The sequence below is a fragment of the Mus pahari genome, chromosome 16, assembly GCF_900095145.1.
Source record: "Mus pahari chromosome 16, PAHARI_EIJ_v1.1, whole genome shotgun sequence".
NCBI classification, from domain to species: Eukaryota; Metazoa; Chordata; class Mammalia; order Rodentia; family Muridae; genus Mus; species Mus pahari.
Genome location: NC_034605.1, coordinates 57061542 through 57200138, shown reverse-complemented (window position 1 = coordinate 57200138; position 138597 = coordinate 57061542). Strand labels below are relative to the sequence as shown.

Genomic DNA, 138597 nt, shown 5'->3' with positions numbered 1-138597 from the left:
CCATGACCTTCCTTCAGCCCCTGCCCTCAGGACTAGACTGTGGTTCGTTAGTCTGGCATTTCACATCTAGGTCAAATATGAGAACTAGTTTCAAGGAGGTAAGATCACTTTGACTGGTGGCTTTGGTGGTTTCTGTCCACAGTCAGGCTGACTCCATTTCTGGGTGTGAAGTGAGGCGGACTGCCACAGCAGAAGGGAACAGGCTGGGTCACTCACCTCTGGGTGACCTGGAATGGCCCCGCAGCCATGGAACTGTGCTGTGAATATCTGGTTTGCAGGGCATCTGATACACAGCCCCGATGGGGTTGTGACATGGGTTGAGAACCACTGGCTTAAGACAACGTGAAAACACATTACAAAGAGCCAGTCTCTCTGCGAGGCATCATTTCGAATCGTTGTGGTATGAACCTTGACACCTCTGATCGAATGCCACAGCCACAGCCACAGCCACAGCCACAGCCACAGCCACAGCCACCAGGCATCCTGATGGAACCAGCTATGCTTGGTTCTGACCCTAAGCTTGGCCCTTTTAGTACCATTGTTTTTCCTCTCTGAAATGGAGATTATCATTCCTGTCTCACTGAGAGGTGAGGTCTATCTAGGAACTCCGCGCATGCCCACTAGCCCATGCTGGACACATCCTGACTGTAACTAGAGGTAGATGGCTTTTTAGGACAGTTTCTATTCCTGATCATGTTGGCATGCAGACAGGTATTTATCAGGACAGACACACTCTCTGGGAACAAAACCTAGCCCTTCTGGATAAAGGATACACTTGCCTATTGGTCATGGACCTTGGGTATGAGGGTAGGGGGCGTTCTGGGTAGACCGATGCTTCTCTTTTTCCGTGGGATGGACAGCCTTGCAACCACACACCACTCCTCAGTACCAACAGGCTCTGTTATCAGCTTGTCTTTCATTGCTACCACAAGGCTCCCAGCCAGTCAGTCATCTGGAGTGTGCTAATTCTCCTCTGTTGCTGGCAGAGATCTGGGATCAGCTCTGCATTAGGACAAGTTGTAAGTAAACATTCATTACTCAGTGTGGCCCGTCTTCCTACCACATTGTCTTAGAATCAGACAGCTTTGAACCGAAGACTGACTGGGGGGAAAAATCTGTATGTTATTTAATTCAGACAATTTATTTCACAGGGAAGATCGACAATGATTTGTAGGAAACCTGACCACAGACATGGTGCCCAGAGATCAAGTCTTCTGAGTGCCGTTGTCACCTGGAGTTTCAATCAGTCGGTCACTCTGACCCCTGCTCACGTAAGCTCGGGCTTTGTTTGTACATTGTGAAAACAGAGTCGGAAAGGAGACAGTTTCTGTTCTTCCAGTCTCAGGAACCTTCCCTCCCTCCTTCGTCCCTCTTCCTCCCTCCCCTGCAGCATCTTCCCCTCTCCCTCCTCAGAATGTTCCTTCCTTTCTTCATCCACCCGCATCGTCCGTCCACTCATTTCCCCATGTGTCTTTTCAGTCATTTGTTTATCTGAACACCTATGTCCCTCAATCTATGTCTCTTTCCCCATCTCCACTAATACACGCATCTATGGCTCTATCCACTTGTGGCAATCAATGTATCTCGCCCCGAGATCTGGGCTGCGAAGATGACCACACTAAATAGCCATCCTTTCTCTTTAGGCTTTCTCACCTCTTGTGGGGGAGAAACCTGCATCTAAGGATGTAGATAGGGATCCTTATACAAGAAAGGAGACCTGCCTCTTATTTCTGAGAAGGCTTCGTTCAGAGGGTGAGGGCAGTCATCTCTTGGGTAGGAGTCCCCAGTGGTAATGACCAGGAAGAAACTCTAAGGTTGAGGGGACAGTGGTGAAGCTAGAGTGTCTGAAGGGCTTGGGATGGGGAGGAATGTGATGTCCTTTAATGGCTCTTTCAGGGAGTGACCTATCTAGTTAATAGTTGAGAGAGGTTGTCAAAGGAGGACGTTGAATATCAGACTTGGAGTCAGAATGCTGCCCTGTGGGTATCTGGAAACCATTGCAGGGCTCTCAGTGGGCCAGGACTTAGGTCAGTGAGCATTTAGAAAGATCACTCTTGGTGGTTGGATCAGAGGAGAGACTGGCAGTATCAAAGGTGTTTAAAGTCTGCTCTAATAGCCCCAGAACATTTGACATCATGACATCTTGGCAGTAGAGTTGGGGACTGGAGGTGGGATTTCAGAGACTGGAGAGGGAGTGTCATCAGGCCTTGAAGAGTGAGCCATGGCGATGTCCTTTAAGACCACAGTGGGGAAAGGATTTTTGTGGGTGGGAGTGATTAACATACTTTAGTTTTAGGACTCTTTGGAAACACTGAGAGGAGAGCTAGGAGGTATGTTAGTTTGAAGATCTGAAACTTCTGCTAGATGTGGGGAAGTTATCGGTGAAGATGGAGAGGTGGAGTGGAGTGGAACATCACTGCACACAGAATGGCAGCTGGCATGGAGGTTGGAGGCTGGAGCTTCTTGGGGGAGTTCTCTGGTCAGCGGTAGTCAGTCTAGAGAAGGACAGAAGGATGAAACGGTGAGGACTTTGATGCTTGTACTATGGTTACATCTGTTGTTACATTAGAGGAAGCTGGGTGAAGGATTTGTGCCTGTTAGAATTCTCTAGAGGAACACCACCAATAGGATGAATATAATGAATATGTGTGAATATTTTTCTTAACTTAGAAACACTTCCACTAAAACTATATTGTTATACATGTTATGTAGCAATTTCCTAAGAGTTGAAACATCCATCCTGAAGGGAGACTGGTTGAGACTCAGGAAGTAAACAACTCAAAAGTCTCAGGAAGTCCCTGAAATTTACCAGATGCACAAGGTTCCCTGTATATCCTAAAGTGTATAAGCAGTCAGGACTGCTGAGGAGAGGAGACTCTGACCTGTTAAACTGCCTGTATATCATACAGAGAACTCAAGAGAGGCAGCTTTCCTGACTATCGCCTGTGCTGGGTGGGCTTTCAGTGCTGCGTCTGCCTTTGAGTTACTCATGTTCACGAAAGTAGCATCAGTAAAATCACTGGTTCACCAGGGTGGATGTCAATGTTGGAATCACCTAGGTCTGGAGATATTATTTATTCATGTCTTTCCGCAAAAGTGTCATACAACATAAATGACACCTGAACAGGGGCAGCCAGATGAATGAACTGGGGAGGAGTAGTTTCGTGGCTTCTGCCTGGTACTGAGACACACAACTGCATGGGTACTGAGACACGCAGCTGTGTGGGTACTGAGATATGCAGTTGAGGTTAATCTGACTGAGAATGTATGTCGAGTGTATGGGGAAGAGAGGTCTGAGAAGAAAGCACTCAGACAGCAGAATCCCAAGGTGGCCATCTTCCTCTGCCTGGTATAGGGTGACACGCACCTTGATGAGTAGAGTGTACTTCTTGAGTACAGCAATGCCCTTTGAACATCTGCTAGATTAAAGAACGTGTTACAATCCCCTCAGGAAACACACAGGAGACAGGATTGTAAGTGGATTGAGGTATCCGTTGCATAAGCCCTGTTCTGGACAGGCAGGCAGGCAACTGAGGCTTAGCTGTCTCAGAAAGAGCCTGGTTGTTTAGCGGAGGAATTATGGCTGGCAAGGACACATGGTTGCTATCAAGCCCTACGCTTGCTTCTGTGGGAAAAGAAGGAGAAAGTAAACAGGAGGGCGGGTAGAGGGGGTCAGCTTGAGACTTCTTATGACTTGGGACCCTAAAGGCAAAAGAACAGAACTCAGATCGATCTTAAAGAGACCCTCTGTAAAGTTGGGATGTGGGAGGGTCCAGACAGGGAGGGCGACGAGAGCAAGCTAAGGGGGGAAGAAGAGTCAGAAAAAGGGGAAATCCACAGTTCGTTATGCAGATGGAGATCCTAAAAATGGCCATGCAAGACACCATGACATCCAGGGTGCCTTTGTCTCACCCCACCGTAGCTTAAATTGAGAAAGACTTCAAAAAAGTAACGGAATAGAGAAATAAACCCTCACAGCCCTGAAGGCTATGGGACAAGGGACAGATGAGATCACTGAGTGGTGTCCACTACTAACGTGTCCTTCCCCCACCCCTGGGAGATGAACACTACACCATCAAAGAAGTGTGGAGAAAACCAGTTTTAACGGACTGGTTCGTAAGAGCCACTGTGGCTCCGTGGTTGTCACCAGCTGATGGCCCTGTGATTATCAGGGGCAGGAAGACAGTAGAAGAAGGGTGGGTGTTGCTGAGAGTCTTGGGCCTGAGAGAGGAAGCTCTCCGTATTCAGTTCACTGGGTCTGTCTTACCCGGGAATTGAAAGGGGTCTGATCAGCAGAAACCTCAGGGATGCTCTAGGGCTTTAGTGGTTTTGCTGATCCTGTGGTACACTACTGAACACCGAATGGTTCTGATCTAAATAGAAACGGGGTGCATAACATGTAAAGACAAATGGAGAGGTTTGCATTCAAGCATTCGAAGGCCAAGGTGGGAGGTCTGAATGGATGGAGCTGGATTATCTTGAGAGAAAAAAAAAAAAAAAAACAAAAACTCAGCGGAGAGCCAAGCGCGGTGTTAGCGAGTTTCCAGAGGCCGGTAAGCATGGAACAACAGTTTATATAAGAAAAAAATTAAGCCAATCCGAGGGACGGGCAGTTATCCCTCCCATGGTGTAAAGTATATAGTGGAGGTGGAGACTGTTCACCCAGGCTGGGGCCCTTGTGGCAGCCAGGCGTGGCTGACAGAAAGGCTGTCAGAACAAAGGGGTCAGCTCCAGCAGCAGGCACGGCAGGCAGGCCAGAGTGCAGCCCTTGCTTGGGGCTGAGCCAGATCAAACAGCACAAGCTGGCCCTGCTGATGTCCTTAGAGGCAAAGAGGTACACAGCAACCACCCTATGGCAAGAGCAGCATTCAGGATGTGGAGGGCAGGTGGCTCAAGGGAAATGTCAGGAGATTATAGCTAAGGTGGGGTACAGTCTCCCACACATGCTTCTTCTGTGCCTCACCTTGCTCTTTGGCAAAAGAAAACTGATAAAAGTAGTGAGAAGTTTCACAGGATGGTGGGTCTCACTAGCATTTATTTTTTTGGTAACCCCTTAGTTGAAGACTAACTTGTACTTACTTGGAATGGAAGATTGTGGCCTTCAGAGATTCTGCCCACTCTGTAAGAAAAAAAAAGCCTCATTACATAATGGTGACCTTTGAGTGTTTTACGGATTTATACAAACATCCTTTTTTTTAAAAGACAGTTTAAAAAACCCAGTACAATTTTAAAAAAGGTTATCCCACATGTTTGGGGAGGATGGGGGAAGACACTCTAGAAAGTCTTAAGGCTGCCAAATTAAAAAAAAAAAATCCCAGTGCCAGGAGATGGCCTACTTCCCTGTGGGTTGTTGGTCAGGGAGGCTCAGAAGTCCCCATAATGATAAGGCCATTGTCAGTGCTATTGGCCAGTTCTAGAACCAGATAATAAAACCTTATCATTGTAGATGTTACATATATTACATTTGTTATATACATGTGTACATATGTTAGTTACAAGGCACAGAAATCAGAGTGGGACCTAACTGAAGCTTTCTCCCTACCACTGGCCTTCATGATGCTGAGGTAGTCTGTGGGTTTCTAGGGTAGAATTTTCAATTCTCCTACTTGGCTGTGGCTTATGTTACCACTGAGGGTCATGTAGTCCTTGGTCTGTGCTGCACTGGGTGCTGAGCTGTCTATACTTAAAATGTTTCCAAATCCTTCCCTCTGATCACTTTCAGTGTCAGCCTTAAAGCCTTGGAGTTGCCTTTTGTGCAGATGGTGGTCTGGCCACATTCTTCTACCTGTAGATACACAGTTGCCACACTATGCCAAGCAGGATGTGACACAGGTGCAGAAGTGACCTAGACAGTTTTGTATACAGCCAATAGCTTACTGATTAAAGACTAAACTGTAGACTGTGAACTCATTTCTGGCTCTGTAAGTCAGGGGGTAAAAGTTACATCTGGGGATGTCATTGGTACCAGTGGGGAAACAACTACTATTGTATTTTATCGATGAACATAATGCACCTGTCCAACTGCCTTCTAAGAATTCATGTCTATGCCCATAGATCACTGTTGTCAGTTGTGCTGGAAGGAAACTTCCTTTATAAGTCATGGTAGTACGCCCTAGAGAGGCACAATTGCTTCAGAAATACTTCAGAGTAAATCTATGAAAGAAGCAGTTGAACCCTTTAAAACACTCAAGATATTAAAGAAGACACTGGAAGATGGAAAGGCCTCTCATGCTTGTAGTTTGGGAGGATTAATATTGTGAAAGTGGCTAACTTACCAAACCAATCTACTCATCCAGTAAAACCCTCATCAAAATTCCAAATGCCCTTCCATGTAGAAAAAAAAAAACCTAAAATTCATATGGAAGCACAAAATATCCCAGACAACCAGAGCAATGCTAAGCCAAAGAGAAAAATCCTGGAGGCATTGCCACCCATGATTTTAAGTTAACTATACTGGATTAATGAATAGACACAAAACAGGACACAGAGGTCTAGATGTGAGCCACACAGCTACAGCCATCTGAGTTTTGACAAAGGCAACCAAAAATAAACCTGGGGAAAAAAAAAACAGCCTCTCAGCCAGGGGATTCTATGGCAACTGAGTATCTCCGTGTAGCAGTTAGACCACCATCTGCACAAAAGGCAACTCCAAGCAGATCGAAGGCTTTAAGGAGGGAAGGATTTGGAAACATTTTCAGTATAGACAGCTCAGCAGCCAGTGCAGCACAGACCGAGGATGTCTGCATGACCCTCAGTGGTAACAAAAGCCAGCAGGGCATGACTGGGTGGGGCACAGGTGGTCACAAGTCTGGCTCCCTCGGTTGCTGGCTCTTCTACCCTGCCCTGCCCCTTGGGTATTTTGTTTTTAAGGACTCCAAGGGACAAGGAGAAAAATCTTATAATCTTATATATTTACTGACATGTTTCCACTTTTTGGTGCTTTTTACTCCTTTGTGTAGCTCTGGACTGCTATAAAAATATGGCTCTCTTTTATGTAGGGCCTTCTGTTAACATTCAAACATATTTATTTTATTTGTATGGGTGTTTTGCTCACATATGTATGTTTGTGCCCCATGGTGAGTGCCTGGTGCCCACAGAGGTCAGGAAAGGGCACCAGATCTTCTGGGACTGGAGTTGCGGATGGTTGTGAGCCACCATGTGGGGACTGGGGACTGAACCCAGGTCCTCTACAAGAGCAGCCAGTGCTCTAACCACTGAGTTATCCCTCCAGCCCTCTGTTAATGTTTCTTATGGTGTGGGTTTGACAGTCACTATCTTCGACTCTTGTACACCTATGTGTTCACTGCGACTTTAAAACTATCCTCACTGCGTAATAGATTTCCACATTGACAGTTCCTCGATGAGGGATGCTGCCATCTTCTCCAGTGGGTTATTTCTGACATGATGTCTGTGCCTTTGTTAACTCTCCAGCTCACTGTATCAGTGCCTTCATCACCTCTCAATCTCGCCGTATCATGTGCCTTCGTTACCTCCCCAGATCATGGTATCATGTGCCTTTTTTCTCCAGCTGCCTTTAAGCTGTTTGCTAGTTTTGATAAAATTGTCTGTACTGTGTCGCTCTCTCATCTTTACACATTTTTTATTGTTTCTTTGAATGTCTCCCTCAGCACTTTATGACTTGGATTGTGTGCGTAACAGACGGTCTGACCCTTGTCTACAAGTTGGTGCGTCTGGGCTTATATTATTTTCGATAAAGTCTCAGTACAGCTCTTAGCGGTTCCCTTCGGGTGTTCTTCACGTTTAGCTCAGACGGCTGCTTTTCTTTTACAACTTGTGGGTTAGAGTTATCTTAACCATTTTAATAACCTCGTGTACTAATGCTAGCGCCTGTGTCAGTTCTCCGTTCCCAGCTGGTGGGACATTCTCTTCATGATGGTTTATTCGTACTCTTTGCATTTCTTGATAATCTTTGATCGATGCCAGCTGGCGTTAGTTTTGTTACTGTTGGGTATGTCTGCGTTCCTGTTAACCCCTTCTCTGGAATTAAGTTATTTGAAAACACGTGGATTTCATTGGGTCCTCCTATGATTTGCTGGGAAGGCTCACAACAGTGTTCCATCTCTGGAGAATGACTTCATATGGCTCCAGAAAAACCCTCAGGGTGCTCCTTCTGATGTGCCGGGGAGTTTTAGCCTTTGTTCCCTGACTGGTGGCTCTAAGTCCTGTTTCTAGCCCCGTGTGAATGCAGATAGCAGTTCCTTCAGCTCTTTCAGACAAGTCTGTGCAGCCTCAGGACGCTCGTGGTCTTACCAGCTGATCGGGCCTGCTTGCTGTTCTGGGCAGCTTTCTGTTCTTTCTTTTCTTTTCTTTTCTTTTCTTTTCTTTTCTTTTCTTTTCTTTTCTTTTCTTTTCTTTTCTTTTCTTTTCTTCTTAAAAAAGATTTATTTATTTATTTTATGTATATGAGTACACTGTAGCTGTACGGATGGTTGTGAGCCATTGTGTGGTTGGTGGAATTTGAGCTCAGGACCTCTGCTTGTTCTGGACCCTGCTCGCTCCAGCTCAAAGATTTATTTATTATTATATGTAAGTACACTGTAGCTGTCTTCAGACACCCCAGAAGAGGGTGTCAGATCTCATTACGGATGGTTGTGAGCCACCATGTGGTTGCTGGGTATTGAACTCAGGACCTTCAGAAGAGCTGTCAGTGCTCTTAACCGCTGAGCCATCTCCCTAGCCCCTGTTCTTTGTTTTCTAATGTGGGAATTCTAAGCTGACTTGATCCAGCTCTTTGACTTCCGGTATCTGCTGACATCTGCTTCTTCTGCACTGTCACGCATTTCATGTCTCTCAGAGACCACTGTCCTCTGTTACCTGATGTCCAATGTCTTAGAAGCCATGTTTCATGTATTTGAGTGGCTTTGGTGCTTCTGATGGGAAGATAACCAGACAAGAGCATCTGTTGACTCCTGTTTCTAAGGGCTCTTGAGAAACCAGTCTGCCTCCATCTTAGGATGGAAACCCACCTTCTAGGAAAGACAAACTAGGCTCATTCCTGTTTGTGATTAAATCTCTGTTTCTCAAGAATTGGCCTGCGCCCCACCTGTAACCTTAACCGCAAATGGCTCTGTGCTGCCGATTCCAGGAAATGGCAACCATATGTTTGTTTCGGAAAGTTGTAATGTCCATCTTGCAACCTGTTTCAAAAGGTTATTATGCCCACCCTGGCATGTTCTGCATCTGTAACTGGTTTTTCTCACTAAATGTTCCATTTGTTCTCCTGATCTATCAGACTTTATCTTCCTCGTGTCCAATGCTGACCTCTTTAACCCTACCTTAGGGGGAGGTAGTTCATGCACAGGAATAAAAAAAGCTTGTTTTAATTTATGGCTTACTTTAGTTAATTTGGCTACCATGATTAGGGTTGGTGGCCTTTCTTCTTGCATCTTTGGGATTAACACTCTGTAGATTGGCTCTCATTCCTGAGTTGGGGTAGTGCCCCCCCGCCACTCCCACTATTTAACAAAGGATTATCGAATATCTCACTGAAGAAATAGTTTTCGGCTTCACTGTAGAGATGTCGAATCAGACGAGGTAAGGTTTAATTATCAGTTCACAGAAGAATGAAGATTCAAAAACCCATCGATCCAGACTTTATGTCAAAACAGGGGTATAGGGAATGCCACTTTAAATAAACCATTTGTTAGACATTTAAACCTATCTCTAGTTGATATGAATTAGTGTTGAGTCTCAAATGTTCTTTTTAAAATTTGTGTTTTTGGATGAGGGCCTCTCCGTCTCCTTCCCCTCCTCCTCTTCCTCCTCTTCATTTTCCTGCAGCCTTACGTGTTAACACCTATAACATGGGAGTGATAACACCTAAGTCACAGAGGTTCCTCGTGGGTTACAGACCTTCTGTAGGTGATGCCTACAGAAGGGCTCCAAGCAGTATTTGGTAATGTAATTAAGGCCCCTCTCCCGGGTCTATTGATCCCAGACTATATGGGCAAAGGAGCAGCCTCAGATAGGACCTGTGGGGATTGTGGGAGCCGAGGATGGTGTTTCTGGAGGTATGTGAATCGCCATGTAAAGAAACAGGCCTGCTGGCAATTCTGGCTGTTCTTACACGTGGGAATTTGAACTCTGGATATAGATCAAAGTTTCTAAGATAAGTCAAAAACCTCAGTTTGCTTTGTGGATTCTCTTGATTTTTCCCTTCTCCAATATCAGTCTATAATTAAAACAGAAACTACGTGGGCCAAACAATGTAGTTCTTGACTGCAGGTGAAAGGTATTCTGGGTAACAGAGCTTGCTCGGGACAAGGCTGGCTGGAGACAAAACTGGACCGGCTTTTCCCGGCGGCTGCTGTACAGTGGAGGCAAAAAGTCTCACACACACGGGAAGGAGACACTGTTATAGGACTGGATATTGTGGGATTAGACTTTCATTATCCTTGACCTCCTTGAGCTTACATCTGTAGAATGGTACCTGCCCCCCCCCCCCCCGTTTTCTTTTTCTTTTGCCAAAATGCTGAAATAGACACTTTTGTGGCTCATGGAGGGAATGTTTCCTTAGGGAAGAAGGGCTTTCTCTACCATTTGACTTACTTCTCCAATGAGTAATAATCCCATATCCCTTGTAGAGCATTTAAGACTCAGACAATAAGAGTCTGAGAGTCCAACGAGTTGGGGTGGGGAGGGACAAGCCTGGGACCCAGGTCTCCAGTGCCTGTATCCCACAGATCACTCAGTGCTCGAGTAGGGAAGGAGAAACGGGTTCTGAGGATACTTGAATGCCAGAGGTTCATGCTAGTCTTGGAGGATCCTTCGGTCAACACAGTGGTTGACTTGATCAACCCTACTTCAGAGCGGAGCTGAGGTTCAGAGGCATGAGATGAGAAGAAGATTCACCCTGGAAAGCCCAGGGAAGGAAGGCACTGAAGAGTCTTCAGCGCTTTCAAGCTGTCTGAAGATGAACACATTAGGCTTGCGGTCCATTACATTTTGCAGAGTACCCCAAACTCTCAGCGGACTCTCAAAGGGTCAGTGATCCCAACTTGGCAAAGCACTGCTGAGTTAAGCAGAGTCCTTTCTGATCCCAAAGCCACTGTGGCTCAGCTTCCTATGTGGGCTTCTAGATTAGAGTCAAACTCATACGGTCTTTATAGGGGACATGGCTCTATTGTTAGTTAGTGTATTTCCCCGTCTATAACGTGGGATTCACTTATTTGGCAGTTACCCTCTGGATTCCTGGCATGTGATTCAGCCATTTTCAAGGTACTGAAGACATTGCAATGCCTTAAACAAAGTTAATGACAGTCCCTGATGTCACTAACTTTTATTTTTGTGAAGGCCTAAAGGCAGTAAAAAGGTAAAGAATATGCAAAGGTTTGACAAGTGCTATGAAGGATTAGATAGGGGGACCGGGTGTCCAGTGGATGTGGCTGACTGTGTATCACATGGTCAGAGAGGCTTCTCCGATAGTCATTTAACCAGAGTCCAGATGAAGGGAGATAGCCGCATGGTTTTAACGAGTAAGCGAAGATAAATGGCCCTCTTTATCTTCCATAGAAAAGAGGTGTGTTGATATAAGGATAAGCTCGACTCTAAAGTGATTCCATATTGAATAAAACTAGTTTCCCAGACCACAGACTAGAGACTCCATTTGACAAGCAGCTTTGACTCCATCTTGAGGGAGAAGGATGACTGTAGCCCTGGGTAGACCCAGACACCACACCATCTGTCAGGCAGTTCCCTCCAGCACAGACAATAAATGGCTTATTCCTGGGAACTGAAAGGGAGCCACCCTACTGATTTATTGGAGTGAATTCAAACTGTGAGGGTACAGGGGTGCACTAAAACTATATCAATGAGACCAGGGCAAGACCTTGGACACACCAGACCCAAGGAAAGATTGTAACCCCCTCACTTCAACCTCATCTAACACTGGGACTGCATGGCCCATGGCAGCCTGTCAACCGATACTCTTCTAGAGGTAAAAGGTTCTTTTTCCCCCTTAAGGGAACGTCTTATCAGTTAGTTTCGAGTTTGACTGCATCTGTGAACTAAGAATTTAATCAGAAGTTAATTTCTGCGTTTGTGGGCAGAGTAGGGGTGGGTTGGGATGGAGTGGGTAGAGGCAAAGTTGATCTCTGCCCACAACAGCTCCAAAGCAGCCGCAAACCGACCAGAATAGAGGGAGAGCCTACGGGAGAAAGGGGGACCCTCAGGCTGGACTCCTGGCTCCGAGAGCCTCTACTCCGTTCTAGGAGTCTGTACTGCTTGCTAATCAACTTCACTTTGCTCTGTCTGCATTGCCTGGCTTTTTATTCTCTAGTCAATGGAGAAAAAGATCCCACAGTCTGGTGGCTCTCACTGTGTCCTCTCTGTCACTCCTTTTCATCTCCCCAGAACTGTCTTTCTACTCTGAGTCCCAGCGATTACTCATTTGTTTCCTGTCTCTATATGGGTTATTAGCCTAATTCTGGACATTCCATAGAAACGGGATCATATAATCTGCAGTCTTTTTGTGCCCAGGAGGTTCTTTATATATTAATATTCTATGATATATAAATATTTAAAAAAACAGGCACCGTATATGCTTTACAGATCATTCTCTCAAACCTGCGGCTACTTTTTCTTTCATACTTAATAGCTTTTTATTCACATTGAAATTTTAATCCAAGCATTGTGCTTTAGTGCAATGAGTTGTGTTAGTATCTGACTATAAGGTCGTCCAGAACCCAAACCTACAGCGCGTTTGATGACGAAAACTCTCTCTTTCCTTATAAGAAAGCATTCAACGCATGTCTGGTTTGAACTAGTGAAATGCACATGGTGTCTGCTCATTCCCATACCATAGGAATTTAGTGAGCCTTCCTGTTTTAATTTTATTTAAACCTGTTGCTTTTGAAAATCCTTTTGACTGTGTTTTTCTGTAGAGCAGAATTCTTAATTTTGATCAAGCACATCTCATAATTTTTAATTTTCCTCTCACGAGTCATTCTTTTAGAGTTGTAATGAAGAAATCTTTGCCCTAACATAGAAACATGAACACGGACGGAAAGCCATTATTAAGAAGAAAATCGAAGAAGTCACATTGGGGAGATTTTCACAAGCTAGGTCCAACAACCTCAAGTGGAAAAACCTTGCCTCCAGCCAGACCTGGAGCTGCAGAGCGCAGCAACCTGACACCCATGTCAGAGCTGCAGCCCAGGGCCGGCATCCTGCCTCTGCTCCGGTCTGCACACTAAGAACCTGGACCACCCTTGAGTTGCAAGGCTGGGATCACCCTATTTGGGCATTCCATGCCCAGGACTCACACTCACCTCCCAGGACTGAAGAGCTACCAATGTGAATCCCCCTTCCCTCCCCTGCTTGCCACTCACACGCTGAGAAACTCACCCCAGTGTGAACTGTCTCCCCTCTCCCCTCCCCCACCCCCACCCGGAGAGACTCAAACACCAGGAAACGGTACACAAAATTGTCATAATTGGACAAATATTTTTCCAGGATGGACCCCTGCAGACCCAGACCCTGCCTCCCGCTGCAGGCATGTCTCTGATGACACTTTGATTCTGCTTTGTTCAAAGGATGAATGAATTCATCGCCTGCCAGTGCCTCCTGCTATGGCGGTAGCCAGTTGACCACAATAGCGATTTCTCCTATTTTTTTTTTTTTCTTACTGTCAAAGATTTTCTTTTTAAAGAGATACTAGAAATGAATTTTTAATAGTAAGTAAAACATGTTTACAGGCCCTCGGTTTCTACCAATTAGTTTATAGTGCAATAAAGATTTGGCCATACTTGGTCCTTTTTGATCTATAAAATCAGATATTCATGTCGTTAAAGTTCATGCTCTTTGCCAGTTACTAAATTACCAGCCATCAGCCAAGCCGCAGGTATCTCTGGTATAGTTCATACCTTGCACTCGTTGTTTTTGGTCAAGCCCTTGAGCTTGCTAAACACTGTCTCTGTCATAGATGAGAACACGAAGGCCCAAGGAAATACCTCATGTTGCTGAGGGATGTCCTGCAGGACCCCACTTAGTCTCAGACATTGTAAGGTTCAGTGATAACCTGGCATCCCGCTCTCTAAAGCCAAGACCTCTACACACATGCTCCTGGGCCCCACATTTAACATTGATGTTTAGCCATTCAAACACTAGAACAAATTGCAGCAGATGATTTAGGAATGTCCCCCAAGGGCCCTGTGGTAAAAGTTTTGTCCTCAGGGTGGTGCCAGCGTTCCTTACTGATTGGTCCCTGGTCACCAGGGTTATATACCCTTGAAGGCATTGTGAGACCTCTGTTTCTTCCCCTTCCATTTTGTTTCCCGGGTGTACTGGCTCGTTTTGTGTCAACTTGACACAGCTGGAGTTATCTCAGAGAAAGGAGCCTCCCTTGAGGACATGCCTCCACGAGATCCAGCTGTAAGGCATTTTCTCAATTAGTGATCATGGGGGGAGTTCCCCTTGTGGGTGGTGCCATCTCTGGGCTGGTAGTCTTGGGTTTCTATAAGAGATCAGGCTGAGCAAGCCGGGGGAAGCAAGCCAGTAAGCAGCATCCCTCCATGGCCTCTGCATCAGCTCCTGCTTCCTGACCTGCTTGATTCCAGTCCTGCCTGACTTCCCTTGGTGATGAACAGCAATGTGGAAGTGTAAGTCGAATAAACCCTTTCCTCCCCAACTTGCTTCTTGGTCATGATGTTTGTGCAGGATTAGAAGCCCTGACTAAGACACTAGGTCAGGCTCCCTGAGGTATTACCTCATCACATGTCCCAAATGTCGGGGTCAATTGATCTTGTACTGACACCCTTCTACTTGGAGCCAGATGTGTTAACCCTTTTGTTGTTGTTGCTATGACAGACACCTGAAATCATTTCAAGGAGAAAGGATTTATTTTGAAACAGGAATTCAGGCTTTTCAGTCCCTTTGGAAGGAGCATCTGATGAAGGAGAGTGTTGACCACGTGGCTCTAGGAGAGAGAGAGAGAGAGAGAGAGAGAGAGAGAGAGAGAGAGAGAGAGAGAGAGAGGCTGTCAGAAATTCACCCTCCAAATGCATACTTCCAATGACCCACTTCCTTCAGCCAGGCCCAGCCTTCTGTATGTAGCTCTACAATTTCACAAGCTTAGCTTATCAATGCACACAATTGTTGATTAGGCACAAATACTCATTATTTCATGGTCTCTGACCCCCCCTTCAGACATAATCTGGAAGTGGGCATTATTAATCTCCTAGAAGGCTCTCAGTCTAATTAAATTAATTGTCAAGATTGAACATCACAGTTAACTCTGGTTGTGACATCCACCCCCTCTACCCCCCAGCTATCGCCAGGGTTGATTCTACTGATATGGTGATATGGTGATATGGTGATATGGCGATATGGCGAGATGGCGATATGGTGATATGGCGATATGGTGATATGGCAATATGGTTAGGTGGATGTCTGACTCTTCTTTCATGTTTGTCCCTCCCAAAGGCTGGTGCTCAGTCAAAAAGGAAAACTTTTCCTGAACAGAGGAGGACTGTCAAGAGTAGCCTCGTGGCTGTGCTGCTCTGCTGGAACCTTCAAATAAGCTCTTAAGCATCACAGCTAATTTTAAAAAAAAGTGTTTTTTTTTTGAGACAGTGTGTGTGTGTGTGTGTGTGTGTGTGTGTGTGTGTGTGTAGCCCTAACTGTCCTAGAACTAGATCTGTAGACCAGGCTAGCTTTGATCTTATAGAGATCCACCTGCCTTTGCCTCCTGTGTGCTGGAATGAAAGGCATTCGCCACCACCACCTGGTTCATCATAGTTAATTTTATGTCTAATGGTTTGTTATAGCAATACTGATAACAGGGAATGTAGCAAGAACCACCAGGCATGTCGCGTGCTGAAGTTGAACATCTTGGGGACAAACAGCACAGTTTCTTCTCACTGTTTCTCCTGCTAGATCTGCATAATTAAAGAGAATCCTGAAATCACAAGCAAATCCAGCTTTTGAATACTCTCAGCATTCCTAATTCCTATTCTTTGGCAGACTGGAAGTTTCAAAAATATTTGCATGCTAAGAATACTTGAAGGTTTTGCAGCCTAAAAACATTGACTCTGGATTGCAGTGTGATGAGATATGACACATCTGTCATCCATGGCTGATTTCTTCTTTTTACCTATCACCCCATTCTCCTTGTACCCTGTGATTGACTCATATTATGGTTTGGATCTTAAGCATTCTCTCAGTTCCCATACACATAAGGCGTGGCTTCCAGTCCTTGGTACTACTAGGAAGTGGTAGATTCTTTGGGAAATGAATCCTGCTAAAAGGGATTTAGGTCATTGACGTGCGCTCTTGAGGAGATATTGGGATTCTGATCTCTCCTTCTCTCTGTCAGATTAATGGATCCTGTGAGGTAACCAGTCTCCTTTTCATGTGTCCCCACCATGAGTGTAAAGCAACAGGGCTGAGTGAGTTGGGTTGAAGCTTTCAAACTTTCCTTGCTAACAGTTCCGTTACCATGGAGATTTCACGCCAGTAGTGGGATGTGGACTAACACAACCTCTAAGGAGTCAGTGTTGCTGAGTGTGGTGGTTTGAATACACTTGGCCTGCGGGAAGTGACACTATTAGGAGGTGTGGCCTTGTTGGAGGAAGCGTGTCACTGTGGGGGTGGGCTTTGGAGGTCTCTTCTGATCTCCAGGCTCCACCCAGGGCAGAAGAGGATCCTTCTGCCTGCCTTCTGACCGAGATGTAGAACTCTTTCCTCTTCTAGCACCGTGTCTGCCCTTCTCCCCGCCATGATGATAATGGATTGAACCTCTGAAATTGTAAGCCAGTCACAATGAACTGTTTTCTTTAGTCATGGCGTCTCTTCACAGCAATAAAACCCAAACTAAGACACCAATCTTACGGCGGAGGTACCAAAACTAGGGTGGTTTTCTTCATCAGGTGGTTATATTTACCAAGGTCCCTGGCATGTGACAGATGATGAGGTCCAGCTGGGGTGTGGGCCATAGGGGGGGTTCTTTCCTTCCTTCCACAGGAGATAGGTCTTTACTGTGGTCGAATGAGAAATGATGTTGAGGGTGGAACCCAGGATATCAGGGTTGGGGGTTGGGGGAGAGCTTGCAAGAACAGTTCTCTGAGACGGTACTGACTAGTGAGGAGCAAGAAGCCAGTCTTTGTTAAGATGCTGGGTTGTTGATGTTTGTATTACAGCACTCTTTAGTTATCCCTGCCTAATACTAGATTAAGCAAATAAGATAAAAAAGTTTAACAGAACAGAGCTTTCTGTTTGTCTTGTATTGGGTTCCTTCTATCATCTATCGAAATCTAAAGCATTCTTCTGCTTTTAGAAGGTTCCAGAATCAGCTACTGACTTTAAGTTGGACTTTACAGAAGAGGGGACTTCGGGTCCCAAGAGAGGCGATTTGCCTGGGGGTACTGAACGGCGGCAAAGCTAGACTCCAACTCTGATATCTATAGCTGGAGCCTTTTCTATTGGTAAGAGCTGTTGAATATTCCCATCACCCTTCTAGACACACGTGTTTCATGCAAGACTTGTCTTCATCTCTCAGCCCCACACCTGCCTATTTTGTACAATTTGTTACCCAGCTCCCAGTGATTATATTTGTGATGGTCATGTGACCCAGAGCGATCAAACCCCAGCCAGTCCTAGCATCTTTGCTGTATCTCCTGGGCTGTTGAATCAACGTGGCTCATCATTTTCGGGGGCTCTTCCAGCTCATCTAGATTAGAAATGGAGCCAGGCGTGGGAAGCAGAGTGGAAGTTGCTGGCCGGCAGGGGGGCAGAGTCAGACTCTGAGGACCTGGATCCAGCCGCACTCAAAGCCAGAACCAGCGCATTTCCTTTTTGGCTTTTGTTTTGTTGTTGTTTTGATTGACATTTTCAACACTTGAACATGACTCATACACACCACTGACACTTTCTCATCAAAGGATAGGAGTCCCGGTCTTTTGTTTGGCATTGTTTTCTGGTGATACCAAGGAGGTTAGCTTGTGATCAAATGCTTCCAGTCTTGTGAGATTCAAGGCCGTGACTCCCTCAGGAACAGCCACACAGTAGCTCTACACTGCCTTTAACCCTGCCAGAGTCCAGATGCCCTTGGAGTCCTGAACACAACAGTCACCGAAAACTGAGTTGCTACTGAAGCATTGCTGAAATGGAAAGAAATATTTCTACAAAGAACAAAACAAAAGAAAGCAAAACAAAAACTGTGCCAAGTGTGATGAACAAGCTCTCAGAAATAGGATGTACAGACAACACACTAACAGATATTTAATGTCACTAAGATGACCAGGAAAACAGATGCTGTCACCAGTTCACGGGCTGCTGGAAATGGAAGAGTAATGTGGCCTTGCTTTTCAGAGAATAACTTGGTAGTGACCATTCAAGTGGGGAAGACATGTAAGCCTTCCTGCTTAGAACTTATACTATAAATAAATGTTGACGACTCTGCAAAGACGGAAGTAGGTGCAGAAGGGTAGGAAACTCTTTGTAAGCTGATACTGGTCACAACCACCCAGTGAAAGGGAACTTTTTTTTTTTTTTTAATCAATCCTGAGACATCCAAACCAAGAATTAATTCCAGTTGCTAAAGAGAATGAGGCCACTCAGGATGTTTAGGGACAGGAAGGTGCTGAGGGTGTACGACCGCTGCCATTAACGTGGAGACGAAAATAAAATCTTCCCAAAGTTAAGATGAAGTTGGGAAGTAGGACTAGAGAGCCAGGGGACTTTAATTTCTGACTAATTAATTTTCTTTCAGGATGGAGAGATGGCTCACCAGCTAAGAGCAAGGGCTGCTCTGGCAGAGTTCCACCGCCTGTAAAGTCAGTTCCAGGGGATCTGATGCCCTCTTCTGGTCTCTGCAGGTGCCAGTACTCACTCATACACCCCCATTAAAAAATTAAAAATAAAAAACTTTACAATTTAATTTCTCAAAATTATTATCTTACACATTTCATTTGAAAACTAGTATTAATAATCATGAAGTAAAAAAAATTTAAAGGCTCAAGAGGGGTGTGCCAGTTATCTGTAACCAACTGGTATGGAATTAATTTATTCCTAGTGTGTACTTATTGCCTTTAGGAGGAGGAGGAGGAGGAAGAAAAGGAGGAGGAGGAGGAGGAGGAGGAGGAGGAGGAGGAGGAGGAAGGCTGGAGGCCACTGGGGTTACATCTCTTTCTCAAAGTCATTCTTTGTAAATGGGCTGACATGAGGCATCCTGAGCCCTGCTGAAGAATTTACAAAGCCACGGCGGGTTGGGGGGTACCCTCCCCATGGACCTGGCTGTGGTTCTCCTAGGTCTGTATCTTGAACTGGGGGTGGGGGTGGGGTAGACCGTGAGGCCCTGGGTCCCCCAGGACTGGCCCCTTCCTGCCAGCTCCCTAGAGCCAGGCCTACCTGGCAGATACTCAAACACTCATTAGGCAAGACAGATCTGTAGGCAAATATTTATCCCCGTGCAGCTGTGGGCTGCAGGTGCAGGGCAGAGTCCGGTTTACTCAGTGTGCAGCCAAGCAGGCTGCTGCCTGTTTGCTAAGTGCCCTTTCTGGCTCTGCTTAGAGCCCCACCTGGGAGCAGGCTGGGGTAGGACTGTCAAGTGAGAAGCCAGAAGATGCCACCCTGGCAGGCAAGCCTTATAAAGGCCTCGGTGTCAGGTCCTGAGCGAGGATGGGGCTTATATGGTCAAGTGAGCTGTACTTCCTTCTTCTTTCTTGCAGTGGTCTCTTGCACTGTCTGCTAAGGTGGCTCACTGTCCTGTCTCCGGGATCTTTCTTGGGATTCAGCTCTCAAACTCATCAGGGTTTTCATGAACTCACTTCTACTGCTACTATCAACCACTGTTGTGACCCCAGATACCATCGCATGGTAATAATGATGGTAACACTGGGTTACCTGGGTAACTGGTAACTGATGGTTACTGGGTTTTTTGGACTCCCTGCCAGTACCTAGGGATGATGCTCAGGGTCCTTCCATACTTTATTCTGTGATGCTAGGGTTCAAATCCAAGGCTTCAGGCAAAGGCTCTCCTCCCGAGCTACAGTCCTCCCCGGCTCTCTACGCTTGCAATCATCTCCAGATGACTTACAGTGTCTAACCCAGGCTAAATGCTGTGTAAAAGTTTGACGTACCAAACAGTTCAGAGAACAAAACCAAACGTGACCGAATCTCTACATGCTCAACACAGTTTCTGAACGGGGGGGACCCAGGGATGTGAGGGGTGACCATGTTTTTTTTTTGTTTGTTTGTTTTTGTTTGTTTTTTTTAATTTATTTTTATTTTACATGCATGAGTGTTTTGCCCGTGTGTATGTTTGCACACTGTATGCATACCTGGTGCCCAGGGAGGCCAGGCGACATGGTTGGATCCCCTGAAACTGGAGTTACAGTCTTGTGAGCTGCTGTGTGGGTGTTGGGAATCAAACGCGCTCTTAAGCACTGAGGCATCTCGGCCGTCTCCACACTGAGGTGGTTCATGTTGGTCTGGGTGAGATAATAGATGGTTAGAATGGGGGGGCTTTGCACGCTGCTCTCTCCCCAGCACTCCCCAGAGAGCCTAGGCAGCAGAAATTGGGTCTGCCTGAGAGAAGCCATTCAAAAGGCTTTGAATACTACACCAGTGAGATGGGTTTTCTCTAGCTAGAGACGGGAAATGGTTGGGTAAGGAAGTGTAAATAATAGAAGCAAAGAGAATGGTAAGCCAGATGCGCCCAAGTGAACGATATTAATTCTGCAAGGCTCTGCTTCATCAGCTCTTCCAGCCACACCCCTTCCCTGTCTCCCATCCTTTACCTCACTCCATTGGCTGTAGGCTCTCTGATATTTCTTTAAAAAATTTTTTTTAAAAAGATACATGTGGGTATTTTGCCTGAGTGTATGTCTGTGCACCATTTGTGGGCATTGCCTATTCAGGACAACAGAAGAAGGCATTGGATCTCACGGAGCCGGAGTTACAGACAGCTGTGAGCTACCACGTGGGTGTTGGGAATCAAACCAGGGACCTCTGGAAGAGCAACCATCACTCTTAACCACTGAGCCACCTCTCCAGTCGCCTCTGTTGTTTGTTCAACAACCTGTAAATGCTCCAGCCTCGGGTCTGCGCAGGCTGAGGTTCACAGCATCTTCGGCCTCTCAGGGCTATGGGCTGAAGTCTAGTCTCCAAGGTGACAGTGCTAGGGGGTGGGGCCTTTGGGAGGCAATAGGTTATAAGGATTGGTCCTCATCGACAGAAGTAGTGTCAACAATACACATCTGTCTTAAGGGCTGTGTTTGAATGTACCTTCCAGAGTTTGTGCTTTGTCACCCACTCCCTTCTGCCCCCAGGGCAGTAGTACTGAGAGATGGGACATTGCAGAGAGGGTAGTTAGAGGAGCTCTGAATAGTTTAGTATCGCTGCCTCAGGAGTGGGAACCTGATATAAGAATGGCTATAGTCTCCTCTCTTCATCCTTCCTCCCTCCCTCCCATACTCTCTTGTCCTCATGGCTTCCTATATGATGGCGGTGGTGCTGTTTTGAAAATAAATGACCTAACCTGTGTAGCATTTTATTATAGTAGCTCAAAATGGACTATGTCAACGAACTATCCATTGATAGTGTTATGTTATAAAGGCCTACACAGACAAGAAAGGGCCTTTAAACTCCCTGTTCTCTTGTGTAGAATTCGTTCCCTGGACCATCATAGTGGATGTCCTTGCTTGTATCTTATTCTCCAGTGTCATCTGACCAGAGAGCCTTCCTCATGCCACAGACAGAGGAGCCTCATCGCCCAGTGACCCTATCTTGCTCATTAACCTTTCCAACGGTTGAATCTTTGTGATCGCTTATTGTCTGCCTTGCCCCAGGGACAGGACGCTAGGAGTGCCACCCATGTGTGTCCTGCTGGAAGTCCAGAACACAGAGCTTTAGACTCATTGAATGCCTGATGAGTGAACGTGTGTGTGTGTGAAATATTAAGCTAAACCACCTAGGTTCTGGAACGAGCTAACTGCTGCTCCCACAGGTCCACAGTGGCCCTGTTTGCTGACCCATCAGTTTGTCTCCTTCACTCTGCATGTCAGCAGGAAAGGAATTATGACAACCCTTCGAGAGTGATTATCAACGGCCCAGGGGCTTCATAATCCACAGAAGTGGGATGCAGGCTAATGGCTGCAGCAAAACCACATTTCAAAATCTGATGCATGGGAATTGCAGCAGCGTGGGAAGGGTCTGTGTTCTGAAGCAGGTATTCCCTGGGTTCACCTCCCAGCTCAGCTGTTGACTGTGTGACCCAAGACCAAGAAAGGCCCCACTGGGAGCCTTGGCTGACCCTTGAACAGGGACAGTAGAGGAGACGTTTCAATAGGACCATTTCCAGGACTGCACTGTTTGATTTGCATCCTTTTAGGGACCTAGGTAAATTGAGTCATATGCTTTTGTAATCAGTTGATCATTTCTGGATACAGTAACATAACAGTATTTTCCATGTACTGATCACACCAGCAGCTTGCCTAAGCCCTAAGCTGAAGATACCCTCCTTCATTCAGGTACCTCTGCAACCCGTGTGTGTGTGCGTGTGTGTGTGTGTGTGTGTGCATGTGTGTGTTGCAAATGATGCCACACAACTCAGAGCAGTGGAAAGTCTGGGACTGGATGGCAAACCGTCATTTCAGAGATCTTCCAACTTTTTATGCTGAGAGAGAATTTTGTTCATTTTTAAAAAAAAGATCTTAATTTATTTATTGTCTTAGACAAGGTTTCACTATGTAGCTCAGCCTGACCTCGAACTCATGATCTTCCGGCCTCAGCCTCCGGAGTGCTAGAATTCAGATGTGTACGGTCACACCTTAGCTTGTTCCTGTTTATGGAAAAAAAGGCCCGGGGAGACCAGGGATTTGCCTTAGGGGCAAAGCTAGGAAATGGCTGGGACCCAGATTTATCAGTTTTTGTCCTGTGCTCTCCTCTGGCCCATCTTTGGCCTTTGGGGCAACAGCTAAGTGTTTTATTTCTCCTGGGCAGTAAGTGACTGAAGAGGGGTGGTTATTTCAAGTGTCTGTTCCATAACCAGCTTCAGGCTTGAGGACCGGTGGGGTAGGGGTGTGTGTGGATTGCTGGTGAACAGAGGAAACCTTATTTGAGTCTACAAATGGTCTCTTCTTCCTTTCTGTCTGCATCTCTTTCTTCCCCTCCCCCTCTTGCTTCCCAGAGAGCTCCACGCTAATTAATCAGTAGACATTAGCTGTTCCAGCTGGGACCGAGTGGGGGTAGACTCATTAGTACGGAATGACATTAATATAACATTTTTTTTTTTTTGAGACAAATCGACGATTCGGGGTATGTTATGTGCCTATGGAGGGCTGCCCGCAGAACTGGCACAGGCAAAGAAATAGGGGTTAAGATGCAGAGAGGAAACCGTGTCAGTGTAGAAGGAGGTGTGTCTGAAGAGAGCAATGGTGTACTCATATACATAAAATAAATAAGTAAATCTTAGAAAAAAAAAGAAGAACCACTGCTGGATTTTTCACAAGACTGTTTCCTATGTATTGTCCTGTGGTTCCAAGAAACACCACTATTGCCAGCACCTTTATCTTTCCTCAGGAAATGGGGCTGATGGTGGGCGGCTATTGTCTTAGACTCTGTGGAAAGGCGTCAGTCAGGATAAGTGAGTGTAGAGTTTCTGTCTTAAGTGTCCTGTGTTGAAAGCGTGGTCCCCGGCTCATAATGCTCTTGGGAGGTGGTGGTGGGCTCTGTAGTAGGCAGGGCCTAGTCAGAGGTCAACAAATGTATGTCTTTGAAGGGCGCACTGGATCCTGGTGGGCCCATCATCTACTGCAGCTTTGTTTGTCATGTGCTCCTAGGAAGGCAGTCTGGACCAGATAGTCATTCTATTTCTGGTCTTTGAAGAGCGTCCATACTGAACCCCGGGTCTACGGCAGCAGCACACAGGGTTCCTTTTCCTCTCCGCCCTCACCAGCATTTGTTCTCATTTGCTGGTTTTTACGGTGGCTATTCTGACTTTCATTAATTTGCATTCCTCTGATGATTAAGGATGCTGAACATTCCCCCCATATGTTCATTCGTCATCTGTACTTCATGTTTGGAGAACTGTCTGTTCGCTCATTGGATCTTTGTTTATTGGTTTTTTTTTCTTCCTTTTGGTATTTAGGTTTTTAAAAGTCTATTTATATTCCAGATATTAATCATCTATCAGATGTATAGCTAGCAAGGACCTTTCTTCCCATTCTCTAAGCATCTCCTTCTCTCTCTCTCTCTCTCTCTCTCTCTCTCTGTGTGAGCGCGTGCGCCATAACGTGTAGGTATTGACTGGAAAACAACTTTGTGGCACTGGTCTTTTCTTCCAGCCCAGGTCTGCGGGCTTCTGAAGCAAGCACCTTTATCCCTGAGGTATCTCTCCTGCCCCTAAGCTGTCTCATAGTCCAATTAACTGTTAAGCTGCTGTGTAAAAGCCCTTTCATTTCATGGGATCCCATTTTCTAGCTCATAGCAATATATCCTGAGCCACTGCAAATCCTCTTCAGGGAGTCCTTGCCTGCGTTCACGTCTCGAGGTGTGTCCTCTACCTTTCTCTCTTAACAGCTTTCAGTGTTTCTGGTCTTAGATGAATGCCTCCGTTCTACGCCGCACGGGTTTATGTAAATGGTGATAAATAGAGACCTTGTCTTATTCTTCTACAATGGGTGTGCAGCTTTTGCAGAATCATTTCCTGAAGAGGCTGTCTTTCCTTCCAAATATAGTCTTTGTGTCTTTGGGAGGAAATACTCAGGTGACTGGAGCTGTGTGTGTTGAATTCTGGGTTACACCACTTTCCTCGGCTGATCAGGATGTCTGTTTCTGTTGCTACGGATCTGTGGTATAACCTGATGCCGGGCAGGGTGCTCCTTACAGCAGTATTCTTTTGACCAGGACTGCCCTGGCTATCTGGGCTGCTTTGGGCTACCATGTGGATTTTAGATTGTATTTTCTATCTTTGTGAAGAATGGCGTTATATGGGGATAGCAGTGGGATTTAGATGGAGATGGCTCTGAGTCTCTGGATCACTTTAGGCAGTTTAGCTATTTTCCCTACATTAATTCCGTCCATTCACGAGCATGGGTATTTTCATATTCTTTTTTTTTCTTTTTTTTTTCTTTTTTTTTTTTTTTGGTTTTTCAAGACAGGGTTTCTCTGTATAGCCCTGGCTGTCCTGGAACTCACTTTGTAGACCAGGCTGGCCTCAAACTCAGAAATCCACCTGCCTCTGCCTCCCGAGTGCTGGGATTAAAGGCGTGCGCCACCACGCCCGGCTCGTATTTTCATATTCTAATGTCATATTCCCGTAAGTCAGTGTTTAAAATTTTTCATTGTTAATTTCTTTGACTTCTTTGATTTTGTTTGTCTGGGACAGAGTCTCACTAGGTAGCTCTGGCTGACCTGGAACTCACTATGTAGAGCAGGCTGGCCTTGAACCCACAGAGACCCACTGGAGTGCTGGGATTAAAAGTGTGCTCCCTCATGCCCGGCCTTTCGGTTATTTTTACTCCTGGTTATTTTTGAAGCTTTTGTGAATGGGGTTCCTTGGTTGACTTATTTCTCAGCGTGTTCGGTGTTGTATATAGGCACACCACATGCTATGGGGATTGATCCTTGCATGTTGATTTCATACTTTGACATTTTGCTGAAAGTGTTTATCAGTTCTGAGAGTTTTCCGGGGGTGCCCTTGGAGGCTTTCATACACAGAATCATATCACCTGCAAACATGATGGCTTTTTTTTTTTTTTTTTTTACTGCTTTTACTATTTGTATTTAATTTCTTTCTCTCATGTTATCGCTTGAACTCTGACTCCAAGGACTATACCGAAGAGTGGGCGCTCATACTTATTTTATGTTTAATGGAAATTCTTTGAATCTGTGATGGCTAGTATTGTCAACTTGATGCACGTGATGGTTTGTATAGGAACGGCCCCCATACATCCATATGTTTGAGTGCAAGGCCTATAGGGAGGAGGTGTGTCACTATGAGGATGTGCTTTGAGGTCTCCTGTGCTCAAGCTCCTCCCAGTGGGACACACAGGCTCCCGCAGATCAAGATGTAGAGACCCCGCAGCTCCCTTTCCAGCACCATGTCTGCCTGCATGCCACCATGCTTCCCACTGTTGTGATAATGGACCAGACCTCTGAAACCGTAGGCCAGCCTCAAGTAAACGTTCTCCTTTATGAGCACTGCCCTGGTCATGGTGTCTCTTCACAGTGATAAAAGCCTAAGTAAGACAGTGTGATCTCGACTCACTCAGGAGCCGAGCATGTCTGTGGGCGTGTCTGCGTGGGAGGTGAGTTGTATGTATTGGGGTAATTAAAGTGGGAAGACCTCTCCTCACTGAAATGTGGGCAGCACTGCCCTATCGGTTGAGGTCTGAAGCTCAACAAAGAGGAGACAGTGATCTGTGCCCCAGACTTCATCTCTTTCTGCTTCCTGATGGGGTACATGTGGCCAGGTGGCTAAGGCGCATGCACCCATGATGGACTACACCCTCGAACTGTGAGCCCACACTAACCCTTCTGTCCTGAATTTCTGTCCTTTCATCAGGCATTTTGATAAACCTGACCTTGTGATTCTTAGGCCTTTGGAACTGGTTTGTGGTAGAGTTTGTGGCTCTGTTCTTAGAAGAGCTCTAGAATGGTCTCTGTCCTTGTTAATAACATGGAGCGTGGCTTTACTGAGTTCTCTCTTTGTAGTAAGAGGAGGCTCCAAGCATTGGTGATTGTCTTTACTCCCCTGTGGGGAATTGCAGGCTGGTCTCCAGTTGAGCTGAGGTCTGAACCCCAGAAATGGTGATAATTCACCTACATGACACCGTAGGTGTTCCCTTGTGCTCCTGGAACTCTGGATCCTGCCTAAGTTGCTGCCCCCCACAGCCCCCACAAGAGAAGCATGGCTAGAAGTCATGTAGACAATTTGCCCAAGCTTCTGACTTTCAGGCTAAACTCTTCCCCAGTTACCTAGCAACAGTAAAGACCATAAAAAGGGCTGTTCAGCCCCACCTCGCTCTCTTACTTGTCTTCCTCCTGCCTCTCACTCTCTCCCCCCTCTCCTCTCTCTGTCTTCTCTCCTCTCTCCTCTCTCTCTCTTTCTCTCTAGCCCTCTCTCTCTCTCTCTCTCTCTCTCTCTCTCTCTCTCTCTCTTTTCCACCTTTTCTCTCCCCCCTGCCTTTCTATAATAAAGCTCTAAAACCATAGATCTGCTGCACTCACTCTCACAGGTGTTGGGAACCTCTTCCCTCATCCCTCTTTCCCATAACCCTGGTGGCTTTAGCAAACTAGCTCTGGGGTTCCCAGGTAGGGCTACCCTTTGGGCACCCCCTGAAGAGTGGGTCAGAGGCTTGAATGCCCACCCAGGGCTGAGTGGAAAGTGTATGGCAGCNCTCCCACACCTGACAGACCAGAGAATAGGTAAAACTCTGGCGGGGTGTGGGTCTTCCCCTTACCCCTCTTCTCCTGGGCCCCCTTTTTAGTTCCCAACACTCCTCTTGGGAACAGAGGACTCCCTGCCTGAGGCTGAGTCCCTGGGATGGACTCTGGACTCTTTTTATTCTGCCTTCTAAAGTTGTCTTTTTTTTTCTTTGTTTTCTACAACTCAAACGGTACTTACTCTTCAACTAACCCCCTCCTCAGAGATTCTAGTGTTCCACATGTGTGTGCTAGCCACCATTGTCCTTATGTGGGGAGCATTTAAAAATAAACTCTTAGCAATGTCACAGTATACAACATATTGTTAGTAACTGTAGCAACCGTTATTGACCAACATCTCTTCAGTACCCATCCTACCCCCTGGATTTTTTGTTTGTCTGTTTTTTGTTTTTGTTTTTTCAAGACAGGGTTTCTCTGTGTAGCCCTGGCTGTCCTGTAGACCAGGCTAGCCTGAAGATTCATCTGCCCCTGCCTGCGAGTGCTAGGATTAAGGGAGTGTATCACCATACTGGGCCCTGATAAATTCATTCTCTCTCTCTCTCTTTCTCTCTCTCTCTCTCTCTCTCTCTCTCTCTCTCTCTCTCTCTCTCTCTCTCTCTCCCTCTCTCCCTCCTCCCTCTCTCCCTTCCTTCCTTTTTGACATTCCCAGATTCTACATATAAATGTGATGTCGTGTGACATTTGCCTTTCTGTGCCAGCTCATTTCTCTTTACATAAATTTAAGTGGGCATCCTGATATTTAGTTTCTTTTTAGTTTGAGATTTTGACTTTGCTCCGAAATGGAAGCTCCTGGAAGGTGTGAGACTGGGTGGAAGGGATATGATCAGTTTCACAGATACCCTCTGGGGACTTGTCATGCACAGGTCTGCGAGCAAGGACAGAGGCCTGCTTTGTAACTTTGCGGATCAGGAATGGAAGGAGCCACCATCAGGGAAGGAAGCACTGGGAAAATGCTGAAGAGTCTTGGCGTGTTTTGACAACAGAGCTGAGTTCATGTGTCAGCTGATCAGTTGTGGGTTGGGAGAGACAAAGGGTGGTTCGAACAGGACCCCAGGGCTTGCGGCTTGAGCACCTGGGAAAGACTTCGAGGAGAAACTCCTGTACACGCGTCAGTGTTAAGAGATGCTTGTGAGAGAGCAGGAGGGCACATGGAGTGGATAGCTATTGTCTTCAGGTCTCCATTGCTGTGAAGAGACACCATGACCAAGGTGACATAAGGACAACATTTAATTAGGGCCGGCTTACAGGTTCTGAGGTTCAGTCTGTTCTTACCATGACTGGAGTGGAAGCATGTTGGCATGCAGGCAAACATGGTGCCAGGAACCGCTGAGAGTTCTACATCTTATTCAGAAGGCAACCGGAAGACGGACTCTTCCACACTGGGCAGAGCTTGAGCTCCAGAAGCTCTCAAAGCCCCCTACCCAATGACAAGCTTCCTCCAACAAGGCCACACCTCCTAATAGCAGCACTTCCCAAGGGCCAAGCATATTCAAACCACCAGAGCTGGTCTAGCAGCTGGGGTCATGGCCCTGGCTAGAGGTGGTCCTTAGGACAAACGTCATCAAGAGCTGAGCACCTGGCTGAGGATACCGTGGAGGTGCACAGACAGATAGATGGGTGGCTCACACAGACTTCAAGAGTCTGGTGCACCGAGCCTCTGTGGGACACCGAGGAGGGCTGGTTCTTCTAATGTGTTATGCAAAGTGAGACTGGTCTGGCTTTAAGAACAGGAAGCTGTGGGGCTTCTGAGTGGGGAGCTGATACAGCAGATCTCTGTTATCAAGGTCCTGTGTAGGAGAGAGGGTTTGAAGAACTGCGAGGGAATTGATGGTGACAGTCCTGGCACACCACACGAGAAGGCTTGGCTCAGGACAGTGGCTGGGGTGCAGGGATAGGAAGACATAAGGGAGAATGGGTTTGTGTCTGGTACTGATGGGGCTGGGTACGGATGTGGGAAGCAGGAAGATGGATACCAGAGCCTTTGAAAGCTCTCACGGGGTTGTGGATGCAAGAGGAGGGGTCCTCCTGTTTGTCTCAGAGGAGTGCAGACTGTCCTCAGCCCATCCCCCAGCACCCTATGGCTACCGTGCTTGTTAACAAGGAACATGCTTCAGAGGGAACATATGTGTTGTTATTTTTAGGTGATTAGCCACACGTCGTGGACTGTTTGACAGTCGTGGGTAAACAAAAGCCATTTGTCAAAGTGAGATGTTCCAGCCTTGAGTCCTTCAGCAGGCCAGTTGCCTCACTGTGAATTTCTGTTGCATCCGCAGCGAGGCTAATTAGCACCATGGCTCCTGAATAATAACGCCTGTGTCTGCTCAGGCTCTTTCGAGCAGAGAGCAAGCGATGCCTTCTTCCGGAAGCAAAAGTCCCAGGTGCATCTCTTCGGTGCCATCTTTAGAGTTGGAGACGCTGAGGCTAATGGAGAGAGGGTTAAGTTCCTTATGGCTCTGTGACCCTTGGATCTGAAGGATCCCAAAGCCTGAGGCTTTCGAGGGGCTTCTCTGTACTTTTGAATCTCTCCCTTCTCCCATCCCGAGAAACTCAGTACCTACCAGCGTGTGGGTAGAGGATTGCCATTCTTCACACTGTGCTCAAATCTGGTTGCTGGGGATTCTGTCCAAGCCATTCTCCCATCCCTTTTCACAGTGATTCAGATAACCAGGGAATGGATAAGCCAAAGTCCTATCGAGGATCTGCTAAGGGAGTGAAAACCAGAGTTGTGATCTTGACCCAGCTCACAGGGGTGCCCTGGGCCCATGGTCCCACCCAGTGGTCTCCAAATTACCATGTACAGTTGGCTCTGCATATCTGTGAGTCTACATGAGTGGATTTTTTTTTTTTAACCAATGATGGCTTGAAAACAGAAGTTTTTGCTTGTACTGAGCATGCTCAGACTTTTCTTGTCATCATTCCCTAAATAATGGAGTATAACTGTTACAGACCATTTCATGATGTCAGGGGTTACAAGTCATCTACAGACAATTCACAGCCCTCAGGGAGGGGTTTGGAGGTTACACATAAATCCCCATGCCATTGTGTATATGAGACCTCACTATGCTAGATTGGCATCCATGGGGGTCCTGGACCCTCCCACCCTAGCAAATGGAGGGATGACTGTGTTTTATTACAGAATTCTGATTATACCAAGACAGACATCATCTGTACTTTCAGGCCTTCCTTTCTTCCCAGCTGCGGTGAGGTAGTTCCATAACAGCACTGCATTCTGTCTGCTTTGGCTGAAGAGAAGGCCCTCATTGTGTTTCGGAGTATGTTCTCCTGAAAGCTGAAAGCAAGCCTTGGGGAGCGGATGCTGTTTGGATCCCATACGAGATGCTGGCTGCTGGCGTGTATGTGTGGGGAACGGGATTCTGGTCTTGTGTAGTACATATCTGACATCTCCCGGGCCATATCCTCAGGACCTGGTCCCGTGTTCCTCATGGCATGTATTGACCACGTCTCACAGCTCTTTGGAGGTGCAGTACCCTGTTTCCTATTAAGCCCCATCTGTCCGTAGCTTAAGGTAATTTTATTTCCTTGTCATTGGCTTATTCTGTTTTCTGTTGCTATGTTGGGATACCTGAGTCTGGGAATGTAGAAAGACGTGAGGTTGTTCCTGCTTCTAGGTACTGGAAGGTCCAAGAGCATGGCCTTAGACTCTCCCAAGGTGACTGTCTCCCGGGGGAGAGAGAAGGTGAAAAGGAGGAATCATACTTGTGCAGAATCCATGTGCTCAGGAGGAAACATCCAATTCCACGAATGTGAGATGTCTCTCCCGAGAGACAGCAGTCATCCGTCCATGGGTGGTGCCTACTAGAACTGAACATCTTCAGGCCCTGCCTCCCAGCACTGCCATAGTGGAAATCTAATTTTAACCCATGTCACGAAACAAACAAACAAACAAAAACCAAAAAAGAAAAAATAAAACAAAACATCTCCCCCCCCCCCCCAAAAAAAAATACAACCCAGCCATATTTGAACCATAGCTTTGGCCCAGTGGCCAGGAGGAGAAATGCAGATTCGAAGCAGGACACAGGGCAGGAGGGCTAACTTTCAGCAGGGAAGGAGGCCCGTTTATGTGGGTTCCTAAGGTTAGAAGGATCTGGAGCGGAAATATCTGCCAAATCTTCATGCCAGATATTGCCAGTGATGCTTCGTGCTTCTGAGATGAGAACCCCTAGGGCCGGCAGGGGGGCCTTCTGCTTTTCTGTTTGGTCAGTCATTGCATGCTCACCTTTAAGAAAACATTTTCTAATGCTGGGCGGTGGTGGTGCACGCCTTTAATCCCCAGCACTTGGGAGGCAGAGACAGGCAGATTTCTGAGTTCGAGGCCAGCCTGGTCTACAGAGTGAATTCCAGGACAGCCAGGGCTATACAGAGAAACCCTGTCTCGAAAAACAAAAAACAAAAACAAAACAAAACAAAACAACAACAACAAAAAAGGAAAATGTTTTCTAGACCAACTGTGTTTAACAATAGCCAGTGAGTAGAATGGTCCTTATAGTTACCCCCGTGCTCACATTTGTCATTGTAGCGTACCAGTTAAGAGTTCCCCCTTCACAAGCCTGGCTCGGTCATCACCTGTGCCAGGGCCTACTGGTGATGGGCACCTCAGTGCCAGCCGGCAGCAGGCAGCTCAGCCCCATGCTCATCCCAGGGTCTGCTTCCCTGACTGACTTCCCATAACACCCATTGCAAGCTGGGTTCCTGGAAAGGATCCTGACAACCCAGCCCGTGGGCAGTGAATTAATAGCTAGTCTTAGGCCAGCTCTTGTTGAAGAAAACTGACAGAAAGAAGGCGGTCAGAGGGAAGTTAAGGTGGAACACACAGCAGCTGCCTCAGCTGACATGTAGGAGGTCTGAGAGTGTCCCAACTCTTGGGCAAAAGGTTCCAGTCTTTGGAGCCTGGTAGCCATCAGTTACTAGCATTGAGCAGCCCTGGGGGCAGCATGAGACATTGGGTAAGGTGGCCCCTTTCTACTGAGGAAAGTGCTGGAAGCTAAGAACCATCTGATGGTGGCATGCTGGTGGCACACCTCCTATACCTGGGAAACAGGATTGATTCCACAGGAGGAATTTGGTGTGTTACAGTTTTTAATCGCACCACCTGTAGATCTGTTTGTCTCTGAAACTCTGAAAAAGAGTCCTTACACAGCATTTGCCTAAGTATGGAGGACTCCATGAGAAATAGCTATTACATATCAAATAGGCAATTATTTGTAGGTATTTACAAGTGATAACGCTTCGACTCAATCAGTTTAATTTAAGGGTATGGCTCCTAGTAGAATGACCATACTCCAGTGGATGGTCCCACATTCAGGAGTGTATGTGCAGGGTACACCTGGGGCATAGCCAGCAGAGGTGAGCTGAGAGCTGTCCCTGAACTCCATCATCAGGCCAATGGCTATGCCTGCTTCTCTGAGGATTCCTGCCAGCATCAGGAATATCCACCCAACACCAGGGATAACCAGATGGCTAAAGGATAGCATAAGAACACAATCAACCAGAGCCAGGGCAAGATGGCACCACTAGAGCCCAGCTATCCTACTACAGCAAGCTCTGGCTGTTCTAACATAGCTGGAGCATAAGAAACTGTAAATCCAATCTTATAAAGATGAGAGAGGCCTTTAAAGAAGAAATGAATAAATCCTTTAAAGAAATACAGGAAAATACAATCTAACAGGTGAAGGACATGAATGAAACTGTTCAACACCTACGTATGGAAGTAGAAGCAATACAGAAAACACAAACTGAGGAAATCCTGGAGATGGAAAACCTAGGGAAGAGAACTACAGAAAGCAGTGCTAAGAGGAAAGCTCATAGCACTGAGTGTCTTCATAGAGAAAGGCGAAAGTTCTCATACCAGCAACTTAACAGCACACCTGAAAGCTCTAGAACAAAAAGAAGCAAACACTCCTAAGAGGAGTAGAAGGCAGGAAATAATCAAACTCAGTTCCGAAATCAGTCAATTAGAAACAAAGAAAGAGAGAGAAAAAAAGAATCAACAAAACCAAGAGCTGGTTGTTTGAGAAAATCAACAAGATAGACAAACCCTTAGCCAAAGTAACTAAAAGGCAGAGAGACAGTATCCAGACAGACACGATCAGGGATGAAAAGGGGGAGCATAGCAACAGATACTGAGGAAAGCCAAAGAATCATTAGGTCTTATTTCAAAAGTCTGTATTCCACAACACTGGAAAATCTAAATGAAATGGACAATTTTCTCACCAAAGTTAAATCAAAATAAATCAAAATCAGCTAAACAATTTAAATAGTTCTATAATCCCCAAGGAAATAGAAGCAGTCATTAAAATCCCCAACCAACCAACCAACCAACCAACCACCACAAAAGCCCAGAGCCAGATGGTTTTAGCACATAATTCTATCAGACTTTCAAAGAAGAGCTAATACCGATACTCCTCAAACTATTCCACAAATAGAAATCAAAGGAACACTACCAAACTCACTCTATGAGGTCATAGTCACCTTGGTACCTAAATCGCACGGAATCAACAAAGAGAATTTCAGACCAATTTTCCTTATGAACATTGAGGCAAATATACTCAACAAAATGCTTACAAACGGAATCCAAGAACACATCAAAAACATCATCCACTATGATCAAGTAGGCTTCACCCCAGAGATGCAGGGATGGCTCAATATATGACAATCTATCAATGTAATCCACCAAATAAACAAACTGAAAGAAAAAACCCCATATGATCATCTTATTAGATACTGAAAAAGCCTTCGACAAAGTCTGACATCCCTTCATGTTAAAAGCCTTGGAGAGACCAGGGATTTGAGGCACACACCTAAACACAGTAAAGTCAGTATACGTAAGCCAATAGGCAACATCAAACTAAATGGAGGGAAACATAAAGAAATTATACTAAAATCAGAGATAAACAAAACTGTCTAATTTTTGTATGTATTCAATATAGTACTTGAAATTCTAGCTAAAGCAATAAGACAATCAAAGGAGATCAAGGGGATACAAATTGGAAAGGAAGAAGTGAAACTATTACTATTTGTGGATGATATGATAGAGTACATAAGCAACCCCAAAATTCTACCAGAAAACCCCTACAGCTGATAAACACCTTCAGCAAAGTGGCTGAATACAAAATTAACTAAAAAATCAATAGCCCCCCTTTATACAAATGATAAACAGGCTGAGAAAGAAATTAGGGAAGCAACATCCTTAACAATAGCCACAAGTAATATAAAATATCTTGGTGTAACTCTAACCAAGCAAGTGAAAGACCTTCAAGTCTCTCTAGAAAAAAAATGAAGAAGAAATCAGAAGAGGGAAAGATCTCCCATGCTCATGGATAAGTAGGATTAACATAGTAAAAACAACTATCTTAGCAAAAGCAATATACAGATTCAATGCGATTTCCATCAACATTCCAACACAATTCTTTATAGATTTTGAAAGAGGAACTCTCAACTTCATATGTAAAAACAAAAATCCCAGGATAGCCAAAACGATCCTGTATAATAAAAGAACTTCTGAAGGTATTACCATCTCTGGGTTCAAGCAACAGCAATAAACGCCACATGGTATTAACATACAGACAGACAGGTTGTTAAATGGAATAGACTCAGAGACCTAGAAATAAACCCATACATAGAGACACTTGATTTTTGACAAAGAAGGCAAAATCATACAATGGAAAAAAGAAAGCATCTTCAACAAATGGTGCTGCTCTAACTGGATGTCGGCACGTAGAAGAATGCAAATAGATCTGTAACTTGCACAAAACTCAAGTCCAAGTGGATCAAAGACCTGAACATAAAACATGAAACACTAAATCTCATAGAAGAGAAAGTGGGGAATAGCCTTGAACTCATTGGCACAGGAGATAGCTTCCTGAACAGAACACCGATGGCTCAGTCACTAAGGTAAACAATTGATGAGTGGGATCAAAAAGCCCCTGCAAGGCAAAGGACACCAAATCGCAGCCTGCAGAGCAGGTGAGGACCTTCACCAAACCTAGGCCCCACAGAGGGCTCACGTCCAAAACAGATAAAGAACTCAAGAAACTAGACGCCAACAAAGCAAATAACCCAATTAAAAATGCAGTTCAGGGGGCCAGAGAGATGGCTCTTCCAAAGGTCCTGAGTTTAATTCCCAGCAACCACATGGTGGCTCACAACCATCTGTAATGGGATCTGACGCCCTCTTCCGGTGTGTCTGGAGATAGCTACAGTGTACTCAGATACATAAAATAAATAATCTTAAAAACAAATGAACAAAAAAAAAATGGGGTAGAGATCTAAACAGAGAATTCTCAACAGAGGAATCTCTAATGGCTGAGAAACATTTAAAGAAATGTTTGACATCCTTAATCATCAGGGAAATGCAAATCAAAATGACCCCGAGATTCCATCTTATACCATTCAGACTGACCAAGATAAAAAAACTCAAGTGACAGCAGATGCTGTTGAGGATGTACAAATTTGTCATATTCATTTTGGAAATCAATTTGGTGGTTTCTAAGAAAATTGGCAACAGTTCTATCTCAAGACACAGCTATACTACTCCTGGGCATATACCCAAAAGATGCTTCATCATACCACAAGGAGAAATGCTCAACTATGTTCACAGCAGCTTTATTCATAATAGCCAGAAACTGGAAGCAATCTAGATGTCCCTCAACCAACGAATGGATAAAGAAAATGTGGTTCATTGACACAATGGAATAGTACTCAGCTATTAAAAACAAAGTCATTGTAAAATTTGCAAGCAAAAGGACAGAACTAGAAAATATCATCCTGAGTGAGTTAATCCAGACTCAGAAAGACATGGTATGTACTCACTTAACAGTGGATATTAGCCATAAAGAACAGGATATTCATGCTACAATCCACAGACCCAGTGAGGGCTCAAGGGAGGATGCTTGAATTGCGCTCAGAAGAGGAAATAAAATAGACATAGGAGGTAGATGGAGGGAGGGGAGTGGGTGGGAGAGGAGGTAGGGAGGTGAATGGGGTTTGAGATCAGGTGTGGGGAGAACAGAGTGGGGGTGGGTGGGTAGAAGAGAGAATCAAATGGGTAGAAAAGAGAATGGGTAGAAAAGAGAATGAAATCAATGGGGAGCCATCTCTGGGATGATCCAGAGACCTGGGATGGGGGAGGCTCCCAGGAGTCTATGAGGGTAACCCTAACTGAGACTCCTAGCATCTGGGGACATGGAAACTGAAGTAGCCACCTCCTATAGCCAGGTGGGACTTTCAGTGGAGGTAGTGGGACACCAACCCACCCACAAAACCTTCAAGATTTGCCCTGCCTACAAGATGTGCAGGGATAAAGATGGAGCAGAGATTGGGGGAATGGCCAACCAATAACTGGCCCAACTTGAGACCCATCCCATGAAAGACAGCCACCCTCTGACACTACTAATGACACTCTGCTATGCTTGCAGACAGCATAGCACAACTATCCTCTTAAAGGCTTCATCTAGAAGCTGATGGAAGCAGATGCAGAGACCCATAGCCAAACATTAGGCGGAGCTTGGAGAGTCGTGGGGGAAGAGTGGGGAAGAGGGCGGAGAGGTCAAAGACACTACAAGAAGATCTACAGAGTCAACTAACCTGGGCCCATGGGGGCTCCCAGAGACTGAACCAAACAAAGCTCATGAATGGCCTGGACCTATCCACCACCACCCCATTTGTAATAGATGTGCAGCTTGATCTTCATGTGTGTCCCCTAACAGTTGGAGGGGGGGGGCTGTCTCTGGCTCTGTTGTCTGCCGTTGGAACCCTTTTCCCCTAGCTGGGGCTGCCTTGTCTGGCCTCAGTGGGAGAAGACACACTTAGTCTTTAAGCAAAAAAGAGAAAAAGGAAAGAAAGAAAGAAAGAAAGAAAGAAAAGGAGTATACGGGTGGCAGAGATTGGAGTCTGTGGGGGCATAAGAGGCTGGCAGTGGTTTGGAAGGAGTTAGGGGTAAGAGTGTGGGGTGAATGTGACCAAAAGACACTGTATGAAATTCTCAAAGGATTAAGACAAATGTTTTTTAAAACTTTAACTCAGAATAATTTAGGCAATGAGAGAAAGTCATTTGTTCATGTCCTCAGGAAAATATCTTCAGGAATGGATGATCCAGGAAGTGACTTTGATTGTCCAACATGTCCTGAAGATTCCCCTGCCCCCATCTCTTGTCTCTCAGCCTTCTGACTTGGCCTCACTACAGGCAGTCTCCCTTTGTGAACTGAAGCCCACATCCCACCAGCAGGGTAACCCTAGCAGAATAGGATATTAACAGGACGGAAACAGGAACAACCCACCAACCCAAACTAGCTAACAGCGCCAGGCTACATCACATTGGAAGACACTCACTGAGCCAGACATGGGTCATAGGCCTTCCCTAGACTTCAAGCCCTCTTGATAGGAAGCTCAAGAGATTTCCCACGAGACTGAGATATCACACACACACACACACACACACACACACACACACACACACAGAGAGAGAGAGAGAGAGAGAGAGAGAGAGAGAGAGAGAGAAGAAAGAAAACGAAAGAGAGAAAAATGTAATCAAAGGCAGCTGCTACCTTCATCAGTGGGGATGACTGCCATCCTTCCAGAGGGTTGGGGTATGTGGAGCATCAGGTTGGTCTGCCAGTGAAGGGTTAATGACCTAAGAGCCTCAGAAAAGCAGAGATACTCCTGGCAGGCAAGTTGACTGGCTGATGGCATCTACAGTCAGTTAGGGAATCGGAAGTCAACATATTGGTAAGAACCTCCATTAGAATTTACGACCTTGGGAGTGAATGCAGAAACTAAATCTGCAGATGGAATTTTCCACCCCAAAAGTTCCATTTTCGGGTTCTCTAAAGCTCTCAACTCCCATGCACCTCGACGGAAGCGCAGTCACCAGTCCTGGGGAGAGACTGCAGCCCCTCACTGACAGCCTGCTTCTGTCCTGGTCGGTTTCCCCACCCCCCGCCCCCCTACAGTTTGAGCGCTAATTCAGGACTGTGGCTCACGTGCCCACATGTATACCTCGTTTGTGTGGCTGCCAGGATCACAGTGTTCCGGCCACATTTCCGGGGTACATTCACAGGAGGCTCCAGCTTCCGGATAAATGGAAGAAAAATATATAGAATGGTATGGATTTTGTGTGACCTTGGGGCTGAGTCTGCAGCTGCCACGGAGCGCCAGCATTCTGCGAGCCTGTTTACCTGAAGCGCAGAGCAGATTCTGGCCGGGAGAATTAAGTTGAGGGCACATTGTGCCTGGCCTGAAGCCCGGCACACCGTTTGCTCGGGTATTAACATGAGAATATTTTAAGCTGCTTGTCTTGGACAATCGGAGAGTCTGATTAGGAGGTGGTGGTTGTCCTGGAAACACGGGTTTCTCTGCACAAAAAGGTCAGGAACCCCCAAGGTCTGGGTTTTGTCTTTTTGCCTTTACCTGGGGCAGAGACCTGAGGGTTTTGATCAGAGGAAAAGCCTTTTCGGTTGTGGCGGTGGCCCGTCAGCTGCCAGTTTCCCAAAGGCCCTCCTTTTGGCTTATGAATTCTGGATCCCAATTTCTAAAAAAAAAATAAAACAAAATAAGTAAAATTGATAGCAGGTCTTGTGCTCGGTAACTCTCAGAGACAGTCTGGGTTCTAAGTTGGAGACCCCAGTTCATTGGTCTCCTTTTAGCATCTACTTTTGCCAGCCCTGGGATCGGTTCTGGGGTCCATGTCTCTTTGGATGTCTTCATGGCGTGTTGATTTCCTGTGAGTGAGCAGGAAGGCTGAGGACCAGGCCACCCTGAGTACTCGGTAGCAGCAAGCGCTAAGCGCTGTGACTGAGGGACAGCGCGCTGGGTTCGTGTGGATCAGGACTGCAGAGGCTGCGTTGGGAGGAGGTGTGGTCTCCCGGGAGAGCATTTCTGGCGCCCCCCCCCCCCTGCACGCTGGCTGCTTCCTGTCCTACCCCGTGACCATTATGCATGTGCTCCCTCTCTTCTGAGGTGACTGAGCCAAGAAGGCCCTCCTCATTAGAGGGTGAATTGATGAGGTTGCCCAATGTTGGACTTTCCAACTCCAGACTTGGAGCTAAATAAACTGTCTCTTTACACAATCCCTAGCCTCAGGCATTTCATTATAACAATGGAAAAAGTAGTGACAGATATGGCACAGTCTGGGCCAGCAACCAGCAGCCTGTGAGCCTGTCTGGCCACCGGGATTTAAAAGCATGCATTCACATTTGATCATATCTACTGTGAGGCTAATTGCAAAGCATTGCTTTATATAACACTAAGAAAAAGCTAATACACTCTAATATGACACAGCTGGAGCCTAGCTCCCCCCCTCCAACTTCAGCAGTGTTACTTGGAAAATACTGATTATTCTGTGCTTGTGTAGTTTAATAGTCACCAGCATCTAACTGGGGAAACAGGATGGAGCTTCCTTAAAAACATTAACAACAGAATTATCACATGATGAAGCCACCTACTTTTGGTCCCATTTACCCCACCCCCAACTTTAAAACAGAGGCATGAAGAGAGGCTTGAACAATGTTTATGGTAGCTCTATTCTTTGCAGTTAGAACATGCAATGTTTTCATGTGCCCACCAACAGATGTGTGGATCTCACTTGCAATGAAATATTATTTGGTCTTTTTTTTTTTTTTTTTAAATTGGATATTTTCTTTATTTACATTTCAAATGTTTTCCCCTTTCCAGGTCTCCCCTTTGGAAACCTCCTATCCCATCTCCCCTCCCCCTGCCTCTATGAGGGTGCTCCCCCACCCACCCATCCACTCCCATCTTCCCACCCTGGCATTCCTCTACATTGGAGCATTGAACACACTCAGGCCCAAGGGCCTCTCTTCCCACTGATGTCCAACAAGGCCATCCTCTGCCACATAGGTGGCCAGTGCCATGGGTCCCTCCATGTGTATTTTTTGGTTTGTGGTTTAGTCCCAGGGAGCTCTGGGGGGGTCTGGCCTATTGACACTGTTGATTATTATTTGGTCTTTAACAAAGAAAATTTGACAAAACTTGAGGACATATGCTTGCTGAGATAAGCCTAGTTGTCACTTATGTGAAGTGGCTTTTACACAGACAGGAAGTAGGGTGGTGGTGGCCAGGGGCTGGGGAAGACAATGGTGATGGCTGGATGGCACTGTACGGGTGTGACTGCTGGAAAACCAACTGCACTCCTAGAATGAGTGTGACTTTATGCTGTGTGTATTACAGGGTACACAAAAAGTTCAGCTATTTCACGTCAAATCTCTGCTCTCCGTCTTCTCCATAATTGCAGATCCCCGAGACTCAGGCTCCACATCTTTGTGGGACCCTAGTGGGAAAGCAGTGGGGTTTTTCCCTTAGCTATTTAAACATTTGATTTCTTTGTTGTAAGTAAATAGTAACACTTTTAGGGTTCAGCCCATCAAAACAATAGAATAAAAATCTGACCCCTACATCTGCCACCATCTGCTCTGTTCTCACCCCACCCCCACAAACAAACCCTCTGTTAGCTTCTTGTGAGTCTTCCCAGCCCTGTTTATGCAGATGCAAACACATAGGACTAGCTTCCCTTTCATCTCTCTTTCATTTATAACAGGTTTTGTCTCTGCTTTGATCACTTAATGATGTGTCTGTCAGCTACTTCCAAAGCTGCAGACAGAAGCTGGCTCCTCACCGGGACCACTGGCTTCTCCCCGTGGAAGCCCTTATCCACAGCTCTTCCTCTTTTTATTCTAGCACTCTGGGGAGATTAGCATTCAGCCCACCAGGCTCTGCCAGGATCCGCAGGCACAGAGGAGATGCCTGATAGAGGGCATGGGACCCACAGAAGCACGTGTTTGGGGCTTCTCTTGGGTTCAGAATGTACGTGGGCACTTCAGTGTGGTTTAAAGATGGTTGAGTGAGTGGATGGATCAGGACAACAAAATGGACAAGATCCAGAGACTTGGCGATCTTTTTAAAAGATTTGTTTTCATTTATGTATATGTGCGGGTAAGTATGTGTACAAATACCATATAGGTCAGAAGAAGGAGTTGGATCCTCTGGAGCTGGGGAGACAGGTGGCTGCCCTCCATACGTGCTAGGAGCTGAACTTGGGTCCTTGGCACAAGCATCAAGCCCTGTTAACTGCTGAGCCCTTTCTCTAGCCTTGAGTTCACAGCCTGGTGGGGGTAAGATGGGTCATTTCAACTGTCACCCTGACAGGAGCTAGACTTACCCAAGAGGCCTCTCTCTGGATGTGTTTGAGGGAGTTTCCAGAGAGGTTTGGATGAGGAAGGGAACTCACCCTGAGTCTGAGTGGCACCATCCCAAGGGTTGGGACATGACAATGACTTAAAGGAGAACGGGGGAGGCCGCTGGGGAGAGGTTCAGCCATTAAGAGCACCGGTTGCTCTTTCAGAGGACCTGGGTCCAATTCCCAGCATCCACACGGCAGCTCACAACTGTCGGTAAGTCCAGTTCCAGGAGATCTAAAGCCTTTTTCTAACCTCTGTGGACACCAGGCCCACACTCGGTACACACACAGACACAGATGCAGACAAACCACCCATAGATCCAAATTAGATTATGTTTTTGAAAAGGAGAAAGCCAGTACAGTACCAGGATTCATCTCTTGCTGCTTTTCGACAGTGAATGTGGTGTGCCCAGGTGCCTCGTATTTAGTTACGTGATCCCCTACCTTGATGGACCACAGCCTCAAACTGTCAGTTGGAACGATCTCTCCCTTCTGTTGGTTGCTTTATGTAAGATATTCGGTCACAGCATCAAGGAGAGTAACCAACACAGGGGAGAGAGAAAAATGAAGCGTGATGAACAATTGTAAGGGTGGAGGGGTTCATCAAGGATTTAAGCTCCATAGGCTTGGCTTACAGGAGAGCTGTAATCTGGCCTCTCCCTTTCAGAGTTACTGTGCAGATTAAATACTGCACCACAAAGGCCTGACACAAGAGTAAATGCTCACAGGTGTAGAACATTCTGCTTTTTCATCTTTACAGTAGTATAAGGGCATCACCTCTTGAGTAGGGACCACGCTCAGAGTGATCGTTCCAGGCGGATGCTGTACAGCACAGAGCTCCCTTGCAGATGCTGGGCAGCAGCCGTGAGCTGCGGGTCCAGCAGGTTCCTGGATGGCCGCCTCAAAGGCTTGCTCTCTGCAGCTGAAGTGATGCTGACCTCTGATGCCAGGTAGGTTAAGTGCATTAGTACAGTTATTCATTTATTTATTTGCATTTTCACCTACACAGGAAGCAGAGTTTGTCAATACACTCTTGGTCTTTGCTATTTCCTTAAAAAGAGGAGAGAGAGAGAGAGAGAGAGAGAGAGAGAGAGAGAGAGAGAGAGAGAGAGAGAATTCATTTGTTTGTTTAGCGTGTGTGGAAGCCAGAGGACAACCTGTGGGAGTCTGGATCAAACCCAGGCCACCGGGTTTGGTGGCAAGTGCTTGTACTTGGTCAACCATATTGCTGCCCCTCCCCCCAAACCTTAGATATTTTCAACATATGATGCATATTTGTAGGACATAGCTCCTTTGTAAGTGGAGAAGGATTTATACTGTCACCTCGGGAGCAGGACACAGGGAGGATTGCAGGGAGGGAGTACCAAGTTGATTTTTATTTTTAAAGCTCACAGGATGGAGAAGAGAAAATAACACAGCCCAACAAGGAAGGTGCAGGGTCTCCTCTCTTGCCTGTAGGTATAACCCTATATTATTACATTATTGATTTTGCATGTATGCATGTTCTCATGCACAAGTTGACTCCCCTTCTAGGCTAGGAATCTTGGGGATTGAACTCAGGTTATCAAGCTCGGCAAGTACCTTAGCCTGCTGAGCCATCTCCTGGCCCTTCACCTTATTTTAAAGGAGTGAGGATCTCATTCAGATGGGACCTGCCCAAAGTCAAGCGTGCTGGAGTGCAGCTGTGCTCCGCCGTGCTCCACTCGGAGTCCCGAACTTGGCCTGACTCCGAGTCCAGAGGTGAGTGCTGTCACTCTCAGGTCGCACTCAAGTGGTAACCTGGTGTTTCTGAGCTTGGTAGCTATGGAACATGAGAGCAGCGGCCTCTGAGCGAAGGCAGATTTTTACGATGCCCAAGGCCCAGACAGGCAACATGCACAGTTGCTCAGTTTTGCTTTCCGGATGTGAATTTCCTTCCACAAAGGTTCTCACATGACCACCAGCATCTCCAGACACACATTTGGCAGCCTAGGCTATCAGAAAGAACGGAGTTTCAGCTAAAGTCCTAGGGGAGAGTTTTCATTGGCCACACCCGGATCACGTGACCACGCCTGACCCATTCTCTGTGGCTAAGGAAATAAGGTTCTCTTTGGATTGGATCTGGTTCACACAATCATCCCAGAACCAGAGCGGGTCAAAACTACATGGGCTAGGTAAGCAGGAGAGGTAGCCCCTTAGTCCATGATACCAGAGTCCTGGATCTAGAAGGGAAAGTAACTGGCCAGTGAACTCAGTGGCTCTTCCCCATAAAAACCTAGAGGACCCCATAGTCCTGGGCTGCGATCAACACTCTGCTTCCCGGGATAAGGGAGCTACAGATCATCTGAACCCAATGGTTAGGAAAAATCGTTGTGGAGTCATAAATGGACATCTGGCCTGAAGAGCCAGCTCACGGTGGTGTGTAATCGCCCTGACAGTGGGAGAGTGGAGCTGTGTGCAGGCCTGGCCGTGCCCAGCACCTTGGGTACGGGGGAACACATTCCCATCTTCTCCCTAGATTATCCTGATTGCAATTTGGAGTGCGGAGGTGAACAGAAGAGTCAGGGTCCCCCGATTCATGGGTCCAAGCCACAGATCCATCCTAGGAGGTTCTCAGGGGATCCGCAGTCACTAAGCAGGAATAGGATTTTATGAATTAGTTCCAACCCCCTGAAGGGACAAAGCCAGCCTAAGGGAAGGCAGGGAGGTGAGCCCAGTCCCCATGGCATCCGCTGCCCCACTGTGCAGAGAATCCTGTGTTTCCAGGGCAACTGCTACATCCTGATTGGACACCTCACCTTGCCAGGGAGTGCAACTCGAAACCTTCTGGTGTATAATTTATTTCGAACGTTCTGTGCACGAAGCATCATCGTGTCGGGCGTCTCACAGAGAGGATCTCCTTTTATACTTTCTGTGCGAGGGGCGTGGTCCTTGGTTTCCTCCATGCTGCGACAGAATACCTGGCTCAAACTACTGAAGGTGGCCAGGGAGGGGGGAGAGGGGGAAGGAAGGGTACATCTGTGGCTCACAGTTTGAGGGTGCAGTCCATCCTCGTGGGAGGGGAGTGCATGGTGACAGGGGTACAGGGCGCCTAGCCCTTTTGTGTCTTTAGTCTTTAGTCTTGAAAGCGAAAGGACTGCCGTTGTTCCTGCTGTCCACTCCTTTTTATTCAGTCTGGGACTTCAGTTCACAGAATGATGCCGCTCACACTTTGGGTGGATCTTCTTTTCTCAGTTGAACCTCTTGAAAAGCCAGCACAGACACACAGAGCTCAGTGCTCAATCATCATACGAGGCCATTGAGTCTTGTCGAGTTAGCAACATTGACCATTATGCGGGGTGTGTTGGTGTGTGCCTTTAGTGCTAGCACTTGAGAGGCAGAGGCAGGTGCATGTCTGTGAGTTTGAGGCCAGCTGTATCTATATAGTGAGACCTAAGAGAGAGAGAGACAGAGAGAGAGAGACAGAGACATAGAGAGACAGAGAGAGAGAGACAGAGACATAGACAGAGAGAGACAGAGACAGAGACAGAGAGGGAGAGAGACAAAAAGTGAGATAGAGACAGAGAGACATAGGAAGACAGAGACATAGAGAGACAAAGACAGAGAGAGACATAGAGAGACAAAGACAGAGAGAGACAGAGAGAGACATAGAGAGACANAGACAGACAGACAGACAGACAGAGAGACAGAGAAAGAGTGATACAGAGAATTAACCATCATACAAGACTATGGTCCCGAGATGCGCCACGGCTTCAGTAGTGACCGGCTGTCCTCTACCTTCCCTAGGAGCTCGCACACAGCAGCTGGCTGGCCTCTGCTCCACGGTAACCATGTGTGACCGGAAGGCAGTGATCAAAAATGCAGACATGTCGGAAGAGATGCAACAGGACACGGTGGAGTGTACTACCCAGGTGTTGGAGAAGTACAACATAGAGAAGGATATTGTGGCCCATATCAAGAGGGAGTTTGACAAGAAGTACAACTCTACCTGGCACTGCATTGTGGGCCGAAACTTCGGTAGTTATGTGACACACGAAACCAAACACCCCATCTACTTCTCCCTGGGTCAGGTGGCCATTCTTCTGTTCAAATCTGGTTAAAAGCATGGACTGTGCCAAACACCCAGTGATCCATCCAAAAACAAGGACTGCATCCTAAATTCCAAATACCAGAGACTGGATCTTCAGCCTTGCTAAGGGAACACCTCGTTTGAATCTGTTGTGTTGTGTACAGGGCCTCATTCTCTGTACAAGTCTGTGGTTATAAAATTAGCAAAACAGCTTACATTTGTATTTATTTTCTAGTCCATACTTCTGTACCCCCATTTTTTCTCCCTTAGGTCATTCCTTTAAAAATAAATCTTTTGGAGATGTTAAAGAAAAAAAAAGACTATGGTCCCTATTTTACAGAAATCTGGGGATACCTTCCACCAACACCATACTGGAAGGTAGTGAAGGCAAGACTCTTCTAAATTTGAGGTCAAAGCAGGAATTTTTCCAAGCTAGGGCCCTTTGGACACTGATACGTCACAGACCCAGTGAAAACCCCACGTGCCCTCCGGAAGTGGCATGTGTATGTGTACATGTGTGGGCACAAGTGTCTGTGTGTGCTGCTTGTCTCTACAGCTATTTGACAAATACTCTGGAAGTGGCATGTGTATGTGTGCGCGTGCATGTGTGAGTTTGTGTGTGCTTGTGTCCATAGTCACATGACAAGTGTTCTGATGACACTCGATTGAGGCCAGACAGAGATGCCATCTATCCCAGATTCTCTTGTCAGAGTTCTTACAGCCTCTCCTAGAGCTTCCTCCTGTCTTTCTCATTTGTGGCCCAGGTCTGGGCTTCCCAAAGTCCAATTGCCTCAGTGAGAGGGTTGAGGAGTTCAGCAGATCTGGAAGTAAGCAGAGAAGGCATGGGGCCCAGAGCCACGGCTTGGGGGGTGGGGGTAGGAACAGGGAGGCAGCCCCATTATCCTGTCCCCAGGGGATTTGCCAGCCTGTTGTTAAATGCTCCCTAATATAGTGAGCTTGGTGGTTGAAGGAAGTGCTGTGTAAGAGGAGGAGGCTGTCTGCGCTGGGACTGGGATTGGGAAATACCTTGTCATGTCATAGGGGCAGGACAGAAGCAGTGTCTCCCTCATGCTGTCACAAGTGGGAGCCACTCTGTGTGAGTAGGAGTCCTCATGGTCACCTTTGGGTGCAGATGAGGAGCTGAATTAGCCTTGAAGTTGATTCCTATGGTGTTTCCCAGCTATATCACATCCTGGGTGGGTGGGGGAGGGGGGTTCTTGGTTTCCATGGTAGCTGGGCTGAAGTCATTGTATCCCTGTCTGGTTTATCTCTGGGAATCCTCCAAATTAGGGTGCAGTCTTGGGGCATCTTCTCGTTCCCCATCACAGGGCCATGTTATTGCCCCATGAAGTGCCCTGGTTCCCAGAACTCTTCCCTCTCATCACCTGTCTGTGGGTCATCAGGCACACTGAACTGTCTGTGGGTCATCAGGCACACTGAACTGTCTGTGGGTCATCAGGCACACTGAACTTCCTGCTTCCAACCTGAAGGTCTTGGTAAGCAGCTGTCTATTTGGTGTCTCCTGGGTGTCTCCATTGAGACATCCCCTCCGACTGGCTTATCCTCTGTGGTACCTCATCTCCACAAGGGGCTCTCTTGGCTCAGCTAAGAAACCCTCCATTCTGTTCCTTCCTCCACCCACCCTAGGACACCCCTGTTAGCCCTTTGAGCGTCTTCCTCAGTGTCCGCTGTCAGCTTCGGCTCTCCTTCCATTACGATGCTCTAATTATGGGCTCCCTAAACCCTTTCCATCCATGACCCACTTATACCAGAGAAACTTTTGCATGACCCCCCAAACATAGATATATAAGATAGGAATTCAAACCAAACCCTTGCTGACAATAAATCATAGGCACATAGTCCAAAACGGCATAAGTATGTGTAGGGCCACGCCAGAAGTTATTGAAAATTCTGTCCTAATCCCACAGTCAAACTCATTTAATGTTTTTTTTTTTTTAATGAACCTCAAGTCAAGAGCTCAAACAGCAGTTTTTTAAAAAAATAAACACTCAAATATAACCCAATCTAAATATAGATCAACTTGATACTTCTGCGCCAAGAAACAGTGGCAGAAGATATTAAAAACTTTGTTTCCCAGGTTCAATGGGCTTCTACGAGAGCAGGAAGCTTTGGACATAGGGCAAAACCACTTAGGACCAGAGCACACAGTAGTCTAGAATCAGAACTGATGTTTCAGGCCGTGTTTCCTGGTGTTGTCTGGAGCCTTGGCATGTACAGTTACGTGTGTACATGCAACACCGCACAACACTGGCGAGCACTTCCCAGACCACCCTGATCGCACTGCATGTTTGGTTTTGAATTAATCTTTGGTTGTTGAGTGTGCTGCCGGATTTTCTCAACCTTGCATTCGATTATGAGATTGGAAGCTGGAGCTTAAGAAGCCGGGCTTTATGTCACACAGCCTCCCCTCCTTCCTGTCCCTCCATAGCTTCAGCCTGATCACACTGCCTGCCTGTCCCCTACCCCCGCTCTCTCTTCTGCCTAACATTCCCAGTGGCTGCTCAGGATCTTTGGGCAGACATCCATACCCCATTTCCCTGATACCCGGGGATCATGGCCTGCCACTGCCACTCCTGCATCCACCCTCAACCTTTTGCACACTTCAGTGCCTTTGTGTGGCCAGAGTCCCACAGGCTTCCTAGCTTTTGCCCACACAGTGCTCTCTGCCTGGGTGGGAACTGGAGCCAGGGCCTCTGCCTGCTGGAGCCAGGCTGCATCATTGAGATATAGCAGCCCTGCTTCGGGTTTTCATCTCAGCTCGTCAGAGAGTGACTGAAGCGTTTGACTCCTCTACGAAACATCCCCGGAGTGTGTCCCCTTTGTGCCCCTCCTCTGGGCTCTGCTCACATCCCTCATATGTCCATATTTATACATTTATCTTTGTCTTCCTGCTGACTGTGAGAGCCTGGAGGGCCAGTGGTGTTCATTCAGGAGGTTCCAACATGCAGCTTGGACCAGGCATGTGCCTACCCTTAGCTGAGGCTACAGGAAGGAATGGGATACTTGTCAATCAATCTCTCCAAAGCCTGCAACAGAGCCTTGTGATGATGCACTCTTTGGTTTCCTATTGCTACTCTCGCCAGTGACCACAAACTTAGCGGCTTGAAACAACACAAATCCATTCTCTAGCAGTTCCCGAGCTTCGCTCTCACTGCGTGGAAATCAAAGTGTGGACAAGGCCATCTGTCTCCCTCTGGACACTGACAAGAGGACCCGCCTGCTGGTGTTCTCCATCTTCTAGAGCTCTAACTCACTTCCCACCTTCCTTGGCCTTTTAACTTCAGAGATGCTGGGCTGAATACCCACAGCATCTCTCCTCTTCCCCTCTCTTTGACTTCAACAGGACTGGTGTTTGCACTAAACCCAATTGGACGATCGAGGGTAACCTCCCTATGTTAAAGTCACATGGCCTCAGGATTAAGAGGCCACTATGTTTGGGGAATGAGGAGCTGTTTGGCTTCACAGTATAGAAGCTAGTGACCATATGTAACAGGATGACATTCTCCAAAATTCCCCAAACTAGGGTAATCAGGGTCAAAGGACAGTGGAGATAAGAAAGAAGCTTATTTATTTATTTATTTATTTGGGGGGCTGGAGAGATGGCTCAGTGGTTATAGAGCACTGGCTACTCTTCCAGAGGCCCTGCAACCACGTGGTGGCTCACAACCATCTGTAATAGGATCCGACGCCCTCTTCTGGTGTGTTTGAAGAGAATGACAGTGTATTCACGTACATAAAATAAAACAATAAATCTTTTTCTTAAAGATTTTTAAAATTTTATGTGTATAAATGTTTTGCCTGCATGTATGCGTGTGTACCACATGTGTGCCTGGGACTGTGGAGCCCCTGGAACTGGAGTTATAGATGTTATAGATAGTTGTGACACTCTAAGTAGGTGCTGGGAACTGAACTCCAGGCCTTTGTAAGAGTCACAGTGTTTTTAACTGCGGAGCCGCCCCTCCAGGCTTAGAAAGCAGGTTTAAGGTAGATGGGAGTGTCTGGTGTAGGAGGAGCCAGAAGGGCTTTCCCATCATGCTAATAAGCTTGAAAGGGGTGAAAAGATAACCCAAAGTGGCTCAAGGAAGAGAATGCCCAGTTGTCTGCCCTTTAGCACTCTGCGGTTCAGCTACTCGTAGAAACTAAAGTCTGAAACACTGAACAGAAAAGAACAGTCTGAAGGTTCTAAGTCGCACACTCTCCCGAGTAGCATGGCGGGCCTGTTCAAGTGTGAGCCCTTCTTCGTTTTACGCACCCTGGCTGTGCTTATCATTCATCTATGAGGCAGGTGGTACAAGTCTCATCCGACTGACTGTGGCAGCTTCTCAGGCTTGTGTTCAACTAGCCCTCGGTTTACTCAGCAAGTAAACAAAGTTGCTACCTAAGGTTTCCGATTCCCACTGGGGTCTTGGAAAGTATTCCCTGGAGGCAGAGGTAGACCTTGTTCAAGGAGTTGATTGACAACCATTTCTCCAGGTGTGGCTCTGCGGGAGAGGGAGCTTGGTGGAGGCGTGGCTTGGCGGAGGCGTGGCTTGGCGGAGGCGTGGCTTGGCGGAGGTGCAGGAGACACTATACTATGGTAGCTACACTTGTACCTCCCAGGTAGGTGTCTTTATCTCAGGCTAGCCACCTCAGGTTGCCACTCCTCAGCAGCCACTCCTGCTTTTTAGCAATGCCCCAAGGCACAGGAGTAGTAATGCTGGTAACTGTATTACAGGGTAGTATTGTAATCATTTTATTTTATTATTAATTAAAGTTGTTAATTCCTTACTGTGCTTAATTTATATGTTGAACTTTATCATATCTACACGATTCTATATAGGATTAAACCTCACTAAGCCTTGCTCCCTCACCTACCCTCCCTCCCCCCACACATCCCCACCACAGGCTCAGTAGGCTGTGCTTAATCCAAATCATGGATAGACACAGGGAAGGCAGAGCCAGAAGGGAAACGCTGGTTGCTATGCACCAGATAAGTGATGGTCCCCACTCTGTCCTAGGGACAGTGGCCGGTGTTTTGTACTCTGCTGCACTTTGCTGCATGATAGTGAGCAACTGTATTGATGTCTCTAGGCCTTTCTGTAGAAGGCGGGGTGGGACTGGATGCTCTTTAAGGACCTTCCAGCTCCCACAACCTTTTCACTCGGAGGCTTTCCCCATCTGTCTACTCCATCTGCTCTCCTGTGCTTGCAGACACCAGTAGTAACTGTCCTTAGAAAACATAGTATGTTTTCTGTAGAGAAGGCTGCGCAAGAGTGATGCTTAGTCTGAGGCAGGGTTCCATGGGCTTTAAAGGTTTGTGTTCCAGGAGAAGTGAGAGAGGGGGCTAGAGAGATGGCTCAGCAACTAAGAGTATCTGCTGTTCCTGTAGAGGACTTGGGTTCAGTTCCCAGCACCCACACAGTGGCTAACAATTGTCTGTAACTCCAGTTCCAAGAGACCCCATGCCTTTTATTTTTTAGCCTTTGTGGGCGCTGCACACATGTTGTATATAGACATTTATACAGGCAAACCACTCATACACATGACATACAAGAATGTTTAAAATGGCTAGGGAGAACTGTGGGGAAATAAGTATTGGGTTCCTAGAGAATTTGCTGGCTGAGCCAACAGTCAGGGGCAAACCTAATCCAGGGCTTGCCACAGGACTTCAGCCTTACCCTGGGCTTGATGTCAAGGCTTAGTGGTCAGGTCTGGGAGTGCATCTGAATTGGTGAAGGAATGAATGAATGATCGTGTGATGACTGAGTTAATGACTCAGTCTGGATCTGGGGTGGGCACAGGGCACAGGCCAGACATTTGTCGACAGTACACAGGGCAGGTCCGTGGGCAATTCAGATGTCCTATGAAAGGGCTCTGGTCTCGTGGGACATCTTGGACAGTTACATCATTTGACATGCTACACATTTTATTGTTCCTTGTCAGGCCTGTGGACTAGAATATCAATTCCATGTTTTCCAATGACCTTGTTCTCTGTAGTCAGGTTGGAGTTATTGAATAATGCAGAAGGGCCTGCAGCCCGGGGCAGCAAGAACTGTGCACACTGCAGTATAGTTCTGCAGCTTTGCTGCTAGTAGAACCACCTGTGGGGCTCTTCAAAACCCCAGTGCCCAAGCTGCACATCATACAAATTGAGCCGGAGAGGTGGGAGTCTGAGGCTAGACATCACTATCTTTTTTTTTTTTTTTTTTTTTTTTTTTAATAAGAATTTCCCCAGGTCCATTCCACTGTACTATGAAGCCTGAGAGCCACTGTATCCAGCTGGGAACAAGTGGGCATACACTCCCTTGGGAGGACACTCTCGGCAGGCTGCCCACACCCATGCAGAAGGCAGGAGGGGGGCTGGAGATGGAGCTACAGTTGGCCCCAGCTTCTGGGTGGTTGGTGTGTGTGGGGGAGACATTTTGTTCCAGATCTCTATCACTTTTCTCTGGACACCCACTATGGAGGTGACTACTCTGTTACCACAGAATGGAATTTGGCTGCGAGCCAAGAAGAGCCCTTGTTTCCCAGCTAAAACGACGGCAAATCAATTTGAGGTCTTGGCTGGAGCTGTTGATTAGGGCTGGCAGCCAGGGAGCCTGCGGCTGTCTGAGCCAAGGCAGGGCTCTGCTAGTGTGCAGGGGAGGGGGGGGGGTAGCAGGCAGGAGCGGAAGGCCAGTGTTGGATCCAAGAATCCAGTGCTGTCTCTCAAGGCTTGGGATGGAGGGTGTTATAATCTCAATTTGTTTATAATTTGCAGAATTAATAGTCTTTATGCTTGTGTATTTGTTTGGGGCAGGGTTTTGCTATGTAGCCCAGGCTGACCTGGGAACTCACTATGTAGCCTAAGCTAGCCTTTAACGCACAACGTTCCTGCTTCAGGTTCCTGAATGCTGGGATCATAAGCACGAGCTGCCATGGCTGATGATCTGGAGCATCCAGAGTCTTCGCTATCATTTATTAAGAAGCTGATATCCCCGGGTCAGGCATTCTAATATATTTTGTGGCTAACTGTGTGTACTGGCTGGTTTTGTGTGTGTCAACTTGACATAAGCTGGAGTTATCACAGAGAAAGGAGCCTCCCTTGAGGAAATGCCTCCATGAGATCCAGCTGTAAGGCATTTTCTCAACTAGTGATCATGGGGTGGGGGGTGGGGGTCATTGTGGCTGGTGCCATCCCTGGGCTGATAGTCCTGGGTTTTATAAGAAAGCAAGCTGAGCAAGCCAGGGGAAGCAAGCCAGTAAGTAACATCCCTCCATGGCCTCTGCATCAGCTCCTGCTCCTTGACCTGCTTGAGTTCCAGTCCTGACTTCCCTTGGTGATGAACAGCAATGTGGAAGTATAAGCCGAATAAACCCTTTCCTCCCCAACTTGCTTCTTGGTCATGATGTTTGTGCAGGAACAGAAACCCTGACTAAGACACTGGGCATTAGAGGTCTTATCCTTTGGTAATGCAACTCCCAAGAAGTGAAATTCTATATCCAGCATTGACTGGCTCCTAAGTTCCAAACAAGGTTTCCTGGGGGGGGGGGAATATCCAAATGGTTTCTCCTGGAGCTTGACTCTGTGTTGCTCTGCACATAGAGACTCTGAGCTCCCCTGAGTTGGGCAGATGTAGACCTAACAGGAAGAGCTCCTAGGGAAGGCTTGCTGAAGGCAGAAGGGAATGAGGAGACTTTTATTGTAGGAATGGATCAGTGAAGGAAAGTTTACTGACTAAGCCTTGAAGAAAGATCTGTAAGGTAGGTTGAGGCACATACTGTGAAGTAGCCCCCACATGTCCCGCTCCCCAGCCATCTTCCTCTCTAGGATTCATGTTCTGCAGGGTCTCCCACACTGAATCAAAGCTGGTGTCATGGACCACCAAAATCCTACACAAGCAGCAGTGTGAGGTGTGCGGCTTCAGAAGCAATGCCTTAAAGACATCTCAGCTTCTACCTGGTTCTCTTGGATGGTTCTTTCCTGAGGAGATGAGTGGTCATGTTGGGAGTGCATCCAAGAGGGGCTACAAAGTGGCTTCCTTGGTAAGGAGGCCTGCAGACAGCCAGAACTGTCAATGCTGGGACTTAGCTGTTGCAGAGGTATGTCATCTGGATACATCTGGTCAGTTGAGCCTTCAGGTAAGGTTATAGCCCAGATTACCGCCATCTTTGCTGTTGTTTGGTTTTTATGACAAGGTGTATGTATCCCTGGTGGGCCTCAAACTCAATATGTAGCATGGGCTGGCCTTGAACTCAGAGCTACTCCTGCCTCTGCCTCCTGAAAGCTGGGATTAAAGACGTGCACCACCCCTCCCAGTGATCCAGGCCGCTTAATGGCAGATTCCCATGTGGATACTAAGATGGCTCTAGATGACTCAAAAGAAGAGAAAAGCTAATGTTTCCTGCTGGAAGCCACTAAGTTGGGGGGCGGTTTGTTATGTGGCTGCAGATAAATAAATAGTATACATTGCTATCGTTTTGAAATCCAAGAGGGAGTCTCGAAGGAGACAGGTATTATTATCATCATCCTCTCGGCTCGTTTTGTGTTGTTACAATGAGAAGACAGGGAGGCAATTTGGTTTCTTATTCGGCTTTCCAATTTGTTTTTTCGGATGGCTGGAGATGGATTCTCCTGGTCGCTTTATATTTCTTCATTCTCCTCTTCTCTCCCTCCCCCTTCAGCAGTGTTGATATAGTAATAGTGGTAACATTTAGTAACCATGACAGTTACTTTTAAGATATGTGCCATTACAGTGGTAGACTTACAGGCATTCTTTTACCCAATCCCTCCCATGACCTTGATGGTTAGACATTATTACACTTTGTGTCTGAGTTCCAGGCAAGGCATCTATTTCTGCTGAATAGCCATTTCCTCACAAAAAGTCCCAGGAAGGCCATGAAAGCTACACGACCCACAGAGCCCTTCCCTTAGGGGACCAGAGCAGCAAACAATTGCTGGGAGAGAGGAGACTTTTTCAGAGACGGAACGCAGCTTTTGTGAGTCATCTTTCCTGCAGAGGTGTGGCTTTTTGCTGATGCAGCTGCCCAAGGGTTGCCCACACTCCTGTAAAATAACCCCAATAAACTCATCAATCACCAAACTGGACTCGGGCAGAATTTTTTTTTTTTTTTTTGTCTATTGCTGGTGCCCTATCTGGGGTAAATAGACATTTGTTCATGTGTCCCCAGGAAAAGTCACACAACTTGAAAGCTTCCCCTTCTCATGTATAAGGTGGAAGCAACAATGATCTCATAGACTGCTTTCAAGATAGGTCCTGTGTTTAAAGCAATCAGCTCTTGTGAGTGGCAAGTAGCAAGTGTTTAATGAGTGGGGGAGGGGCGCACCCTTTTCCTCCCTCGCTTATTGTATTAACATGACTGTGACACAGGCAGGGTCATGCCAAGCTTGTCTTCCAGTGAGTGCATCAGGGAGCTGGTGTAACCAAGAGCTTAAGAGACCCGAGCCTACCTCAAGATAGACGAAACAAATGGATGCTTTGGGTCCAGAGACTTAAGATGGTTATGCCAGTTCTCATGCAATCTATGAGCCTAAATTTTTTGTCAGCTCTATGCTTGGAACTGGAGATGCCCTGCCGGAGCTCACACAAAGAGGAAGGACTGGAGTCTGCATTTATACCCGGGTCAGCATGCATGCAGAGGCTGGGTATGAGAGATGTCTCCCGCTGGAGGGACCTAGCTGAGAAAATACTGTCTTCAGGCAGTATCAAGTCATCTCTCAGATCAGGCAAGAAACCCCAATTAATTACAAGTGCTAAGTGAATGGTCTAGAAGCTGGGCTTTGCAGTCAATTAGTGAGATAGCAAAGGAGGTTTCGTTAACCCTCTGCCTCCTGGCTGTTTTTAGTTTAGGGAAAGAAAAGACCTTTCAAGCTAGAGTGTGCTCCAAGACAGTGTGGGGAGTTCAGACATCAGAGTACCCTCAGCCAAGGGTGGCACAGAGGGGTTCCTGAGTGCCCAGGAGAATGGGTTTGACTTTAAAACCCTTGCCCGCTCTAGACTTCTTAACTTCAAGATCTTCTGGTCTTGTGGTGAAGTCATTGGTCAAATCCTTTCCAGCCGAGGTACTAGACAATGCAAAATGCCATCTGGGCTCCCTGTGAGTGAGCCATTGTGAAATACAGACTACACACTGGGTTTCACCCAGGTGCCTCGAGTCCAGAATCCTCAAACCCGTGACCTTCCTCCAACTTGACCACACTCTGCCCTGTGTTCCATATCCTGGAGACAGTTCTACCATCAAGTCAGAGACACAGACCCTGGCCGAGATGCCTCCCTCCCTCCTGCTCTGCGTCCATGGTCCTGTCTACTTGATTCAGAATGAAGGGATCCCTTTATTCTGCCTGCTTCATCTCACCTTCCCTCAACTGCAAAGCTCAAGCCACGTCTTCTCCTATCTTGGTATTGCAGTTCTCTCTTTCCTGGGTTCTGGGTTCCCAGCCTCTTACTCCCAGCCTGAAAACTCCCTCTGTATCTCTGCTTAAAAAGGCTCCTGGTGGCCTGCAGGTAGAACCCATCATTGCTGGGCACCTCATTTGTGGTGCTCAGCCTCAGCCTCTCTACTTGGCTCAGCCAGCTCCTGCAGACATCTCTCTTGCCCTTTCTTGCCCTTTCCCACATCCTGGATTGGACTGTTGTTGTCCCTACCTCTCCCATTGGCTTTGCTCTGGGTACCCAAGGTGCCCCACTTCTCCACCCAACAGTCTCCTCCTCATTTCAGGCTCATTCCAGTTGTTGCCTCTTCCAGGAAGCCTTCACCAAAGGCCTAAGTTTATTTGAGTGACTGAATATGCTATCGCGTGCCGTTGATCCATCGCTACCTTTATGAGTAGTGCTCCGGTTAGATTGGGCTGTGTGGTTGGCGTTCTTGGTACCTAATACAGTGCCAAGTAGGTGGCAGAAGTTTGATTTAATTAAGAGATGAAGATGCCTAGGAGAAAAAAACCTTCAGAATTAAAAGCAGGAAGGTGGTGTTGTTTATCTGCCAGGGCACAGGTGTGCTGGCGTCTCCTGTAAGGAGAAGAGAAGCATGGAGCGTCTGGGTTGAGCTGTCACAAAGCTGGTCTGGGTCTTAGGGGTCAGGGGGCAGTGTCTTGTGTGACTGGCAGAGTCCACTGTGTGGTGGACTCCCAGGGAATTCTGAGGTCCACATTCTTTTCCTTTCCCACGGTTCTGGGCCTGACCTTGGCTTGCAGAACTGCCCAGGACCTCACCCCCTGCCCTTGCTCCTCCGCGAGGCATCTCCTCTACCTCCTGGGACTCTGCCTGTGGAGGTACAGGACTCTGGCACTTTCCGAGGAAGGGCAGCTTTGGGCTTAGTCCTGGTAATCTCGCTTTGGTGCGATTTCCTCCCTGTCGGTGTAGGAAGAAGAACTTGTAATTTCTTCTAGCCAATAGCACATGGCTAATTTATAGCACCTAATTTCTGCAATTAGGTGATATAAAATTGTGGCTCTGGTTTTTGCCAGCAGACTCACCAGGAGTTGTCTTGGCTTGCACACTTGGGTAGAACAAGCTTTATGTTGTGAGCCGCCTTAGTGGAGGGACCCGTAGGGCAAGGGATAGAGGATATTCTCCAGCCAACATCCGGCAACTGCATCTTTCCAGCAACACAAGCGATCCTTGCTCAGCTGAGCCTCCTGATGAGGACCCCAGCCTTGGCAGCTCAAACTTGGCTTGCATTTTGCTAACTAGCATCCTTATGCAGACCCGAAAGCATAGAGTCCAGCTAATCTTGTGCCCAGACTCCTGACTCACTGACACCGGGATGTGACAAATGTGTTGCCCTCACGGAGACTACCTTTGTGGGGGAGATGTGTGCAGTGTCATACCTTAAATAGAGTTCACAGTGCTAGCCTGGTGAGTGCTTGGTACTTGACGATAAGGACAGGCGTGCAAAACACCACTTACTCTCCCCAACGGTGGAGGTTAGAATAATTATTGTCATCCCGTTTCCTGTGTGAACGGATGCTCAGAGGGGTTAAGTGTCTCGCTCAAGATGGCTCTGCTGGATGGCAGTGCCTGTCTGTACGCTCCGGCTTTTATGGCAACACAAAGCTATAATGCTTTGTGCTCCGTGTGCTTGGTGGCAGACTGCTCTGGTCAAGAGACAGGCAGCCATCTCTGTCGGCTTTGTGGAGGGGAGTGACGTCTGGGCTAGATCTTGAGACCCTCAAGATCTAGAGGGTACAAGGAGGGGTTAGGGTAACCATTCATTCCGGGTAGAGGGGGATTTATGCAAATGTGACGTGGTGTTGGATGTGGGGGCGGGGCTGAGTGCCCCTGGAACACCGGAGTGGGTGTGGCTCTGACTTAGCAGGTTGGAATCACTGGAGTCAATCACACAGGGACATTTTGACCATCTGGATGCTGTCCTCCCCCCCCCCCCCCCCCCCCCCGGCCAGGATTGATACTATCCTCTAGGCAGGCTGAAGGTACTGGGNCAATCACACAGGGACATTTTGACCATCTGGATGCCGTCCCCCCCCCCCCCCCCGGCCAGGGTAGATACTATCCTCTAGGCAGGCTGAAGGTACTGGGCAGGGAGTGACATATTCATGTTTTTCATGTTTGTATTTTAGACAGACGCTTTAGCTGGGGCTGGGGTGGCAGGGAAAGGATGGGGTGGAGGGAGGTAAAGCAGTCTGTGAGGACAGACCTATGCATTACAACAGGAAAGGCTGAGAAGCCGGGAGAAAGGGGGCCTCACTTTGGGCTGGCTATGCGGTCTGACCAGAGGCAAGGAAGTGAAAGGGGTCTTACCCTGAGCCCTCAACGAGGTGAGTCTGTGTTCAAGAGAAAGGCTGAGGGCTGTCCTTTCTGTGCACCCTCAGCCTCCTTCCCGCAAGCCTCCCAGGCTCAGCAGGGAGCAGATGCCCCATCTATTGCAGAATGAACAACTGATAGACATTTGCCCATCAATTGCGTTCATGGTTCATGGTGTTCTTAGGATGCCACCCCCCTCCCCAGGAGTGGAGAGGGGCAGTCTGAGATGGAATGTAAGTGAGGGTCAGCCTGCACCCCACCCCACCCCCCAGGATTGTGAAGTTGGCCTTGGGAGGTAGATGGATCCTGGAACTTGGACCAGCCCTAACTCTGGCCTCCATTAATCTCTGAGATCTTTTCCACAATGTCCTGGCAGGAAGCTGTGGGTATGACTGAAAGTGTTTGGTGCATCCTGAGCCACTGGTGTTGGTTGTTTCCCATCACCAGCAGTGCTGACAGACAGACAGAAGAAGGCAGAGAGATGGACAGCTGCTGTACAAGGTCTTTTTTCTTTGTCATCATGGTTGGTTTTGTACATCATCTTAGCATTTGCATCATACAAAGTGGGGAGCACGGCCATGGCTTTTGGTCAGGTTCAAGGGAGTTCGGGAGGTGTGGCCCTCCACTCCCCTAGAGACTGACACATTTAAAGGAAGCAGAGCAACAAGGACACAGCACAGTTGTGGGAAAGAGGTTCCCCTACATGAGCAGGATGGTCCATCTCACCTGGGTCTCAGTGGGACTTCCCACCCCCATCCCAGGGCCAGCAAGAGCACCTCGGGTCTCTCCCTGGTGAAAGGGCAGGACATCAGGAATGGGGACTAGAGCAGGGGACATTGGCTGGGAGGCATCCCCCATGGGAGCCAGTCTGATCCCCAGGTCTCCCAGTGAGGTCAAGGGCTGGCCAAACCACAGGAAGATGGAAGGGGAGTTGTGGGTGGGCAACCCTGCTAGCTTCATCGTGGGCACTCTCGGGGTGGGAAGCCCCAGCCGTCCTTACTCTAGCCATAGGCCTTTAGATGGCTGGTTTTCTCACCAGCTCTGCCATGTGTGAGGGGTCTCTGGGCTTCTCTTTCCTGCTCTTGTTTACCTGGGACAGCCTATAGAGCTCTTACTTCCATGGAAGGAAGCGCTGTAGAGCTTCGCTGCTAAGGACTCACTCTCTGGAGCTGAAATGGAGGACATGCACCCTGGATATCCTGTGTCATCTCCATAGAAGCCCAGAGAAGTGCTCTTTCTTTTCGCTGCTAGTGATTTCCAGGTGCAGGAGCCTGATGGCCTTCCCAAAGAATGCACATGCCTGTCAGTGATGTGCCACATCCTGACTCCAGCCATCTTCCATGCTGTGTGTGTGTGTGTGTGTATGTATGTGTGTGCATATGTATGTATGTATGTGAGTGTATGTGTAATGTATATGTATGTGTGTATGTATGTGTGTATGTGTGTATATGTATGTATATATATGTATATGTATGTTTATGTATGTGTGTATGTATGTATATGTGTGTTATGTATGTGAATGTGTATGTATATGTATGTGTATATGTGTGTATATGTATGAGTGTATGTATATGTGTGTGTATGTATATATATATGTGTGTCTGTATATGTATGTGAGTGTATGTGTGTATATATGTATTATGTGTATGTGTGTGTGTGTGTGTGTGTGTGTGTGTGTGTGTATGTGTGGCCTCTTTTCAGCATGCCATTTGCACATTGCATTTCTGCATGATCTATTCATCTGCCCATTCCATGGACCACACGCACCTCCTGCTCTAGGCAGACCGAGTGAACAAACATCCTTTCCAATACTCAAGCACCCAAGTTCTGTCCTTCCATGAATGTGTGGTACACAGCATCCTTCCAAGGTCGCCCGTTGTTTTCTCCCTATAGCTCAGGCTATGTCAGAAATATCAATCATTACATCTCCCTGGGCTTTGTGAGGGTGGAACCAGATATGTACCAAGTAGAAATTCTCTTACCTCCACCTTCAAAGGACCTCAGAATCTGCTGCCTGGGCTTAGAAAGGAGACATAAATCTAGACTAAGCCAGCCCAGCTCGGAGGGCACTGTGTGAGGCCGAAAAGCCCTGAGCTCACTCTGGGCTCAGAGGAGCCAAGGAAACCACCAAGGACTTCAGTTGAAGGGTCTGGGCTCTCTCAGGCCCATGTGGGTTCTTGTGTGGCTGGGTTCCCTTGCCTATTTGCAGGTCTCCAGGTCTTGGTCTCCACTACCCATCTGATGCCGTGTACTGTGCCGTTCACTACCTTTGAGGTCTACCTGTGAAGGGTTAGGCCTTTTTAAACACTGGTGTCCTTCCCTGCCTTCAAGGTGGGGGTGGAGGGGGGGGAGAGTCACACTCAAGGTCTAGGGAGGCCCGGGGCCCCTGGACTGGTCCCTGCCTGTCTCTGGCCCAGGACCCCAAGGCTCTGAAGAATGACCATCCTGCCCAGGATAAAAAACAGAAACAAGCAGACAAGAGGGGTGCAAGATGGCTCCCCACCACAGACATAGACACAAACACTGGCCCCCTGTGGGATGACACAGGGGCCCAAGAGGGTGGGGGTGGGAGGAGTGTAAGTCCCAGGAGCTGGAGCTGCCGAGGCCCTGCTCCTTAGAGGAGGGAGAGACCAGGGGACTTTTCTGGTTCCCTACACATATGGATTGTTTAGTCTTATCTTTAAAGTATTGCGGTCTAACTGATATGGCTTTAACTATTGGAAACGGACAGGGAAGACATCTGTCTTCTCCGAAATAAAAGCGTAAGTCCACTAAAATGGAAAACCTGCAGAATGCAAACTGGGTCCAGTGGGACAGGGGCTTCGGGGGCAGGGCAAGTCGCCCCCTCCCGGGCCCCTGCTTTTGGGATAGGCCCTGGTCGGGGCCCAGCATGGCTTCCTGGGGTACTGCCTGGGTCTGTCCCAGTAGCATTCTGAGGGCCTCAGGTAGGAAAACCCCAAGGGTGGGAGGACTCTAGGCCAAGCCAAGGTCTCCTGTCAGATGTGGCCGCCTGTGACTGACAGTCTCTGGGTGGGGAGGGAGCACCTTACCCCGATTCTCCGAGCAAGAACTTGTACGACTTATGCACACGACTTCCTGTTTTAGACCCACACACATGAACACCAGTCTTAGCCCACCTGACAGTTGTCTCAAACACACATGTCTGCAGCTAACATGTAACCTGTCGCTCTTGACACACATGCCGTTTTGCAAGTACATGCATATACAAGCTAACACATGCAATCTGTAAACACACGAGATGGCTAGCACATACCAAGAACTTAACTGGAACTCAGGCACACTACATCCCACAAACACATATACACGAGGTACATCAGATACACAGCCTGCAACACAGAGCTAACACATACACATGCGATCTCAAGACACAACCACACCTAGATGTAGGGTGGGCCTGCCGTGCATTACTGAGTGTGTGAGGACTCACACGCTCACCCCTCATTTGCGCCTCCCCCCTCTGTCCCTCCATTTCTCCACAAGTCACAGAGCAGGAAGCCCTGACAAGGTGGTACATGAGGACACATACCAGTCCTATACATCCCAGAGGAGAGCTGACCCTTGGTCAGTGGGATGAATGGACAGTCTTTTGTCAGGTGGCATTTGGCTTCTCCCCAGCTGTTTGGGGCTTTGGCCAAGAAGAGTCCTCCTGGGGACAATGGGGACTTGGAAGCACATGGACAGGACATGGAGGGAAGAAGGGTGGACAAGAATGGGGGCAGTTTGGCTGTGCCAATGAGGAGCCTCATGGCATAGGCCATCACTGCCCGATGGCTCCAAGTATTTTCTGGGGGTCTGGGCAGCCCCTTGGCTGGGCAAACTCCAGCCTAGCCTGGCAGTGGGGTCCCAGGACCTAAGTCAGATGAGAGAGAAATAAGGGTATTGCCCTGCCCTGGGCTCCTCCACAGATGTGCTAAAGTCCAAAGAGGATCCATTTGGAAGGAGCGGCTTGGCCCGGGCCGTGCTTCTTTAGGTCGGGTCGGGGAGAGGTGTGCTCCTGGCCAGCAGCGGCACCAGGAAGAGGAAAAGAGGAGAGCCCAAGCCTCCTGTCCAGATTCTAACCTGGCCAGACCCAGCTAGAGCCTCTCGGAGCTAGGCTCTCCAGGACAGGCTTCCTCTGAATAGCCTTCCTGGAGCCAGACCACTCGGTGCCTCTGCCCTGACCTGGACTCCCTCTGGGGGTTCAGAGGCCAAAGGTCAGCATGCTGGGCAGGGCTGGAATGTGTCATTACTTTGGCTGGCTGGGGACAGTGGTCCTCCTGGCAGTGGGGAGCATGAAGGAATGTATGGGGGGGAGTGTCACCACATTAACATAGACCATGGGCTTCTTCTGGAGGGACACCCAATGCCTTTGGCTCTGGGTTCAATGCCCCTTGCTGGAGTAAAGCTTTCTTCTTCTTCTTCTTCTTCTTCTTCTTCTTCTTCTTCTTCTTCTTCTTCTTCTTCTTCTTCTTCTTCTTCTTCTTCTTCTTCTTCTNTTCTTCTTCTTCTTCTTCTTCTTCTTCTTCTTCTTCTTCTTCTTCTTCTTCTTCTTCTTCTTCTTCTTCTTCTTCTTCTTCTTCTTCTTCTTGCTATTTGGGAGTGAAACAGGACTAGCAACCCTGGGATGAAGGGCCTGTCAAGGACTGCAGAGGGGCAGAGTCCCTGACTAGGGAAAGGGGGCACAGGTCGACTAAGGTTTTCCCCTTTGGAACTGAGACTTAACTGAATAAAAAGAAAAGAAAGACTAAGAACACCAAAAAAAAAAAAAAAAACAAAAAACAAAAAAAAGTCATAACGTGGAGGAGGACGGGTTACTTCTTGAACATGTCCTGCAGCGGCCCCGGCAGATATTTGAGCACTGTGTCCAGGATGCTCTCCTCCTCTTCCTCCTCCTCATCCCCACAGCCTGCAGGGATGGCCTTCTTGGGTCGGGTCAGGCTTCCCTCGCAGGGTTGTTCCAGGGCTGCCTTCTCCTCTGCCTCTTTCTCTTCTTTCTTCTTCAGCCCATACTGGGGAAGAGAGGACAAAGGGGGGCACGAAGTCAAGTCAGGGAGAGCAGAAGGTTGGCTGTGTGTCTCATCAACACTTTTAAGCTCCCCTGGGAAGCTGCTTTCCCTGGAGAACTGAGCCCAGTCCTTAGCAGGTGACTGATATAAAAGACCAGGACGCTGCCTTTTCTTTCAAAACTTGCACTTACCGATAATACCCCTTTATCCGTTTGAAATCCTCAAAGTTCTGAATGTTGAATGTCTTCCTACGGTCTGAGGCACATTTCTGTGACAGGGCTGGCTGGCTGACGGAAGCCTACCTGTGCTCTGCCGGGTGGTGCTACTAGACACTAAATGAACCGCATAGGATGGCGAGCTGTAGCTAGCGCTGCGTTTTTTTCTACGTGCTTAGTTACATATAATCCTCGAGGGCATGTTCCGAAGACACTTGTTTTCCTGATGAGAGTGAGGCTCAGGGAGAACCAGGTCTAAGATGAGATCTGGGATTCAGGGGAGTCAGAGTGGGGCTTGCAAGGGGCGCTGACCTTGTCTCGGATCTGCTGCCGGACCTTCTCGCGCTCGGCTTCCATGCGGGCGTGTTTGGCCTTGCGCTCTTCCTCCTGCTGCCTCAGGGCCTCCTGCCGCTCCTCCTCCTTCTTCTGGGCGTCTGGGTCCTTCTCCTCCTCTCCCCCCAGCATCTTCCCCATGTCCTTGGTGGCCCCTGCAGGGATGTGGAGTGGTCAGGGAGGAAGGGGGCGTGGTCAGTGGGGGCAGGGAAGGCAGGTGGGTCGAGGGTGCCTGGGGTTTGGGGGTGAGGGAAGGTGGCGGGCTCACCTCCGAGGGCTTGCTTCATGACGAAGTCCATCCTGCAGGCTTTGGTTAATGCTCTCTAGCCCGTGGCTGAATTCGCATTCAGCACTCCTGGCTGGTCTGCCTATGGGAAATGAGTCCACCTGCAAAAGGGGAGGAGAGTCAGATGGAAAGGTCTCTTCTCAGGTAGGGTGTTAGAGACTGACGCAGGGCAGTCTTGTTCTGACAAGGGATCACCAATTGAGAGTAAGGCTCAATGCCTTGATAGGAACAAAGAAGAGAGGTATTTATTGAGACTGTATTATGGTCCAGGTGTGAATCTGCAATTAAACAGCTTCTCGCTCCCATTCTGTATTATGTTTTAAAGAGGATTTATTTATTTATTTATATTTTATTTATACGAGTGTTTTGCCTGCATGCAGATGTGTACCAGGTGTGTGCAGTGCCTGTGCAAGCCAGAAGAGGGCGTCAAATCTCCTGGAACTGGAGTTACTAGAACCTGGGTCCTCTGCTAAAAGCAGAGCGTCTTTTATCCTTGAGCATCTCTTGGTTCCCGTTTTATAACCTTCATTTTGAACACATTTTTTTTTTTCTAATTTGATTAAAGCAAGGGGGGTTGACACGAAGCTGGATTTGGGAAGAGTTGTGTTTTAATGTTCCCCTCATTTACTCTCTGTCACATGACCTTCAGCAAGTGACACCCCCTTCCCTATGCTCTTGTTTCCTCTTCCCTGAAACAGAAGTGTCAGGGGCAGGGCTACTGTGGGAGCAGAGAGGAGCCAGGCTGGGCAATTGGCTCAACTCACCAAGCAAATGAGCCTCGCTTGTGGCCCCAGAAAATCAGGGGTGCATGAAAAAGAAAGTATAGCTAGCATGAATGGAATCTATCCAGATGTTGGAAATTAGACACATAGAAAATAACATAACTTATTTTTCATTGTAGCGTGTATGTAGGTTTTGTGTTTGATAGGTTAGTGTTGATTTTTTTTATTTTGAATCACACGTGAGGGTATTGGAGACATTGTCACCTCAGTGCTTATGTCTTGTGCAGAGGGAGGTCTTTGGAGGAGCTCTGCTAATCTTAGTTTGATAGCCTTCTCCCTAAATGACTGGTTTTCCCTTTTTATTATATTTTTTATTGTTGTTTTCCTCAGAAGATTTTTCTCCAAATAAAGTCATAATTGGAATGCAGTGTAGAGAAAATGAGCAAGTGGGGGCTAGCAATGGTGGTAGAGGGCCTGTGGATGGGACACTGGGACCCTGCGACCCTGCTGCTGGAGCCCCCACACCTTTAAGAATAGGCCCCGATGCTCTAATTTAGAGTCTCCTATCTTAATTGTTGAGTTGTACTGATTCCTGAAGAATGTCTTTAAATGTTTATTTTCTTTTTTAGTCTGTGTACCACGGGTGTGCCGTCTAGAAGAGTGTGTCAAAGCCCCGGCAGGGTTACACATTGTTGTGAGCAATCATGTGGCTGCTGGGAATTGAACCTGGGTCCCCAAGAGCAGCTCTTAACCCCTGGGCTATCTCTCCTGCCCCTGAGTTATACTGATTCTTTAACAGACAGGGCTGCTGCCCACGTGGCTGCATCCATAACTGTCTGGAATTCCATGTGGGGTGGAGGTTAACTGGGTCTAGGCCTTCCCCTGCTCCAGAGCCTTTTAGCTCATACAGACTTAAAGTCTCTATTACTTTCTAGGAAGAAGAAAGGGCTCTGGGAAAATGATGACCGAGAATTCTGCCAGGCTGGTTATTGCAGCCAAGTCGAGTTCAAGGTCACAAGCTATTCGTTGATGGATTCTCTCAGTTTCTTTCAAAATGAGAAATGATTAGCAGACGGAGCTTCTCATAATGAGGGAGTCCAAGAATGTGTCTACAGAGTTAGACCACTTTCTGGGATCTTTTTTGGTATAGAAAAACCAAAATGTACTAGGTGAGAAAGCTCCCAAGGGCTTTGGCACCAGACTGGTTAAGGATTCCAGATTGGGTCTGAGTCTCTGTGAACACTTCAGCTTGTTCCAGATGGGGCATCGCTAAGGTGATATTTGTACTGATATTTAAAGGAAAAAGAAAATGCAGGTCAAGTGTCTGGAGGCGTAGAGGAAACTTACACAAAAGGCAGCCAACACTGGCTACATATTTACGGGGGACCCCATGAAGCCCAAAAGGAACGCAGGCTTTCCAGTAAAGACAAGAGAACCCACCCTGACCCAGAAAGCTGAGTGTGAAGGTTGCCCAGCTCTGTGGAGATGGTTCCCATTGATTTCAGACCTCGGGGAGAAGACTTAATTTCTAAGAACAGGAAATGAACGGCGAACAAATGGAGTGGTTTCAGGAACTCTCGAGACTCTGCGTGGTGTTTACACAGAGCTCAGAGAATTTCCAGGTGGTGGAGGAAGGTGCAGCCTGTCTGTCTCTAATTCGAGAGGATTCCAGTTGGAAGGCAGGGCACCTGGGCTGGAGCTCAGCTCTGTCCCTGACTTGCTGCACGGCTCTCCTGGGGCCAGATGCCCCCCAGTCCCCTCCTCTACTCCTCTGCAGGAGCCTCCATGACACAGGCCTGGACCCTCAACAATTCCCTTCTTCCTCCTGAAACTCAGTTCTCTCCTTGGCTTGCATCTCCCGTCTCCTTTCCCCTTCCTCCCTAAGGAATTCTGAGGCCTTCCTTAGCTTGGCTCCTTGGGTCTACTCCGAAGCTCTGTTGTCTAACCTTGGTGTGGCCCTCTTAGCCATGAGGCGGCCTCTTTGCTCATCTGCCTGAGAGGCCTAAGCTCTGCTTCTCACTTCCTCTTCTCCTTCTTTTAGTTTTAACTTTAAAAAAAAATATATTATTTTTTATTTATTATTCTCTCATATATTACATCCTGACTGCAGGTTCTCCTCCCTCCTCATCTCCTGGTCCTTCCCCCTCCTCTCTTCTTCCCCCCACATCCATTCCTCCTCCATTTTCCTTCAGAAAAGGTCAGGCCTCCCAGGGATATCAACCAAACACGACATAGCTAGTTGCTCTAACATGAGGCACCTCCCATATCAAGGCTGGATGAGGCAACCCAGGAGGAGGAAGAGGGTCCCCAAAGCAGGCAAGAGTCAGAGACAGTCCCCACTCCCACCGTTAAAGGTCCCACAAGAGCACAAACAACAATTCAGCTGTAACACAGATGCAGAAGACTCAGGTCAGCCCCATGCAGGCTCCCTGAAGACTCAGGTCAGCCCCACGCAGGCTCCCAGAAGACTCAGGTCAGCCCCACGCAGGCTCCCTGATTTTCGGTTCAGTCTCAGTGGGCCCCTATGTGCTTGGCTAGTTGATTCTGTGGGCCATTTTCTTGTGGTGTCCTTCCTCCCCCTCTTCTGCAGGGTTCCCTGAGCTCCACCTAATGCTTTACTGTGTAACCCCACCTCTTTCTTTTTTCTTTTCTTTCTTTTTTTCCAAGACAGGGTTTCTCTGTGTAACCCTGGCTGTCCTGGAGCTCACTTTGTAGACCAGGATGGCCTCGAACTCAGAAATCCACCTGCCTCTGCCTCCCCTGGGGAGTGCTGGGATTAAAGGTGTGTGCCAACTACCCGGCCTAACACCCCCTTCTTAACAGGAGACTCCCCTCCAGGTCGGGCTGGCTGTTGAAGGGGCCCCTTTTTCCAGTGAGTCAGCAGCCCTTTGAAACTGGGTCTTCTCTATAAAAGGAGGGCTACATGGCCAGTCTGAAGGTTAGAAATCATCTGTGAGATGTGTTTGTCATGTGACAGGTGCTCAGCAAATGGAAGCCACTAATGACGTGATTAATGAAAGCTATTGCACACACTTGCAACCTTCCCTCTCCTAGCTCCAGGGAACACCCTCCTCCTAGATGAAGCCGATCTGGATTTTTCTCTCTGTACTTCTTTCTCTATCGATCCATCCCCACACCTTCCTCACATCTTTACTGTCCTTTCTCAGTCTCTTGGGTCTCCTCCCTTCCCCAAGCCTTTCCTTGAACTATGGCTTTCTTTGACTCTCTCTCTGTCTGCCCTCGAGTCTCTCCCTCATCTCCTCACCTTCTTACTGCTCCTGAGACCTGCTGTCTTTGCACACAGCCCAGGAATCACCCTCACCAGCATGGCTAGGAGACCCATGCCTGTCCAGGAGTGTCCGCAGTCCTCTGTCTCTTTCTCTTTTCGTAGTATTTGATGCTGATCATTACCCCTCCCCCACTTTCAGCGTCTCAGATCTGAATTCCATGACACAGCACCCTTGTGGTTCCCGGGTCTCCCCAAACAGGTCTTTTGTCCTCTTCCTTGTTGGTCCCTTCTCTAAGCAAACCCTTCTCTTTCCTCTGTCCCTCCCATGGAAATCTCCCATCTGTGCCTGCTGATTTAGGAGCCTTAGTTAGCCACACAGATGCACAGCGGCCGGCTCCAAAGCCTGCACGTTTTTAACCCTCTGCTGTATGCTGATTCCATTTCAGTCTCTGGGAAATCAAGCCTGTCCTTACAGGGCTCCCATTTTGTCCTCCTGCGTGCTTTGCCACAATTGTCTCAACCGAAACCTCCAGTCACTACACACACACACACACACACACACAACACACACACACACACACACACACACACACACCTACTCACTCACTCACCCTGCACGCCTGAGTACCTACTGTCTACCAGGGGTTATGGAAGAGAACAGGGGCATTCTCCAACACTGGTCCTCCCAGCTGTTAGTTAATGGCACAGCAGAGCACACAGGCTTAGGTGGCCTTGGCTGGGACAGAGGTGCAGTCACTGCTTACCCGCCTCTTCCTGCTGCTTGACTGCCTTGGTTCATGACTGTCTCTTCTCCAGCTCTTCCCTATCTTCCACATCACCCTTAGATTAATCTTCCTCAAAGGCGGATTTGCTCACGCAAACTTACGACCCTGCAACGCGCTTCCCATGGCCTTTGTTAAACCTACCACAGTCTGTGCTCCAACCTTCAAACCCTGCAGTCTGGAACGGGACATCTTTCTTTGCCTCTCGTGTCTCATCTCTTGTACATTGCTGTGTCTTAACTAGCAACCCCCGGCCAGCCCCAAATGTCATTTCCACCTCCATCTGAGGCAGGGTGATTTGATCATACTATTCCCACTGCCTGAGGACCATTTAACCTCATCCCTGCTGGCTCAGATTTTGGCACTACTACTTATTAAATGATCTTGAGTACCTGACTTAATGTTTTCTCATGTGTAAAATGGAGACGGTCGATGCCTTGTGCAAGGCCTGCTGTGAGCTCAGAGATTATGCAAATCAGATGTCTAAGCCAGTAAGTGTCCTTGTTGTCATCATAGGCATCCACAACAGTGACAGTATTAACTTTTCTAAGACCCTTTGCCAACAGTACTTCCCTCTGTGCAGACCCTGTTCTCCCTGACATGACAGGATGGGTTCTTGCTTTTGTGAGATCTAAGGCACTCTCTATTCATGCTCTAGCTATCTGGGTATCTTTCCTTTGTGATCTCGGGAGCTTCTCTGTTGCCTGTCTTACCCATATCAGGAGGCTCCTCAGAGGATACCCTCCTCAGCGTGCTTGCTCAGTGGAATTTAATGCTGTGTGCACAGGCTCAAAGCTTGAGCCTGCATGTCTGATTCTAAACCTCTTAGATACTGGGGTGTGTGTGTGTGTGTGTGTGTGTGTGCGTGTGTGCGCGCGCGTGTGTGTGCTTGTGCTCCTGTAGCTACTAGTAGGACCAAGGGAGAGAGGGCCTGCAGATTGTGTGCAGTTGAGAATTTGGGCCTCACCGCCAGGAGGCGCTCCTCAGCGGTGCTGCGGAAAGCTGCCGTCTGTCTCCGCGCGGGAAGGGAGCTGGTGGGGGTGGAGGATGGTGCTACTGGAAGGGTGTTGGACTGGGGGGGGGGGGGGGGGTGTAGGTAGGCTGATGCAAATGTTTCCTTGCTGCCAGTCACCGGGGACCCAGGGCAAGCCCCTCATCTTCCCTCCAGACTCCACATCCCCACACCCCTGCTGTCAGTCCCAGCCAAAGGCAGCCAAGGCACCTGCTCTAGTTCCGTCGAGTCCCAGGAACCGGCCCCTCCTGACAAGCACACATGAGCACCTGCAGTGTTTGTCTTTGCGGCTGTTTTTCTCTGATTCAAGTACGGGCTACAATCACAACTCAATTCAACACTCCGTTGTTTTTTTTTTTGTTTTTGTTTTTTTTGTTTTTTTTTGTTGTTGTTGTTTGCAAGGGACTCCACGCTAATGGCGGTGGCCGAGACAGAGGACGTCTCCCCTACTTCCCCATCCCACGCCCCTAGCAGCAAGACATCTCGGAGGTGGCGGGGAAGGGGTGCGGGGGTGGTGCGGCAAGGTCCGGCCAGAGTAAAAGGATCAGCCGTAAGGATCACGAAAGTGCGGGGGTTTTCCCCCACAGAAGAGAGGGCAGGCTTCCAGGCGCCACTCCCCGGGCCCTCCTGGAGACCAGTACTCACAACAGCTCTGCCCTGGGGCTCTCAGTTGGTCAGTGCGTGTCCCCTTCCCCCAACACTTGCCTCTCAATTCTGAACCCTCGCCTGCTCTTAAACTTTGCCAGGGAGGGGAGGGTCTGGGACTGAGGAGCAGCCTGCGACCCTGGAACAGGCTCGTGCTACTCCAACAGAGCTCCTGCGGGAAGAGGACAAATAGCCCCCCTGCCCCCCACCGACGTGGCCTCTCCTCTCTCCACCTGGCCTCTGTCACCCTCGGGTTCCCTTGGGAACCGAACTCTACCCCTCGGGGTGACTCTGCTCCTGTAGCAGAGGGCCCGGGAGGGCTTCAGGGGTAGCCACACCCCAAGCAGCCGAGGACCACGTCCCCCACCCTTATCTTGTGGGCTCAAAGTTGTTCTCCAGGTTCACACTTGAGTCTCCCGCACTCGGGGCGGTAGGAGCTCCCTAAGCTCCACTGCTCCGGGTGCGCATCTGCCCACATCTGCCTACTCCGAGTCTGCAGCACAGAGCGGTCCCCCTGGCCTCCGCGGGGAGCTGTCCCTTCAGCACCACAGCGAGCGGGCAGGGGCCGCAGTCCCCAGCGCAGCGCCCCGTGGTCTTGGGGAGCCCCTCAAAGCCGCACTGCCCGGCTTCCCCGCTGTTCCGGGGAACGCCAGAGCGTTCCCCCACTGCCCCCCAGCCCGGCTCCGCCTCCCCGGCCCACGGCCAGCACCGACCTGGTGGTCCCAGCAACCGTCTAAGCCACTGCAGGGCTCCGGCTGACTCCAGCAGGCGGTGCCGTGTGCTCAGCCAGCTCGCGCCGCTGCCTGGTGTAACTCCGTCAGGCGAGCTGGGGCCGAGGCTGCTGCCGCGGGCGGGTGGATGCCGAAGGCGCCCTCCAATCACGCCCCTCAGCCAGGCCCTGACGCCGTACAGCTTCTCTTCCAGAAGGGAAATTCAAAACCTCTCTCTCTCTCTCTCTCTCTCTCTCTCTCTCTCCCTCTCCTCCCTCCCTCCCTTTTCCTCCCTCCTGCACTCCCTCCCTTTTCTCCCCTCTCTTTCCCGTTCCCCCTCTCTTCATTCTCCTTTCCCTCTCACTGTCTCCTCCCCCTCATTCTCTCCTCTATTCCTTTTCTCCTTTCCACTCTTTTATTCTCTCCGCGTTAAGCTGTACTGATCTGGCTGCAGCTAGGCTTCATTCCCAACTCTTCAAGAACCACAAGCTCGCAGGTTTGGAAGGGCTTTGGGGGCACAAGTGGAAGAAAGGATTTTAAAAGCAGAAACTAAAGGAATCACCTCTTCAGGAACGTTCTCTTTGGTTACTCTGGGCACACTAAGATAGGCATACTCCTGTTGGGGTGCCTAATTCCCTAAAGGAGCCCCAGTTTCAATCACCCCCACTCTGTGCCTGGGAGCAGCTTCTGGACTAGACAGTCCACTGTCACATCGTTTCTGCAGTTTATGACTGTAGTGTCCAGCTAAGCACTCACTCCAGAACCACTGGTGTGTGGGATGAGGAAGGCATTCCTAGTGGGTGAGTGGCTCTCTGCCCTGGACCCAGAAGGGAAAGACTGCTGCAAAATTGCAGGGGGAACCGTAGGCGAGCCACTCCTGGTCCTCTGTAGATGTGTTATCCTCAGAAGAAGGAAGAGTTCTCTGGTTATGTTATTCTAGAAGGTACTGCTTTCCCTCCTAAGCCCAGGGAAGAGAAGGGAGTCCGAAGACAGGGGGACCCCTATTCCTCGCTCAACCTCCCCCCCCCACTCATCTTTTTCCCCTCTCTCCTAATGAGCCTCTCCTTTCTGCCTGCCATCTATTGGCTCCCCGCCCCTTCTTTTCATCCAGCCAGAGGTGTTGGAAAATGGCTGGGGGGTGGGGTGGGGAGGGCCTCGCACCTGGCCTTTGGAAGCTTTGCAGGAGTTCATGCATTCATCAGAGCTATGTCAGAGTGGAGATGACTTCTGCTTCTGAGATGAGAGGGGTGGTGTCTCTCCCAGGAGCGAGAGCTGCAAGCTGCGGTTGGGCAGGATCTGGGCGGGGGGGGGGGGAGGAGGGGTTCACAGTAGATGCCTCGACGTGGGGGAGCCTTACAAGTCGGAAGACATCGGTGTGCACCCCCTGCTCCCCTGCAGACCAGGAGCTTTGTATGATGGCAGGGCCCCTCTATTTAGGGGTGTGTGTGTGTGTGTGTGTGTGTGTGTCACACGCTCCTGTTTCATTAGAGCCACTTAGACCGGCCACTAATGCCCAAAGGGAGTTCGAAGCCAAGAGATCTGACATTTCAAGACCTGCAATCTTCCCCCCTTCTCTGTCTCCTCCTTTCTACAAGTTCTTCAGCAAATATGCCCTGTGAGGGGGCCGTGCCAGCTGCACTCTGGCTACAGCTGGGGCTTTGCCTTTGACACGGACATTGATCAAGCTAGGATCAAAATCCAACTTGCACGTCAGAAAATAAGACCGAGCTCAGTCCTGGGTGCTGCGTTTTAAGCCTGGCTTGTGCAAGCACCGGGATCGATCCAGCTCTTGAGAGGAGGCTGGGCTGGGGTTAGTGAGGTTGAAGGGTCTGAGAGTGGCTTCCTACCCGCAGGACAGAACTGAGGGGGCGTTAGTCCTGGAAGGGCTGATGAATCTTGGTTAATTGAAATTGACTCAGGTTAGTAGTTGGCAAAGTAGATGCTAAGGGTATGCTTGCTGAGTGGATAAAATAACCAATACAGGGGAAGACCAGAGCTACGGGGTTCTCCCTGCTCCCCCCCCCCCCCCCCCTGCCTTGGCTGGAGACAGCCTTAGGACAATGGGTGAAGAGAGGCAGGCTGTAGCTCTAAGAGGAAGACCCAGATCTCAGCTGGCGATATCCAGCCCTACCTGTGTGTCCCAGCTCAAGGCTGAAGCTGATAAGAGGACCGACCATCCGGGCGGCAGTCCCATTTGAATCCGAGCCTTTTGTGAATCTCTCTCTCTCTTTTAAAATCCTCATTATTTGAAATGAACTGAGCCTAGTCGCAGAAATCTTACTGATGGACAGAAGTTCAGCTTGGCCAAGTTTTGAGGCTTCGTCCTGCGGATCAATTAGGGCCAACTCACAGCAGAGCTATTTCCCACAGCCAAACAAGAGGTGGGGAGAGGAATCCTTTCTGCCCGGACATGGTTCCCAAATTCTCTGTTGTTACTTAAGAAAAGTAGCTGACTGTTCCAAATGTCCCCCAATGATGATAATGTCACTAAACTCGGCAATGAACTATACCTCCAAAGGGCCTGAGGTGCCAACTTTGGGGCTTTTTATATAAATCACACTCCTTCATTTAATTTCTACAAACCATCATTTTCAAGATGCAGACACTGAAGCCCAGGGGGAGAGAGTGAGTCTTGAACAGAGCCAAGATTCCAGCTGATAGGTTACTGGGACTCATGGCCTTCTAGTGCTCTGAGCTGCTTCTCTTCTGTACAATTCGACCTTCTGTAACCTATGCAAGTGGAACATTTGCAGCATATGTATAATGTGTGTGTGCACATGTGTGTGCATGTGATATATCTTTATCTATCTATCTATCTATCTATCTATCTATCTATCTATCTATCTATCTATCTATATCTCACTGGTATTTATAGCCATTCCAGTTGTCTGGTTTCTAACACACACATGCCTGCAAGCTTTTGTGTGTGTGTCTAACACACACACGAATGCACACCATATATTTACACTCAGATCAGGATGCTCCTGTCATGCAGACTGTGGTATCTCTTCCTCCCCCCCCCCCGCCTCTCTAATCCAGCTAGCTCACTGTAAGCGAGCATGGGCAGGGGAGGTGCAAGCAGGCAGCCTCTGGTCTTCACAGAGTGTTGAGAGCAGGGAGACAGAGCCAGGTTTGGAAAGATTCACGATTTGGTGTAGCTATGCCTTGGATGTTCACTAGGAAGCCAATTAGGAAAGCCAATGCTAGGACTTCCACAGCACCGAGGAACAGTGCATGACGAAGTGACAGCTGTCATAGGCTGCACATGTGCATGTCAGTGAGACCGGCTTCCAGAGAGTGCCTGTCCAAAGGTCAGCTTCCCCCACCCTCACCGCCAACCTCCCACCCCTGCCCTGTCACCTCTCTCACCCCAGCAAGCACTCTGGATGCCATGGGGGGGGGGGATGACAGATCTGGTTTGACTGAAGCTTTGCTGGCTGCAGAATACCTCAGCTGGTATGGACTGGGTTCAGGGAGGCCTGAGCTGCCCACATCCTGTGGTTCTAGCTTGAGCCTGGGGAGGCAGCGTTGGCTTTGGTTTGGGAGGATGGGCTGGTGCCAGCAGAAGAAAGAACAGTGGGGGTAGGAGCACAGAGAAAGGTCCCACGTCATATTGCTCCCCTGGTGACTATCTCCCTTCTTGTCACCAACAATGGCTAGGATGTGGTGTGAGACTCTCGGACTACCTTTGTCAACATGGAGTGACACGGTGTGAAGGCCAACTTGCCACTGTGCAATGGTGTGCCTGTGCATTCGGCCAGTGTGGGAGCAGACAGCATCTGTGGAGGATTCGGGTGCCGTTGCCGTTATATTGTGTGACATGCCTGGGTCTGCTGCCACTGACTCTCATTGCCTGCTGTTGAGCCCCTCCTGTTAAGAGCTAATGTGACAGCACACAGCTAACTTCATTTTACAACAGGATATGTCATCAACGGTACTATGGAAGGACCCTCTGTAAGGCAATGGTACACCTGTACAATTACGGACTGTGCTAGATTCAAAGGTTCTAAGGGTGTGCCGTTGTTTCTGGTTACTAATTTTGCTATCAACTAGAGATAACCCTAGGGGATGTTAGGTTGGCAGCCTTGGGTAACTATTAGCAGGTATAAATGTGAGCCATGTTGGGTGGGCACACACACACACACACACACACAACAGGTGGGCATGCACGTCATTGTGTGGGGCAGCAGAAGCAGTTAGACGTGTGCATGAGCAGCCAGAAATTTGTCCTGACCACTGTGCAAAATATGCTACTGGAGGTGACGAGCTTCCTACCCACTTCCTTTCCACCCTAAAGGCTGTAAGCCAGCATACCAGTTCCTGCCCATTCGGGAAGGAGAGAGACTCCTAGAACCTTGTAGTTTTCCAGAAAGTTCCAAGATTTCACACCTGCACCCTGACTCACTGGTAACACATGAGTGTGTCTGTGGAAATTCTCTAGGGATCTGTTCTCATCCCCAGAGCCTCGTCCTCAGTTTGGCTCCTCACTAGCATCCGCCTACCAGTTCCTCATGGGTCCTGCATGCCCTTTATCCGTGCCCATCTCCCCGTCCAGGCGCCCATTAGCATGTCAAAGCAGCCCTGTTTCAGCCCACACAGTGTACTCTGGGGCATCCCTACACAGTCGCTCCCTCTCATCTGGAGCTTTCCTGAAACCTTGCATTTTCCTGTCTGTTTTCCAGTCTGCAGCACCTCACCATCCACCAAAAGGCGGTTGTTTGGATGTGATTCCCCCTTCTCTTGTCTCCAGTTCTTTTTTCAAGCATCCTGTTGTGATTTCAATCCCCTTACATCTACCCTGAGCCTTTCCAATTCTTCTGGACACGGTCAGATGTCCCTATCCTATGATGAGCTCATGGTCTTTCAGGCCCTGATTTCCAAGATCTGACCTGTGCCTTGCTTTTGCACAGTGGGTGCTGTGTTAAATTCTGTTACCCTGGGCCTCTGGAGGATTCCCTTCTCAATGGTCCTCACACCTTGTAGACTCTTGGTCTCTTGCAGAAGACCTGCTCAAAGACAGTTCTTACACCGTGGAAGCCTGCCTTTCAGCACGTGGAAACGGCATATGAAAGCAGAAGACCAAGAGAGAATCTCACTTTAAATCTCAGGATCGATGTCTCTCTTAGACACCGGATGTCAAGGTGTCCCACTCTAACTCAGAAGGGATGGAGCAGGGGGATGTGTTTTTAAACACTCTGCAGATTCGCAGGCCTTATCCCACACGGAGCAAAGCAGTCTCTGGCACGGGAGTCCAGGGATTGCATCTTTTATTGGCTTTCCCAGTGCTGACCCATGGAAAGCCCTGATCTTGAGTCTGTAGCATCTGAGAATACTGTGATCTCATATCCAATCTTATGCAAAAAACCCCCACAAAACAAACAAACAAACAAACAAACAACCCGATTCATGGCGTCACAGACGGTTTTAGGATTAACAGAGGGCCCCCACACACTCACTTAACTTCACAATCTTCAGTTCTACAAATCTGTGTGTAGAGCCTGGAGTCCGGAGGTTCTCCGTCTGGGAAGAGCTTTTGCTTTCTATGCTCCTTGCTCTGCTTGCTGTGGAAAGCTCCACCCCCACCCATCCCTTGAAGGACCATTGTCATATGTCACTTGCGTATGTGAGGACCCTATTGGTGCAAATAAAGGTAACTGGCAGGATGGTTGAACAGAAAATGATGTCTGGGTCCTGTTAGGACCCGGAGACAGATCTTGCTTGTTGATAACAGGACGGCGAGGGCATTATTGCTGTCTTATGAAAGCAAGAGATGTCAAGGAACTCGGACAGATGATAATAAGCCCCTGAGCCTCTGGTCAGGAGATGAAAGAACTCATTAAAGAGATTCAGGATGCTGTTTCTGAGGTTGAGGGTGGGAGGAGTCCGTGTGTTTAGGAGACAGGGAGGACAGGAGGTCATGAAAAGGGCATTGAAAATTAAAAGCACGCAGTGGTGGGACACTAGCCCAGTACGCATGCTACCCTGGCTTGAATCAGGAGAACCACATATAAAGGTCGAAAGCATCAATGATAAAACTAACAGTTTTCTGTATTCATCCACATGGGAAAAAGGGACCAAAGTCACACAGCAAGTTCACGAACCTTCTAATTCCTGGGTAACTGTTCCTTTATAGGTGTAAGTCAGCAGCACCCGGCCACACTTTTTCTTAAAGACTCCCTTCCTACTAGGTGCTATTTTAGGGACATCACCACGGGTGCCAGCTCTTTAAGCCACACAACTGCCCTTTGGGGCGGGCGTTCTTCAATGCATGCGTTCATTTATCAAGGATGGACGGAGAGCCTATGGTGAGCCAGGTACTCCCTGAAGTACTCCCCACCCTCCGATTCACACCAAGAGATACTTGCATGCTCTGATTCACACTTGTAAGGTCCTGTTGGCTCCCAGACTCTATGACGTGAGCGGGGGCGGTTGGGGGTGGGGGTGGGACAGATACTCACAAACAGTCCATGCCATTACAACATGCGAAGTACTGTCCTAGCAAAGGGAGCTGGAGGGAGAAGGAAACACACACAGCTTGCCAGCCAGATGGAGCTGAAAGCTCCAAGCAGGGAAGAGACTCCGGCTCTGATGCTCCTGACTTCAAAGGCTCTAGGGTATCTGAATAATCTCAGATGCCTCTCCCAGGAGGAGACAACATAGTTCTGCCACGGAGAGGTGTGGATGGAGTCTCAGTTGCCCCCTGGCCTTCCTGTCTACATGATGAGCATTGGCTCTCAGTTTTCTCATTAGTACACTAGCAAAGCCATCTCTACCTCCTGGCATAGTCAGAAGGCTTGATGGGGGCTCTGCTTGAAAAGTGACAGTGTAACCCCTAGAGCATCAGCCTCTCCCAGCTCTCTGGCAACACATGGGGCTCTGTTCTGGAGTTTGGGACAGTGTGGACATTGGACACAGCCTCCTTTTATGAACTTCTTGGCTAAGAATTCTGCCTCTAAATACCCTAGAATTTATGTTGTGATGAGAAAGAGCAGAACAGAATGCTAAGATAAGTGGGGGTGACCCTTCTCCTCCTCCTTCCCCTTTGCTGATTCCCTTCTCAAATGCTGGAGACTGGGGTGAAGCACTCCCTAGGGGGAGCCATCAGAAGGAAGTCCTGTGGGGCTCAGACATCAGGCTCAACAACAGGAGGAGTTTTACACACACACACACACACACACACACACACACACACACACACACACTTAGAAATGGCTGTTTCTGTTTCTCCTTAACCTCCAGCTGTTTCTCTCTGGTGAGAAAACAAAATAAAACAAATGGCCCCTTTTATTTGGCAATTGAAAGGTCTTTGGAAGACATGGCCAGAAAAAAAGCTCAGAGGTACTCCAGCAGAGGGGATTCTGTAACCAGGCATCTTCTTAGGGTAGGAGATTCCCTCTTGCTCCCTAGTGCTCCAATTCGCTAACTTAAATGCCATTTACCTGCCCTCCGTTTTCAGTTAGCGACATTCAGGTGCAGAGTGGTTAAACGCTGTGTTCAGGAAGATACAGCTAAGAAATATCAGCATCTGCACCTGAAGTTGGTATGTGATTAGAGTTGGCCGTATCTCTAGAGGGGAGACAGGTAGTTTTCTGAAAGGCCAGGCTGAGTGTATAGCTGCGGGACAACTGCTCCTAGAATTTGTGTGACTCTGAAGGGACATCTTGGGGACCTAATCATAGACTGTTCCTTATAGGGGCTGGATATTTCAGGTTTGAAGTTGGTCCAGTGATGGGAGCTATAGGTCAAGGCTCTAGAACAACGCCCTGAAGCGTCAATGATCCCCCACCCTTCCAAACAGGCACTTCGCCTCCACTCAGCCTTAACCTCCTGCCTCTGCTCTTGCCTGCTAGTTTTCTTCCTAACTGGCTTCCAGATCTGTGGGAGATGCTGCTTGCAGAATATACATTTGATGGCAGCCCTTAAAGCACATGGCGGCCACAGCTTCTTTATCCAACCAGCACCCACTCCTTCCTCACATGCCATTAGCTCTGGAGATGCCATCTGTGTAGTGATCCCTCAGTATCCAAGGGGAAATTATGTCCAGGACCTCTGTGGATACTAACATTCCTGGGTGCTTGAGTCTCTTGTATAAAAACAGTGTTGTATTTACATAACCTGCCCAGACTCTGCAGCCCAGATGACTGTGTGTGTTGATCTGTTGGCTCAGGCTGTGCAGTCCAGATGAAGCACGGAGTCCCTCCCATATCTCCAACTGAGCTGGAATCAAAAATCTTTGGAAAATATTGCCTCTGTGCCGAGGCTATATGGCCTTTTCTTTTATAGTACACCTCAAGCGATACAGGGCCATGGGTTTCATACAGCATTTATACCATCTTAGGCATTGTAAATAATCTAGAGATGTTTTCTGATTTTGTTTGTTTGTGTACAGGCTGGTTCTGTGTGTCAACTTGACACAAGCTGGAGTTATCACAGGGAAAGGAGCCTTCCTTGAGGAGATGCCTCCATGAGATCCAGCTCTAAGGCATTTTCCCAATTAGTGATCAAGGAGGGGAGGGTCTATTGTGGGTGGTGCCATCCTGGGCCGGTAGTCCTGGGTTCTATGAAAAAGCAAGCTGAGCAAGCCAGGGGGAGCAAGCCAGTAAGCAGCACCCCTCCATGGCCCCTGCATCAGCTCCTGTCTCCAGGTTCCTGCCCTCTGTGAATTCCTGTCCTGACTTCCTTTGGTGAGGAACAGCAGTGTGGAAGTGTAAGCTGAATAAACCCTTTCCTCCCCAGCTTGCATCTTAGTCATGATGCTTTGTGCAGGAATAGAAACCCTGACTACGACAGTTTGTTTTAAAGACAGGGTCTCATGTAACCCAGGATGGCCTGGAACTGACTATGTAGCCAAAGATGACTTAGAATTGTTTCCCTGCTGGGCATGGTGGTGCACGCCTTTAATCCCAGCACTCGGGAGGCAGAGGCAGGAGGATTTCTAAGTTCGAGGCCAGCCTGGTCTACAAAGCGAGTTCCAGGACAGCCAGGGCTATACAAAGAAACCCTGCCTCGAAAAACCAAAAAAAAAAAAAAAAAAATTCTGTTTCCCTGTCTCCTCTTCAGTTGTGCTGGGCACCTCCAGGCTCAGTGTACAGGTGACCCACATCTGTGGCCTCCTCATTTTTGAGTTATCCTGGAACCAGTCACCTGTGGACACCAAGGGGAGACTCCATGAGCATTGTGCTAAAGCCCAGAGTCTTTTCTGGGTATGGGGAACACCTGCCAAAGCATATACCAATTTCTGCCTCGTTAGTAGGAGAGTTTGGCACAGGGTCAGAGTGATTCCCGAAGGAGATACGGCTATGGTGGGCTGAGACAAGAGGCAGCTGCCTGCTTCACGTCTTTGGGGCCCGGAGTCTTCACGTCAGGGCAGGGCTCCAGGAAGAGGTTTCTTGGAGGACAAATAGGGATCATCCCCAGATACCCATCAGCGTCCCTCAATCCTTCTGTGACGTCAGCAGGACTCTTCCAGAACTATGTTGGTGATTTAGTCTCCGTTTTCAGACTACATCTCCTCTGGGGTGGGGGCGGGGTCACGGTTATGTAAGTAACAGCTTTTGTGCGCTTTGGTTCACCTCTTCTGATGGGAGCCGAACAAAGCAAGGTCCTCGGATTCCCCAATGCTGCTCATTCCTGCCTCAGCCCAGCGGCGGGACAGCCTGCTGCCCCGGTTGACTTTGATCAAGACTCCCCTGTCTTGCTTTTTCAGTCTTCACTCTCCCACTGCCTCCACAGGCCTGCTATTGGCCCTTTGATCTGCTCTGTGACTTTCCACTGTGCCTCATCTGGCTCCATTAGGATAGCAAAGCTTCCCCTGGCTCCTGTCACTCCCATGCTTAGAAGACGCTTCTGATTGGCTCTTCCCTGCAGCCTGGAGTCCAAGTCCAGGAGCCCTGGATAGACGTCAGCCCTCTCCTCAGCCTGTACACCGTGGCTCTGCTCCCAAACGCGACTCTCTAGGATGTTTGCTTCCTTTCTTAGCTCCCTCATCCTCTCGTTTGTTCCGTGGGATGTAAGAAGCTACAGGACACAGAACGTGTCTTCGTCGTGTGTAAGTCTTCAGTGTGAAACCCAAGCCTCTCATTTGGCCGATGGTCCATGGCTGTTTCCAGGAAGTATAGAGCACAGGAGTGGTTTCATGCCACTCTCTTGGGGTCGCCATGGCTTCCTGTAGCCTGTGGCATTTCCATCTCAGGGACGGGACGTGTAGACGCAGGCCCTGGGTGAATAAAACGTTCTGGGACCCTGTTGTAATCCTACACTGGCCCACACACACAAACTCTCTCTGGACTCCTTCCATGCTTGAACCCACAGTGGTGTTCTGTCTTTGGGATGTTTGGGGTGTCATTTGCTGTGGGGACAACAGAGTTTTAAACCTGTCCATCTAGATTCTATTGGGAGTACGTCAGTCACTACAATCTGGTGAAGCTGATTTCATGATCACTTCTGTGGGTGGACATCCGACTCAGAACCAACTTAATTAGAGCACTAGATGCCTACTGGCATCAGGGACTGCCCCTGCATGGCAACTGGCACCAAGCCCACAAGAACCAGATTTGGGCGCTGGCTATGGGACTGGCAGTCCTGAGGCTCTAGGTACTTCTGTCAGTTTTCAGAAGAGCTCACCTGAGGGCAATGGCAACACAGAGAAGCCCAGAACTTTGAGAATGGCAAAAGGCAGATCCCTGATGACACAGTGAGGACCCACATCCCTTCAGCCTCCTCTGCTCCTATGATCAGGGATGACAACCACTAAATATTACCTTTCTCCTTACACTTCAGTATTGTGGCAATTTCTGCCCACTGGAGATCTTCTAGATGCTACCTTTTGGGGTTGTGCGTTCTGTTCTGCTGTGTAATACATTCACACTTAAAGGGGGAGCCAGGCACAAGCTGGTATCTGACCTACTATAGCATGGCCCTACACTCGTGGACCTCAAGGTCTTGCAGTGCCAGATCCAATTCAAAGCTTTGTCCAAGTCCCAACTTTGTATCCACGGGCCCCATCTCCTATGGCCATATCTGAACATACCGAATGTACTGAAAACAGTCACTGAGTTTTGTCTGTGGTCCACCCACCTCCCTCAACCGGAGTGCTTTAGCTTTGCTGAGTGGGCGCCGTTGCTTCTGGAGACTGAGTTAAGTTTGTCAATCGCAGTTAAAATGTTGCCCCCTGATAGCAGTGTGGAGGGAGGGGCTTACAGAAGCGAGTATGAATGTTCCTCACAGTATTCTCCAGTGGCAATGAGGCTTTCTCAGATCTGGGATCACATCGGCTCCCAACTCTATCCCAGAGAGCCGTCTCTTCAAGCCTCTTGCTGAGATTTCGACCTCCGTTTGTATTTGGTACATTTGAAAGAATTCTTATCCTCAGCTGTTATAGTCTTTTCCAAGGGGATGTTTAGCATATTTTTTGGACTGTGTCGTTTCAAGGTCTCTCTGTCCCAGGTGGGTTTCTTGGTTCTAAGGCATCCGTTTTCAAAACTTTTCCCCAGGGGTGCGGTCTGTTTTCCTGTTATTTCTGAGACAGCTCTCCTCGATGACTGGTTTGTTCCCTTCCCATCGTGGTCAGACATTCAAGGTGGCAGGTGGGAAACGGGGCTGCTCAGGGGACTCATGGTGGTCCCAGTGGCTCATGAAGCCGCTGTCTTAGTGTGTGGCTTTCAAGGGTATTGTGGTAGGGGGAGGGAGTCACGATGTCACCAACGTTTCCATGCCAAGTGATGACTTGCAGGCCACCTCTCGGGTGTCCTTCCAATTCGTCTTCTTCACCTTGATTTGGGCCAAGGAGGCTGGCCCATGTGGCCCCTTGTGTGTGGGTTTTATCAAAAAAGTATTGGCAGGAGGCAAGGAAGAATGTGAGGTTACAGTGTCCCTTGGCTGAAATTCACAATGCCTGCTGAGTGGTGGTTCTTCATACAAGCGAGTCCGCCATGAATACACGGCTGAATTAGCTTGCCCTTAGTTCCAAATTCTCTGATTGTGTTTATCTGGTCAGTTTCTTTAGCAAGTGGTTGTTTTTGGTTTGTATGTTTGTTTTTGAGATCTAAAGGCTTCCACTAAGATCCTACACAGACTCTTAACACTTCTGGGGAAAGCGAGGCCCACAGCTGTTGGGGTCATATTCATTCTGGCCTCATTGATGAAGCTACAACCCAGTTCCCCTCCCCTCGGCTAGACTCTGGGAGGAGCAGGTCTGACACTGTCACCATATCCTTTCTCTGGAACTGTTGTCACCAAATAAGGAAACCGAGGACCCAGCGGCGTCTCCCCATCGCCACTCACCTCAGGACATCCCCCCCCTCCTGCATGCAGCAGCCCACACAGCATCCTGTAAATAACTGCATGTTCCCAACACCTCTCCCTCTTCTCCTTGGAAACCTGTTCTGTCTTTGGACTTGGGTTGTCAGATTTCCCTGCTCTGTTCTGTGCAGAGCATGGCAGGAGGCAGGAGCTGCATCGACAGGCTTAGAGCAGGGAACCAGCTTAGGCGGCTATCAGCTGGGTGACCCTTGTCACGAAGGCACTGTTTCTCTCTGAGCTTCAGCTTCCCAGTTTAAAAGGCAGGGACATAATAGCTAATGTCTTTGGTGAAGATCGAATGACCATATTCAGTGCATGGCTGAGTGTGAGGTACACAGTACGTATCACTGAAAACAAGCTTCAGGTACACCGTCATGTGCGGCAACCTCATGGGATAACGCTACATACAGCTAGACCCACTTTTCAGATGAAGGTAACGGTAGAGAGAGGGCAGGAAACAGGCCATGGGCGCACTGCTGGAAGGTGCGAGAAAGATTTATATCGGGGTCTTCTGTCCTTTTCAGTGGAGATGGGGATCTCTCCATGGTTGTGCACAAGATGTCCCAAGAGACTACCCAGGAGAGCCTATGCTGCCTAGTCTCTGTGGTTTGCGTTGCCAAAGTTCCTGAAAAGGAAACTTAATCCCCCCTTGCAGCCCTGTTTGGGAGTCAGCTCAAGTTGTGGGTGGAGCCCTCCAGCTGGGAGAATGCCTTCCGCCTGTGACTGAGTCCTGTCTCTGTCAGGCCTGATTAGTCACCGTTGTTCCACAGTGTTTAGTCTTTCTCATGGGCTCACTCGCCCTAACACCCTCAGCTTCAAGTGGAAGTGGCACAAGGCTGTCATTACAAACAAAGCAGATCTTAGTACCCTGTCCTAGGGTGTCTCCTCCAGAGCCACCCTCCTTATCTACAAACCATCCCAGAGGTAGGCAGAGGTGGCAGGGAGCAAACCTAGGGACATGGACAAGCTGCGGCGGCAAGGCATTCTGAGGTCTGGTCTGTCCTTCAGTGTGTTCATCACTTGGATCGATGTCACTGTGTCCCTTTGAAACCGGTTTACCTCCTTTCTCTGCTGTGTGTCTAAATTAGAAATGTTTGGCCCTGTGCTCTGTGCTCCTTTGTTTGTTATTTTACTTAAGCCAACGAGGTAGCTAATGTGTCTGCTAGGCAGAAAAGGGAGCAGGGCTGAGAGACACGGGTCATGTCGGCTAAGGAGCACATGGGAAGACTGGGATTAGAACCCAGGCGTTCTGACCCCACACATCTTACGGTAACAGGCCTGCCTACCTCTCCTGGGTGCTGAGAATGATCTCCATTTAATACATGGCAGCAGCAGGCTGCCTTGCTCACCCCTGCTGGGGACTGAGGCTGTAATGGCAGTATGGCTGTGTGCTGTCTACTGTCCAGCTCCTGTCAGCCAGTCAGCCTGCCTGTGTGTCTGTCTGTTTGTGTGTCCATCTCTCTCTCATTCTCCTGTCCCTACTTCCTCAGGGAAGAAACCTTTGAAGGCCACACTTTCAGACCAAACTGTCCCCTAGCAGGTGTTACCATAGCCCACTTTGTTGTTGTTGCTTGTTTAATTATTTAGAGACAGGCTTTCTTTGTGTAGCTTTTGCTGTCCTGGAACTAGCTCTGTAGACCAGGCTGGCCTTAAACTCAGAGATCGACCTGCCTCTGCTTCCTGGGTGCTGGGATTAAAGGTGTGTGTCACCACTGCCCGGCCCTGAATATTTTTCTTAGCTTGACTGAACCTCAGTATTATTTGGTGTAGTTTTATCTATGCACTGTGTGGGCATGCAGCGGGTCAGTGGTGACTTCGGTTGGGCCCTCGCTGCAGCCTCGAGGCCCTGGCACAGTGCCTGACCAGTGGTGGCTGTTTGCACTTCCTTGTCCTCAGCACTGTGTCACAGACCTGTCTGAAAGCGTGCTGCATTATTTTGACTCTGCAGAATTCCTTCCTGCTCAGTTGAAATTGGCAAAGCAGGTAAAGGGATTTGCCACAAAAGCCTGGCAGCCTGGGTACAACCTCAGAGTGCATGAAAAGGTAGAAGGAGAGAGCCAGCTCCAACAAGTTGTCCTTTGAGTATACATGCATGGCCCATGTGCCTTCCCATCACACACACACACACACACACACACACACACACACACACACACACACCACACCACACCACACACCACACACATACACCACACACCACACACCATATATATATATATATATATATATATATATATATATATATATANCACACACCATATACACACACACCACACACACACACACACACATACCACATACACATGCACACACCTCATACACACATACCACATACACACACATGCACACCATATACCACATACAGTCACCACACACACACACCACATATATACAACACATATATACACATACATACCATATACCATATACACATATCACACAAACATATATCCACACACACTCACACACCATATACACACACACAACATACACATACACCACATACACACATGCACACCATATACACACACATAACATACACACACACCACATACACACATATACACACCATATACCACATACACTCACCATACATACACACACATACCACATACACATACCACATACACACACATGCACACCATATACCACACATACACAAACATACCACACATACATACACCACACACACATATACCACACACACATACATCATACTTCACACACATACATACTATACACACACACATCATACATACACATCATACATATACACATATACCACACCCCTACACACCACTCACAGATACCCACACACCATATACCGCACACATACAATACATACAATACAAACACACCACACACCATATGCCACACAAACACACACACACACACACACATATACACACACACACAAACACACCACACACACATATACCACATACACATACACACCATACACTTCATAGACACGCGTGCACACATGCACACACACACTAAGTAGATACATATATATAACTAAAACAATTCCTTCCTGCTTGCCTGTGCTGCGGCTCCTTGGCCATAGCACCCGACTTCTTTGCCTCTGTATGTGTGGGCTGGACACTATGGAGAGCGGCCAGTGTTTCTGACACTCTTTCCTTGGTGCTATTGATAATAACAGCAGCACAAAGACTATACCAGCTGTGTTACATACTGCGTGGCAGGCTCGGCTCTGAGACTCTGTGCTAACCCTTCAATTGATCCCATGGCAGCTGTCCTGTGCACTTCCACGACCCACTGCACTCCAGGGAAAGCCGGGGCTCGCACAGGGCAGTCTGGCACCTCTGGGTCATAAGCTGGAGTTGGGTTCTTTCTCGTGGGATCAAGAGTCCTTGTTTTCTGATGAGTTTGTAGTGGAAATGCAAGGCTGACTCAACTGGTGGACCTGACTGTCCTCTGATGAGAAAGAGGCCATTGTGGGACCAATGGAAGGAACAGGGACCTGTGAATCGGGAGAACCTCAGGTCAAGGGTGGGGTGGACAAGAGCTCAGGGACGCAGCAGAAAGGGAACAGGCCTTGAGAGGTTCTTATCTGGGCCCTGGCAGGTCCTGTGTGCCTTAGGCTCACCTCCTGTGAGGCTTGTCACTTTACCTCTCTGAGGACACTTTGCAGAGCGAGTGCCAGCATTATAACACCAGAGATGATCTATGCCGAGTCTCAGGCACCGTGCGTGAGTGCAGACCTCAGGCCAGGGATGGTGAAGATTTTCCACCTCTTTGCGCTCCGGTGACCATCATGACAACCCCAGGGAATGGTGGCAGGTGCCAGGGCCTGGCACAGGGGCGAGGAGCTCTGTGTCCCTGGCGTCACTCACTGGAGTAGCACCTCCGTGCGTTTTGCCATGTCTGTGTGGCACCTATGCTGTTGACTTAACATTTCCCTCTAATGCACTCACTTACAAAAATAAAGCCCTTCACTGCATTTATTTTTCAAAGAACCCTCAGAGGGCCACTTTAAACCAGCAAGCCTGCGTTCCTTCTGTGCACAGGATGAACAATCTCTACAAAGGCAACAAGAAAGATGCCATGGGAACACCAAGTGAGCTTCCGGCTGCTGAGCACCATCTCAGGATGGGCCTTAAGGCTGAGGCTTGCCCTACAGGTGGTGAAATAAGATCGGATGTTAAAGGCATGTTGGGTCTTCTCATACCCATGAGGTGCGCGCACTGAGAGAGCTGACATGTCAGAAAGGCTTCCTCTGTGGATCTTATCTCCCAGCGCTGATATCTATACTTAATGCTCTGTTTCCCCGAGTCCTGGCAATCTGGAATTTCAGGTACCATTCCCATTCCCAAAGGACTGTAATCAGGTGATGTGTGTGTAGTGACAGCCAGCTGCCTGTCACTGAGAATGGAAACCCTGGTATTGCCCTTTGATCCTGGTCAGGCTGAGAAAGCTCTTTGCAGGCTCTCTCCCCACCCAGAGGATCTGACAGCCATTGGCTCAAGCCCTCCTCTCCCTTACGGTCCCCCAGGGTCAGGCTGCCTCTCCGTACCACAGTTGGCTCATTTTCTAAAAGGAGCAGTAGCTGCCCGTCCAGGTTTGTATAGAGCCAACACTTGTCGTGGGTGAAGCTTTTCTCACATGCGAAGGCTCATCTCTACACTCTGCCGCTCCCTGGCAGTGGACAGATTCAGTGCGCCCCTGGATCAGCCGTTGTACCTCCCAGGAAATATGAGGCCACACTGAAGGGCCTAGGTTCCTGACAGAGGAAGTGGCTGCCGTCAAGCGGGATATTGCAGTTTCCAGCCAAGGCAACTTCTGTTTTTAGCTGGAGTCACTCCTCAGCCCCCTCCCCTGGGAAGCAGGAACATGCTGCAGAAATAGCCCATCCCAGGGGCTGCCCAAGACAAGGGCTTATTTTGACTTAGGATGCTGCCAATGCTGTGGCAGCCTTGTCAAAATACATCTGCCTCTTCTTATGCTGCCCACGGATCCGGAGATGCAGCCAGGACCACAGTGTGGCTGCCAGAGGCTCACATCTGGAACCTGACTCCTGGGAGCTAAGGACAATCGGTTTTGGTTTCAGTGGCAATCACCTTCAGAGCCTTTGGGGGCACGAAGGGGCCATCTCCATATCGAGGTGCACTCACTTGGGTGGATTCATGGCTGCTGTACTGGCTGGTGTTGTGTCAACGTGACACAAGCTGGAGCTATCACAGAGAAAAGAGCCTCCCTTGAGGAAAAGCCTCCATGAGATCCAGCTCTAAGGCATTTTCTCAGTTAGTGATCAAGGGTGGGAGGGCTCACTGTGGTGCCATCCCTGGACTGGTAGTCTTGGGTTCTATAAGAAAGCAAGCTGAGCAAGCCAGGGGAAGCAAGCCAGTAAGCAGCGTCCCTCCATGGCCTCTGCATCAGCTCCTGCTTCCTGACCTGCTTGAGTTCCAGTCCTGACTTCCTTTGATGATGAACAGCAATGTGGAAAATGTAAGCTGAATAAACCCTTTCCTCCCCAACTTGCTTCTTGGTCATGATGTTTGTGCAGGAATAGAAACCCTAACTAAGACAGCTGGGGTGTCTAAGCCACTCCTCTGTGGCCCTACAGAGGGGCTGCAGTAGAGGAATAGACACCTGTTCCCCAGGAGGGTAAGCTGGGTGCCCAGGAGGACTGACTTGCTGTAATGGAGTCTCCCTCCAGCCCGGCCCTTCCTCCTAGTCAGCCCCTATGCATTCTGAAGCAGCATTAGCCCTCTCTCTCCCTGCAAGCCCTTTCTCTTGTGATTGTTTCCCGGGGACCCACACAGTTGCCCTGAGCAGGGATACACCCTAATGCAAATGCTCCAAGACCCTTATTTCCCTCCTGATGACTTGGCTTTCTCCCCCAACTCTGAGATGCCGGGCCAAGTGGATGCTAACCAATAATGAGGAGCAGCACTCGTGTGTACTTCAGCGAGGGCGCTGCCACTCAAACCCTGGAGGAGGCTTCTCACTTCCAGGGTGATAGAAAAGAGTGGGACAGCCACCTGCCACAGGTTCCCCACCAGGGAGGTACTCTGGGCTCCCCCAGCTCCCAGGGATGTCACCTTTGGATTCCCGAATGTGTGGCCTCATCCATCTCTCTTCCTCTTGACATTTCTCATTCACCTTGCCTTCAGCTTTCTTCACGCTCCATGCGTCACCCTGGAGCCCCCTAGGTGTGTCTTCCAGCCTCTGCCTGGCTCCCTAGTCTCTTACTTTCCTGCCTGATTTTTGTCCTCTTCTTAAGCGACCTCTGTAAGCTCAGCTAAGCCTCTGCTTGAAAAAGTCTGTCAGCAACTTTCCCCTTTCTAGGTAGTACTTCCCAAAGTGGCCTCTCCAGGGCGTTAGGTGGGGACAGGGGTGTCTGTGCAGCTAAGGGCCTGTGGGGATGGGGATATCTGTATAGCTGAGGACCTGTGGGGTCGGGAGTGTCTGTGTTTGGTAGCTGAGGCTTTTCTCAGGGTGACTCTCATCTACTTATCCAATCGATAGTTGCTCTGGCCAAAGCTCTGATAGCCAAAAAAATCTCAGGTGTTTAGAAAAAAAAAGAAAAAAAAAAAAAAAAAAGATGGATGAAAAGGAAGAACAAGCCAAAACAAATCAAAGCAACACACTTGTGGATACTCTCTGGGCCCCCTGCGGCCTGCCTGCCTGCCTGTCTGCCTGCCTGCGGTCCACTCACCTGCCTGCCTGCCTGCAGGCCACTCATCTCCTGCCTGCGGGCCACTCGCCTCCTGCCTGGGCCACTTGTCTCAGTGTTCCAACCTGCAGGACACAAATGCCAGCGTGCCTGGCCCTGGGGCTGAGCCCTCTAGCAGGGATAGAGAAAAGGAGGCAGGGACAGAAGGAAGAAGGCCCTTGCTCTCCTCTTGCCCTAAGGGCCCTAAGTTTGGCTGGTGTTAAATCCCACCAGGTCTGATGGATTGCAAAGGAATCTTTAGATAGACTCTAATTTGGGGGAAAATTTTTTGTTTGTGAACCTCAGTATTTTAATCAGTCCTACCAGCAGATGCCTGCCGTATTACATCACTGCTCAGTCTGGATGAGTGGCAGGACCCTGTGCTAGGGCTGTACATTTATTTGCATGTGGCCCATTTGGTGCACTGCCCACCCCTGGTCCATTCAGTAGTAAACAGATGGCGTGAAGAAAGACCGCCCGAGGAATGCATGCTTCTTGCACTTTCAGACATGTGGTCAACCCCCCCCCCCCCCGAGATACTTCCACAGACAGCAGAGGGACTGGTAACAGAGAGCTCATTGTATAGTTTAGGGCCAAGGACAGAGCCTTGGAGGGTTGAAGACCTGTCTGGGATACTGTGCTGGAAAGTAGCCACACTAAGAGGCCTCCTGTGGGCGAAACCATCTCCCTGGCTCTTTTCATGCAAGGACTCAGGCAGGACCACATCATACACCCAGCAACCTCTGTCATCTCTTCCCTTGAGGTGCCTTCTGCCTCAGCACCCCAGGCTCAGGGATCTGATCTGTGCACGTCTTCTCCAGACTGATGCCCCTCAAGTTCAACCAAGTCCTGTGAGTACATTCACACTGTAGTGTGCACGTACGAGCCAAGGGACCGATATTTCTTGACCTAAGGAGGCTTCCCATCCTTTGGAAGACAGTCCCTGAGGTCCCATCATGAGACCCACCGTCAGGCCTGATGAGCCCACCCTCCCCTCGTGGCTGGAGGCCTGTTAGCTTGCTAGTCACCACACAAAGGACTCTACTCTGAGCCCATTGAGGAGATAGCTGATGGCAGTGGACAGATTAGCAGTACCCAACAAGCAACAATAGATTTCTGTTTACACTCCTGATATGTGGGTGCCCTTGTCACACGCACCAATAGTCTTTTCTCTTAGTTGTAGACCTCTGCTTAAAGGTCTCTGTCATTATAAAACCACCACAGGTAGGATTCGAGGCCTAGTCTCCGAGGCCCCACATCACTTGAGTACCCACATGATCTGAGTCCCCCTGCTCTCTGTCCTCGTGTACCCCACTCCAGGGACTCAGGCTCCTTGTCTGGGTTGAATTGCCAGGCTTGTTCCTGCCCCAGGACCTTTGCATCTGCTGTTGCTTTGCAGGGGGCTCTCCTTCCCTACACCTTTGCTTGCCTGGCCTCTCGGTGCCTACCTCCCGGCTTCAGTGATCTTTTACCAGTGTGCTCAGCGCACTGTTTGCTCTACCGGGAGGCACCGTGTCACTTCCAGTCACCGTGCTCTGTTTTTTTGTAGCACCTCTGCTGTCTAAAGTGATTTTCGTCTCTGCTTAAATATGTTTGTTTGCATTTCCACGAGGAGAGGAGGCTCAGGCCCTACCCAGTCCTTTGCCCTAAGAAGCATCCACGGTTGGCACTACCACGCGCTGGCTTCCCCTTGCTCTCCAGGTCCACTCCTCAGTCATGGTGGCACACCTGATGCTCCATCTGCCCCCTGTTCTCTGGACTTCGTGTTCCTCCTACCCCACCCCCACCCCCAGCCACTTGGTTCGGGGCACCTCCTGAGCCTGTTTTATACACTGGCAATATGAGTAGCCATCTGAGTCTCTCATTGTATCCCTGGATGGCTCTTTCCTTCTCTACTCTATTTTCCTTCCTCTTCCCTCTTCCCTGTTTTTGGGTACCCTGTCCCACCTTAGGGGATCCTCCTGGAACACAGTGGCACCTCTGTCTCCTGGGGCCCCCTGTTTTTCCCATCACCCATTACCACCATGGTGTCCACTGCCAGTCTCAGGATTGTCTGAGGACAGAATGTTCAGCTAGCCTCAGAACCAAGCTCGGGGCCTAGCACAGAGCAAGCATCACTCGGGTTTACTGAATGAATGGCAACAGGCCACTGCTGGCTGAGTAGAAGCTGTGTATATGGAGCGGTGATGTCAATGTCTCCTTTACCAGCGATTGGAGGAGAGGGCTGGGGTGGAGCACCGAGACCTTCCCTAGTGTGGTCTGGGGGAAGCACTAAAATATCAATCCCAAGATATGGAATCGGTTTTGTGCTCCGTGGGCTCACAGCTCCCTGGGTGGTGGGGCCACAGGCTGCACAGGGCCTCCTGTCCTCTTAAATCCCAGCTGGGCTGGGAAGCCCTTTGGAAGCTTCCTCAGGTTTCCTATGCAACAGCTTAGTTCCTCTGGTATGTCTGTCACAGCAGCATAGCACAGTCCTACCTACACACGGTATCCCGCATATCTTAGTTCAGGTCACAGCCCCTCGCTCAACTCTGGGGGGCTGCCCTGAGCTTGGTGTCTGTAGCAAAGGTACTTTATGGGTAAAGGGGCTGGCACAGCTCAGGAGGGCCTGGTTCCACGTCCTGGGGCATGCTGACAGCCCTGGAGTCTTGGGTACAATCTGGGAGCAGGAACCCGTTTTTCACACTACTCCAGAGGGCTTGGAGTGAGGACCCATTTGCAAGTATTTTCCAGGCATGACTACTGCTCATATGCCCCCCGTGCCCAGCTCCTCACTCGACCTGCATTCTGATGACCAGTGCATCCTGAAATACCGTGCACACCGCACTGCACTGCTACTTCCTGCCCAGACTTCCGCAGTGGCCTCGTGTTCCCAGTGAGCCCACTGCCATTCCTCACTTTTCCTTTGTATCCTAAGCCTCCATACTGAACCTCTGTGTGTCTCAGCAACACCCTCGAGTATAAGCAAGCAGCACTGTTTGTATTACAGGCGAGGAAGAGGAGGCTGCTTGACCCCCCAAGGCTGTCCAGCTGGATTCCAGGTGCCTCCACAGACCTGTGGGGCCTCTGCATACCCAGGCCTGCAAGGTGGTTAGCCTTTGAGGGCTTCCAGAGCCCAAGCTACCCATGGCTAGAGCAGAGAGGTCACCCTACAGGCACGGGGTGTAGGCACTGAGGGAGCCTGAGCTGTGAGGAATCTTCCAGAAGTTGGTATAAAGGAGTGACACAGGCCTGGGCCTAGTCTCAGCTCTGCTACACTAGCTGGGAGGACTTGGGCAAGTTCTTTGTTCTCTGAGTCTGGGGTTGTTAGAATAAAATATGACAACAGTATACAACAGGAGTCTAATAAGTGCACCATATCTTAACAAAAAAGAAGAAGAACCAACTTCCTTGGAACTAGAAATCTCCCCTGAGAGCATTAATTCTCCCTGTTTTCATTTTGCAGACGAGGAACTCAAACCTCAGAGGAGGGAAGAAAGCCACTTGAGGCCGTTCCTCCTGACTCTTCGCCCAGCCCTCCTGCATCTTCCCCATGGTGGAGCTGATCCTGCGTGTCCCAGCACCTCCAGAAGGCCCAGCGAATGCAGGGCCGATGTGCCGTGCTTGTCCCGTGGGGCTGCTGACTGTGAGAATGGCTGACGCCAGACCCTTGTCTTCTCTGGAGAGGATGTGGTCAGGTGTTGGGGATGAGGGAGGGGGGGCGGCTGTGTGTCTGCTCAGAAGTGAACAGATTTAAGACGAGCCTGAAAACGAGGGAAGGAAAAGTCCCTGGGAGCTGTGTGGCAAGGGGTTGGTCACTCCCTAAGTTCGGGGCCCCTTTGGTTCTGGGCAGGACAGAGTGGGTGAGGGTGGGTGGGCCTTCACTCCTTTCACTTAGATGAAGCCAGAGGGGCTGAAAGCAGGGGTGCCCTTCCCAGTCCTGGAAGGAGACTCTGGCCTTAGGTGGTGGCGGCTGAGAGTGGCCTCGGTAGCTGTTAGTTCCCGGCTATGCCTGCACAGGCATCCCATTCCCCCAGCTACCTTGCAAATCCCCTTCTCTTATTCTGTGCCTGGCAGAGTACCAGCCCCAGGACCCACAACAATGACAGATAATACATAGGCAAACAGAAGGCACGATCATTTTAGACAGGCAGAGATGCTCTGAAGGAAAAAAAGCCACCGTGAGGCCCTATAGGAAAGGAAGGGAAGAGGTGTCCTTCTAGGTGAGCAACCCCCAGGAGGGGAGGGGTCACTTTTGCAAGATGGGACCGTCTCGGGGTAGGCTACTCCTCCTAAGGGTTCCATCCAATCCTGCTGAGGAAGTGCTCTGGTGACGACACAAATTTGCGTTTTTGAGAACACTCCAGATCCAAACTGTAACAGCACTGAAATTTGGAGAGGAGAACACGGTGAGAGGGTGAGGGAGAAAAAGGGTGTCCCACAGCCGGGCAAGAGCATAGCTTGGACTCTTACCTGTCTAAGCTTTTAACTGCTGTGACAGTTTGGTCTAAGGCACAGAACACACCTCCTGTCTCAGCCCCCATGCCTGGAGTCCTAGGGTTCCCCATGCATCTGAGGGCTCCCTCCGATATTTTGTATCCCTGCTGCCAAGGGGATCTTCCCAAGATTGCCAAGTGGAGGAGGCCTCGGGGTTTCTAGGGTCTCTGGGTCAGGCAAGCAGAATGTGGGTGCTGGGTGTTTGCAGTGGGGAGCACTCAGAGCCACAGGTTCCTCTGTAAGCTGCATCAGTAGCTGCTTGGCGTGGACTCCCTCCTGTGTTCTTTCCTAAGCGGGCTGCTCCCTGGATGTCTGAGTGCTGTCCCCTTCCTGTGAGGATGCATGTAAGCCGGGTGTGGGCCCAGAGGGAGACTCTAGGGACCTTCTATGCATTTGAGAGTTCCGATCATGTGTTCCAGTGTCGGAGCCTGCAGATTTGGGGCATGTGTGCACCTGTGTGGGAGCTGGGATAGTGGAGGCCGACAGCTTCTGAGAGCACATGGACACGGAAGCCTTGGGCAGCCATTGCCTTCTGTTTACCTCCCTCTCGAGGTCTTGGCTTCAGGAATTAGAGCATGGAAGGTCAGCGCTCCCCTTGCCTGCACCTTCAGACAGTCCTGCTCTGGCTCCCCAGAGCTCTCGGAGTGAATGCCAATGACAAGCATTGGCAGTGCTGGAGGCTACTTGCTTTCTCAAACGCCTAGGTGCTGACATCCTGTGAGATGGGGACAGTCAGACTGTGTGTACTCAGGAGGTGGCACCCGTGTGCCTGAGGAAAATCTCTGGGCCAAGCGTGCTATAGAAAGAACCCCTGTGAAGCCATGTGCAAGGATGCCCGCTTTCCACATGTGTGTAAGCAGGGGTGGTGCCTGGCATCCTTACAAGGTGGTCTCGGGACATCCTAGCCACGTCCAGAACAGGCAAAGAACCTCACGAACCTGCTGTGGACCTCGGGATAACTGCACACTTCTGCATGGGAGAGCGTGGCCTAGCGGCTTCTGCATGGGAGAGCGTGGCCTAGCGGCTTTCCTCACTCTGCCTCTACCCAGATACTTCGCCTTCAAGGACGGCTAGCCATTTAGCTTTCCAACGAGAGAGACATTTTCTATTTAAGATGAACAGGAAACACAGACTCTTTGAAGGGACTGGAGGCTCTAGAAACTCAGATACAAATTGGCTTCTCCAGCAGGTCCACCTGGTGGACAAGTTGGATACACCACCCTTGCCTTGTTTTCCCTGGTAAATAGCCAAGGAGAAGGTGAAGACTTAGAAATGTTTCCCCCGCGCTCCCACCCCACTAGGCATTGCACTGGGGTGGCTCATGTGACTCGCACCTTCTCCTGTCAGGTAACAATCCCATTTCTCACAGGTAGTGTGCTCAGCTCGCTCGGGGCCGTGTGCCTTTCGGAGTTAGAGCCAGAGTTCAAATCTTGTCTGTCTGACTCCAAGTTGAAACCCTTAAGATAATGGCACGTGTGGTTCAGGCGAATTGGTATGGGAGGGGTGATTCACACTGGCTGAGGTGTAGATGGTGGACTTAGAAACCCCTGAATCTGCTCTCATTCTCTAAGGTGGCCCGTGAAATCTCTGCTGTGGAATCTCGGACAAAGAACACAGCTGGAGACCCAGGTGACCAACTCCACAAGAAAAGCCCAGAGCTGAGGCTGGATGGGCAGACAGTCCAGGTAAGGGACCAAAGAGGAAAGATAGGAGATTAAGAGCACTAGCTATGGTTGCCCTTGCAAAGGGAAGGATGCAATGGTGCTGGCTCCATGCAGCCTTCAGGGTGGGGGGACTCCCAAGGGTGCTCCCTGACCATCGCAACAAAACTCACAGGTCCACAATTATGTTTACTGTCATCATTTCTTAGGGAACACATCTGAGATTTCTTGATAAACGTGGCAAGAAACAAAGGCCTCTACCATCTGGAATAAATTTTGATCTATATAAAGTTTTAAAAATAAATATACAAGACTTTTTTTTTTTTTTAAATAGCCTCATGATGATGAGTTGTAATCTTGCTTAATTATTTATTTTTCTTGTTTTTATTCATCTCTCCAAGTAGATTGTGAGCTACATGGTGAGTAAGCCCTTCTCCTGTTCAGTGCAACATCACAGTTCCTGGCCTAGTGGCTGCTCCATAGTACTTCTTACGAAGTCTGAATGACTGTGATCTAAGAGCTTTGGAGGGTCAGGCAGGGTGATCTGGAGTTTAAGGTCAGCTCGGGCAACACAATGAAACCCTGGCTCAGAAATGAGTAAATAAAATCCAAACATAATTGAAGGACCAGGCGGGCCAACAGGGAACATTATCTTCCTTTTGCAGATAAGAGAACCAAGGGCCGAGAGAGCTTGAGAAACTCCCATGGTCAAGCCATTGCTGGAGAGCTAAGGCCTCATATGGACCCAGCTCCCACCTCTGTTATCGGTGCAGCAACAATGGCGTGAATAAATGTATTTATTAAGCCCTAATCTTCCTTTTGGATGTCAGGTTCCGAGTCTTTCGGTCTAAAAGCCACCAGCCTGTCTGCAGAACAGGACACAAAGACAGGGGAAGTCTCTCTGGGGCCGGAGGATTAATCAGTAATTAGTGTGCAGAACCCCATCCAGACAAATGTTAAGTATTATCAGTATTTAAATTTAGCTTCATCTTCCTGCATCCTCACAAGAGGGAACAGATGGTCCTGGCTTCAGGTGGAGAGAAGGAGGGCGGGGACCAAGTGGGAAGTTAGCACGGCTCGGGTTTCCAATTAACTCCATGGAGCCGTGGGTGGTGGGAGGCCCCTCCAGCCTCAGCCTGGCCAAGATGGCAGGGAGGCTGCGTGGCCTTCTAGACACATGACCTTGAGCAGGGCGTGTGCTTCTCAGATCTCCAGCTGGCGACACTGCCTTGAAGGGGAGGAAAGGAAACCAATTCCAGAAGGCCCAATGTGCCTCAGCTCTTCTTTCATCCTTTAGGAGACCCAAGCCAGGGGCTTGTTTCCCCAGGAGAGGTTGCGAAGACAAAGACCACTTGGGATATAGAATCTTGTAGGTAGATCTGAATTCAAACTTTGGTCTTACTACCCATTTTTGGACCTTGTGTCTGACGGTGGCATTCGCTCTGCCTGCCTTGCTCAGGGAGGGGAACCAGATGAGGCAATGGCTGTGTCAAATGAAAAGGCCACCGGTATGGGGACGACGATTCCTTTCCTGTTTCCTTCCCGTTCTCACCAAAACCCACTGTCCATAGGCTGCACAGGGCATGTGGCCGGAGGTGGAAGTGTGGACAAACTGCAGATACCCCACCCAAGTTTCCTCCCAGGATGACTTGCAGGTAGGTGGACAAATGCCTGGTGTTAAAGGTGCCATCTTGCCATCTCGGGTGGGGAAAAGTTTGCCTGAGATGCTGGGACTACTCAGAAGGTTAGTGAGGGTGGAGAAAGCTGGTGTCCTGGACACTAACAGTGGGTGCAGGTGATGCCTGCACGTCCACGATACAACACTTCACTTCTGTCGTTTTAAAAGAAACACTTACAATGGAAGCTTTTCTGACTGTGAGCCACCTACAGTAAATGACCTTTGATTTCAACAATGGGGATAACTCAGGTATGAGCTGCAGTGAAGACTGGATAGATGGTTGGGTTAAATGTGCTAATACTTGGTGCAACTTACGTGTCTGTGTCCCTGAGTGGCATTGGCTGTGGTTTTCTTATAGTGTCCTTGTCTGGCTGGAGGACCAAGCTGTGATGCTTCTGTAAGACTTTTCTACACTTCCCAGGCTGGGCAGGTGACCCCTTTGGCAACTCTGTCCCTTGTGCTGGTCTCCCAAAATGACTTGGGAAGGTTCTCTGCTGTTTTCTGAAAGATTTTGAGTAGAATTCCTATTATTTCTTCCTTAAACATTTGATTGGATTTACTGGTGAATCACGATTCAGATTTTTGATGCTATAAATTACATTTAGAAAAAAAAAAGAAGAAGAAGAAGAAGGAGCTGTTTGGCCCACTATTTCTGGCTTATGTGTTGATTGAACTATTTTCCAGCGTTTTGTTTCCCAACATTTCCCCTGGATTCTTGTTTGGGGCTGTACCAGGCTCCTGTAAATGTAATGTGATCTAAATTTATGTGTTGTGATTTTTTTTTCAGTTTTTACTTTTCAAGAGACACAACAAATTGCTCGCAATCTGTTTAAAAGAAATGAAAAGGAAAGAGGTTCATTCTGATCCTATGCTGACATGGGCAGCCTCCTCTGGTGTGCCAGCCTGGCCTCCTCTGCTCCTGCCTCCTGGCCTCTGCCTGTATTGCTATCTTTCTCTCAGATACCACCCCCGAGCCTGGCCCAGTTTGCTCCATTGGGATGACGCTTCTGTAAGACTCTTCTACACTCCTCTATGACCCCCTGTCCCCTGTGTTTGATCTACTTGGGCACTAACCATGTTAAAGTCATGAATCACTGAACAATGCAGACATATTCTGAGAACCGACACATTGTGCAAATGTCACAGAGCACTGACAGAAACCTGGGTGGGGCACAGCAGTTATTTGACTGGCCTCCATGCCACCTGAAGACATGGGAAACTTGAGATGGGTGACAGAGAGGGGCAAAGCTTGTCACAGGGACCCTGGTAAACTTCCTGCTGAGTAGAAGTTCATTGCTCTTCATGACAACGGTCATTGCCGCTGCACTTACATCTCTCCGAGTGGCTCAGGCTGTGTTTCAGGTACTTGGTGACGACATCTCAGCTTGTGTTTGTGAGTGTCTGGGACTCGTCAGGCTCTGCAAATGGCAGAGCTAATGTCAAAGGCTGCACCTCTTGGTTCCGAATCCAGGGATTCCTCGGAGTTTCAGTTCCATGCTGAGATGGTGGCAGCCTGGGGAGGTCTTAGGGGTCACGAGTAAGTAGGCTCTTACAAATGCAGCCAGAGAGGGTGCTCTGGGGAGGAAGGATGGACAGCCATTTCTCCATCTGTGGGCTGAAGCCATGTGCCTGTAGAAGATTCACATTCAAGTAGGATGGGCTCCCCGGTTAGGAAAGTGGACATGAGACAGCAGCAGCCTTGCTTCCTAAGGGCCTGGCTGTTGAAGCTGGAATCCTCCTGCCTGGGAACCGGTTTGGGGATAGAATCAGCTACTCTCTGTCCAGTCTCTGAAGTCCAGCCTAGATCTATGTTGCCAAACTTCCAGACAAAACAGGGCTCTTACAAGACGCACAGGTTGGCATCTGGAGTTCTCTCAGCCTTTGATCTATTGCGGACTGGTCTTTCTCATTTCCGCCTAGATCATCTTCAGGGCTCAGCTTGGGTGTCCCATCTCAAGGAAGCATTTCAGATTCTCCATGTTGGGAAGGAGAGTTTCTGGTACACCCTCCTACTTATCCTTCAATTTTGATGTGTTATCTGGAGGTTTGCTGTCTTCTCCTTCTCCTCCTCCTCCTCCTCCTCCTTCTCCTCCTCTCTCTCCCCTCCTTCTCCTCCTCCTTCTCCTTCCTCTTCCTTCTCTTCTTCCTCTTCTCCTCCACCTCCCTTTCTCCTCCTTCTTCTCCCCTTCCATTTCTCGCCTCCTCTTCCTCCTTCCCTCTCTTTTTTCTTGAGTCAGAGTCTCTCTACATAGTCCTAGCTGTCCTGGAACTCATTATGTAGATCAGGCTGGCCTCGAACTCAAGGAGATCCATCTGCCCCTATCTCTCAAGTGCTGAGATTAAAGGCGTGCCCCACCAGACACTTTGTGCTTGTGATTACTGGCCACAGGTTCTTGGAGGTTAGAGCCTGGGCTCCTTCAGTTTCTCCATCGTGACAGGGAGTGGTTTTCCTTTGTAAAGTGAGGGTAGCAATTCTTTATCAGAGGCCTCACACTGGAGACTCAGCAATGAATGAGTTTCTAAAAGCCCTCCAAACTCTAGAGGTGACATCAATGCAGAGGAAACAGGTTTTCTGGGCTAAAGTTGAAAAGCAAGAGCCAACTGCTTCCTGCTTGTGGCCTGCTCGGGTGTTGGGCCATGAAGAGTTCTGGGTAGAGGAACTTTCCCGACAGTATGGAACCCTGAGTCAGATCCCCTTAGTTTTCCACACACTGCTCCCTACCCGCCGCATCCCCTTGACTCTGACATCAAGCCTGTTGGGCTTACATTGGTTCCTCTGGAGAGGAGGTCTCTTTAAGCCTGAGGGCTGACAACCTCCCTCCCGCCTTGCATCCCCCATCACCGCAGGCTTTTCCAGAAGCATAGGACTGACATCTCAGGAGTCCAGCAGGATGAGAACAGGCGAGAGAACAGCGCCTCCGGTGTTAGCAAAGCCTAGACTTTCATCTGCACACAGAGCGCGGCCCACATTCAGCACCACATAAACCTATTTTGGAGTGGAGGGCTCTGCTCAGGCATTTAATTTCCTGTGTTGTTGCAAGGACCCATGTCTGGCACACCACACAGAGCTCCCGCCTCTGGTCAGGCCTTTTCTGCTCCTCCCTGCCCTGGCCCACGGCAGGAAATGGGGAAATCTTCCTTCAGACACAGACCACGCTCTGACTCCGGAAGCTGTTTGATGCTAAGGAGACATTGGCTGAAGGAGTGAATGAGTTCCAGATGATGAGAATGAACGAGTGAATGGATTCCAGATGGTGAGAATGAACGAGTGAATGGATTTCAGATGGTGAGAATGAACGAGTGAATGGATTTCAGATGGTGAGAATGAACGAGTGAATGGATTCCAGATGGTGAGGACAACTGGAGTTTGCACGAGAGACATGGAGAGCAGAGCCAGCAGATCAGGGAGGGGGGCAAACTTCTCTAGAACTAGCAGGAGGAGGGGGAGGATAAGATGCTGGCACATAAACTGCGCCCCCAGCTTGGAATGCCCTTTCTCCTTCGATGTTAGACTTGTTTATTTGTTAAATTCTGATCCAAATGTCACCTCCTGGTGAGCTTTCTTTAGCCCTCTGGACAGTCAGTTGCTTCTCCCTCGGTGTCGTTTTTTGGGCCTCCATGGCCACATCATCATGGGCCCTTTTAGCCTCCTGCCAAAGTTTTCAGTTTACCTATGTGGCCTCCTGTTATACTCTGAGTTCTTGAAGACAGAGGCCATGTCCCACCTCTTGGGATCTCCATGGTCTCAGAACCCGATGTCTAACCACTTGAGTTAATTTTCTTTCCTCACAACAAGTCCTGGTGGGCTAACCAGTGTTCTAGTCAGAGTCCATACCACGTGCCTCAGATGTTCCTGTTCCTCTCCCTCCCCCTCGGAGCTCAGTGGGTGGGTGGTCCAGTCTCATCTGTGAAAGAAACCAGGGAAGAAGCAGCTGTTGACCCCGGGGATGGCGCTTGCAAAGGCTGCCACGTGACCAGGCTTCTTGAGCCAAGAAACACATCTGGGTTCCGGCAGTCTCTGCAGCTAACTGGCCTTGGAGTAAGTCCCTCTTTCTCTCTAAGCTTCCCTTGCTCTTCTGTGACTGGAGCAGTGGGAGGGAAGGAGCTGAGCGGCAGGGAAAGCCAACGTTCCTCCTACTTCTAGAAGTCAGAGTGGTTATTTCCTGGGATTCTTGGAGACTGACAGACACACGCCGATACTCATGCATACGCACACCCACAGATGTGCGCACGGGAGCAGACATATACAGAAGTATGTAAAACATAAATGCAGGAGAGTCACATCACTGTGACATGCAGATGCATACGTATGTGCCCAAACAGCACATTTGCATAGGCTGTAGAGACACCCCCAGACTGCCAGATTCCCAGGCGGGACTTGGAAGGCTGAACTCACAGAGTCTCAATGAAGCCACAGTGTGGACCCCAGGCACACATGCACAGAACATTCTCCTTGGGAACTGGAGGCCCCTCCCGCTCGTGGACGTGAGGTCTTTAAAGCAGACCCACCCCCTCTCCTTTGGCAGGCGGTTACTGTCTTCCTTTCCCACAGCTTTAGGGCAGCCGCTGAGCTCTGAGCAGGGTGGTCCACATGGGAGAAGATAGGGGTAGGCTTATCTCCCAGGTTACTGCTGAGGGATAATGCTTTTTAAAAATAACTTCCTGCTCTTTCCAGGAAAGCTCTGAGGAGTGAGGATTCCAGAGAGCAGATTTGCCCGTTTCCATGCCTTCCCGGAGAACCCTATGGAAAGGGCTCCTCGGGTGACCACCAGAGTCCCTGTGGCTGCCCTGTTGCCTGTGGCAGAGGAAGAAATGAAGGGTGGCTGGGGGTAGGGGCGAGGGTTGGGCTGTTGCACATGGAGCCTGCCTTCCTGGAGGAAGGCCTCCTCACACACCACCTAATAAACATCTAGAGCGACAGCACACCTTGGTGACATACCGGGTTGACTATGCTTCGTGAGCACTGGTGTTAGCAAGAAAGTGAGTCATGTCTCCCTTCATCTTGACTGTGAGAGCGACATCGGGAGATAGGCCCACCCATCTCTTCTGCTCCACAGGCCTGACCTACCTGCAGAGTCACATGACACCCCCTGGACTGATACAGTGCCTGCTTCCTTCCTATTGTTCTCCCTAGCCTCCTTCAGGTACATTGTCTGTCGTTTGCCCTTCTGGCTCACCTTGTCTGTCAGTTACTGAATAACTAGGCACTGCTTCCTTTCATCTTTAGAATCTCAGAGAGCTCACAGGGACATCAGGCCATCGGGGTGGGTGAGGGGGACCACCAGCCAGTGACCAGATTCCATTAAAGGCAAAGAATACTGATGCTTTGATGGAGCAGAAACTGGGAACTGGCTGCTGGCAGGACCGGGGCTAAGCCACCATGTTGTCTGATTTTTCTCACATCATGTTGAATCTCGTGGCCTCAGACGCCGTCTCTTCAAGAACCCCGAGGAGACATTGTCACAGTGGTAAGGGTCTGAGCCTGTCTTTGTGAGAGCCCTGGCAGACACTGTCATGGTAGTGAGGGTCTCAGCTTGCCCCTGGGAGAGCCCTGGGCTGGCACTATATGACAGTGTACTGACTGGTTGTGTGTGTCAACTTGACACAAGCTGGAGTTATCATAGAGAAAGGAGCCTCCCTTGAGGAAATGCCTCTGTGAGATCCAGCTGGAAGGCATTTTCTCAATTCCTGATCAAGGGTGGGAGGGCCCAGCCTATTGTGGGTGGTGCCATCCCTGGGCTGGTAGTCCTGGGCTCTATAAGAAAGCAAGCTGAGCAAGCCAGGGGAAGCAAGCAGCACCCCTCCATGGCCTCTGCATCAGCTCCTGCCTCCAGGTTCCTGCCCTGTGTGAGTTCCAGTCCTGACTTCCTTTGGTGATGAACAGCAATGTGGAAGTGTAAGCTGAATAAACCCGTTCCTCCCCAACTTGCTTCTTGGTCCTGGTGTTCTGTGCAGGGATAGAAACCCTGACTGAGACAGACGGTAAGGATCCTCTGCCCTGAGATGAGAGGGACCTTCTTGGTTTCTTCCTCTGTATTCTGGGCCCCATAGGATTATATCAGGGAAAACCATAGGTGTGGCCAGATGGGGATCTGGGGTGAGGAGCTATTCCTAGATCGGTGTTGATGAGACCAAGCCCCTTGAAAGGAATAGTCATTGGAGACCCAGAGAGAGCAAACGAGTGACTTTAAAGGTCTCAGTAAGTTCAGAAGGTGGCACAGTAAGATCAGAGGGCTGGTGAAGCTCTGGGCCCTCCTAATACCCACCCCATCCTACAGAGAGACTTGTAGCTCAGGTCTGACTCTGGCTTACAGTCCCAGGTCAGGAGTGTCTCCTAGGAGGGGTGGGCAGGCCCTCACTTATCCTTAGGAGGGAACGCAACTCCAACACTCTGACCACTACTTGCTAACTGGTCACAGTTGCTGGCACCTCTGGGTCTCAGTCCACGCAAGTTGGAGAAAGCAAGGCCCCCTTTCAGGGCTGTTAAGGTAAGACTGAGCCGAGAGGAGCCTTGGATAGTTTGCAGAAGGACCACTTCCCAGTTCTGGGACAGACCTGTTTCCATCTCTAGAGCTGACACATGTCTGACCTTAGCAGACTAGACTGTCATGGGGCCTAGGCACGGCGGGGAGGGGCAGGCCCAGGTCAGCATGTCTGTTGGGGTGGGAGGTGCTCTTGGCTCAGACTTCACTCTCTGTCTGTCACAGGGGAGGTGCTCCCTGTGGTGGTGAATCCCAGCATCTCTAGACAGAAGGCCAGACAGAAGCTGCCCGACATCTGCAGCCTGGCTATACAGACACCAGACACTGGGAGCTTTGAAAACGTGCAGTGTGTGATGCAAGAGAAGAGAAATCATTCTGAAGAGGAAGAGGTGTCACAGGGGTTATCTAGGCCACTACGGCTCAGAGAGGGGTATATCTCATCCAAAGCTACACAGCAAGAACAGTAACCGAAGCTAGAAACACTGGCTCAGAGAACACGTCACTGGAGAAAGCTAAGGTCATTTGGTCTGAGTTCCCACCCAAAAGTCCTTTGTACACACTTCCAAGAACAAGGGGCTCACTATCTTCTATGGCAGTCTGCGAATTTTATACACAGCTAGTTGTTACATGGAGCTATAAAACTACTCCCAGGCACTAAACGTGCTACAAGATCAACAAGCACTGCTCTTTATACTGAACCTCTACAACAGAGCTTGCACATGCAGAGTCTTTGTCTGACCGTATTGTGATCGTGTGGTTCCCCTCTTAACACAGAGGCTTCCAGACCCCCGCCTCATGGCCACTGAAGACCACAGTTTCTCAGAATGCTGGGCCAGACTTAAAGAGGATAAACCACGGGGCTCCCAGCTGCTGCCTTGCAGCGACTATTCAATAAATGTAATAACAATTAGGTTTTTTTTTTTTTTTTTATCAGTGGAAACAAAATTGACTCAGAAATAAAAGAAGGATTTTTAAAGGCATTTTCCATTCCTGACTTTCATGGAAGTCAGTTAGGTTGGCGAGCAGATAAAAGTATCCAAGGGCTGGGTGGGGGGTGGGGTAGGGGAGGGGTGGGGAGATGCAGTACCATGCAGGTTTGGGAAGGTGAGTCTGCCTATGCCAAGCTGTCAGATTATTAGAGCTAAAATGGCCTTTCCTCACTGTAAACCCCACTGGGTCAGAGTCAGGGTCTTTCTGTCCCCATGCCTGCCAGAGCTGGTTGCCACACACTGGAACAAAGGCACAGACACATGAATAGTTCTGGATGGTTGGTATTTCAGTGAGCACAAGGTCAAATACATCCATCTGTCCATTCAGCCTTTGAACTTCACACGTGCTTTGAGGGGCCTGGTATAATATCGAGGCATGGGTGTCAATGACGGCAAATTCTGGGCCACCCTGGGCAGCCCAGTTGCTCCAGGAGTATGAAATGAGTTGTTTGTCTTACATTCCATGCTTCTGTGCCTCCCCCCCCTTTTTTTGTTAGCAAGGGCACCTCCACTTACTCCTGGGGAATAGTTTACCCCTGGTCTCTTTTTGCACGCTTTGGGGGTGCTGAGGTCTAGTCTGGGGTACCACTAGAGGGACACCATTTGGCCAGTCTGTGTAATTCTCCTGCACAGAGCTACACTGAAGTCCCATGTGGCCCACAGTTCTCACTGTCCTCCCTGTAGTTTCTCCTTCAAGGCTGAGTGTTCCATGAGGGCAGGGTCAGGCCCCTTATGTCTCTGAGTCCTCAGAGCCCTGCCCACACTGGAACGGGAAAGGGTTTCGGAAGCCTTTTGCGCAGTGGTCTCCTTTATCCAGGCTTCTCTTTAAGTCGTTTAAATTCCTCTTGTCACTCAGGGTTTAAAAACATTGAACAGAAAATTCCAGAACTAAGTATTTCTAAACTGTACACCCTTCTGAGTGGTGGGATGAAATCCCAGACCATCCATGTCCTCTCGCCACAGATGTGGTTATTCCTTGTTCAGAGTACCAATGCTACAACATCAGGACCACTTTGTTATCATTTAGCAACCATTTCGGTCATCAGAGCATCTTGTGCAACATTTACTGAACTTCTTCCATCCTGTAGTCATCCAACATCACAAGACTAGAGTGAGTTCGGGCTTTGGGACATATCCCCTACAAATGTAAGGCATGGCTGTTCATTGAATTTCTACCTGAGGAATCGCTCACTGCTCAGTCACTAAGTTACCAAGGGCTGTGTGTGTGTGTGTGTGTGTGTGTGTGTGTGTGTGTGTTAAATTTCTTCACTTAAAACAACTTCCAGGGAGAGACCAGTCGACCGCTTAATTTCTGCCTTGTCCAAGAAAGAGAAGGAAAGGGGCCACCTCCTTTAGTTTTTAGGAGCTGAAAGTTCACTCCAGCTTCCTCAGACAGCATTTGGAAGGAGACAGGTTTTCCAGGGATGTATGGAAAATGTCAAGCCATCTCCAACCCAGCATAGAAACAGACACAGAAGCAGCTGGGAGAGCATAGCTGGGAGAGCCATGGCACTAGGGAGGTGCTCTTGTCCCATCTTCAACCGTCATCTTAGAAGCATCAGGCCAGAGGAAACAGCCCAGCTAGTTGACAACAGAGAACAGCAACAGTCTCTTGTTCTACTGCCCAAGACACTCCTGAAGACAGAAGCAATCAAGATGGCACATCCTGGCTAAACCATCTTGCTGGGATGAGTGTGGGGCCCCAGCTAGTCATCTCTTCTAGTCCTTGGGATAGATGATGCCTGGTATTTGGGAACCAGATGATATCCCAGGGAAAGAGAATTTCCCAGGCAGTTGGGGTGAGCTTGAGGGGACTCCCAGGCCCCCAATTCCCAGCTGGGTGGCTTTTGCAGGCTGCAGAGCCCCTTGAATGCTGTTTCCTCTGTGTACCAGAAGTGAGTGAACTTGCCTCTAGGGGACGCTGTTGAGTCTGATGTGTGTGTGTGTGTGTGTGTGTGTGTGTGTGTGTGTACAGTGATGGTGCTGGCTAGAATGCCCCTTCCTCTCTTCACTCTCTGCTACTAAAGTCTCCTGGGTAGCTGATCTCTTTGCCAAGTTCTAGGTCAGTTAAGCCTGGAGGTGCCAGGCCCTGCTATCAAATCTCCCTCATCCTGCCACTGAGACAAGTCCATTCTTGTTTCTGGGTCTCAATTGTACAGTCTGGGTAATGAGGGTGCCGTGCAATGTCCCTCTTCCGCAAGCTATGGCTTGCCTGTTTCTGAGTTTCTTCCCATGGTAGGATACCAGTGGAGGGTGTCTGGCAGCTAGGCAAGCTGACTACCAATTTTGTCTTATTTCTTCACTTTGAGTTAGAGTAATTTCACCCTGTGGCTTACCTCTTGCTGATCAAAGCCCTGACTGGCAGTTAAGTGCCTTTGATTAATAAAAAATGGGGGAAATGAATTAATCATGATTTCAATTCGGCGTGTTTGGGGAACACACTCTTGAAAAAAGCCAAAGCTGCTAGGGCCAGGAGGGGAAACACTGTGTCCTTTGGGGTGAGAGGGTGGGACCAGGAGTATATGTCCATGGAGTGTCCGGTAGTGGACAGAGGACCCGTGCAGCAGAAGGCAGCCTGGTGTCACTGCTTGGACAGGAGGCTTGGTCCCTTTAAGGCTCCTCTCCCTATCTGGAGCCCCAGGCCTGTGCGGAGGAGGACATGCATTATTGAAAGCGCATTTCAATACCTATTCTCCCCCTCCTCCTGTGGGTGGCAATCACAGTTTACATAATCTGTCTCTCTGTCCTCCTAGGCAGCTGCTCCCTTCTGGCTGAGTGGTTTGAATAGGGGAGGGAGGGGACAGAGGGGAGGGAAGAGCTATTAACTCTATGCTGCCACCTCAAGTCTCAGCCAAGGTGTCTTGTATCCAGGGGTGACAGCAGATCTTGACTCTACACAGCCCCAGGCTCAATAGTTCCAAGTGACCTCCATGTATACTTGGTCCCACTCCCATGGTCTTGAGTGACTGGATGGCTCCCATCCTAGTATCCTTGTAAATAGAGCTACTTCTGTCTGGAATACAGGACCATGTCCCCATCAGGACCATATCTCCATTAGGACCATATCCCTATCAGGACCATGTCCTCATCAGGACCATATCCCCATCAGGACCATACCCCTATCAGGACCATGTCCCCATCTCTAGGTTCCTCTACAACCTGCTTGTACAGCAGCGGTTGACTAGCTTGTAGTTCAAGTTCAGCAAACTCCAAACAGCCCTTACTGGCTCTTGGCTCTCTCCCAAAGCATCGCTCCTGCATTTGTCCTGGCTCTGTCTTTTCTCTACCTGTCACTCAGGAAGCCATCCGCTATACATCCATTCACTACTGAGCCACTCGGCCATCCATCATCCTTACTACCATTCCTTTATCCACCTTTGTATCCATCCATCTAACCACCTTCCATCTGTCCATCTATCCACTCACTATTTACTAAGAGTCTGGCATTTGTCAATATTGAGAGCACAGTGACAGACAACAGATGCTGGATCTGTCCTCTCTATACTTAAAATATTGTGAAAACAGCATGCAGGTGAGTAGACTACTAGACTAAGCAGGAGAGTATGGGAGAGGGTGAAGCACTGCAGAGGCAGAGGAAAGGCATCCTGGCACTTGGGACCCTTGGTGGATAGTGAACACTTGTTCTGAGACAGGGTTTCTCTGTCCTGTCCTGGAACTCACTCTGTACACCAGGTTGGCTTTGAACTCACAGATCCGCCTGCCTCTGCCTCCCGAGTGCTGGGATTAATAGGTGTGCGCTACCAACAGCCCTGCCTGAGCACTGTTTTGGAGGTGATGATACCCAAGCAGACCCCTGAGAGTGAAGGAGGGAACCCAATTCTCTTTTCAGGGTCCCTTGGCTCTATTTCCTGTGACAACATCTCTTTGGGAGGACTTCCCCTTCCTTCTCTTCTTCCTCCTGGACTTTTCTTGGCCTGGGTGGGAAGATCACGTTGTCACCAGCCTTGGGGGACAGAGTGTGACCAGGGCATGGCTGTGGGGATGGGGTCAGGGCTTAGTCTGCTGGCGTTCAATCCAGAACACCGCTGGCACTGTGGGAAGCAGGCTGTCCATTTCCACTGAGGTTCCTGGCTGGTACCAAGGGGGTTTAAGACAGCTGGCCAAGGAGTGAGGAGCGCAAGGAGAGACCAGACGGAGACAGGAGGGCAGTCCTAAAATCTTTGCCAGACCTGTGTGCTCCCGGCAATGGCAGACTTCCTTCCCTTTAAGCCTTTTGTAGTTGTGTTCTGTCACTTGCAGTCAAAGGAGCCCTCATTAACAGCAAAGATCCTCAGCAACAGAAGGACACATTTCCACATCCTTTGTCTTATTTGATTTCACAACAGCCCCAGGAGGCTGTTTATAGGTGCTGAGACGCAGGCTTAGACAGTCCAGCCAGCAGATCTAGACTGGGGGGGGGGTGTCTTTAAGTCCTACTCCTTACAGCCCCCCTGACGGTGATTGCTGAGAGGAAGCAGAAAGGATGCCAGAGAAGGACTTAGGTTTGAGAGGAAAGGATGGGTCAAAGGGAACCAAAGACAGCTCAGAAGCACTGGTCTTTGAAAGAACCTCTATGGGTGGAAGCGAGCCGAGTTTATAAGGCAGTGAGTCAGAAGCCGAGAACTATAGACAGGGAGGGAAAGTAACCACGGCGAGGTTCGCTACATTCTAGCATTCTAGCCAAATGAGTTGAGGACCGAGCAACTGGAGTCCCAGAGGGGGCCCGGCTCTCCACAGTCAGCCTGTATTTTTATTGCTTGACCATATTTCAAGATCTGACCTCCTCCAGGAAACATCCCCTGAGCCCAGTCCTTCCTGGCGACTCCCCAGTCCTCCTCCTGGGTCCCCTTTATAATGCTGGTCACATTGGTCCCTTTGGTTCACCTAGTATGACTCATCCGCCCCTGAGGAAGTCTACGCCTTCCTTGACTCTGATTAGACCCAAGCTTCTAACCCCATGTCTGGCACCCAGACGGGGCTGAAGGTATATTTTTAAAAAACGGTTTATTTGAAGGAAATGAATTCCAGATAAGGCATAAAGTCAGGATATGAGTCTGATAGAGGACAGAGCCGGAAAAGCAATCAACACAGAGACCAAGCCAGCGAGGAATGTAGACAGGGGAGGTGGAGGTCTGAGGAGAGACCTAGAGTGCGGCCGAGGGGGTAGCTCAGAGTCCATCGGACTTCTGCGGTTTATCTGGCCTTGGTTCTTGGAAAGTGCTTCATTCTATTTTGTGGGAGAATCATCTGGAAAGGATCCAGTTTGCCTAGAATCTCGTAGAACTGGGAAGAATAATCCTAAAGGATGGGTGGGGAGAAGTCGGTGCAACAAGAGTTCTTGCAGTTCCTATCCCTGCCGCTGGGGGCACGAGACGCAAGACAGGTAAAAGGATGATGCAACCACCAAAGGTGGGAAAGGGCCCCAGCCTGGAGCAGCCAGGTCCCTTGGCACCGCTGCATCCTGGGCCTTTCCCTGAGATTCTGATGTGTGTGACCCTATCTTTCAGTAACTGCATTTGGATTCTAACTCGGGAAAGGACCCACCTTCACAGGCTGCCGGTCTGCAAATTCTCCCCCTCTGCTCTGGAACCAGATGGCTGACCGACAATCCCTGTCTACCGCAGCTTTTGTCTTTATCCTCTGTGGTCCTGAGTACCGTCCAAAGTAATCCTATTTATTCTGTCCATCTGCTTGTTTATTGTCTGTCTCTCCCACTGTGAGAGACTCGATGGCAGGGACTCTATGGGTCTCTCAGTGTCTAGCCTGGCACCTGGAGATGCTCACAGAATGCTGGGCAGATCAGTGAATGGGAGGACGGGTGGATGGGTGGGGAGGGGATGGGATGTGCTTGGAGGTGGAGTTGATGAAGCATTTCAAGGAGCAGGGCTCCAAAAATAAAGGCATCCGAGCTGTGAGACGAGAACCCTTGAGAAGAGAAAAGGCCCTCCCTTCTAGGGCTAATTGCTTGCTCTGAGCTGAAGTACAGCAGCTGCTGGGAGACCAGACACAGGAAGGTCCCGAGGGAGGTATACAAACCCAACCCCCGGGACACCTGCTCTCCAGCAGAGAGGAAACCCGCTAGGGCCTGGCTGTCGGCTGTAAAGGCAAAGGCATTCTAATGTCACTACTTAGAGATGTGGGAGCACCAGCACTGGACTGGGCAGGATAAGGGGCACCGGTCCTAGAACTTGTAGAGGAACATGAGCGACTGTGTGCCAAGTATTCCCAGGGGGTACTGCTGGACACTTCTTTTGTTTGCTTGTTTGTGTGTTAAAGCCATCTCCCCCTCCTCCCCCTCCAACCTTCTCACCATAGAAGACTATCAAAGCAGATAAAGAACCTGAAGCCCAGGGAGCTAAAGGGTTCACTTGTACAACTGTAGCCTAGTTGGGACTTGATCCACTTGATCTAAATGGATAGGCACCCAACACGACACCAAGGTGGGCTGTTCATCTCTGCCAGGATTTTCGGTGTGAGGGGAGCCAAGAGGGGAGAGCAAATGGATAAAATTACTGTCCAGCAAAATAGGGGTGATGATGTTTTTGGGATCGTTCTTTGTTTTTTCATTTTCTCTTCTAATTCTTCCTGGGCCTGCCTGTTCTCATCCGAGATTGGTATAAAGATGGATACAGGGCCCCCCACACATAGACTCCATTCCTATTTCCAACTTATTGGCAAATCACCCCTACCTGTGAGATGCTGATAACAATTCTGAACCCTGAAGGCATAGCAAGAATTCACGGAGGAAGTGGGTGAAATGTACCAACAGCCTAAGTGATGCTGGGTGAATTAACCATAGACTTGAGACCACACCACCTGAGAATTTTGCCCTAGTCCCCCCAGGGGCTTTAACCCTTCATGACAGAGGGCGGAGGAATATAATCTAGCAACGAGAAAGAATCTCGGCTCTAACGGTGAGCGAATGAAGTCAGAGACTTGAGTTTAATTTTGGCGTAACTTCACTGATACGAAGTTCAAAACCAAACCAAGTGCTCCTAGGAGGTTAGCGTTGAGGTGGTGGTTCCTTTCATGGGGCAGGTGGGGGCCGTGAAGTGGAGGAATGGGTCTGTCTGTGGCAGCTTCCCTTCCTGGTTTGAGCGGGTTGTGTCGGTACAGTCCGGTGTGGAACTCCATAGAACACTTTGCGAATGCAGGAGAGCAGTTGAACTAGCTTCCTGAGTAGAAGGCGTGGTTCCCAAGGAGGCGTGGCTTAAAGACCAGGTCTTTGAGAGGGAACGCGCTCCTGAGAACTCTGTCTACACCAGTGGAGTAAGTCACTGATGGTTTAGAGCTGGAGGACAAATCTCCTGAGGTATGTCCTGGAAGAGTCTGTACACTTCCTCCTTCCCTGTTTCCTGGCTGACCAGTGGCGAGCAGTTCTTCCTCTGTCTACTTTCTGCCATGATGTTACTTCTGCATCGAGTCTGACGGCAACAGAGCCAATCACCCACGGAAGGAAACTTTGGAAACCTTGACTTAAAATAAATCTTTCCTATTTAAAAAAAAGAATTCGTCTTAGCTTATATGTATGCGTGTTTGGTCTGCACATATGTGCAGTACACACGGAAGTCAGAAAAGGGCATTGTACCCATCCCCGCCCCCCGAACTGGAGTAACAGACAGTTGTGAGCCTCCATGTGGGTGCTGGGAATTGAACCTGGGTCCTCTACAAGAGCAGCAATATACTCTTAACCTCTGCAGCTTTTTCTTCCTTTTTGAGCTGATCTTCTTTGGTGTTTTGTGATAGTGGTAGAAGCTGACTAACATAGTTATATTTCAAGAAATTCTTTTTTTCTGAAAAATAATCTAAAAACAAGGATTAAATAACTCCATCTACCGTTCAGTCTTAGCTTGGGACCGGGGGGTCTCAGCTTTGTGGCTATTCACATCTTAAACAGCAGGGGGCAGTAGGTAGGTCTTCCACACAGCAGGCTGCTCGCTGCTCTCTGCTTTTGCCCCTCCTTTCCTGAGTACTTCTCCCCTGGTGGTCCATATGCTCCCCTGCAAGCTCCCATAGCCCTATCCCATACCTTCATTTATCTCTGCAGTTCTCACGTGGGTTAATATTGATATCCTGTCAGTTCCCCAACATCAGGACCAGGACAGATCCATTTCTATGTCCCCCGCAAGATAGCCTTGAATTCAGAGATCTGCCTGCCTTAGCCTCCTGAGTGTTGGATTAAGGGTGTGTGTGTGTGACTAGACCCAGTTTAGAAAACCATTATTATTTTAGGCTCCTGTCTGCCTTACCAGGGAGTCTATCATTTGATTCAGGTAGAGCCTTCTTTGCTGTCCTGTGATACACTTTCTAGAAATTTCTATTTTCTGGGATAAATGACCCTAATTTACATATTTATACCCTTCTCTCTCTCTCTCTCTCTCTCTCTCTCTCTCTCTCTCTCTCTCTCTCTCTCTGTGTGTGTGTGTGTGTGTCATCATATTGGTCAGGGGGAGGGGCAGGGTTTTTTCCTTAAACCTTAGTCCCTGGGCACACCAGCTCCTCTCATTACACAGAGAGCAGGACGTTGGGGGTGGAGTTAGGAAGCTCTCATTCCTTTCATCAGAGATACGCAAATGAGCACTGGCTGCTGGCACTTCAGAGTTTCTGGTGGGACCCTAGACTCACCGCCTCCAGACCCAGTGGAGCAAAGGAAGAGAACCTTATGGTGCACTGACCCGCCCCGTCACTATGAGGAGCCCATTGTTATGTGATGATACTGGATCCTTGCCCGAGCCACTCTGGGAATTTAAGGTCACCTCTGGACCCCCCAGACGCTGGCTGCAGGTCACAGTTCTTGTCCGGGACACAGGCTCAATGAATATATGCTTTCACCAATTTCTCCATCCCACGAATAGCGACGAGGCTAATGAGACTGCTCTGGCCATTGCCTGAGGTGGGAATCAATGGCTATGACTTCCAGGCTGAGGTGTTTAAGGGGAACAGGTGGGTCCTCTGCTTCGTCCTTCCCCTGCTGCATATGACGAAGCCAGTCTGCCTCCCAGAGTTGCCCCTCGGAAGGAAACTCTCCTCGTTTCCCAGGTGATGTCATGTGAGAGGAGAAACGACCACTACTCTGTCAAACCACACACAACCGGCCTTTATTGGTCACCACAGTGCAACCTAGCCATTGTCCACAAGTAGCCCCTCCTCTGTCACTGCCCCAACACCGTGTCTAGAAAAGTAGGCTAGCTCCTCTCTGACCCAGTGACTCCTCGGAGCCTGCAGCCCAAGAGAAGCCGGCAAGAAGCAATGAGTGCTTAGAACAGAGAGGGGATGGGGCCTGTGGATGTCCAAAGAAGGGTGACAAGGCAGAGGGGAGGGGAGAGCATGGACTTTCTACAGAAGAGATATGTCAGCTGAGTTATAGTGGAGAAACAAGTGAATTTAGCAGCAACCAGCTGGTAGATATTGTTCCGTCAGCACAATATTAATATTTTTGTTAATTTGATAATATTTAAGAACGAGTTTCTCGTAGAAGTCTGGATTTGACATTTCGCTTTAAAATGAATATAACAAAATGACTAAGACCCAACCAAAACAAAACTTGATTTCCTGGTTCTCAACTGTCAGCTTTGAATATGACAACGTCAAGAGACTGGACACGCCATTTGGATTTCCTGTCATGTGCATCTTAGACCTTCAGCAGTGAGGTCAAGAGTCACTGGTTCAACTTCTTTATCTTCCCTAGAGCTCCAGTCTAGAATATTCTGGAAGCCTGGGGTGGTGGGGTCAGGAGCCCATGCACTGGCCCCTGATTGGGATGGTGACCATGGTCCAAGCCAAAGTGAGCACAAAGAGACCCCCAGGCACAGTCCTCGAGAGTCAGGCAGAGAGAATCTCATTGTTGGGGCTTCCTTGGCTCTTCGGGAGGGACCACTACTAGCTTGGGCTTTCTGGAGTGCCTCCTTCCTTCCTTTGGACTCAGCTCTTTCTCAGTGTGAAGTGCGGCCATGCTGCCTGACCTAGCTTTCATGCTTTCTCTTGGCCAAGAGTACACAGCCAGGCCTACTGGGCTCCCCCGGGGCTCTGACTCCCAAGCTCAGCTGTGACTGATGCATCCCACAGGAGGCCCCAAAGTTGCCATCTCAGCTCCTCTTCCAGAGCACTGCTGTTCCTTTGACTTCCAGTCTTCCCTCTGAGCCCAGGGGCATCTAACGACTTCTGGGAACACTCTTTGTAGAGACCCGCACGCCTTGCATTTGGTGCTTATTATCAACATAGCTGAGCTTTAAACAAGACCCTGTGAGGGCTGATGTGAGCCTTTTGGGGTCGTACCTCATTCTTCAGAATGCTAAGCTCACTCAGGCTACCTCTTCCTGACCCCCAGCTCCCTCCTAGGGGACACCCCCAGTCATTCTTTTTAAGACTAGCTTTGCTAAATACCAGCAGCCTGAGATCTGTTCCAGCCCTAACTTCTAGCTATGGTCCAGGCCCTACTGACTTTCAGCCAAGCTGCTGTCTTGGTCCTTAGACCTCTGGCTCAATCAGGAAATCGTAGGAGCTCACCTCCCCAGCAATATTCCTCTTCCTCAGGACTCTGCACGACTTCCTCCAGAAGATGCCCCCAAAGGATGGCAGTGTGGTAGCGAGAGACATCCCTGCCTATGGGCTAGCCTGGGCTCTGAGCTAAGGAACTCCTCCAGTGTCCTCACTCCATCAGCGCTTCCTTAGTCAAGGGCTATCTTGGTCTCTCTGACTCCTGTACATTTTGCTTATAGTACCCCACACTTTGTACCTATCAGGAAGATGTGTTTTGCCACATCATCTTTAATATAGATGCCTTTAAAAAACGGAACACGAGATCCATTTTAAGCAACAATCCAGTATAGACCCTTCTTGATTTACGATGGGGTCCTATCCTGATAAATTTATTGTAAATCGAGAATATTGGAAGTAGAATCACATTTAAACACCTTCTTTATGGAATGCCCCAGCTTAGCATTGCAGATCATGGTGGAGTATTGTGTTTCTCTTTGTAACTGGGTGGCTGACTAGGGCCTGGGCTCTCTGCCATTGTTGAGCAGTGCTGGAGACAGGTTCACACAGCATGCTGATAGCCCAGGAAAAGATCACAGTTTGAGATTCCAAGTAATATTGTGTGTGTGTGTGTGTGTGTGTGTGTGTGTGTGTGTGCATCAGAGGACCACTTTGGTGTGGCTCCTTAAACATGGCCACATTTTAAAGAACTGTGTTTGTTTATTTATTTTCTTTTTTTTTCTATTTAAAGATTTATTTATTGTTATATGTGAGTGCACTGTAGCTGTCTTCAGACACCCCAGAGGAGGGCATCAGATCTCATTACAGATGGTTGTGAGCCACCATGTGATTGCTGGGATTTGAACTCAGGACCTTCAGAAGAGGAGTCAGTCCTTTTAACCGCTGAGCCTTCTCTCTAGCCCTATTTATTTTCTTATTTGTTCATTTGTGTGCTTATGTAGAGGTTATGGGGACCCCTTTGGGAGTTGGTTCTCTCTTTCTACCATACAGGTTTTGGAGACTGAACTCAGGCTGTCATGCATGGGCATGCCTCGTCTCTCACTGAGCCATCTCACTGACCCTAAGGATGTAGCCTAGGCTGACCTCAAACTCATGCTCCTCTTGCCCCTGCCCATTACCATGTTCTACCAATGTGTGTCACCACAACTGGCTATTTTTTAACCCCCCCCCTTTTTTTTCCTTTAGCCTAGGACTGGGCACTTGCTTTGCCTCAGTGAGTGAGCTTTGCCCCAGGCCCACACACATAAGAAAGCTGGAGTGAAGAGAAGAATATAGGAATGCAAAGTTTTGACCATGATTGGTGTTTTATGTAGATTATCTCCCCCCTCCCTCCCAAGCTTTATTCATTCCCCACCTCCATGATTTATGCCTTACTAGCTACTATTCATTTACTTGGCAATTCTCATTGTACTGATTTGCTTTTTTTTTTTTTTTTAAATGCACAATTTAACCTCAAAGAAAATGCTACATTATTTGCATAAATTGGAGTCTGATATTTGGCTTCCACATTTCCAATATGCATCGATTGTGAGCTGATATAATAACAAACATGCATCTGTATATCACCCAAAGTCATCTCACACGGCGTCAATCCTGTGCTTGCCAGCCTTCTGGCTGCTGCATCTCAGCTAAGGCAGCACACACTCCTGGGAGGATGCTCTACAGATGAGAATGAAGAGACGGGAAAACTTCCTTCCTGAGTTCCAGGGCTGGGGAGGGTGAGGGATGTTTACCTATGGGTGTTTAAGCTTTTTCAACTCCAGTGCTTTTCAAACATATGTCTTTTTAAGTCCAAAGACTCCTTTAAAAATAAAACTACAAGAGTTCAGTATATAATACAATGAAAGCAGAGATTTGTGATTAAAACGGGCCTGGGAATTCATGGCTGTTTGGGGGGGGGGAGCTTCCCTACCACCAACGTTGTCCTATTAATGTCTCCTGACACCCTTTCTCTGACTCATAGGGACATCAACAAACCCACACCTGTTCCTGTCCCTTAGTCCTATTTAGTTCAACTTTCTTCGTAGACTCCTGAGGGTCTGTGTTGTCCTTCCTGGTTCTCTGCTTTTGGACTCTGGCTACTTTGGTATTTTGAAATGTTTCATCTTGCCATCTTGAAATACCTTGCTGGCTTTCTAAGCCTTGCTCTGACTTCATCACTCATCCATCAGCCACTGATATAACTGTGCCCAGTGCGTAAGAGGGCACAAAGGGGGTAGGAAAAACTAGAAGATCATTCCTCTTATGGGGTATCACTGGTGTGGGAGATAGACACAGGCCCAAAATGCAATGTGAGTGCCCTGCTCACCCCAAAATCATTTGTTTCCCAGATGTCTGTCTTTTTTCAGGGCCCTGGTTGCATTCTGGGTAGTGGCTGAGCCTTTTGCCTCTAGGATGCTGGCTGCCATCCATTCTATGGTGACAGAGGTCTTAGCCCATCCCTACCATGGTCCTGGACACTGTTCCTTTCAGCAGTGTCTCTGTCTCTCTGGAGTCATAGTCACAGATCACTCACAACCCACATCTTCATCCCAGCATGGGCCACTGATAGGTATCCCAGCAGTTGCCTGACTCCTGACCTCAGCTTGCTTTCTCCTCTCATTGCTGAGCTCCTTTGATCAACTTAGAGGTCCTGAACCCTGTGAAGTGGGAGCTCCTAAGGGGAGCTTGGCCTAGTAAGACAGGAACCTGTTGGCTTAAAAACATGGGAAGATCTGGACAGAATTTCAATAAGTTGTAAATATTTCTAATGATGGGCCACCTCATTGTACCCTCGACCATACCAACACTATTGTACACTTCCTTTAGTCTTGAATATGGCCCTGGTCCTCTCTGAGATACCCTGAAATATCCTTAGAACATCATCTTTGGGGGTCTTCCTTGTGCTATAAGGCCAGATCTCAACTCAGCCCAATCTAGAAATGTTTGTATTGGTGGGCTCGTGTATATTATTAAATGCAAAACTACACAAGTCAACGGATGGCAAGTCAATTACATAACTCTGCACAAATCAAACCAAGTCAGCCAACTCTAGCAGGGAGACACTTGCTATGTACCTCTGCTTATTTGTCCTAAGCCAGACTGTTATGGAGAAAGAGAGAGCCCAGCAGTGAACAGGAGATGCTCATGACTCTCCAGGAGTGCTTTTGTTTCACATTGATTCCAACAGCAACATCCCCTGAGCGCAACACTTCCTATGTGTGAAGGACTAGAGAGGGGATCCTACACTTCTGACCATCTTCCCAAGGTTTGCTATAGTTGTCTGAATGCTGGCACCTGGCTGTAGAGCCTTTAGGAGATGGGGCCTGCCTGGCAGAAGGTCCCTGTGTGTGTCATAGGTCCCTGTCCAACTCCCATCCTTCACCAGGTGGACAGCTGTTATCTCATACGCCTGCTTCTGGAGAGAGGGTAGCTCCCACCACTGCACCATTTATATGGGGGAGGGGGACTGGAATCTCTATGACCAGGATCCCAAATAATTTACCCCTCCTGAGGTGGCTGGCAGGGGTTCTACTGTAGTGATTATTATCCGTTTCAGCCACCTCCTGAAGGAAGTATGCCTCAGCAGCTCAGATTGCAGAGCTGGCTGGCCCCTACCCCTTTAGGGTCCGCTGTGTAAAGGGTCTTGAGTCCTTCAGACTTAGTTAGATGTTTATGTACCCACAAGCCTTCACAAAGCACCCAGGACAGACCCGCTTGGTACTACACAGACATTATTTCATTTAATCCCCCATGACAATTAAATTGTCTAGGTCTCTGGGTAATCAATATAAATCTAGAGACATTTAAGTGGCCAGCTAGAATGTAACTCAGCCCCTCTTTGTGTTTCTTTCTCCTGTCTGTTAGAATAACTGGATACATTGTGGTCCCTAGTGCTTAAAGAGACACATTGTATATATAGAGGGAAAGAGAGGAGAATTAATGGTGTTTTATGGAAGGGCTAAATCCCACCTGACTAGTTTATTAGAATTCTTTGAGAAGTGAACTATATAGGGAGATAAATGGTGACTTTCACAAAAAGCCTTTGTTAAGTTTCCATCCCAAAGCCTATTAATAAAATTGATTCATTATAGAATTGGGCAAAAGTGGGTGGCAAGTAGGAGGGAGCCTATTTTTATATGGATAGAGAACTGGCATAGAGACAAGAAGAAATGTGGAGATAACGGAGAGAACTAGCGTTCTCCAGGAATTGCTTCTGAGTTAGGTTTGACTCTAGCTCAGTCCACAGGCACAGAGCACACAGTGTGTGCAAGCCCTGATCCAAACACAGGGCAGTTCAAGTAAGGAAGATTCTGCCTAGCTCAGCACTTAGAGGAGCCAAGGAAGGTAGTGCTGAGAGACCCTCATGTAACAGGGACAGGATACTCCTCAGGGGAGCTGCAGAAAGTGGGTAGGGAGTGAAAGACCTCCTATGGAACACTGGGAAGGTCCCTAACCCTCCTCAGTCTCAGGTTTTTCTCTTTTTAGTTGTACAGTAACATGTTGGCCTGGGAAGGTAGACTGCTCTGGGTGGAGGACACTGGCTTGAAACAGGAAACACCAAAGGAAAGTTTGCCTTTCTCATAACCGAAATGTCCCCTCTGTCCCTGTTCTGCGATGGGATTTCTCTCCCTCCCCCCTCCCCCATCTATGAGGCAGAGAGCCACGAGGCTGTGGTGCTGGGGCTCAGAGCCCAGCCTGGGATTCCTCAGTTGTCTGTGAATGACTCAGTGTTGGAAATAGCTCCCATCTGGAGGAGCCACGGTATCTATAGCATTCAAGCGATCCCTGTAACCACACACACTCTTTCTGTGCAAATATGTGGATCACTGTATGCTAAATATGAGGTGGCCTGGAGACGGCTCCTCCTCTTAAAAAGACTATTTGCTATGAAACTCGAGGCTGTTTATTTAAAGAAACAAGTTTACAACTATGCACGTTGGCTTACCAGTGGTGGGTGGTGGGGAAGAGACATCGAGGATGGAAGGAGGCTGGGGGTGGGGATGACTAAGCTTGGCCTGCTAACCTGCTGGAGAGCTGAGGTCGGCTGCTCTGTCCATGGTCCTTCTGTCTTTGCAGAAGCAGGTAAAGGACACCGAGATGTGGGGATGAGGACAGAGAGGAGGAGGGAGAGGAGGAGGGTGCTGTGAGTCAGCAGAAAGAGCAAAGAGCCAGTGGTGACCCAGCCCCACCTTCTTTTTACCACACAGGACTCATCAATTGCCTCATTCATCTGTTAAACACAGAAGGCTTCATCCCTGTATGCACGATCTCCTGGACCACAGACAAGAAGAGTAGATAGGAACTCAGCCTTAGCCACCTGCCAGCCCTGTGCACTGGACTGTTCTCTGAGCTTCAATTTTCTCATTTGGAACCAGGGAGGAGAACGTGCACCTTGGGCTTTAAGAGGAAGTGCTTGATAGGATAATGTACCAAAGATGAAGCTTGACCCATGGAACCTTCCCCTGACCGAAGAGGAAGAGTAACTCCCATCATCTTAGTCCCAGGCAAGAGGCTGCCGGAATGGTTCTGACCTTGGGCAGTGCCCTTTACCTGTGCTTCCTGGATGAGCTGGGATGCAGGAGAGTCAGACACCAAGCAGAGTAGACAGCACGGCAGAGATGTTTAACTTCCTAGAGAAGGAGAGAGGGTTTGGAGTTAGTTGAGAGTAAAGCCAGGGTTGGGCTTCCTAAGTGAACATGACATCCAGTGTCCTCAGCCACTGTGATCTCCAGCCAAGGCTACCGTTGCTTTTTATCAGTTCTAGCAAAGGGCTGGGTAGGATGGGCCTCTGTCTGGCATCGGATCAAACTCTTGGCTCCTTCTCCACTTAACCTGCTAGCAGTTGCCCATCTTGTTTACTGGCTCAGGAAGTGCTTGGGTGGTACCACCAGGGTATCTGGTGTCGACAGATACATTCTGTTGTCAATCATGTCTGGCTTCCAGTTCTGGCTTTGGGGATATCAACTGCATCTCCCCGCATCTCCGCTTCCTCTTCTGTATAATGGGGCTTTAATGGTGCCTACCTCCTGTGTGCCAGCTGGATCCTGGCTGCAGAGGCACATAGATGAGAGCCCCTTAGATCCTAATTACATCCCTCACTTCAGTCCTGGTGGTGCCAATCTTGCTGCCAGATACCAGCGTTGGCTCATCTGTGTCTGTTCCCAGGCCTTTCCCAAGGTCTGGCAATGTCAGTGTCCGGCCAGTGTTTGTTGACTGAGCCTGCTCCCATGGTCTGGTAGACCTGTCTTTACACACTGAGGATTAGAGAGGTCCAATTTAATGGAGAGCAGGGGTGAGAGGCAGTTGATGTGATGGTCCAGCTCACAGGGAGGTAATCATGGAGCTGGGATCCTAACCCAGAGTCCACAAACTGTCCATCCAGCTGCTGAACTCAGGGCCTGGTGGGCCTCTTCCTGGACAGGCACCAGATGTAGGTTATTGAGGGGGGCAGCAATATCTGTTTACCCAGTTCCTCCCAGTGTAACCTATTACTTCCTCCTGGACTCTCCCCATCTTCTTTCCAGTAACAGTCCTACTTCAGGTACAACTGTCATTTAACAAAATGGGGGCTGAGGTTCAGAGGACCACTGACCCCTCTCCCGTATCCTATGTGACTATGCTTAACCTTCAGCACACACAGCTTCAGCCCTTAGCCCCACTGTTGGCATAGGGGCTCCTTCAGGCTGCTCCCCAGCCTGAGCAGGTTGTGGTAGGTGTCTGATAGTGGATGAGCTATATTCCAAAGCCGTGGTAGAGCAGTAAAAGGGACGGGTGTGATTCCTACTCTCAGGGGAAAATCGGCAACTGGATTGGATCCATGGTCAAGTTACTGTTTTCTGGTTGGCTGGGGTGGGGAGTGGGGTTGTGTGTGTGTGTGTTTGGGGGTGACAGAGGGATGGAGGAACTTCATTCTTCCCAGTAAGTGCACCTAAGTGCAAATGGTGATTTGTGTGTCTTTGGGCTGGGCTGCCTGGGTGCAGGGTCAATCAAGTACCTGACCTTTGAGAAGTCAACAAAGAAGAAATGTGTCGTACAGTTAACTTTTTGGTTTCAACCTCCTACTGAGTCTCAAACAGCTAGGACTTTAGGTGCTAGCACATAGTAGGTGTTGGTACATAGTAGGTACTTAGCCTTACCATTGAGTACATGGGAGAGTAGGCAGAGAGTAGGTTAGGACTTGTGGCAGTCAAAAGCGTCAACTCTCAGACTGACTAGCTCCTTTCACAGGCTAGCTATTCTAACTGCACAAGGGGAGGGTCTGTTTCAGCACTGTCTTAAACGGCTCACTATCTGACCAGTCCAGGGTCATAGCTTCCTTCTGCAGAGGATGACAAAGAGGCTCAATAAGGATTTGACCCACAGTTGAAGCTCAGATCCCCACCGGCCTTCTCCAAAAAGCAAGATGTGAAGAGCTGCCAAGAAAGCAGCCAACTGAAATACACCGTGAGGTCCCACTCTACTACAGGCTTGTCAAGGCTAGTCCTCCCCAGGGGTAGCAGGGACTTCCCTGAGAAAACGAGCTGGGGGCTGAAACCTAGAGAGACCAAGAGAACGGCTGAATGGAAAGGGCTTGCCGGGGAGAGGGAACAGCACCTGCAAACTCATGCAGAGTGTGGTCCTGTAGGTGGCTGGCCTTGAAGTGGGGGTCCTCAGGGCCCACTTGTAAGGAGCCTTAGAGCAGCCAGGGAGAGAACCCTTGATGGGGCTCAGAGTTGCGTCTCTGGGGTAATGAGGGATGGGATTTAGGTGCAGGGGAAGGAGGGAGCTTGGCATAGTCTTGCCAGGGTTTGGGCAGATAGATGCATGGGGCAGACACTCTGAGTATGGAGATGGGAGAAGCAGAAGCAGGCTCCGTGCTTGAGGAGGTGTGGGGTTGGGGAAGAAGGGACTCGGCCTCCTGGGCTGGGTACAATAGAGACATGGGAGAGGTTGTAGATCACCCATCCTGGGAAGATCTCTGATAGAGCTCAAGAAAATCTCCGTGGCAGGCTCTGGTCCCAGCCGCAGCTTCTGTCCTAGCCTTGGCAGCTACTAGATTGTTCCCCAGTGTCAACCTCACTCTGTTGAACTTGGCAACGCCAGCCTCTAAGGGCTCCCACCACTCCTGCCCTCGCTGGTCACTCCATTTCCATCCTGCGACCTGGCTGAGTCTCCCATGACCCAGGGTATCTGCCCTTTCTGTTTCTTTTGCCCCTGGTGCTGCGCGCTTGCCCTTAGAATATATAGAACTTGGCCAATTATTTTATGTGTTTGTTTTATTTCTCCCCATTAGACCTGAGCTCTTTGAAGGCCAGGCCCTTGTCCAGGCCCAAGAAGGATGGCCTAGGAAGACACTTCTGGCTTTGTGTTTACCCATTCCGGAAACAGGAGGATACAGGAGGATACACTGTTACTGGCAGCATTGAAGTGACACTTGTACATGGGCCTGCCAAAGTCAAAATGACCCCAGGGACCCCATTATAGATTATGACGTTGAAGCTCAGAGAAGGATGGGGCAGGTCACATGGCCCAGCTAAGAGGTGGCAGGATGGGCTTCTCTGCTGTTGGAGAGGTGCCTGGCCCTGTACCCTGCTCTGAGTAGGCGTTCAGCATGGAGAACTGGCGCCTGGCTTCTGTAACCATCTGCTGCTTGAACTGAAAGACCCTGCTTGCTTGCCTGACTGCCACAGCTTCCCAACGAGTCAGCCACAGGAATTCTAATGGCTGGTTGGTTTTTTTGTTTTTTGTTTTGGAACACAAAGGCCTGCATCTTGCAAATGGAAAAATGCATTTTCTCTGCATTGGCAATTACCACACTGAAGTCTAGGCAACCGTTTTCATCTTGTAGGCACCTTACCAAGATTAATTTCTGAACACTACGAAGTGATGCTCGTTGTGGACTGAGGGGGTCAGTGAGGGAAGTGCACACATTTGTGTCTTTTATCATAAGAGAACCTGGGGTTTGGAGGGACTCAGGACAAGCCTCTCTGGCTGTTTGATCTATTTTATGGAGGGTGTTTGCTCGTTGCCTTAAACGCATTAATCTTCTCAAGGATTCGAGGTTTCTGATGTTTCCTGTTCCATTTGGTCTCTGACTCAGCAATGTATTATATAAATATTTACTGAGAAGATACTAGGAATTCTTATAGGCTCTGAGGATGTCACAGAGGAACAAAATATAACCTGCCGTTGCCATCCTACAGACATGAAATAGACAGATGGCAGAGTTCTGCTGGTAACTGGCTGTGTGGGGGTAAATTCCCTTCTCTCTCTGGGCCTTGGGGTTTCATTGCTCTCCTCTAATAGATTCCCTTCTTGAAACGTTCCGATAGCCCTCACTTACTATAGAACATGACGGCCATCTCCAGCCGTGACTGTAGATCCTCAGAGCTGGGTTCCAGCTGGTGTCACTTGGCATGTGCATCTTGCTAACCTGCTTTATTTTATCCCCTTTTTATTTAGCAGTAACCATACTGCTCTTTCTTTCTTCTTCTTCTTTTTAATTTATTCTGCACTTAAGGTGCATGTGATTGTGTTTATGCATATACATCTCTCTCTCTGTCTCTGTCTCTCTCTGTCTCTCTGTCTCTGTCTCTGTCTCTGTCTCTCTCTCTCTCTCTCTCTGTGCGTGTGTGTGTGCGTGTGTGTGTGTGCAAGTGCCAGAGGTCAATGTCAGGTGACTTCCTTGTTTTTTTACATTATTATTATTATTATTATTATTATTATTATTATTATTATTGTTAATTTTGAGACGATGTCTCTCACTGATTTGGGAAAAATCATCTGGCCAGAGAGCCCCAGGAAGCTTCCTGTCTCTACCTCCCCAGCACTCGGATCCCATGTGCACACAACCACACACAGCTTTTTAGGCGCATGCTGGGACTCTGAGTTCAGGTGCTTACGTTTGCACAGCAAACACCTTGTGAAGGAACTATCCTCCAGCCCCCAGATTTACTCTCAGAGTGCCAGGGCTCCCTGAATGTCTCATCGTTTAATCTTTACTGAATCCCCTTGAAGAAGGGTCTTGGATCATAAGAATGAGGAGGTGGAAGTAACAAAGAGGATGACTTCTCTGAATTCACCAAGTGTCTCTGTGGAGGGCTGGGATCTGTGCTAGGCTGTCTAGATCCCTCTCTGCCACTGTTGCCTCTGCCTGTCTACCAGCTCTGCTCCTCTCCTTTCCCAAGAACAACACTGCCTGTGTTGGGGTTGGTCTTGTACATTGTATATATAGTCACATGTTGAGTTCTTTGCCCTAAGATCAGGTTGCAGTCTGGACATGGACGTTGTATTGACCATGTACTATAAAAAATGCTCCCTAATTTCTGATTGGACAATAAAAGGCTGGAGCTGGTGACTGAACAGGAGAGAGAGGAAGGCAGAACTTGAGATTGAGTGTTGGGGGGGGTGTCTCAGGTAGGGAACATGAGGAGAAGGAAAAATGTAGGGGAAGAGGGAGGTCCTCATGAGGCAGGATGGACCATAAGGACAGACCATGATGAGCAGGGGCCATGAGCACATGGCCAAATGAAGCTCATATTGAGGACACACATAAAACAGAGCAAGTCTCACTTGGCAGGTAATGACACATTTATCTGGCTATTAATAGCCTAGCCAGGTTACAATAGTCTCAGAACCTGCCCAGTTTAGGTTTGTAGCTTGTGAATAAATTCTGATGTCCTTGTATTGTTTACTCGGGAGCTAAACAGGAAAGAGTGGGGCAGAACCCCTCCCCCCATTAAATTACTTCAATATATGGCACCCAATATGGGACACAAGACTCCAAGTCTAGAAAACTCCTGGCTAGGAAGGCAGTTTCTTAGTCAAAGAGTGGAGAAAGACCAAGAAGCCTCAGGCTGCCTCCGGGAGGCCTCCCAGGGGCCCCTTTGAGCAAACCCTTGTATGTTTCTCTCTGCTGGAACAAACCCTTTGCTTGAGTGATATAGCCCATGCTGGCTGGCCATGGAGGTCATGCTGCCCATGTCTGTTTGACTGTGTGCTGAGCACCTTCAAAAAGGAAGGCAGTATCTCATCCTCCCTGCCTCCTCTGCTCCTAACTCAGCATCCTGGGCCAACCGCTCTCCACATGGCCAATAGAGACTGTTTAAAAAGCAAAACCAGTTTTTATAATTTTTTTTTATGTATATTGAATAAAACTCTACCTTGTGACCATGGCTCGGAAGGAAGGTTCTGCTCTGTCTAGACCTGCTCTGCCCTTCCCTGACTTCATCTATGGTTGGTTCTCTGCACACTCACTCTATTCCAGACATGCTGCCCTCCTACCTGTTCCCAAATAGCCCAGGCTTACGTTTAGCCCTTTGCTCTTTTCACAGTGTGTGTAGCATGTGCTTCCCCACAGTTGTGACTCTGTTATTTGGACACCAGTTCCATGTCTGTCTAAGCGTTTCCATAGTTGCCTCTGCATTGTTTTCAATGATGAAATGGTGTCTGCTCTGAGCGTGTGATCCCCGGGAAAGCAGGTGTCATATGTGTGTGGTTATGCCGTGTCACCAGTACCTGCAGTGCTTGATGTGGAAGAGCTAGTCAGTGACTAAGTCCCTCTGGGACACTCTGCATGGCAATCCATCCAGAGAAGGTAGTATATCTGGATCTGTTAGTTCAGGCTAACTTCACAGGCTCACACTATCTGTCGCTAGCATTGCCTGCAGCAGTGCCCAGGCGTGAGGCAAGCGCATTGGCTACTTTCTGCTGACATCCCCTCATTGGGGGATGTTAAGAGCTCCTTGCCTATTTCCTCATTTATCTCCCTTTAACTTAGGGTAACTTACGAGATATTATCTTTCACAGTATTGCACAGGCCAGGGGCTTCCCTGAAAAGGGAAAAATACTAACTTCTGAGTCAGAACACCAGAGCCCACCGAAGGCACAGCCACTCAACATAGCTGCCACATTGTGTGCCACTCAACATAGCTGCCACATTGCAGCAGTCACTGGAGAGACTTTATACTCTACAGAGACACAGAATTCTGAGTTCTGCCTGAGCCTGGGCCAAATACAACTCATGGACTACATCAAAGGAGCTGTAGTCTGTAGCCCAGAGGGAGGTGTGGCCAAATTCAGGGCAAATGGAGAAAAAGGCTTCATGTTCATCGGGGTAATCCTGTCAGGAGCAGAGCTCCACAGGGATGGAGTGTGGGTGCCTGACTTCAGAGGCCTTTGCTAACAAGAGCCAGGGAGCCACCTGGGAAGTCAGCACAGCAGCCAGAGGCTTGGTGCCACTAACCCACCTTCAAGTCACTTCTAAAGCCTATGAAGGAAGCTTGCCAGGTCTCAAAGACTAGCTGCCACACACGCCCTTCGTCCCGGAGACCAGGTAAACATCCCCTGCCCTATTTTAGAGCCGGGGGAAGGAAATAGCGTACTCTGCATGTACCAGGAAACCCAAAGGACAAATCTAAGCAAACAGCGAACTGAAAAGCTGGATGTATGATCCATTCGAAGATCCTGGCTCCACTCTCAAGTACTGGGGACGCCCATGACTCAGTGACTTATTGATCACCGTGCCACCACTGTATGAATTCACAATGAAGGTCACTTGAAGGGGGAACTCAGTTTTTCTTTACAGGATTCACTCTATTTGTGTTTTGATTTTCTTTCTGGATACTGGCTGGTGTACCATCATCGTACAATTCTGTCTGGGTGACATTTGTCATCTTCCGACTCTTCTCAAAGTAGCTCCTTCTAATGTATGTGTCAGCACAATATGGCTTAGTCCTCAAAACTTCCTGCTGAGAACTGGAGAGAACTCGAGAAGGCAGGGTAGTCAAGATTTAATGACATCTAAGGTGGTCCAGATGTCTGGGTAACAGAAGGGGTTACTGATGTTGAAAATATCTCCGCATACAATGATATGAAGTCTTACATGATGTCTTAGGCTTTTTCAAAAATAAGTCAGTATGTGTGTATGTTGTGTATGTGGTGTGGTGTGTACGTATGTGGTGTGTGCATGTATGGTGTGTGTATGTGGGTGGTGTATATGTGGTGGTGGTAGTGGTGGTGAGTGTGTGGTATATGTGATATGTTGTGTGTGGTGTGATGTGTGTGGTATATGTGTGTGTATATGTGGTGTGTGTGTGCATGGTGTGTGTATGTGGTGGTGGGTGTGTGTATGTACCTGGTGCATGTGTGGTACGTGTGTATGTATGTATGTATGTATGTATGTATGTATGTATGTATGTGTGATGAGAGTGAATATGGGTATAGGGGAAGTTAAATTGGTCAGCCACTGAAGCTGGACGGTGTCATCCCCCTGCTCTGCTTCCTCCCTCTCCAGCGTCTCCTGAAGTACAGACTGGCCTTGAACTAACTTTGTAGTCAAGGATAACCTTGAAACCCTGATCTTTCTGCCTCCATCTGGGATTACAGTCCTGTGTTACTTGGCCAGGTTTATGTGGTGCTGGGGATCAAACTCAGGGCTTGGCACATGTGCCACTGCTGCCCTGAAGACTGAGCTACATCCCTACCTCCTATTTTTTCCCCTCTATTATAAATATACTTGAAACACTCCATTCTGAAAGGCACTTTGGGGACTGGCCTCAGCCTTCCATCCTGGGGACCTTCTGGCATGGTGACATCATCCTGGCGGCTGTGATTTCATACCTCCAGGTCTTTATACACAGCTCCATCTGTCTGCCATCTCTTTTCTCCCACAACCCAACACTCCTGCCTCTGAAGTCCCACAGCCTTGTTTACTAGCCTGAGTACTTATCACACCATATTTTAATTTTACTTTTTGCTTCCTCTGCTGGCCTGTGGCATCCTTGGGGCACTTCTTCATCCTCCCAAAATGTGTGCCTGAACATGTTTTCAGAAGGAATAATTAATGATGACAGCTACTCAGTTTATTTATTTTCAGTACCCATGTGCCAGGCACCGCACTAAGCTCACTGCACAGCGATGACATGAAACCTTAACCCAGTATGTACTACTCATGCTATCACCCCCTCTTGAATAGTCAAGGAGGTTTCAGGTTATTTACCTGTCGCTGTGTGCTACCAGATGCTAAAGCTGAGGCTGGGTTCAGAATAGAGGCCACCTGTTCTTCCGCGTCTCGGGTCCGAATGGTTCCAGGAGTTAAGGAGTCTGGGTTCTAGGCTCAATTCTACTACTAAATTACTGAGTGGTTTTAGGGGACACCTCTGCTCCCTAGGCCCTGTCTGTCTTTGAGAGAACTAGGGGGTCACGTGACACGAGGGCCCTCCCAGCTTCAACTCCCAAGAGGAGATCTTTCTTCTCCGGTTGGTTTTCTGCCCTGGAGCTGGCTTCCCTGTCTGGGAACCTCCCAGCTTCTCAGGCTCAGCCTCTTTTTCTCGTTAATTGTAGCCTCTCTCAGAGCAAAACCGCCTTTTGCAACCTGCTGCCCGGGTCGCTCCGGCTTCCTCCCTCGCTGGCAAGCTCGGATCTTTTTCTTTAGGTGGGGATGGAGCCCTGGACCAGAAGGAGGGGAGCCTGCCGCTGCCCCTCTCCTTCCAGTGGCTTCCCTGTTGTTTCTCAGCCCCTTCCCCCTCCCCGCCGACGGAAACTCAGCCTCACACTTTCTAGGGATGTTCCGGGCAGAGCAGCGGTGGCAGCCAGCAGCCAGCAGCCGCAGGCTTCTGGGTTGGTCTCTCCCGAGTCCGCCACCCGGAGGTGGGGTGGCCGTTTGCAGGAAAGGGGGGCGGCGCACTCCTTCCTCCCAGTGCAGACTAGGCCCAGCTCGCCCCGCTGGAGCCGGGGACCCTCCTGTGCCGGTCCCCTCCACCCTATCTCCCAGTCCTAGCTGAGCCCCGCCATTGCTCCGCCAGGCCTCGGGGACCGCAGACCCAGGCTGGGGCCGCGGCGGTGACTAGGCCTGGGTCCAGCGCGCCCGCGCCGCCGCTCGGGGAGGAACGGGAGTCCCCGACAGGGCAAGCCTTCCGCCCCGGGAGCGCTCAGGCCCTGGCGCTGAGCTCCGTGGGTCGCGGCCGGGTTGCCGCGTCCCGGCGAGTCCCCGTGCGAGCGCGCAGAGCCCCGGGGGCCGCTCGGACCCGCTGCGCGCTGAGCCCCGCCGGAGCCGGGAGCTGTCCCCGGGGCGGTGTGGAAGGATGCGGGGGGCGGAAAGCACTGCGGAGGGAGAGGCCGGAGCGGCGGCGCTCAGGACTCCGGGCAGCGCGGGCCCTCTGCCAGGGTCTCCCCGGGCCACTCGGCTGGCGACGCGGAGCGAGCGCGGTTTACGAACCTGTTGGAGGCTGCAGTTCCTCCGCGGCCGACCAGGGCGCCCGGGACCGAGGCTCTGGCGCGCCTCTCCCTCCCGTCCTCCTCACTCCTCCGCCGAGAGGCTCCCTCCTGTTCTGCTTAGCGCGAGCCACGCGGGGGGCACAGAGCCCCTCTAATGTCACCCCGAAAGCTGGCGGAGCTGCAGGGCACACAGCTCAGAGGCCTCCCCCAAGGGCAGCCCGGCTCCCAGGGAGACCCGAGCTTCCTGAGAAGGGAGGCGGGGGCTGGCTGCTGGGACAACAGCGAGTGGCAGAAGAAACCGCTGGGAAGGCAAGAGGGAGACGGGGGAGTTCCCTAGACTCGTGGCTCTGTCTTGAAGTTTGGGGACAAGGGGTGGGGGTGTCCGTTGCTAGGACATCCCGACTTGGAAATCTCTTCCCCCTCTCTCCATATCTGTACACCTACCTGTTCAGCTGTAGACGCCGCTCAGTTGTCTTTGGTATTTCTCTCCTTCGGATGTGTCATTAACTGTTCCCCAGGGAGATCTTTCTGAAGATAGGATATTTAAGGCCATTCACTAGCAAAAGGCTGGATCTTCCTGGTTCTCAGCGTGAGACAGGACCCTGAGCAGAGGCATCCAAGGCCTTCCCACCCGTGTCTCTTACCTTTTGGCAGCAACCTTACTTCTTAGATTTAATCCACAAAGTGAAGTGTTCTTAGGGTCAGTGAAATCTCTCCCGCTGGAGGGTCAGCCTGTAAGTCCCTTTACTAGATGTTTGCTCATATATTATAATTATTTCCACCCCAGCTACCAGCCTTGTAAAAGCTGGGTCCACATTTTCTCGCGATCTCCAGCAGCTAGCACACAATAGTTGTTCACTTGTAACTGTTAAGGCAGGGGACTCCCTTTTCCTCATGTGACTGCTCATTTGATTTCCATATTTTCCTCCCAGCCTCGAAGGCCCCATTTGGCAGCTTTAACACCAACACTTGTCCTCTGAGTCACCAACTTCCCTTCCAGTGACCTCAATTTCCACCCTGAGCTGCTTAAAAAAAAAAAAAATCTAAGTTGCTATTTTCTTTGCTTGCCACCCTCATCATCATTTCTCACAGGGCTGAATCCTTCTAGTCATTTGGGTTTTAGCTCAAAACTTAAATACTGCTCTGCCAAGGAGGCCATCGCTGACCGTGTGTTTAATTAAAGTGTGTCCAACACGTTTGTAGACGATAGCATCAGATCACGATATCACTGGCTTTACAGTTTTCCTTTGTTGTATGGACAATCAAATTTCAGTTCTTTAGTCATGACTACTCTCTGGAATAAACTGACAGCTATTCCTTGTTATCCATGGAAGATCGGTTCTAGGAACTTGATACAAAACCCTGAAGATGCTCAGATTTCTCCCATAAAATGTGTTGAATTTGCACAAGGCCTACCCGTCTTCCCATATGCTATTGTTTGGCAGCAGGGTCTCATGTCACACAGCTGGTTTCTCCTCCTGCCTCCACCTTCTAAATGTTGGAATGGCAGGCGTGTGCCACCGTGCCTGGCCTTCTTCCATGCCTCCAGCTGCCTTTAGAGGACTGTGGTGTGACCAGCTGTGAACATGCCGAGCAGATTTTATCTTAATCTGCACACCACAGACTCAGCTTTGGGGAGTCTGGGGCTGCTGTGTGGGTGACTATGAAATCACTTCTGAAGTCACCAGAGAAGGTTCAATAAGAGGGGTGCATAGAGATCCTTAGTAGGGAAAAGTAGCCAGGAGAGGCTCTCAGGCCAATTTATCATGCGATAATGGGACATGCCACAGGCTAGGCAATTCATCATGAACAGAAATGGTCTGGGTCATTGTTCAAGTGGCAGGAAAGTCCAACACAGAGGGGTCGGCAAAAGCCTTTTTTGCTATGTTATTCTATGAGAGAAGGAATGAAAGCGGAAAGGAGAGTGGGGAGAAGGAAGGAGAAAGAAAGAAGGAGAGAGACAGAGAGAAAGAGAGAAACTTCTAACGTCAAACTCTGTTACAGTGGGCATTTATCCTTGATGAGTTATAGAGTTGTGGTGAGGTAATGCCTTCCATAGATATTGCCTGCTGCAGTGTCTTAAGAACTCTATTTCTTTTTTTTCTTTATTATTATTATTATTATTATTATTATTATTATTATTATTATTTTCTTTATTTACATTTCAAATGCTATCCCAAAAGTTCCCTATACCCCCCTCCCTGCCCCTGCTCCCCTACCCATCCACTCCCACTACTTGGCCCAGGCCTTNCCNTGTGNTGGGTCATATAAAGTTTGCAAGACCAAGGGGCCTCTCTTCCCAGTGATGGCCGATTAGTCCATCTTCTGCTACATATGCAGCTAGAGACACAAGCTCAGGGGGTACTGGTTAGTTCATATTATTGTTCCACCTACAGGGTTGCAGCCCCCTTCAGCTCCTTGGGTACTTTCTCTAGCTCCTCCATTGGGAACCCTGTAAGAACTCTATTTCTAATTCGTGAACTTTGAGAGACATTGTCCGTCATGGAGAACTCACAGGTACATGACTGTACATGGAGTCACAGGCCTCAACAATGGCCCTTTCCTATCCTGGGCAACAAAAATCAGACTAACAATGGCTTTCTCCTCCCTACCCCGGCCACTTCTCACCAATGCTATCACTTGATTGTACACGACAGCCTTATCCGGTAGGCATTATTCTGCCCATTTTATACCCCCAACAATCGAGGGCAATAGAAGCAGATTGACTTGACCAAATCTAACAGCTTGTAAACCGTGATGCTATGCCTTGATGCACCCTGGGATCTAGAGCTAGGGTACAACTCTTTGCATCTAGGAATTCATGTCCCTAGGAGACACAGGCTGAATAAACAGTGTGCTGTAGTTCAAGCGTTACTTTCAACCAGGAGAGGGGTGGGCCTCATAAATGGACAGACACTCAAATCAGGATACAATGAAACTTGAATACCAATTGCAAATGGTGGAGCACTATCCAGGTATGACATACCGTGCTGTATCTTAGCTAATAATCATTCTTATCTTTCTCCATTCTACAAAGCAAACTGAAGTCACAAAGCTGGTGGACAGCAGGATGAGGCTAAACCTGAGTTTATTTGACTCAAAACCTGAGATCTGAATTCTGAGCCACTGGATCTGAATTTCTGGTGATCAGGAATGGCTCAAAGTTTGCGCTGGATGATTGGGTCATATAAAGCCTAATAATGGAGTGTCTGGACGCCTTTGCTCCTGCTGGGAAACCTTCCTGTAGGCAGTGGAAGGGATGCTAGACTACCCTCAGGAATAGGTTTCAGAGGTTAAAATTGAACTTTAAAGAATTAAGAAGGAGTGTTTACAAGCAGACAAAAAAAAAAAAAAAAAAAAAAAAAAAAAAAAAAAAAAAAAAAACTAAAAAAGAGTGCTTCAGATAGAGACAGAATAGCCAAGGTCTTGGGGATATGAAAATGGAGGTGGTATTGTATGTTTGTGTGCACGGAATTATAAGTTTCATGTTGTTTGCTCATGAAGAGGCTATAGGATGGGAAGTCAGCCTGGAACTGGCTTGGGCTCAGATATCACGATTTCGTGTCCCAGTGGAGACCCATTGACGGGCAAGGACTCCAGCTTTAATAGTGGCCTGTGATATCCTCAGTTAACCCACAGGAGCTGTGCCATCTTCTCCAGTTTTCAAAGGGCTTTCTCTGGGTGCCACACATTACTCTGCAGGGTTGTGGATCTGAAGCTCCATGAGCGAGGGTGCCCTGTGCGCCCGTGGTTCTTACTAGTCAGCGAAACTTGGCAGCAGACCTGGGCCTGAGCAGGTAGGTGCCCAGTAAGCGTTGGCCGAGAATGAAAAACTGCAGGCAAGGAGTCTAGTCTGGAGGCAACCAACTGCTTCAAGTGGCAGGAAAATGAGAAGAAACATACCAGTCTTTAGAATATGGACTCTAGAAAGCACGAAGCTACTGATTCCCACCTCCAAGCACCTGGGGTGGGGGGAGGAGGTTAGGATTCAGCTTTCCGAAATGGCTTCTGAACCTCACAACTCATGGATGATACTGAAGAGGCTCCCAGCCCCCGACCAGGCCTGAGCTTCTCTCCTGTGTTATGTCTTTTGGCTCCTGGATTTTGGTACTGGTGTTCTCTGTTTTGTGGCCATCACCTCATATGTCATCATTGGCGTTTATGTTCTAAGAGGGTAGCTGCTGTGTTAATGGCCCTCTTGGCTCAGGGACAGAGATCTGCCTTCTCTCCCTCCACGTCTCTGGGAAGTACTGTGCGCTGTGGGAAGGGCTGACTTGCAGGGCTGGCTGGGCTCAGTTCTGTTCGCCCCGCAGCACGGCTGCCGTTCAGTGTCTTGCCTTGTGAATCTCTCATTCTCAGTGTGGGGTCATAGAGGAAGATTGTTCCCCAATGTTCAGACTCCTACGAGAAGGCAGATGAGACTGCATTCTCTGAGGTGGTTTCTCCTCACCTTCAATACATAGTACAATTACCTCTCGTTTTATTTCCGATGACACTTTCTGCTCTTTGAAATGTCTGGTCACTTATTCATCATCTCTTCCTTTCACCGAATCTCATCTCCACGGGAACCGAGTCTGCTGGGTTACCCCTGGACCTGTTCTTTCAGTCTGCTTTATGTTGCTATGGTACCTGAGACTGGGGAATTCATAAACGTGTAGAAATTGATTTTCTGAATTCTGGAGGCTGGCGAGTCCGAGATGGGTGAGCTAATACATGTGGGGACAAACACAATGCCCCCATAACTAAGAGTGTGATTTATCCCACGAGCCCTTTCCTACCCAGCACGAATCCATCCATGACACTGCCCACAAGGTACCACATCCCAGTAATGCTGCACTGGAGTTTCAGGGGATACCTGTAGCTAGCAGCTGCTGCAGTTCTTGGTCAGATAGGATGAGCCCTGCCCTTGGCACCTTTCTGTTAGGCTGTCCCCATCAGGGCAATGCACACTGCCCCACAAGGTCCAGCATGGGACATTCCAGCCCTGAGTGACAGAATTGTCACCTTTATCCATTTCACACTTAACATGTTTTTATAACAAGTATTTTATATTTTATTCATGCATATGTGGTTGTGTGGGCCATATAAGTATAGGTGCTGGCAGAGGCTAGAAGTGGGCATCAGAGCCTCTGGAGTTGTATTCAATCATGAGATGCCCCATGTGGGTACTGGGAACTGAACTCAGGTCCTCTGGAAGAGCCACAAGTGCTTCTAATGACTGAGCCAGCTCTCCGGGTTTTACTGTTGCCATTGTTGAACTGACTCCACTGATACTCATTGTTGAGAAGGAAACGGGGAAACGTACTTCTTTAACCAGTAAATTATATCCCATTTAAATCTTGAAATGGGCATTTGAGGGCAGAACTCTCAGCCTTATTAGTTCACAGATGAGGGAGCAGACTCAGGAAACAATCTAGTGACTGTTCATTCAGTTTGCATAAAGGTAGCTCAGTTACGCTGGTTCAAATCCAAGTCAGAATGCGCTTCCGAGATCATGCCACATACAATTGTGACATTTAGGAAAGGATTAACTATTGCCTTGGGGGGCCATGACTTGTGTTCTAGGCAGGTCTTACCTCTCACTGACTTCTGACATTAGGTAACCCATGGGAAGCTAAGTTTCCTTATGTGCCTAGCAAGAATAACATAGAATGTATTTCTTAGGATGATTTCTGGAGAAGGACAAATGGTAACATGCCTGTGAAGTGCTCACGTAAGAAGAGATCGGGTAACCTTCACCTTGCTATTTCAAGATGTTGGAGAGTCACAATGCAGTAGGATGCTCAGAGCTAATCGGTGGGTGTAGCGCTTTGCGGCTGTATGTAAATACCTCAGAGCAGGACTTTGGACAGTGATTCTCTTCTGGGGGAAGGAAAAAGCGCATCTAAAGGACATGAGGACCAATCTTGGCTGTCAAGTATCTGGAACCATCTAGAACTCAGGGTGCTGGGCGCTTCCAAGAGGGAGTTCCTTAATTGGATGATTTGAATCAGGAAGACCCACCCTAAGTCTGGGCCACACCTTCTGGTGGCAATCAGATAGAAGGGTATGGAAGGGAGAAGCTATGCTTTCTGCCTGCTTGCCTTTACTCCACTCTGTAGTCCACCTATCTTGTGACTGCAGCCAGTATTAAATCCAGCCTCTTCAGGATTCCCAATGTAGACTGAAGGCTGGCAGTGCTCTAGGAATTCCTTTGGACTCCAGCACTAGGCTGGGCCTGCTGATATTATTCGGTTTCAAGGACTGAACAGCTACCAGATTCTTGGTCTTTCCAACACGAGATAGCCATCGTTAGACTACCTGGACCACATTGCATAAGCAGGTCTAGTAAATGGCCTGTGTGTGTGTGTGTGTGTGTGTGTATATATATATATATATATATATATATATATATATATATATATATATATATATATATATATATATATATATATATATATATATATATATATATATATAAAATCATATATATCACATATATGTATATTCATTCTATCACTTTTGTTCCTTTAAGAGGTGTCTAGTTCCTTGTATAGAGGAAAACAACAGGCCCAGGGGGAAGGGACTTGGTCAAGGACAGAGCTTGACTTCAAGCCTCAACACATCTGATTCTCAAGCTTTAGAAAAATGTGCAAAAAAAGGTCCCCCTCCCCTGAGCTCTGACATTACAGCTAATCCCCTCTCCATTGTGTCTGCTGCAAGGGGAGAGAGAAATCCGCAGATAATCTCTAACCCTCATTTGAGCCAATAATCACACCCATTTATCTCCCCATAAAGCTGCTTAGTGCAAGGTGGACAAGAGGCCCAGCCTGCAGGGCCCGCAGCTTCTCCCAGCTCTGGCTGCCTGCAAGCAGGGTATCTCTAATGATTCTCGGGAGGCTGACCCCACAGTGAGAACAGCAGCCAGACACCTGACTCATTGCCTCTGCGGAGCAGAGACATGGGATCCTGAGATGCGGAGCTCTCTGAGCCTCAGTCTCCCCATCTGTAAAATAGAAACAAGCATCTGTATGCCGGGGAGCCCTTGGAACCCCTAGTGAGATGCTGTGTACAGAGTTGTATGCCTGGGCCGTTTCTCTCTGTCAGCTGTTCACAGCAGCCAGTGGGAAGTTTAGACACTGAATACTCTCAGGCAAAGTGGAGGGCCAGCCTACTCTGAAAGGTATGCAAGTGGACTTTAAAACAAGTTTGTCCAGCTTGATTTTAAAGAGAAAGAGAAGGATTTTCCCTGCAGGTGACACCCCACCTACTGCTGCCATGAAGAACAGCTGAGCTCCTTCTGAGCACCTCCT

The 138597-nt window shown here is 48.9% G+C and overlaps 2 protein-coding genes and 1 long non-coding RNA gene across 4 annotated transcripts; 2 read left to right on the top strand and 1 right to left on the bottom strand.

The window, feature by feature from the left end:
• Positions 1-42322: 42322 nt before the first annotated feature.
• On the top strand, positions 42323-124344 carry LOC110333909. The gene is made up of 4 exons (XR_002381107.1): positions 42323-42564; positions 106595-106742; positions 121318-122813; positions 123280-124344. It is a non-coding gene; the product is annotated as an uncharacterized LOC110333909 (long non-coding RNA).
• On the top strand, positions 45424-45874 carry LOC110333908 (dynein light chain 1, cytoplasmic-like). The gene has a single exon (XM_021215686.1). It carries the CDS (start codon positions 45424-45426, stop codon positions 45691-45693), a length of 270 nt encoding a protein of 89 aa, XP_021071345.1. The 3' UTR covers positions 45694-45874.
• Cplx2 (complexin 2) lies at positions 62942-121740 on the bottom strand. 2 transcript variants are annotated; one of them, XM_021215685.2, is made up of 4 exons: positions 71370-71611; positions 64249-64367; positions 63960-64135; positions 62942-63435 (listed from the first exon to the last, which is right to left on the bottom strand). In XM_021215685.2, the coding sequence occupies exons 2-4, from the start codon at positions 64277-64279 to the stop codon at positions 63238-63240; spliced, it is 405 nt and encodes a 134-aa protein (XP_021071344.1). In that variant the 5' UTR covers positions 64280-64367; positions 71370-71611; the 3' UTR covers positions 62942-63237. The 2 variants fall into 2 exon arrangements, with proteins under 2 accessions (XP_021071344.1, XP_029403344.1); XM_029547484.1 differs by lacking the exon at positions 71370-71611 and adding an exon at positions 121661-121740 and having other exon boundaries at positions 62950-63435.
• Positions 124345-138597: the final 14253 nt, after the last annotated feature.

Excerpts from the sequence above, each read along its gene's own strand:
- LOC110333908 (XM_021215686.1), top strand. The coding sequence starts at position 45,424 with ATGTGTGACCGGAAGGCAGTGATCAAAAATGCAGACATGTCGGAAGAG.
- Cplx2 (XM_029547484.1), bottom strand. The coding sequence starts at position 64,279 with ATGGACTTCGTCATGAAGCAAGCCCTCGGAG. Across the intron at positions 64,136-64,248 it reads CATGAAGCAAGCCCTCGGAG|GGGCCACCAAGGACATGGGG; the intron begins GTGAGCCCGCCA and ends ACATCCCTGCAG. Across the intron at positions 63,436-63,959 it reads GGCAGCAGATCCGAGACAAG|TATGGGCTGAAGAAGAAAGA; the intron begins GTCAGCGCCCCT and ends TCTCTTCCCCAG.